This window comes from Triturus cristatus, chromosome 12 (genome assembly GCF_964204655.1).
Source record: "Triturus cristatus chromosome 12, aTriCri1.1, whole genome shotgun sequence".
Classification (NCBI taxonomy): Eukaryota; Metazoa; Chordata; class Amphibia; order Caudata; family Salamandridae; genus Triturus; species Triturus cristatus.
Genome location: NC_140595.1, coordinates 801893003 through 802037181, shown reverse-complemented (window position 1 = coordinate 802037181; position 144179 = coordinate 801893003). Strand labels below are relative to the sequence as shown.

The following is a 144179-nucleotide window of genomic DNA, read 5'->3' as shown; positions in this document are numbered from 1 at the left end:
CTATAGGTTTTCTTACTACATCTATTAACAGTTATGTTTAATATAATCAAACATGAATTTCTACAATGGTACACAATATACATAAGTTTTCCATCTATTTATAAATGGGAAACCTTACATAAATTTCCAAAACTCCAGGTTCTTCCATCATCCAATTTAGCCACCGAACCCTTGACAGATATTATTTTATGAGGCTGGGAAAACTTGCTCTCACCCTTCTTCACAAATCCAAATTTCTTTACCACCACCCAATCATCTTCCATAAACACTTGTTCTTTAACGCCTTTCCTGTTGTCAAAAGCAATCTTATTACGTTTTTGACACTCAGCAGCCCTAAGCCTCATATTATCTCTGTCTACCCAAACCTGGTTCTTTTCTTTTAACCACATAGGAGATTCTTTGGTTCCTGGCTCTCTTCCCTTTAAAGCAACAAAAGGAGAAATACCAGTCACTGAATGTGGTGTAATTCTATGTGCCCACATCATCCTCCGTAATTCATTCCACACTAGGCCGTTTGATAATGAAAGTTGAATGCACTCCATAATAATACGATTTACTCTCTCCACAAGACCATTTGCTTGCGGCCGGAATAAAGCAACCTTCTCATGGGAAATTCCGAAACTTTCCAAAAAACTGCCCATTTCAGAAGAAGTTAGTTGAACACCATTGTCCGTCACTAGTACCTTTGGTACCCCTTCTTCCACAAACACCTCTTTAAGGAATTTTATTACATTAGCAGTTGTTACCTGACCCATAGACTTACATGTAAACCATTTTCTATGATAGTCCACTAGTACTAATAAAAATCGGCTACATGAACCTAACTTTTCAATTGGACCTAGCACATCTAGTGCCAATCTCTCCCACGGTCTCCTAGGCAATTCAACACATTTCAAAGGAGGTTCCCTCGTAACTTTCACCTTATCGCTATTGCTACATGCATAACAGTCCTTCACCAAATCCTCAACATCCCTATCACCAGAAGGATTCTCTCAATCTTCTCTTCGTCAAACTCCTGCCTAAATGTCCTTCATGCACAATCTTCAATAACCTTTTCCTCAACTGCACCAGAGGAATTATCCTGTTCCTTCTCAACACCTTATCTCCCTGTACACTGAGCTCATCTTTTACAGATAAATAGTTCTTATGTGATTCCACTTCACTAGAACATGCCCAGCAATTCACAATGAGCTCTTTCAGTTTCTTATATTCCTCATCTGTTCTTATAACTCTCATCCATTCCTCTTGAGTAATAGCAAATTCATTATCAATATTTACCACTATATCCTCCAAAATTTCCACACAAGAATTGTCCTCAATTGGCATCCTAGAAAGGCAATCTGCAATCACATTCTTCTTCCCACGCACATACTCAACTACAAAATTATAATCCAACACGGACAGTAGCCACCTGGAGATACGAGGGGTCACACTCCCATCTAGTCCACGTTCCCCTTTGAATATATGGACCAAGGGTTTATGATCAGTCTTGACCACAAAAGGAATCCCCCATAGATAGTACCTAAAATGTGTTATTCCCCAACAACACGCTAGGGCTTTTAGTCTCTATCGTAGAATATGATTTCTCCGCCCCCTGCAATCTTCGCGAGGCAAATCCAATTATTGTCTCTTCACCTTCATAGACTTGCAATAAGACTCCTCCTAAACCAACATTGCTAGCATCCGTGATCAGTATGGATTTCCTTTTGCTGTCAAAATGACCCAACGACGGAGCACTAGACAGACACATTTTCACCTTATTGAATGCCTCATCACATTCAGAATTCCACTCAAACACAGCCCCTTTCTTTAATAGAATTCTCATTGGTTCAACTAAATCTGCAAATCTAGGAACAAATTTGGAACAGTACTCTGCCAAACCCAAAAAGGACTTCAATTGTTCCCTATTGGTTGGACAAGGTGCATCCTTCACTGCTTTCTCTATGCTACCTTTCGGTTTAATTCCTTTTCCTGACACTCGATGACCCAAATAATTGACTTCACTCAGCCTTAACTGACATTTCTCTTTCTTTATGGTCAACCCACAATTACCAATTCTTCTCAAAACTTCTTCCATCAATTTATCATGCTCATCCAAAGATCTTCCAACAATCATTATGTCATCTTGAAAACATAATACTCTATCCATCCCTTTAAATAAATGTTGCATGACTCGCTGAAATACAGCAGACGCCGATGCCAAACCAAAAGGCATCCTGCGATACCTAAATCACCTAGTGGAGTTACAAACGAAGTCAAATGGCGTGATTCCGGATGCAGGTCTATCTGATGATAAGCCGAAGACATGTCTAATACACTGAAGACACATCCCCCGCCCATCATACTCAACATTTCTCCAATGTTTGAGAAAGGTTGCCTATCCACCCAAATATTTCTATTCAGGTCCCTCAAATCAATGCATAAACGGATTTTGTTATCATCCTTTGGAGCAACGACCACCGGAGATAACCACTCCGATGATTCTATTGGCTCTATGACTTTTGCCTCTAGCAATTTCTCCAACTCCTTTTGAAGTGGTTCCTTCATCATGTGTGGTATTGCTCTGACCTTATGTACAATAGCTTTTGCATTTTTCTTTAAGATGATGCGATGAGCAAACCCTTTTAACATCCCTAAATCATCAGTGAAAACGTTACAGTACTTTTCCATCAGTGTCTTCCCCCATTCTTTATCACATTCAACATTTTCAGATACATTTACTTCATTTGGTTCAACAACCATAACTGGTTCTACAGCATTCGGATTTAGTATGATATTCAGATCCTTTTGTTGTCGCCACCCTAACAAATCTGATCCTTCTTGCGTTATATACACCCTACCATAAACTCCATTATTCTTGAATATAATGTTTACCCATTGCATTCCTAAAATATAAATTTTTGATCCACCATACCCAACCGCTCTTACATCAGCTTGCAGTAGTTCTTTCATTTTCCCTTCCATTTTCTCTTGAAAAGTCTCTTTTGAAACCAAAGTAAATAAACTTCCAGAATCAGCTAACAATTGTACAGATTTCTTTCCCAACCTTACCTCACAATGAGGTTTCTCCAATGTTTCTGTACTTTCTCTTTTTAGATTTATATAATTACTATCCACATTCCCCACAAAATCAGAATCAACTTTGTTTCTGATTTCATTTCTTGGAGACATCTCTAATTCTACTCCATCAATGGATAGAAACAATTCATCTCCCTCTTCGTCTTTATTCTCTACTTCCTTGACACTAGTCATCTGACTCGTACTTCTTGATCTACATGCTTTTGCCAGATGACCCTTTTTTCCACAAGCCCTGCATGTCGCATTCCTTGCACCACACGCAAAGCTCGAACTGACATGACCAGGACACCCACACCTATAACAAATAATGGGTCTTTTCTCTCCAAATTTAATGGCTGTATTCCCATAATTTTTGTTTGTTACTTTCTTGAATGCTTCCCTTTTAACCTCTTTTATTTCCGTAGGAACTTCCCTCTCATTAACTACCATTGAGTTGTCATTAGTACTTTTCCCTTTGTCAATCTCTTTGATCCACTGATCAGTGTTTTCCATACTCCTGGCAATTTGAATGGCTTGCTCTAATGTTGGATCCTTGGATACAGTTTTTGTTTAATACTCTTATTATTCGTACATCTTACAATTTGATCCCTTATTAGAGAATCACACAACCCCTGAAATTCACAGGTGACAGCTAAACCACGTAAGGACGCAACATATGTCATAATATTTTCATCATTTTTCTGTACTCTACAAAAAAATGTATGCCTCTCAAAAACTATATTTACTTTTGGAGTAAAATGTTTCTCTAACATCTGTAAAGACATCTCGTATATATTCACTGGTTGGCCATCACCCATTCCCAGAGATATTTCAGGCAAGTCATCATATATCCTTCTTCCTTCCACTCCCAGATGGTGCAAAAGTATGGCCTGTTTCCTTACTGGACCATACTTGTCTCCCCCAATTGCCAGTAAATAAGTGAAGAATATATTCTTCCAACGTTTCCACGGGATGTAAGGTTCTCCTGGGCTAGGTAGGAATTTAAGAGGTGCAGACATAGACTCATCAGACATCCCTGCAATACAATTGTAAACACAAAAAACTAAAAGACTTAAAATAATTAATTAATATAATAGGCTAAAATAACTAATCAATTAATTAATTTCCGTTTCTTTACAAATTTCTGCAAATAGTCCTTCTTTTGTTTTCTCAAAAATAAGCCAGGAGATGGTTCAATTGTCTTTCTTCTATTTTTCCCAGAAGGCTTTCTAATGCTTTAATGGTCCTTCCTCTATTTCTTGCTTCCAGTTTGTTAGACCTGGCACCTTGGCGTGAGTTCCCCTTCCACTTTTTGATGGTGTGCCTCGACTGTTTTGCTGGTGTTGTCCGCTCAGGGCACTGCGCCACGGCTAATCCGTGCCGCGGTGCAAGTGCTCCCTAAGTAAAGTGTACCTGTAATTGATGTCCATGATTGGGTTATTGGATTCACTGTCAGTCCCCAGTAAAGTGCACCAGGGGTGCCAGGGCTTGTGAATGCCAATGCTGCTGGTGGGCTTGCAGCGCTGGTTGCGCCACCCACGGAAGCGGCCTTGTAAAGTGTGTCTAGGGCCTGCCACCGCAGACCCTGTGCGCGGTCCGGGACCGTCGCGCTGACTGCGCAAGTGCCCCCACTTGCCAGTCCCTAAACCTTCCCTTACCTACATATTAGCCACCCCTCTGGTAGGCCCAAGGGCAGGGTGCATTGTAGGCATAAGGTAGGACATGCCCTGATGTGTGTGGCATGTCTTAGTAGTGAATTACAGCCATTTTCGTTCTTCACTATTGAAGGCTACCTGCTCTCCATAGGCCAGAATGGGCTGCTGGGATCACGCCAACGCTGTGACCCCAGTGGACTCAGAGAGCATGGTAGAAGTGTCAAGTTTAGTATGCCTGAACTCAGGATGATAAAATACTTCTTGTAGTCAAGTTTATTTTAATATCCTGGGTTTGTAAATACTACTTTTAGAAAGTTAGTATTTACTGACCTGACCATCTCAGTCCGCCTCTGCTGTATGTGTGTGTGTTCTGCCCAGCAACAGTAAGGAGCAGGGTTGGGGAATCCCCAGAGACAGGTTGGCTGCCAGGTGGTGGGTAGAGAGATTACACCTGGATGGGTGGGAGGAGTACACCTTGACTCTTGAATAGACCTGTGCTCTGCCACCACAAAGCCGGCGCCACCCCCTGTGGGGCGGCTGATGTCTCTGCCCTGCTGCTGAAAGGAAAGAGCAGAGTCACCATAACAAAGTGCTCCAGAACTGGACTGAGCCAGGCCTAGGCCCCCTGGCGCTACAGAACAAAAGAATCATGGTATAAAAGTAGGAGCCTGGCTCCTAAGAAATCAGAATCCTGTTTACCACAAAGAACCTCTGCCCGACTAGAAGGAGAAGAAGACGCTGGAGGAGCTGGCCTGCTGCTTGCCTTGCTGAGAAAGGAGAGGAAGAGACTTACCGAAAAGACTTTGCTACTTTGTGCTTGAACATTCTCCAAGGGCTTGATCTGAGCTTGCCCCCTGAACTGAACCCCAGGACCAGTGGGTTCTCTGTGCTTCTTGCTCATCCTCCAATTCGAGCCGTGTGGGCATCCCGCTGGAAAAGAGACTGCGCCCCTCATCGCCCCTCCTAGGGCCGTGACACTCAGAAGCTCGCCTGCCTCCAACCCGTGAGAGCCCCGCTCCGTCCCGAGCCGCTCTCTGTTCCCGGGCCAGGCCGCCTGCATCCCTGTCACCGCCTGCTACTGGAGCGTGCTGACCGCGCTATCACCCCTCCTGCCGGAAGCCGTCCGACGACTGTGATCTACGCCGGGTCAACCAGCTGCACTGACTGTGCCCTGTGACCCCGCTTCGCTATCCCCGGACATCTCAGGCCGCGCCGCCCCCGCTGTGGAGACCCTCCTGCACCGCCGTGCTAAAGGGTCGCTGGCCGCGCCTGCCTACGTGCCCACACCTGCTGATTGAGGACCCAAGAACACTTCCCAAGCTGAGAGTCGCACCGACCTGTGCCGGCTCCCCACATCACGAAAGAAGTTCCAGTATCGGGCTCGGGGCCCGCAACGCCTTATTGCCCCGTTCGCAGGAACCGATCTCTGTGAGTACTGGAACTACGAGTAAAGAGACTACGAACTATCCATTTGAAACTACGAACCAAGAACATTTGCCTGCTGTATAACCTGGTGGCCTAGCGAAAACGTTATTGGTCTTGTGATAAGTCTGCTGAGATATATATACCTTATTTTTACATAAAGAATCGTATTTTGATATATATCCAAGTCTGGTGTCCGTTTCTGGGGGGATTGATGTATTTACTGTGTGTATGATTGTAAGTGCTTAACCAACAACGCCTGAGGAATCGCCTTGGCTGCTCACGCCACGCACCTAGAGGGTGAGCAAGGGTCATTCGCGAGGGGTTATCCTGCGCCCTGACGTGGAGGAGAGGGTCCCTGCTTGACACAAGGGCAACCTTGCGCCAACCAGAGATCCCCGACTCTAACATTGGTGGCAGCGGTTGGGATTTCGGATTTGCACTTGTGATTTGCATACAGTGAATTATTAATCACCAGATAGTGAGAGCAGACCAAATAACGCAGCCACAGGTTTTCATTTTTGGAACTTTGTTGAGACATCTGCCATTACTGCAACCATGCCTGGCTCACACTCCGCTGGAAGAGCGCTCTCTGTGATTTCTGGAATCGATGAGGTGGATTGGGAGAGACTGGAAGGCTACTCGATGGAGCAATTGAAAGGCTACAGTGTAAAATTCCGAGTCCCCCATGCTGGATTCAAGAGGAAGACCCAGTACACCAAGGCGTTGAGAGCCTGGAAGGAGTCAAGAGACCCACGGAATGCGGGGGACATCGTTCCACCCGACAACCTTGAGGAGCCCAGCAGAGTCCGGTCGCCAGAGGAGCTGGCAGACAGGGCAGCCGACAGGGCACATGCAATGGAGATGGCAAAGTTGGCAGGACAAATGGAAATGGAAAAGCAGAAGTTGGCCCTGGAGGCACAACAACGCCAAATGGATCATGATATCAGATTGAAGGAGTTGGAGCTGAAGGCGAAAAGTTTGGACACCACTCCTTCTGGTGGCAGCACTCCACCAGCGCAGGTAGAGTCCAAGGTGTACATCCCCAAAGATGTAGTAAAGGAGTATTTCAGAAAGGATGACATAGGGCAGTGGTTTAGGGCCTACGAGGTGGCCATGTCCTCACACCGGGTCCCTGAGAAAGACTGGGGAGCGGGGTTGTGGGGAAGGTTCCTTGCTGAAGGGCGTGACACACTGTTAGATTTACCCTTAGATCTCCAAACCTCATACCCCCATATGAAGGAAGCGTTAATGACCAGGTATGGGTTAACTCCGGAGCTATATCGACAGAGGTTCAGGGAGACCAAGAAGATCCCTGAGAGTACGTATGTGGAATATGTGACATTTTTCTGCAGAGCGCTGGATGGTTGGGTGAAGGGTAGCAAAGTGAACGATTATCAAGGGCTGCTTGATTTAATTGCATGGGAGCACTTGTCCAGTCAATGTTTTCCTGAGCTACGCCAGCACCTGATTGATAGCAAGCTGTCCAACCCGAGGAAGCTTGCTGAGGAGGCGGACCGCTGGCTCAGCACCAGGGTCCACAAGGGTCAAGTGGGAGATTCCGCCAAAGGTGGGCAGGGTCCCCAGCAGAAGAGTGGGGGGGACAAGGGTAAACAGAAGGGGTTCCAAAAAGGCCCCCAAAGTAATTCCCAAGGGAACCAGCAGAAGGGTTCTCAGCCTCCCCCAACCCCGCAGCAGAACGGGGCCCCGACAGGTAGACCTGTTCCAAAGGGGCCCTTCAATTGTTATAAGTGTGGTGATCCGGGTCACATTGCCTCTGATCCTAAGTGTCGCCTGTTTGGTAAGACCGCACCCACTGGTGCTCCCCCCCGGCAAGTAGCTAGTGTTAACTTTGGGGAGGAAGTAGCAGTCCAGGAGGGTGGGGGTCCCGGGCAGATGACCCTAGTCTCGCTAGGAGACAGTGAGATGGTCCCTGTAACCTACCTACCCTCTAACACTAAGAAATATGGGCAGGTGGTGACCATCAATGGAAAGAAGGTTGAGGCTCTTAGAGATACAGGAGCCAGCGTGACCTCGGTGAGGCAACACCTGGTGTCTCAAGAGCAGATTGTACCCAATGCCTACTGTAGGGTTGTCAATGCTGACAACGTAGAGAGTCGTTGTCCAATGGCTCAAGTTCCCTTTGAGTGGGGGGAGGTCTCTGGTACTCTACAAGTCGCTGTGAGAACTGACATGCCTGTAGACTGTCTGCTAGGGAACGACCTGGAGAGTTCCCCTTGGGAAAAGGTGGAGAAGACCACGCATCTGAGGATGGTGGGTCTACCCGACTGGGCGTGCGTGACCACCCGGTCCATGGCAGCCGGTAGGGGTGTTGAGAGGGTCCTGGAGCCTGAGGGAGAGGTCCAGGAACCGGCCTTAGGGAGAAGGCGCAGGAGGCGCGGGAAACCGGCCCCCGAAGTTCCCACGGCCCAGGAGGAAGTAGACCCTGAGGGGGATACTCTGGAGCCTACCGGGGAACAGATTGCCGAACTGGGAGATCTGCCTGAGCTGACCCATTGGCAGCAAGAAGGAGGTCCCTCCAGGGAGGAATTCTGCAGGGAGCAGAAAGAATGCCCTTCTCTCGTGGGTATGCGGCAGCAGGCTGCAGACCAGGCCAACGGTGTTCAGGCCAAAACACACTACGTGTACTGGGAGAGTGACCTCCTGTATTCCGAGCCTAAGGCTGCTGAACCTGGGTCAGCCCGTGTGCTGGTGGTACCCCAGAAGTTCAGAACCTTCCTACTGGGGCTGGCTCATGATGTGCCGTTAGCAGGACATTTGGGGATGGACAAGACCTATGACAGGCTTGTCACCCACTTTTACTGGCCCCAAATGCACAAGAATTCCGATTCCTACTGCAGAACCTGTCAGACTTGCCAGGCAAGTGGTAAGAGCGGAGGGAAGCACAAGGCTCCTCTGCCACCTTTCCCTGTGGTCGGTACACCATTCCAACGAGTGGGTATTGATATTGTGGGGCCTCTGGATCCCAAGACAGCCCTGGGCAACAGGTTCATCCTGGTCTTGGTGGACCATGCCACCCGGTACCCTGAAGCCATCCCTCTGAGGACAGTGACGGCCCCCGTGGTGGGACGGGCACTGATGGGAATTTTCTCCCGAGTGGGATTCCCTCTAGAAGTGGTGAGCGACAGGGGGACCGATTTCATATCCACGTATATGAAATCCCTGTGGAAGGAGTGTGGGGTAACGTACAAGTTCACCACTCCTTACCACCCCCAAGGAAATGGGTTGGTTGAGAGATTCAACCGAACCCTCAAAGGCATGATCATGGGCCTGGACGGTCCAATGAGGCGTAAGTGGGACGTCCTCTTGCCATGCCTGCTCTTCGCTTACCGAGAGGTGCCACAGAAGTCTCTAGGGTTCAGCCCCTTTGAGCTTCTGTATGGTCACCCGGTAAGAGGACCTCTGAGTTTGGTGAAGGAAGGCTGGGAGCAATCTCCCAGGAAACCTCCCCAGAATGTATATAGTTACATGCTGGCCTTCCGAAACCAGACTCGGCGTTTCAGGCAACTTGCTGAGGCAAATCTGGAAGCTAGCCAGGAGGAGATGAAGCGGTGGTACGACCGGAATGCCACTCTGGTAGAGCTTCAACCTGGACAAAAGGTGTGGGTCTTGGCCCCAGTGGAGCCGTGTGCACTTCAGGATAAGTGGACAGGTCCATTTGAGGTTGTGGAGCGCAAAAGTCCTATCACCTACTTGGTGGACATGCAGACTCCCAGGAACCCTTTGAGGGTCCTACATGTTAACCGCCTTAAGCCCCACTTAGAGAGGACCGAAGTGGGCATGCTGCTGGCCACTGATGATGGAATGGAAGAGGAGACCGAGCCTCTTCCTGACCTCTTAGTGGCCTCTGAGAAAGATGGGTCAGTGGATGGAGTTAACCTCTCACCCACCCTGACGCCCGAACAACAGGAAGATTGCCGCCACTTGCTGGGACAGTTTTCCGACCGCTTCTCCCTGGTTCCTGGTGTCACAGATTGGTGCGTCCATGATGTGGACACAGGAGACAGCTTACCTGTAAAGCACAAGGCTTACAGGGTAACTGACAGGGTCAGAGCTTGCATTAAGGAGGAGGTCTCCAAAATGCTTGCGCTAGGGGTGGTTGAGTCCTCCAGCAGTCCTTGGTCCAGCCCCGTGGTCTTGGTCCCAAAGGCTGCTGCGCCGGGAGCCACACCTGAACTCCGGTTCTGTGTGGACTACAGAGGACTCAATTCAGTCACGAAGACTGACGCGCACCCCATCCCCAGAGCTGATGAGCTCATTGATCGGCTGGGGGCTGCCCGGTTCCTCAGTACGTTTGATCTAACGTCTGGGTACTGGCAGATCGCCTTGACCGATGGGGCCAAAGAGAGGTCAGCATTCTCTACACCAGATGGGCACTTCCAGTTCCGAGTCATGCCATTTGGGATGAAGAATGCCCCTGCCACCTTCCAGAGGTTGGTCAACCAGGTACTGGTTGGGCTGGATGCATTCAGTGCCGCCTACCTGGATGACATCGCGGTGTTCAGTGCCACCTGGCCTGAACACCTGCGCCACCTCTGGGAAGTGTTGATGGCGCTGCGCCGAGCAGGCCTCACGATCAAGGCAAGCAAGTGCCAGATCGGGCAGGGTTCCGTGGTGTACTTGGGACACCAAGTGGGGAGTGGCAAGGTGGCACCCTTGCAACCCAAAATTGAGACCATCCTGGCTTGGGAACCCCCCAAGACGCAGACCGCAGTGAGGGCCTTCCTGGGGCTCACTGGGTACTACAGGAGGTTTGTCAAGGGCTATGGAACGATCGTTGCCCCCTTGACAGAGCTGACTTCGAAGAAGCAGCCCAGGAACGTGATTTGGACTGACACCTGTCAGAAAGCTTTCGACACCCTGAAGACGGCCATGTGCACGGCGCCCGTGCTCTTGGCCCCTGACTTCTCCAAGGAATTCCTAGTCCAGACAGACGCTTCAGAGCATGGTGTAGGGGCTGTTCTTTCACAGATGACTGAGGAGGGCTGGGACCAACCCGTAGCCTTCATCAGTAGGAGGTTACTTCCACGGGAAAGTAGGTGGAGTGCAATTGAGCGAGAAGCATTTGCTGTGGTCTGGGCGCTGAAGAAGCTAAGACCCTACTTGTTTGGGTCTCACTTCCGGGTTCAGACGGACCACAGGCCCCTCAGATGGTTGATGCAAATGAGGGGTGAAAACCCGAAGCTGTTGAGGTGGTCCATCTCCCTACAGGGTATGGACTTTACGGTGGAACACCGTCCGGGTACAGATCACGCCAACGCTGACGGTCTGTCCAGGTATTTCCGCCTTAGTGACGAGGAACCCCCTGGGCAAGGGTAGTTCTCCCCACATTTCAGCTGGAGGGGACACGTGTTAGACCTGGCACCTTGGCGTGAGTTCCCCTTCCACTTTTTGATGGTGTGCCTCGACTGTTTTGCTGGTGTTGTCCGCTCAGGGCACTGCGCCACGGCTAATCCGTGCCGCGGTGCAAGTGCTCCCTAAGTAAAGTGTACCTGTAATTGATGTCCATGATTGGGTTATTGGATTCACTGTCAGTCCCCAGTAAAGTGCACCAGGGGTGCCAGGGCTTGTGAATGCCAATGCTGCTGGTGGGCTTGCAGCGCTGGTTGCGCCACCCACGGAAGCGGCCTTGTAAAGTGTGTCTAGGGCCTGCCACCGCAGACCCTGTGCGCGGTCCGGGACCGTCGCGCTGACTGCGCAAGTGCCCCCACTTGCCAGTCCCTAAACCTTCCCTTACCTACATATTAGCCACCCCTCTGGTAGGCCCAAGGGCAGGGTGCATTGTAGGCATAAGGTAGGACATGCCCTGATGTGTGTGGCATGTCTTAGTAGTGAATTACAGCCATTTTCGTTCTTCACTATTGAAGGCTACCTGCTCTCCATAGGCCAGAATGGGCTGCTGGGATCACGCCAACGCTGTGACCCCAGTGGACTCAGAGAGCATGGTAGAAGTGTCAAGTTTAGTATGCCTGAACTCAGGATGATAAAATACTTCTTGTAGTCAAGTTTATTTTAATATCCTGGGTTTGTAAATACTACTTTTAGAAAGTTAGTATTTACTGACCTGACCATCTCAGTCCGCCTCTGCTGTATGTGTGTGTGTTCTGCCCAGCAACAGTAAGGAGCAGGGTTGGGGAATCCCCAGAGACAGGTTGGCTGCCAGGTGGTGGGTAGAGAGATTACACCTGGATGGGTGGGAGGAGTACACCTTGACTCTTGAATAGACCTGTGCTCTGCCACCACAAAGCCGGCGCCACCCCCTGTGGGGCGGCTGATGTCTCTGCCCTGCTGCTGAAAGGAAAGAGCAGAGTCACCATAACAAAGTGCTCCAGAACTGGACTGAGCCAGGCCTAGGCCCCCTGGCGCTACAGAACAAAAGAATCATGGTATAAAAGTAGGAGCCTGGCTCCTAAGAAATCAGAATCCTGTTTACCACAAAGAACCTCTGCCCGACTAGAAGGAGAAGAAGACGCTGGAGGAGCTGGCCTGCTGCTTGCCTTGCTGAGAAAGGAGAGGAAGAGACTTACCGAAAAGACTTTGCTACTTTGTGCTTGAACATTCTCCAAGGGCTTGATCTGAGCTTGCCCCCTGAACTGAACCCCAGGACCAGTGGGTTCTCTGTGCTTCTTGCTCATCCTCCAATTCGAGCCGTGTGGGCATCCCGCTGGAAAAGAGACTGCGCCCCTCATCGCCCCTCCTAGGGCCGTGACACTCAGAAGCTCGCCTGCCTCCAACCCGTGAGAGCCCCGCTCCGTCCCGAGCCGCTCTCTGTTCCCGGGCCAGGCCGCCTGCATCCCTGTCACCGCCTGCTACTGGAGCGTGCTGACCGCGCTATCACCCCTCCTGCCGGAAGCCGTCCGACGACTGTGATCTACGCCGGGTCAACCAGCTGCACTGACTGTGCCCTGTGACCCCGCTTCGCTATCCCCGGACATCTCAGGCCGCGCCGCCCCCGCTGTGGAGACCCTCCTGCACCGCCGTGCTAAAGGGTCGCTGGCCGCGCCTGCCTAAGTGCCCACACCTGCTGATTGAGGACCCAAGAACACTTCCCAAGCTGAGAGTCGCACCGACCTGTGCCGGCTCCCCACATCACGAAAGAAGTTCCAGTATCGGGCTCGGGGCCCGCAACGCCTTATTTCCCCGTTCGCAGGAACCGATCTCTGTGAGTACTGGAACTACGAGTAAAGAGACTACGAACTATCCATTTGAAACTACGAACCAAGAACATTTGCCTGCTGTATAACCTGGTGGCCTAGCGAAAACGTTATTGGTCTTGTGATAAGTCTGCTGAGATATATATACCTTATTTTTACATAAAGAATCGTATTTTTATATATATCCAAGTCTGGTGTCCGTTTCTGGGGGGATTGATGTATTTACTGTGTGTATGATTGTAAGTGCTTAACCAACAACGCCTGAGGAATCGCCTTGGCTGCTCACGCCACGCACCTAGAGGGTGAGCAAGGGTCATTCGCGAGGGGTTATCCTGCGCCCTGACGTGGAGGAGAGGGTCCCTGCTTGACACAAGGGCAACCTTGCGCCAACCAGAGATCCCCGACTCTAACACAGTTGAATTGAGGATTTATTCCGTGAGTGCCTTACAAGAGAACTAAGAAAAATGGTAAATAATACTTGTACTTCTTGCTCTCAAACTGTGTTTAAACTCGTGTTTTGTTGACCTCTGCTTCGTTGACTTTAAAAAAAACGACTTTCCGAGGTTTATTTGTTCAAGCACTGTGAACACAGCTTGAATTAATCGTCATGCACTAGGCTTCGTACGCGCGTTGTTTATCTTTTAATACAAGGAAAAAAGCTTCAAGTGTCCATTGTGAGGCAGCACTCCACGTGTTAAACTTCACACGCGCTTTGTTGACTTTCAATTAGAAAAGCTTCAAGTATCCATTGTGAGGCAGCACTCCTCACGTTAGAGTTCACGCGCGCCTTGTTGACTTTCAATTAGAAGGCTCTGACTCACCACACGTACTTCTTGTGAGGCAGCTCCTCTCGCGCTAGACTCTACGTGCGCCTTGTTTACTTTTGATTAGAAAGCTTTCAGTATACCACGTGCAACTTTTCACACGTGCACCTTCAAAGCATCCAGTAATTACACGTGCTTTATTTACTTTCAAGATACTGTTTGCCTTCGAGTCTATAATAATTATACGTGCCACTTTTCCTCCGCACTTGAAAGTAAACAATGGCTAGATATAAATCACTTGGTTTGACAGAATAATTATTGGTGTCCATTAATGCATTATACTTGTTCGCGCCTCAGTGCATTTATCTTCCTCACTCTCTTCACTCACTTGACAGGATAATTGCATTTTAAGTGCCCATCAACCATTAAGGTCCTACATGCTTGAATACACGCATTCAGTATTCTCTTTGAGACAGCAGTCTTTTATATTGTGCTTTACACGTGAAAGTTCTTTTGTTTAGGCATTAAAGTTGGCTTTCTTTGTTTAACTCGCTACCCTCGCATTGTTTAAGCATTTAAAAAATACTCCTTTAAAGATAATGCGAGTAGATTTTTAAAAAAACAATCTTCCAATGGTATATGTTGAAAAATTAAAACATATTCTTCAATAATATGTTAAAGCAAGGATGAAATTGTTCTTTTCCGTATTCTAGAAGTAAACACTTACAGTTGAGTAGGTTAAAAGAAATTCTTCCTTCTTCAATAGCGCTAATTTAAGTTTAGCGGCGTTCCAGAGGTGGAGGTTGTGCTTGGTAGTGCCCTCTGCGCAGTTTCTCGTCGCCAAAATTTGTAGTAATCAGGAAACATAAATCCAAGTTGAGTTGATGAACTTTATTGAAGATACTGATATAGCTGCAACAACCTCCAGCATACAGACTAATACTGGTCCCATTTAGAACTCCCAGTCATGATGCAGTTCTTTTACATCATACTTGCATCATGACATTCTAGACATTGCCACAAAAACCTTTATATATTCATAAATAAAACAATTTGTAATACATTTCTATTAATTAAACAGTGTAAATCATATTCAAATAGTATTTCATGTTGTAAATTTTCCAGTTTTTTTTCTATTGGTTAAATTTTTTTAACATTCCTTTACATTTTTAATATACCGATTTTTAACATCATTTTAACATATGGTTTTTCCGTATATACTTTTAATGATATTCAATTTGTTTTTATTTTTTTTAACATTCTTCTACATTTGTTTACTTGTTTTATAACTTGGATATACATGTTTTAATACATTTTTTTTAACTTATATTGTCATTCATTTCTAAGGGGAGTTAGTTTTTTTTTAAGAGTCATTTAACTGCCATTGTTATACCACTGCCTTCTATCTTGTAGTCTATTTGTGTAATTTTTAGTCTACTTTCCAGGATACAGGTCACGATAAAGTGCTGCTTTTTGTCAGAACAAGTGAGTCCTTTTAAAAGTTTTTTTGGGGGGTATCAGGGTGGGGAGGGCATAGGGGGCGGTCTAGAATCTTGTTATAGTGTTGTTTGTTGTTTTTTCTACATTTATCTGTATTAATTGTAGTGTTTTTCCCTAGTGTGTTCGTTTGGGATTTCGTATACTGTTTTAGTAATATATTGAGAGATTATGTTATATTGTGTTATGTTATTTACTTTATAGTGATTAGGTGTAATGTATATTTTCTTTTAAGAATGTAATGTGTATTTGTGGGTGAGTTTTCTATTTTACTTTGCAGGTTTTTCTATACAAACGTGTCCTATGGGCATTTGGATATACCATTTTTTTAAGGAAATCTCTTATGGTTTATAATAAACCAATATTTTTATCTTTGATTTCCTTTTTATTGGATTTCAAGGAGCGTTTCTTTTTCTAAACTCAATTTCATGTTTTTTATTGTTCCTAGATACTTTGGATTACTTTAAAGGATCTCTATTGGAATGATTTTATTTTTGCATTTTTGGGTTTTTGGAACGTATTTTTCCCATTTTTGTTGGATTATACTTTTTGACTACGCAGATACATATGATAATTTGACGCTACAGTAACAGTAAAAAGACTGTCAGTTTCATTTGATATGTTTATTTATTGGTAGTTTATAGAGGTTGAGGTCATTAGGTTTTATTTTAGCCTGTTTTGGGGTGAGTTTGTATTTTATAATAATTAATATATATTTACCTTTTTATAGTTTGTTATTGCTGTTGTTTTTCAGCAGGTTAACACTTTACAAAGTTGTAGTATTTTCTTTTTGTAAGTTCATATAAAGGGATAGAAGCTGGAGAGTGTTTTGTTCATTTTTTGCTATTTTCAATTTGAATTACAAGTAGGTTTCAATTTAAATACAAGTTTTACGTACTTATAAAGACAGTTGTCAAGATGTATATAGTTCTTTTTCAAGGGTCTGTTCAGAGAATTCAGCAGTTTCCTCGCCTTGCAGCTTTTATAGTTTTTGCAGTATACAGCTGATAATATTTGTGTGCCTTTTATATTGGTGATTTAATTGTGTGATTTTATTGGTGTAGTTTGTTTTCAGTTTGATTTTATTGGTTAATTACAATTTATTTTTAATCAATTATGTCCTTCTGTGGTGAATGCTAATTTAGGTTTCATTTGTAATGTTTAATATGTAGTTTGATATTTTGTAATATTATTTTTTATATAGAAATGTTTATTATAGCCTTATAGCCCGCCATAGCAGGCAATACAGGCTCTTAAAGGCCCGCTCCAGCGTTAAAGGCCCGAGCCGAAGGCAAGGGGCTTTAACAAGGGAGCAGGACTTTTATAAGGCTATTAGAACATTCTGCCACTAGAGGGCAGAATGTATTAACAAATTAAACAAAGGTCTCACGGAGCCCGAGGGGATATAAATCCCCTCGTGCTCCAAAAGGCCTTTGTTTAAACAACATTGGAATGTTGCTCTGCGGGCCTTTACCGGCTGCAATGGAGTGCTACACATTATTATAATTATTACAAATCTTTTATACAGCGCATAGCTGCCCCAGCAATGGGGCGTCCCAGCGCTACCCGAAGTATAAGTGATTAAAGACAGGTCCAGGAAAAAGGATAAAGGTTACCCCGGGAAGAGCCATGTCTTTAAGGCTTTGTGGGACTCTAAGTGGTTCTGAAGTCCTCTGATAGCACATTCCAATGTTCTAATAATATTTAGACAGCTGTATGACGGAACCATGCATGCATTCACCACACATGCCTTTACAACGCAGTTGCTACCCCCACTTTAGGGGGCGCTGGACTTTGTAATAGAATAAATTACTATTCCAACTACAGTGAGTGTATAAGTAGGGAAGGTGTTGGACTTAATATCCAACAACAGTCCAACACCATGTTCCCTAAAGCAAGTGGTTTTAACGATTTGCATGGTAAAGGAATGCATGGTAACATCGCAGTCAGGTTAGTGACTGCGTTGTAAAGGCAGGTTGTTGCTTTGACTGCATGGTAAAGGATGTTTCCCTCTTCAGACTGTTACATAAATGTTTGTAGTTTATGTCATTTGATTTGCTTAGATTGTTATGTATTTAGTTATATGTTATATTGAAGTGAATCATAAATATTTTTGTGATTTCATTTTTTAAATTCAAACGTGTTTATATTGTTAAATATTTACTGTAAAGATTTGCTTAATGTAAAAAGTAGTTTTATGAAATGTTTATCAATGATAATGTAAATATTTTGGCAATATTAATGTAGTCAATATTGTGTGTGGCAATATTTTTTAATATCGAATGTTTATTTAAATGAGCAATATTTTTTTCCTCCGATATTTGTGTTTGCGATATGAGTAAAAATTTCTATTTTTAACAATAATATTTGGGGTTTTAATTTGTTAAGGATAGGAAGGCGATATTTTTGTTGGTGATATTTATTTTCCAATATTTTTGTGTCTCGAAATTGTATAATATGTCAGTTATACCTCTAAAGCTATGGAACAGCTTCCCTGTTTCTCCAACGAAACAATCACTGGATATTTCGGAAATTGTTACAAAACGTACCTGTTTACTAGCACATAATTGCATTTCCCCAGTTAATTAGCACCAGGACACACTTTTAGGGTACTTCAGTTTTGCGCTTTGTAAATAATCATCATCATCATATGTGCAGACCCCAGCATTTCTGACAAGGGATTAATTTCCAGCACCAATATGATACAATATCAGCTATACAGGTCAGCTTATGAGGATCTGCTGACTTTCCAGATTCCATGTACACTATGTGTAAATTTCTCAGTACCTGCATTTTTTCCAGATAATATCCATCATGAAACCGTAAGAGCATTTTCATGATAAGAGGCTAAATGTGTGAAATTCACTGACAAATCGGTCTTTTCACCCAGCATAAACCACTTGTCATGAGTGCAAAGACCATGTCTTTAATAGGAAAAACATGACCCCGTGCCCCAGAATGCAAAGAGCTATTGGTAAAAAAAATGTCTGGACTGCCTGGTGTCACATTTGCTGTGTGGTGACTTGGAAGCTATACTTTCACACCACACCATTGTTTTACTTTGCAGTAGTTTTATGGCCTTATTATAACTACAGCAAGGTGGCAGTGCCGGCACCACCGCACCGGCGGTCTGACTGCCCCATTATGACTTGGGCCATCAGACCGCATTGCCACCACCACACCAGGGTCCCCTGGTGCCTCTGCGCCAGGGGCAGAATGCAGGGGGGCACATGCTGTGCTCCCCTTTCTGCATGCACACCCGGTTCCTGCAGGGCATGGACTCAACAGTCCATGCCATGTAGGAACCTGCAATGGTGTTCCCATTTGGGGGGCCTATTATGACTCTCCTATGAGAAATTAAACAGGCACCACCCGCCGCAGGACCGCCCGACCTGGATTCCAGCCGGAATCCAGCAGGCGGTCTAATTATTTGTCATAATAAAGCCCTTAGTACAGATAGATCCAGGTTATAAAGTTGGTTACATGGAGAGCATGGTTGTTCCTTATCTTGCATCTCATTGCCTATATTCCTTCTGCTCAGTATCTGAATCTGTGTTTGTCATTTGAGAGGTGGAGTGATTGTATTCTGTTCCAAATGTATTGTCATTATATCAATTTACTGTAAAGTAGCACAGTAGTGTGAGCCCTTGCTGACAAGACATTACCATAACCTTAAGGTCACAGGTTAAGGTCCTGGCCTACTCCATCATTCATCCGCCTGAGCTGAAGAGAATGAGTGCTGTTCATAATGAGTTGCTATGAAGTGTAATTGTGGTCTGCATGGCCCAGTCCATTGCAATTATTTAACATATTGTATTCTAAGAATTGTAATTCTTGTTCATTTCAATTGCAAGCCAGAACACCAGTATACCTTCCTGGGTCTGTGCTATACAAATACACATAACATACCATGACAATGCATGTTAAACTAGCAGTTTAGAATGGTTTTGTGGCTGCTAAATTGAACTTTGCAGCTTCTACGTTTCACAAAAATAAACTAAATAGAACAATTAGCAATATTGTACATTCCTTCGCTGTGTATGTGTTTTTGTACACAATGAGATGTGATGGAGAAGTGGCAAGCCCATGATATACCTGCAAACTGACCCATTTCTTAGGTAACTGACTTTTTAATCATGATCAGTTGAAAAATCTTGGTTGTTTTAAAGCCACTTAGAAACCATGTTTCTGATAGTTATCTTATTTCATGGACATAATTGCTTTTTTCTATTCCAGATAAAGCGTCACTCACAGTATCAAACATAAGGCTTTAAAATGCCACACATAAGCACACCAAAGACATGGACATCTTACATCTAATCAAACTGAGCACCTAGCAGCTAATCCTCCTTTTCATATCTGGCTCCACCAGACCTACAAGCTTTTGAACCTCCTGGGCTTGGAGTGCATTCTGCGGCACGGTCTTCATCTATTTCATATGCCACTGACTGTGCAGGAGCACTAACCGCGCTCCTTGTGGCAAAGTTTCCTAACATGGTCTCAGCACAGTAATTTAAACTAGAGGTTGACAAGGAATACAAATGTGACCTTGATGTTTAGGTTGCAGGACAGGCCAATACATTCTTATGGCCTTTCTCTTCTTATAGTGGAGAAGTGTGGCTCAATGGTTAGAGCAGCAGACCCTGATGCAGAGGTCTGGCCCGGGACCAGGGTTCAATTCCCACCTTGGCGGGTCTTGGGCTCAATTTCCTCGGACCCGTTATTTCTCACCTCGGTGCCTATTCTAATCATGGGTCCCACTCTGCAACTCTGGGCAATAGCTTGCTTAATCTCCACAACGGCCCCAACAGCGCTGGGATGCCTGGCTTCACCTTGGGGGTGCCCAGGAGTGGACATTTCACAGGGAAAAGCCAGGAAGGGTTCCACAGCGGTATGAGTACAGCGCCAAGACACCCTAGGATAGCAGTGCGCTATACATGTACGACACATTTACATTTATATGTGAAACAGGAGAATAGGCACAGCCAACACATGATAAGAAGGGCTAAGCCACCATCCCCCCACCACTACCACCAAAAAAGCATTGAGTTTGGGTTAAGGTGTCTTAAACCTGGCATTGGGTACCTTTGACAACAGTAATGAATAGATGCTGCAGCCCTGCTGTACTTTCAAATGTTGGGGCAGATTTACAAGCCCCTTGCACCTCATTTGTGTCGTCGTTGCGTCACTTCTGTGACGCAGCGGCGGCGTAAACCTTGCGCCACGTTGCGCCCTATTTACAACGTGACGCATCCAGGGAGATGCGTCACGTTGTAAAGCACTGCACCACATGAAACCTGCATCAGGTTTCATGTGGGCATTACGGCGCAGGGTGGGCGTTCCCTCGCAGGTACGCCTTGTATACGTGACGCAGTGAAATCTACAAGATTTCATTCAGTCACTTTCACGGCCATGCTGCGTCAAAACCCTGCACCTCCTTGAAGCAGGCGCAAGGAGTGACGCAGCATGTTAGGCATAGGGCATTGGTGGAATGTGTAGGAGTACGAGTCTGTCTGAGCAAAGGTGTCTTAAAGGTTTCCGAAATCAGAGGCAGTTTTGAGGTATGCTAAGCCAGTGCTGTGTAAGGCTTTGAATGTATGTGTGAGTTTGAAAAGACCTGTGGGATGGCAGCCAGTGAAGATGTTTGAGGTGCAGGGTGTATGTGTGGTGCGAGGTTGAGAGATGAAGCTGTCTGCGACATTCTGTATGGTTTGGAGTCATCTGCTTAGTTGAGTGAGGGAGTAGTTAAGTAACAGGTGTGTGTGGTGTCCATGTGTGGTTGAATCGGTTGGTGAAGATGAAGTGATGGCATGTGTATCTGGACTACCTTCACTATCTGCCTTCTACCTATGTGAGCACATCTAGCTTAAGCTTTTTCTACCTGGTCATTCTCTGCCCCTTGAAAGTATTGACTAATTCTGTATACTTCCCAAGTGAACCATTACTAACACATTCCATTGCTAGCTACTTGAAGCTCAAGAAAACCTGTCTTTCATACACCGTCAGCAACTCCTTCCAGCATGTGGATGCAAGTTGGAGTGTCCAAGACTGCCTTGCAAGGCACACAGTTCTTGAACTGAGTGAGCATATCTACCTTTGAAACTAAGGCAAGCGTGCTGGGGAAGACTTCTCTAAACAGTAGTTCAAAAACTAGTTGAGACTTTACGTTTGGCCACACTGGGGGTCTCTTCGGTAACTTAACTTATGTGCAGTGTGGCGACTATAATGCACTTGTCATTTAGCGAACAGAACCCCTACCACGTTCTGACAATGGATAAAGGTGTCAAGCAGACCATAAGCAAGTCCATGATTTCCCCAAGTAGAGGAAAACATTTCTATGGCTGCTTGCCTGGTGAAAAAGTGACCCATGGAAGACCGGTATCCATGCACAGCAGATGAAAGGTATGCGTTACAGCAGCTCCACCTTTAGTCAATTTCCCAATAGTTCACTTTTGTATGGTAATGACAAAGCAAGAAGGAAAACACAGGGCTGGCTGAGATGTACCTAGGGACAGTGACAATGACTAATGTTTCTTTCCTTGCTTGAAACAGACTCTGCAACAATGACACAGTCAAGTCTTTTTAGCTGTTGAAGGAATGCGGTCGACAGTGTCAACCCTGCAGCCTTGCCACGTCCTCTAGAACATATAAAATGGAGGCTGCTGCTTCTGTAGCAGTAAGACTTTCAATGAAGGTCAACTGAAAGTCAAGGAAATACATGAGTCTTCCTGTGCTGGGCTGACGATAAACAACATTCACATTGTATGTTGCCAGCTGGATCGGGTGGGTAAACAGCTTCTTATACAAAGTGTGAGTTTTAAACATGAATTGTAGCAAGCATGTACACATCACACCTGTCAGAGAACTTGACTGTGAGTAGTTCGTTGGAATGCTATGCAGTGCTCTGGGATTTTTGGTGATTCCTACAAACAAGCTCCTGAGGGGAATCCCTTGTGGTAACAATTAACTGTACTGCATGAAACAGTGCCAACTTTGCACAGCTCTTTGTGGGAAAGTGGCTGGGCAAGTTCCCATACAATCTTTCCTGTGACTCCTAGTGTGGCAGGGCAACCTATAAAGTTTAGAGTGGAGTCCTTCCCTGTATACACGCTCAAGATGAACACAATGCCAGTAGAGCTCTAATATCGCATGCACAACTTGATGCCACTGCGAGCTCTTTTGCTCGCAATGTGCTCTCTGAACAGCTCCCTTTGTACAGGATCAAGAAATCATCATTAGCTGTATTATTTCCCCTTGCGGAAAACACATTTATTTTTAAAATGGCACATAATCTAATTCCTACATAATCTGCAGATTTATATTAAAAAGTTATGTAGCTCAAATGGATCTAAAATTACCAAAGTGAGTTGACCCATGTCCTGAGAGCTGATCCCCCTCTCACCCCACCACCTACATTTTTGGGGGGACGGATGTGTGGTTTCCCCTGGGGGGTTCAATTGTCCCCCTCACCTGGGAAAATATATTTACAAAAACACATTTAGGGCTAATAGGGGATCAAGCCGTATGCAAGGAAAGCTGAACTCCTGACAATTTCATAATTTATAATTTTTTAAAAACAATATTTTCTTGGAGAAAACCTTTTTTTTTTTACAAAGATTTTCTCCTTGTCTCCCGGGTGAGGGCTCGTCCCTTTACGAGGGTCGACTCCCCAAACACTGGTTCTCGGTGGCTTAGTGAGTTTCCTGGCTATCGATCATGACGCAACCGCAATCCACAGCCAATAAACAATTTCAGGAAGTCATTGTGGGAAACTCCCCTTTCCAACGAGGTCTCCCTGAAGCCTCGCGGGAAAATTTTCTGTATTTATTCCCCACCAGAGCGGGAGAGAGCACCTATCTCCTGCTTTCTGGGAATTTGTGATGTCAGAGTGTCGCACTGATGTCTCAAATCAGCGGAGCTCACGTAGTAGCCATCCCGCATTTCCTTGTCCCAGGAAGATCCTTTCAAGCTCTCCCCAGTGTCACCCAATGGGCGACAGACACACTAGGGAGGGAGAAGGGTGAGTATGTAGTACACCTTTATTGACCTTGCCAATTTTCCCCACTTTATTTAGCTCAAAGAGCGTGAGATGCTATTCTTGTAAACATGTATCTTACTGTGCCTGAGAAAAACATGAATTCTGTAACATTTTATAGGAGAGCCCATTACCCTAACATTCCACATAAGGCAATTTTATTTATAATTCATATTAGTGGCTGTTTAAGAATGCAAATTGCCGCTACTACATATGCCTTGGGGGCAATAGCAAAGTAATAATAAAACTATCTCAGAAAATGGGGGGGGGGGGAATGGGGCGGTGGGATAAGGACAGCCATCAGGGGAAGCAAGGAAGCAAAGGTGGGAGAACATCAATTAGTCTTGTGCCATCCTACTGTTCCGGGTGTGAGACTGGAAGTTATAACGACTAGAGCCTTAACAGTGACATAATTTGCAGGCTCCTGTCAATATGCAATATAGACACAAACAACAACTGTATACCTATTTCAGTTGCACTTTTGTAAGGACAAAGGGAGATGAGGGCAATGTGCTACTTTGTTGAGACTCGCCTTGCCACCCTGGTCCCATAGCATTTACAGGGGTCGGGTAACAGTCTATACACTGATTCGTTCTTGATCATTTCCCGTGTCAGGCATTCAGAGCCAACAGCTGTATCTCAAAAGGAATCTTGGTGTTGAGCACGGATCTGGAATTGATGAACACCAAGATTTCAGTGGAGACAGTTGGCCAGGCTTCCTCCAAAAAGGACAATGATTATTCCTTGTCCGAAATAAAGTACATAAATCTTACTTCGAGCGTGTAGACTTGTTTACGAAGAGGAGAACTTAGCGACGAGCAGCTAACAGAGTGAAGCCTGGGGCCAAGAGGACAATGACAGCAATTTTCAAATTCAGTGAGGCAGTGAATTTCAGAAGCTGGAAGTGTCCAACGTATCGGAGACTATGTCTTGGTGATTTCCCTACCCCTGCACCGGAACTGGTGTTTGCGTGTGGTGTACACGGAGTTACAAGATCGTGTTTTCACGGCACGCGATTCATGCCGTGCACATTGAGTAGTTGCACAGGCTGACAGATAACGGACACTCACGTCAGCACTGCCGTCAGAAAGGATGTCTAACGTGGAGCGTTGACACAGCTGTAACCAGGCATGGCGATACTTGACACGCTGCATGCCATTTTGTACGCATCAGTCACGTCAGCACAGATGGCATGAAGCACGCATAGAGGGGATAGCCAACTCTGCGGTAACCAGGCAACAGGAGATGTGCAGCGATACTGGACGTGCTATAATTTATTGTGTAAACACAAGGAGATGATGGATGGAGTGCAGAAAGTCACAGATCTGGGTTGAATCCATCATCATTCTTCAGCTCACTTCGCCACCTCAGTTCAGACCCAGCAATATGCAAATCAGTCTTGACCCTGTGCCTCATGGTAACAGTCCAGCCCGAACTGCCAAGCCAGGTCTTCCCTGAACCGGAAACAAGCATCCTGGGACTGGTTTCGGGGTAGCACGCCTCATCAGCCAGGCGAGCTTAAATCCAGTGGCAAAGTGAGCAAGGGACCCACATCTGGGCATACCCTGCAACTTAGGACGAACAAAGCAAACACACGGAGATGATGAACAGAGCGCTGAAACCTTTCAGACACTTACTTCCAGTCAAAGATCTGGGTCTGAACTGGGGTGACGAAGTGAGCTAAAGAATGATGATGGGTTTAACCCAGATCTGTGACTGGGGGTGAGTGTCTGAAAAGTTTCAGTGCAAGCAGGGGAGCAGAGCACACAGTAGGTTGCAGGTGGGTGAGGACCTTTGACGAATGTGTGACTAGAAGGCCTCCCTCCCATGCTCCCGTTGGGAGTAGGAGCCATGTTAATGTGGGATAATTCCTCTTGAAAACAGTGGCAAATACTAGTCTTGTTCTAATTATACCGTTCCACATGCAAGTAAGTTTCATGCTCACATTCATACAAGTCTTCAGGGGTAGTGACTTCACCGCAACCCACCCTGACGAAAGCCAGGACCTCAGATAGGCCATTAGGAAGGGTGATCTAGGGTCATAGGACCATCACATCCTCTAGCCCTACATTTGCTTTTAACCTTCCCTCCCACACCACGAATAAAGGATACTTTTGGAGTGGGAGAGGAATTTTATCTTTAAAGTTACACCCCTAAACACCCAGTCTTCACAAGTGCTCCCTGAAACATGGATGATCCCACCCCGACCTTTAGGAGTTGGGGTAAACCCGATGATGAAGCATGTCACTACTACACTGAGCGAGGGTTATATTAAGAGAAGGGTCTCTTTCCCTTCCCACCCACAAGTGTGAGGCAGCCACGAACAGACTTACTATTGAAAAACATCCCCCCCCCCTTTTTTTTCCTGCAGAAACCCTCTGGTTCCAGAAGGGATACTGTTTTTGTTTGTTGAGTATACAATAGGGAGGACTTATCCCTTCCAGGCTGTCTCTTTTGTGAGGGCCTCTCAACCCTCCTAGGGCCCCAATCCGGGATCCCTAATCCTGTGACTTTAGATTCTTGGCTATATACATATACATCTATACACGCTACACCTACATATCCAGGCTAGGTCCATTTTGGCAAATTACTGAGGGCGTGCATTATAGGAGTATGCTGTCTTATTTGCACTGTATATGTTCATCTTCTTAGCACTATGGTATAAATGTATCTACTATTTTAGTACTTGCGATTTCTTTCATATGCTTGTTTCCTAATTTTCGCAGCAAATATGCTTTACACAAGATTGACACTGGACCAATAAATACTTATTGAAATGTCCTAATTGCCATCCTGTGTATTTTCTGAGAATAAGTAAGCATGAGTGACTGAGCGAAAAGTACTGTACTGTTTTCCACGGTCCCTGAGGAATTGGGGTTGTTATTTTCAGTGGTTGCCAGAAACTACCGGCACCACTGTAAGATACAGGGGGGTGGTAGTGGCACTGTAGAGGTAGCTGGTCTAACAGCTGACATATCCTTTGGGGGTGTCCGGAAGCAGTTTGGACACCAGGCCCTCAGTTTAGGTCACCCAAAATACGCAGGTCTTGGGGATTCCTAGGAACTACAAGGCATGGCGCCGCCAACATTGGTTTGGTTCTTATATTAACAGTTAAAAACGGAGTAGTTCGGTCTTGCTTTTTCAGAAAGCCCTACTCGCACTTTTCAGAGACGTCTCAAGTGGGAAGGGAGATCCACCTCAGCTGAACAGATATACTCTGTGTATTGGCTGATGGTTTAAACAAGCTTGTAAGGATGAAAGGTTCTCACATTGATCAAAACCCCCTAATTACTACAAACTTTTATTCTTCGCCTTTTGAGAATGCCTGACAACGCGAGTGGTGGTTCGGGGGAAGACGAATTTGCAAACGCTCTCAACATTAAAGAGAACTGCAGACATGTAGTAACCATAAAGTTGTTAGAACACAGCATACCCGCAATAGGTGGCTGTGATACCTTCGTGATTGAGGCAAACGAGGTGTTCGGATCAGAGGTATTCCATTCTTGGGTCCAGTTCCTGCCCGCAGAGCCACAGACTAAATTATTTCACACATACATTGTAGCTGAACCACCGTAAGAATACATTCCATACGAAGACATTGAAGTCCGGTTAACTTACAAGCAACACAGAAATTGTTTAAAGTTGCCCTCACACACACAACATCTGTCGTAAGACTCGGTCCACTCAGCATAGAGGGAACAACCTGGCCGGTCTTAGCGACATACACTCCACATCCTGAGATAGATACACTACCAGTGGATGAAGTCCGTACAATAGACAAACACATAGTCTGGCAATACAAACACATTGGTCAGTTTGTCATGCGAACATTAACAGTCCAACCGGCGAGAAATACTCCAGTTGGTCCACATCAGACCACACCTATAATTAGCCAACAGACGCTAAAATCAGTAATGGGAACAATCCCCTCCGAACGGGAGCAACTTCCGTTCTGGATAGCACAAAAAATTGCACAGCTGGAAGCAGTATTTTTCCATACCGGTCCGCAGGAAAAACACAGAATGCTAACCATTTGCTTGCCAATGGAGATGGTTCCCTTGTAGGAAGGTAGGATCCCTCTGCATGGTTACCCCCACTTTTTGCCTGGTGCTAAGCTGTTTTTGACTAGTCTCACTGGGATCCGTCTAATAAGGACCCCGGTCTCTCTGCTTTCTCCCTTGAATTGTTGTGCTCAGTACTTGGGTACATCCCAGATTGGATACTGGGGCACCCTTATCAGTCCCTGGTATATGATACTAGGGTATAGTACCCAGGGCATACCTACCCCAGAGGTCCCCCATGGGCTAAAGCATGCATTATGCCAACCATGGGAGACCATTCAAAATGGAACAACAGGCCTGCCATTGCAGCCTGTGTAAGATGGTGCTAGCACCACTTCCTAAAGATACAGGTTTCCTATATCAAGGGTCCCTGCACTTCAAACCTATAAGTAACCCCTATAGCAGGCCTTCGCAATCCTGAAGGCTGGGTGCTTGGTTCCTAAGTGTGAGGGGTTCCCTGCATGAGCAGGACAACCCTACAGCCTACAGAGTCCATTCTTCCGGGTTGTTAGTGAAGCAGCCATATACCATATAGGGGGGCACCACGTAATTACACGATGACCATCTTGAAACTGGTTGCAATGAATCCCATCATGTTTGGTATCAAACATGTTGGAATCATACCCCCACACTGTAAACGGTGTGGGAGGTATGATTCCAAGCACTGGAAGAGCCTTCCATTAGGCTCTGTGTTTCCGGCGCCAGCCTTCTAGACCCGGGCAGCACAAAGAAAGTCATGGTAATGTTACAGACATCACAGCACACTTTAGTCACACATATCAAGGACAACAAACCCCAGCATGGCAGGAATTACCAGTACAATCGTGCTTCTACACCTGTATGACAGATATCATAGTAAGCTATGCTATTCCCCGGGCATCCCCAGTTTGACTGGCATGTAGTTATCAAGGGCTGAATTCAGCTACCTACTCCTGAAATTGTGAGCCATCAGGGACAGACTCGGGGTCTAGTGGACCAGCAATGAATGTGGGTGTCGCAGGGCCATCATTCTGTCTCAAATAAGTCACATGGGGTTCCCATAGATGTACTGGCCGACACCTAGGGGGCATAAGGTCCCAGTAGGCAGATAATAGTGCCTGGCATTGCACTGCATCCTTCAGCCATGCCAGTGCCGTGGGCGCGGGCTTCCGACCCCAATGTATCGCCACACTGCGCACAGCCAGCACCAGCAGCATCGCAATCAGTCAACGGTGTGCGTCCGGTATGTCTTTGTCAAAGCCAAGCAGGCATCGTTCAGGTGTTGGCAAAAAGGGGGCCTCAGTCATATCAAGTCCAGGCCAGGTGGGTGAATGTAGCCGGACGAGCGGAGCAGTGCACACAAGTTGCGTCCCCTTCCAAACCGATTTTGTGGAGATGCGCAGGCATATGGTATAGTCTGTGCAAGTATTTAAAATGGATCAGTCGGAAGCAGTAGTTAGGGGATAGTCGTTCAGTCAGTTCGCAACAGTATAGCCAGTCTTCCTCAGCTATGTCCTGTCCTATGTCCTCCTCTCAAGACCTACGCACTTGCGAAGTGTCCAGCCAGGAAGCGGCTTTGGTCATAGAATAGAGGCGCGTTATGAGTCTTCGTGGAGTTGTGGATGTATATGTATATTCAAGTGCAGTATTGGTCGGGGGAGTCGGGAATGTGCTGTGTAGGTCTTTGTGGGTCGCTCTAAACTGATAGTATAATGTGTCATAGAAAGTGATTGGCCGCTCCCCTGTACCAGCAAATGGAGGGAGGAAGTAGTCTCCAGGATATAGATTAGCGAAAGTGCATATCCCCAGAGTATCTGCACGGTGCACCACCCCTCTGCCTTGTAGCGGGGGAAAGACCGGGTTCTCCGCCACTGGCGCTAATGGTGTATATAAACCCTCTGTTCCGCACCGTCTAAGAATACTGTCCCACGCCCATCGCACACCTTCCACTGTGTTGATTTCCCCCTTGGGTGCTGTGTAGGTGAGGAACACCACGCTTCCCAAGGGCCACGGGGTGGCACGATCACATTCTACCTCCACATGTGGCTGGAACGGTGTTTGATGTATCCAAAATCTTGCCCGGGCGTAGTACGAGTATAACTGAAGGTCCGGTGCTTCCTAGCCCACCCTGCGACCGGGGTAATGTGAGAATGTCAAATGCTATCCTGGGTTGACGACCCGCCGAAATTAGAGTGATCAGGTTAGAGTGCAGACGTTTAAAAAAAATGCACAGTCAGGGGAAGCGGGATATTGGTGAATAAATAGAGCAGTTTTGGCAGGACAACTATTTTTATAATGGCTATGCATCCAGCAAGGGACAGCGGTAATCTGTTCCATATCAGGAATTTGCGTTTCAAGCCAATCTATAGTTTTCCTGTAGTTTACTTTCCACAATTTTTCCGGATCCCTACTCAGCCGCACTCCCAAATACAGTCTGTTTGGAGGCCCATCTATATGGGTATTCCGCCAAGAACGGAGTTGTCCCGTCTGTGCGGAAATAATATGGATTTTCCCCTATTCACCTGCATGCCCGAGTGACCACCAAAGCGAATCAACTCCTGTGTCACTGGTGAGATTCTCCCGTGGAACGCAAATATATAGCGCAATATCGTCCACAAACATAGATACCATCAGTCCCTGCATGGTGAAGCCAATCCCTCTCTGAGCATGATGTTGGCGTCATCTAGCCGCGAGCAGCTCCATGGCCACTGCAAACAACAGGGGGGAGAGTGGGCAGACCTGTCTAGTTCCACGTGTAGTGTAGTGGCGAATGGCTCTGATGTACATCCATTAAGCCGGACTCTCATTGAGGGGGGATTATATAATATCTGGATTTTCTGTATGAAGAAGACGCTGAAGCCCAGGTGCCCCAGCAGGGGGAAGATAAAGGACCATTCAAGGAAGTCAAATGCCTTAGTGGCATCCAACAGGGTTGCCACTGCCGGCAGGGATGGGCTAAGGTGGTGCATGACTGTAAAAATAGTGTGGAGGTTGTGGGATGTTGCTCCCCCGGTATAAACCTAGACTGGTCGGGCCTTACAATTAATGGCATCAGGGGCTGTAGACGGTTGGCCAGAATCTTTGCGTAGATTTTTTTTTTTTTTTTTTTTTTTTTTTTATTGACTGTAAACAAGGCATAATCACATACAGAGCGTTGCGCCTGCTACCCAGGGGCCGGCTACCATGTCGCAATTGTCATTCCAACAGCTTGCGTAGATTTTATTATCTAGGTTGATGAGAGAGAGGGGTCTGTAGGAGTCACAAAGTTCTGGTAGTTTATCTGGTTTTAGTATTGTGATAATGAGGGCTTCACTGAGGGTGGGGGAGTATGCCTGTTGACATCGATTCGTGGTACATCTCTATGAGATGGGGAATGAGTATTGTTGCATATTCTTTATGAAAAGCAGACGTTAGTCAATCCAAACCAGGCACTTTATCTCACGGGAGGCCAGATATTACTTGTGCCACCTCCTCCGGCATAATCAGAGCGTCCAGGTATTCACTATGAGCAGGGTCAAGCCAGAGCAGTTGAATGGAGTCTAGGTAGCTTTGCATCGACTCCTTATCACTCGTCGCTCCCGCAGAGTATAGCCGAGCGAGAAAGGAGGACATAACTGTTGGAAGTTTTTCAGGGGATCTGATCAGACATCCTGCATCATCTTGCAGCTGAGCAACATATTCCGCAGCATGTGGTTTGTGCAGCAGCCCCGCTAGGGTCTTGCCAGGGCTGCCTCCCCTCCCCGTATTGTTGCACCTGTATCTCTCGCCCAAGATATTTGACCTCTCTGTGGGCCTCTGTCCGATATTCCGAACATTTGGCTCGTATGTCAGCCAGTGTCTCCAGTCTTGGATCGCGACTATAATTTCCTTCCAGATCCCGTATTTCAGACTCTAATGTCCCTAGGGATCCCCTTATCACCCACAGAATGCCAGTCTGCTTGGGATGCAGGTTCCCCTAATGGTCACATTAAAGGCCTCCCACAATGTGGAAGGTGAGGAGACAGATCCTTTATTCAATTAAAAAACCTCAGTGATGGCCACTTAAATCCTCAATCTGAACACCCCACCCCGCAGGACCCGCGAGGGCAGCCTTCACAGAAACATCGGGGGGAAGAGTCTGCGGGATCTGTAGTACCGGACCGGCGCATGGTCGGACAGCATACGTTGCATGTGCTCCACCCCTCTAACCCAGGTGAGGATGTCTCTCGACAGCAGTCAGTAGTCAATGCGGGACCATGATGCGTGCTCGAAGGAAAAGCATGTACCGTCGCGTTGTGAGTGGTGTGTGTGGCGCCATATGTCTATTAATGCATCGTCTGTGATGAGTGTGTTAAAAATATTCTGCTGAACGTGAGTGCTGTAGCCTATCGCTGGAGCGATCAAGTGTTCCCTGCAGTGCCACATTGAAGTCTCAGCCCCACACTATCAGATGAGGGCCGAAGTCCGAAATGGGTCGTCCGTATTGGGGCCATAGGTGGCAGCCAGGATCAGCTTTTGCGCACAGAATGTGCCCACCAATATAACATATCTTCCCATCTTGTAATGAATGTAGTGTGCACCACGGGAGTCCTCTTTTTAGTAGAATGGACACCCACGAGCATGACTTGAATAAACTGAGGAGTATTGCGTCGTTCCACACCAACTGGCCCGGAGCTGGGCAGTATCTGTGGTGACCAGGTGTCTCTCCTGCAGGAAACGCACGTCCACCCCATGTCAGGCCAGGTATGCGTGTAGTAGTCTGGATTTCCGATGATCATTTAGACCTTGTATGTTCCAGGTTAAGCACGTCATAGTAGTTATTTTAACAGGTAACGAGCCATCCTATCAGTCTGTAGTGTGCCCAGGCAATACGGTGCTTTGTCCACCCCCCCGGCCAATCGGCACCTCCTCACCTGATTGCCGCTGATCCTGCGTTGCTATGAACAGGCCTCTGATGTCCTTGCGGGCAGCCCGTGGCCTTTGGCAGTGCCTGTGGTCAGCGTCCGCCGCAGCGTGGGGCTCGAGGCTCCCTGACCCGGCAAGCCCAGTCTGGTCCGCAGCCTCTGCCGTCCGCACCGCCGCCGGAACCCCAAGCTCCGAGTTCAGGCCTTGTGCTATCTGGCGCAGCCCAAGCCTCGATCTTGCGTCCCCGCACTTCCCAGCAGCATCTTGGCCCAAGTCTAACACTCTGCACAGCGGAGCCCTCCAGAGCAGCCTGCAGACTGGGAAGGCCAAAGGCGGAGCAGGCGTCTCAGCAGCAAAGCAGTCAGGGGTGGGGGAGGGGGGGGAGGCAGCCAGCGCTCCCAAATCTGCAGGCACCACACAGTCACCTGGCTCACTGCAGCAGTCCTGCACAGTTCAGCCACTCCCGATCACATCCGCGGTCCTCTCCCAGCAGTCCGGGCAGCCAGGTAGGCTGCAATCCAGAAAGCGGGCTCTGTAGCGTACTCTTGTGTTTCGGGCGGGGATGTTGCCCTGTATCACCAGGATGTTTTCAGATATTTGCAATCGGCCAGCAGAGCCCACAAAGGATTGGGGCCATCTTGCAGCCAACGAGACCACACCCTGACTGCACAAAATGGTTGCTGCCAACCAGATACACCATTCTGCCCTCCTGCTGCTGAGCCAACCTCGAGCAGAACACAGAACAATAGGCATCCTATCACAGGGAGGTGTGACCACTTCCCAGACAGGATTTAGTGTATTGGGGCGGGTGGGTGCGCTTTCCAGTGCCACTCAGTCTGCATGAGGGGCACATTTGGTGTCCCCATGCATAGTTCAGTTCAAACCAGCACTGGGAGCCGTTGGCTCCCGTTCTGGCATGCAACTGGACAAAGGACGTGGGAGTAACCCCCCTGTCCAGACCCTCCCCTGGGAGGGTCCCCTGAATCGTCCCAACCCTTTCCTTAGGGTATTTAAGGGTTTACCTGTGGGTGGGACACTAGATTCGTCGCAGGATAAGATTCAGATCAGACACCACTTCTACTACTGCCTGGGCACTTTGGACTTTGTTTGGGCTCAACTTCATCTCCCTTTCAGTCTGCTGCATTGCCTGTGCACCATACAGGAACCTTCCAAGGCCAGTGGGCATCAAAGACACCTGAAGGAATCTCCCTTGGAATGAAGGAGTCACTCCGCTGCATTTGTAGGCACCGCAACTAAGTCAACCGGTCTCCTGAACCTGAACTCCTCGGGAATCCAAAAGGTTTTACAACACAGGTTGTGGTTTTCCACAGATCCGGAGGCCTGCCCTGCCCTCTCACTAAGTTTGAGGCCAGTATCCCTCGTGGGGGCTGCAATAACCAAACCAATGTGTACCGCGTCAACTTGCAGTTTAAAAGGCTTGTTGGCTTCCTTCCAAGAAAATCTTCGGGCTCCAAGTAGCTCCATCCCCAAGCATGTCCAATGACCAGAATCTTGAACCACACCACATCATGTGCATCGTGGCCTGCATGTTTTGGTGAGCGGCTTGAGGTCCTCTCGCAACTCCAGTCTGTTGGTCCATTCGAGGGTCACCTTTGCTTCGCTTGGGCTCCCCTGATTGCTCGCGTCCTGAACTAATTCCCGTGCTTGTGGTGAGCCACCTGGACCTTGCTGGTCCCAAAATTGCTCCTTCTTCAGCTCCTGTGCTTGTTGCATTTGCCAGGGTTTGTTGGTGCTCCCGCCGGACACCGATCTCTCAGCACTCAACATCCTTCGTGGGACAGCTTTTGCACGGCTCCTGGTCTTCCTCAGCGTCACCAGCTCCTTACAGCTGCAGAGTCAAGGTCCTCATCAACTCCTGCAACACCCAACATTGGAGGATATTCGTCTTCCAAGTCTCCTGGTCACTACTGAGTGACATAGACTCTGTTCCCTCTGCTTACAGGTACCGCTCCACTAGAATCCACCTTCGGACACCGGACACTTTTTCCCTCTTCAGCAGTGGCACTTTCCTGAAGTCCTCCATTGTGTTCGATGGAGGTTTCCCACACCACTTCACACGTATGCACCTGGTGTATGTAACGTGGGTACTGGGGTATGTATCGGTGGGCTGGCTTTCTAACCTTTTGTCTTCCACAGGGTTTCTTCAGGGTCCTGGGAAGGGTCCGTAGTTTAAAAAAAAATCCAATCACGACTTACAAGTAGACTTGTACAGAGCACACAGTCTTGTTCCCACATTGCACACGCTCTCCTTGGGTTTCCTAGTCACTCACCGTGGGTAGTTCTTTGGGTACCAAGCACTTTTACATCCACTTGACATTGTCTTGACCCAGGTCATGGTTCTTATACCACTTTCTTAGTATATAGTTTGGTCCTCCCCCGGGGTCCACTGTGTTTTCTGTGCTATTTACTGTGTTTCTTTGCAAAGTATTGCGTGCATTGTGCATATCTCCGGGTAGGATATATTGGTATGTGTTAGAGCGTATTATATAATAAATACATAATTTTATAAATATCTTGTGTGGTTCTTTTTCACTTAATCTATACTATAAGATTGCATTCTGGCAAAACAAGCTGCTTTACACTCCTTCTGGACTACGCCTGAAGGCTGTTCTCCACAGTTACCACTTAGAGAGCTTTTTAAGGTTGTCTAAGACCACTTAAATCACCATATGGGTTGTCTGGACTGGTGCAGGGTGCCCATTTACATAAGTGGACATCATGTACCTGGCCAACTTCTCACATCCCTCGATTGAGGATTGTTCCACTTGGGGTACAATCTTTGCTGCCGTTTACATCAGAGTACACAGTACCCCTTCCATAGCAGTCATTCCAGAAGTATTGAAACAGATACAGAAGGAGTACGGGGCAGGACCTGCTGTGGACATGGGGATGAAACTGGTACCAGGGAAACCACAAATGGCGGGTAGTTCCGACAAGGACAACTCGAAGCAACCACCCTTTTCTTCTAAAAAGAAATGGGATAGCAGACAATCCAAAAATAACAATACAGAAAAGATTTCACGATCAAGGGGTGGGTCTCCCCAACGGGAGACCTCTGAAAAGAGGTATAAGCTTAGGAATCGTGGTAACATTAGGAAACATTCTTTCAGGGTTCATCAAAAAACTCTGAGAGGGACAGGCGATCAGAACAAAAGACGGAAGATCGACCAAGGACAAAAAGGGAAACACATCAAATTCAGATTATATTATCAAGCAGGAAGAACAACCTAAAGAGAAGCCTCAATTCAAAAGAAGAAAATAGCTGGCTTGAAAATTAGCCATGCCCAGGTTACTGAGGACTCAGCTTCTGAACGGGAAATGGGCTCTTGCGATGCTAGTGTCAGGGGAACTTAACGAATCACACAGGAGCAGAATGACGCTAACTCCCAATGCCCTTCTCAGGACCCCCTCTCTAGCCTTCTCTCTAATCACTTGTTCTTTTCCTTGCAGGCCGTTCTATTCTAAGGTTCTCTGTCTTGATAAAGGAAAAAACAAGGTAAGTTATCTTTCTGTTCTGTAAGTATGTAATGTAGTTCGATGTTCCCTTCCTACCTATGTACTTACTGGACAAGTGATTGAGATGTTTATAATTTGTTGCCTGAAGTATGAGAACCTCAATTAAATAGAGACATGAGGACTATTGTACCTGTCTGAGATTTTTTCTAAATGGAAGATTTGCTGATTTATGCTTCCCAGCCAATTAGAGAAGTGCTTATAATCAGTTTGGTATGACTATTTATCACAGCTCTTATGGCGGCTGCCAAGACGTGTGCAATTTAATATTTTCCTTCTCAGGGAAAAAATGTAATGAGGCGCGAACGGAAATCTCTCAGTGTTTGCACTTGTTCGCCTTTTGAATTACACAGCTCAAAAGAGAGGCGCGTTTAAATATTGCAGAGGAATTTCTGTAACCTTGCCGGTAGTGCGCACAAACTGAAACGTGCGCATGAGTTTAATTCCTGCAGCCTTTAGGTACCGCGAGGCACAAAAGGAACAGTGCCCGCGAGTAATCTTCAAATCCAGAATGAGAAATTCGATCTAGAATAACGCAGCTCAGGGAAACAATGCTCGCGTTTTTCCCTAGTGCAATTTTACAGGACATTAAGAGTTAACTGAACTTGTCAACATTCTCTTCCTTGTCATTCTCTCAGGAAATACAATACTGAATATATTTAATTGGTTAAAGTTGAATTAATCTTCTTCACAGATTTATTTCAATCGTTAGCGCACGCAAAGCTTCAGTCAGAATTATGTTTCAACAGCTTATTGCCTGAAAACTTGGATGGGAACAGAAATAATACTTTGAAGTTGACACTAACCTTTAATCTTGAATATTGGTAGTAACAGACGAAGCTAACCCCGCAAATTCCGCCACTTCCCTGACTAACTTTCGCGACGCATGAACAACAGGTGCTGTTCCAGAAGAATCTTCAGTAAAGTGCACAGTAGAATGTTGGAGCACACCTCACCAACTGTCATTTGCAGAAAGACTAGACTGCTAAACAGCGTTATGCTGTTGCAATGTCAGGATGTTGGCAGCCATGTTGGAGTTTCTACGGTGCCAATTAGCGCTCCAACTAAAAGGATTAGCTACTCTTTGAGTTTGTGAAGAGAGAATAGTAGCTACGGAGGAAATAGGAGGAGGAAACCTCCTGTGATTCCTGACAGCTAGACAGCGCGGCAGAAGTAACAAAAACTTGCCAGAACCTGAAGGATTTTCTGGTGACAGCAGTATTGAATGAAGATATCACCGTGGAAACACCTGATACAAGAGTTAGTGTCCCACATAGACTGTACGAAAATACACTCCAAATAGAGGGGGACATCTCAAGAAAAGTTAAAGGTTGCTTTTGAGAGAAGTTAACATTTGTATATGACATCCTGTTAGCAGAAAAAGATTGGCCGCCAGAATTTGTGATGGATTGCCCAAAAGGGGAAAGCGTCATTTTGTCTGCTTTCTCCAACCGACTTCCAGAATCTTTAAAACATTCGTAGGCGCAGGAGTGGGTGCTAGCACTAGCGCTTACTCCAGCATTGTACCGCAACCGTGTAGGGTGGGACGTGGAGTTTACTCACCACGAAATCCCATTAAAATCTACTCCAAATCCACTGAGACAGTACTCTATTATAAATTATACCAAAAGACTGGTCTAAGAAATGTTTAACCAACTTGAATACCAAGGTCTGATTGAGACTTGCACCTCCCCAATGAACAACCCTTTTGTTATAATTCAAAAATAATAGAAGACACCACTGTAGGTAAGGAAGTGATTCTTAATTCTGATCCTCCACTCTCCTCAACTGTCATTGATATATCGTGAACCATCTAATGCAAGCTCTCAGTGGAACGTTCTAAGTGGACACAGAGGGAAGAGGAAGACCAATGGAAGGGGAAGTGAAACTAGGTAAATTACAACACATCTCCCTTCCTAGGGGAGAGGAAGAAACAATGACAAGGACAACAGTGGGTTACAACACATCTTCATAAGAAATTGAAGGGTACTAAAGCAATGTCAAGCAGTCTATCGCCACTCCAAGTCTGTCCATTTTCTAGGCGGACCACATTCTTGCTAGATTTTACTACTCTCTGGGAGGGCAGGTATTTGCTCAGTCCTGGGTGTACATGCGTGGGTTTCCTTATCACTACAGGTGTGTTGACATGGAGATCCTGATCTTTGACTCCGTGTTTCTAGTCATACCAACTCTTGTATTTCTTTTGATGTTGTTGGGTTTTCTCTTTGCTTGTCTCATGGTTGGGGATAACCTTCTTCCCACCTTCCAACCACTGGGGATTCATCTTTGTGCTGGGTTCCCTCCTTCTTAACATTACAAAAGGAGAGACCCCTGTGATGAGGTTGGGTGTAGTATGGTATGCCCAAATGCATTCCTTCAAGGATTCTTCGATCTTGTGGTTATTGGTGATGGTTAATTGGATGTGATCCTTAACCATGCGGTTCGCTCTCTCCACCAGTCCGTTTGGCCTTAGGACAACAGAGTGCTGTTTTTTCATGTTTTGTATTTACCTTGACTAGAAAATCGTTCATCATTTCAGAGGTGAACTGCACCCTGTTGTCCGTAACCAGGGTCGCTGGTATGCCTTCGAAGAAAAAAATATTTTCCAAAAAGTAGATGAGATTGATCGTGTTAGTGGTTGGTGTAAATTTGAAGTTGAGCCAATGAGAGGTGTAGTCAATGAGGATGAACATGAACCTCTTTTGGGGCCCCAAAACTTCCATGGGCCCAATTATGTCTAAGGCTAACTTGGTCCACGGTACCTCTGGAACTTCAACAGGAGATAGGGGAACTTTCCGTAACACTTTGCTCTTGTCACCTTTAGCACAACTAGTGCATTCTTTTACTTTCACTTCTACCAAAGAGTCCATCCTTGGAAACCAAAAACAACTTTTGAGTTTGTTTTTCAAGAGGCTCCTGCCTAAGTACCCCTCATGGGTAAGGTCAATTATTTTATTCCTGAGGTCTTTGGGTGGAACAATCTTTCCATTGCGGTATATTCTATTTCCATGAGGGTTAGTTCATATCTTACTTCCCGAAAATGTCTTTAACCCCCTGAGTGCCCCGCCCTTTCCACGCCCTGTGCCGGGCGTTTCATTAGCAGGCGGGGCTCATGACGAGATAGTCTCGTCATGGGCACAGCGCAACCGCGGCCCATGACGAGACCATCTCGTCATGGGCACTCAAGGGGTTAATGGGGTCAGGAACTTGAGACCGATTCTCAGGCCTGATGATCAAGTCCTTGAGAGTATTCATGTCATTGTCATTCTTCATACTCTCTTCCCATTCTTCTTTAGTTAGGGATGGAAGATGTGTGGCCAATATGGGCACATCTAGTTGTTCCTCACTATGACTGACGTTGAGGGGGGACCTAGACAAATAGTCAGCAACTACATTCTTTGGTACAGGTAAGTATTGTACTCTGAAGCAATAGTTCTCCAACCCCAGCACCCATTTCATGATGCGAGGAGATTTGTTGTTGTTTTTTGACGAGAATATGAAGGTTAATGGCTTGTAGTCTGTGCGTATAATGAATTTGGTACCCCACAGGAAGAATTTGAAGTAATTCACCGCCCAGAAGCATGCTAATGCTTCCCTCTCAATGACTGAATAATTGCGTTCTGAGGGACTAAGGGACCAGGAGGCGAACGCTATTATGGTTTCACCATTCTCGTCTCTTTGTGATAGTGTCGCCCCAGCCCTTTATTGGATGCATCAGTGGTTAGCATGGTTTTCTTTTTGTGAACAAAAGGCCCTAAGGCTGGTGAATCCAGGATTTGTTTTTTTACTGTAACAATGATTTCGTTATGTTTCTCCTCCCATGTAAATTCTATACTTTTTTTCAAAAGGTCACGTAACCGTCACACAATTCAGCGAAATTCTTGACAAACTTTGCCATGTATTCAGCCAGACCTAAGAAGGATTTGAATTCTTTGTTGGTTGGATATGGGGCATCCTTGACTACTTGGATTAAACTGTATTTATTTCTGAAACCTTCTTGGGACATAGTGTGCACCAGGTAGTCCACTGAGCTCACCTTGATCTTACACTTGTCTAATGTTACCGTTAACCCTGCATCCATGAGCTTTTGGCACACTGAGTTAAGAACATTATTATGTTCTTCCATGGTTGACCCGTACATTAGTATGTCGTCCTGGAAGCATAGTGTATTCTTGAGTCCTCCGAGGATTTGTTTCACCATCTTTTGAAAAACTGCTGCCGCGGAGGCTAGACCGAACGGCATCCTGATGAACATGTAGGCTCCAAAGGAAGAAGTGAATGCCGTCAACGGCCTGGACTCCGGGTGCAATTCCACTTGGTGGTAAGCCATTGAGAGATCAATACCTGAAAAGAAATTCGCCCTGCCCATGGTGCTTAACATTTCATTAATATTGGGTAGGGGAAACCTCTCCACCCATATATTTTCGTTTAGGCTGCGCAGGTCCACGCATAGGCGGTTCCTTGCCCATTGGCTCTGGGCACTAAAACTAAAGGCACCAACCACTCTGAGGAATCTTTGGGTTGTATGACTCCCATCTCACTCAATTTGTCCAATTCTGCTTTGAGGGTCTATCGCAACAAGAGAGGTACTGGACGGGTTTTGTGAACAATGGGTTTACCAACTTGTCTGACCTTGATCTTATGTTGAAAGTCCTCCAATTTTCCTAATCTGTCAGCGAATAGATCCAGGGAAACATGGCGCAGGGAACTGTTGCTGTTAGGAGCTTCCACCAAAATGACTTGGTCCTTGTTGTTGGGGTCAAGTATGATCCCAAGCTCTTTCTGATGTTGCCATCCCATGAGATTAGCCCCACTCTCGACCACGTACACTTTACCTACTGTAGATCTCCCTTTGAAGACAATGTGGGCTGTCGCCATACCGACGAGAGGAATGGGGTCTTTGGTGTACCCTTCAGGTGAAATATCAGGTGGACTTAACTCTAACTTCATGCCACACAAGAAATTCTCGAAGTCTGTGATATTGATGAGGGTGAAAGGGGAACAGGAGTCTGCATACATTTCCAAGGGCTTATTGTCAATATATACAGTACATTTGGGATAGTTGGGTTTGGCAGACATCAACTTCTTTTAACTGGAATACAAATTTTGCAGGAGGCTCTTTTTCCCCACTGACCATTTTTTACTGTATTATTATTTTCCCCTTCTCTACATACCCTGGCGAGGTGACCTCTTCTGTTACATTTTTTGCATGTGACACCCGACGCAGAACAAAAAGGGCTATTGGCCAAATGGTTGTTGCTGACGCATCTATTACTTATAAGACCTTGCCCTTCTTTAGAGGATCTTGCAGAAGGTTTGAAACTTCTGCTTGGACAGAAGCCATGACTTCTTTTATTTTCATTTCTTTCATGCATTTGGCAGTATGTTCTATGGATTGCACTGATGATACTGCCTCTCTCAAAGTCGGGTATTTTGCAAGTAGTTTCTCCTGTACTCTTGTGCTGTTCGTGCACCTAACCAGTTGATCCCTTATGAGGGAGTCATTTAGATCTCCAAACTCGCATAATTAAGTAAGTCCTCTGAGTGCTGCTATGTAGTTGTTGGACTCATTTTTTTCTTGCACTCTGCTAAAAAACGTATGGCGTTCGAGGACAACATTGACTGTCACCAAAATGTGCCTCCAATTTCATGAGAGTGATATCATACACATCAGAGTCATCATCATCTTCCAACTCAGGCTCAGTGTTTTGTACACTTTACGACCATGGACTCCTAAATTATATAATAGGATGTGCTGTTTGCGCATTGCAGATACTTTTTCTCCCCCCATGGCGATGAGGTAAGACTCAAATCATTTTATCCAGTCTTTCCAATGGATCTCGGTGTCTCCACAATCATTTAGAAATGATGATGATTGGTTTATACCAGGAGTACCCATGGTGAGAGGGAGGAATTCACAGCAAGAGGAGCAAAGATTACTGTGGGTTCAAATGTATGTGAGGGGCAAGGTAGGTCAAAGGTGTGCGTGTCACCGCTGAGGAGGTTGACACACAGAAGATTAGTGAAGCTTGAAGGCGAGTGTGTCACCGCAGGAGGGTTTGCCACACAGAAATTAGCGATGTAGAGTAAAATCACAACTTCACAGCAGGATGAGGAGAAGGATACAAGGAAGTTATTACTTGACCTTGGTAGAAGAGCAGGAATTGGAAACAAACTCAGCGCAGAACACTGATAAATTAGGAGATCGAAGTTGCAATACTGATCATGACCACAGGGCCTGGAGCGCTGACAGGAGCTGAGCGGACATCGATTCCTTGACATGGATCGAGAACGCTGACAAGAACAGGAAGTGCGGGAATCAGCTGCAGCCAGCGTCGCACGGAGCCTCCACAACGCTAGCGGACCCAGGACACCCGGTCTCCACGGCAGTTAAAAGTTGAGCTGGGTGCTATGCCGTGAGTGTGGAGCACAAAGTTTACACACATCGCCGACAGTAGCAGAATGCCGGTCTGCCGCTGCCTTAGGAATGTCTGGAATCTGCCGTGCGGGTTCACTCACAGAAAGCAGGCGCCACGATGCGGGAAAGAAGAGACAAGGAGGCGAAACGCCACAGCTCACCACAACCCAGCAGGACCAGCAGATTCGGGAGAGCCGAAGGAACGGCGATTCTCGTTGGACCAGACGTGCCCGTGAGGGAAAGACACCCAGTCAGCACCACTCCGCCTGGCACAACCGGCACTCAAATTTGACTCTGCCACCAGTCCACTGAAGAGAACTTCTGTAAAGGATGACAGCGTGGCTCTGGCGTCACTAATACCAGTTCTCATACAAAGTGCCACGCCAGCACCACTACGCTGGAACACAAACCTCACTCCACAGAACTCTCTTGAAGACAACTGCTGCAAGGGTGGACAGCATTGCTCAGGTGTCACCACTACACAGTTCTCACCAAGAGTACCACACCAGCAGACAATGTTGCTACAGGCATCACAGGACACTGCTATCGGAAAGCACTTCACCAGCACCGTTCTGTTTGACAAGGGCAGCACTCTGCCAGTTTCCACCGGGATACCCTCATGAAACAATGGAGAGATGACAGAGTCCCAGCATATAAGGACTCACAATGATGAAGAAATGAGAAGCTGCCTTCAAGGAGAAAGAGATTCACTCCGGAGAGAGCACTGAAAGGGGGAGATGATCGGCTGCCCCCTGCGCAGGATCGTCACCAGTGTTATAATTCAAAAATAATAGAAGACACCACTGCAGGTAAAGAAGTGCTTCTTTATTCTGAACATCCACTCTCCTCAACTGTAATATGCAAGCTCTCAGTGGAACATTCTAAGTGGACGCAGAGGGAAGAGGAAGGTACCAATGGTAGGGGAAGTGAAACTAGGTAAATTACAACACCTTTGTTTTCCATAATGAAACCTTACGACTCATATCGTCTACTTTTGGATTACCGATATTTAAACACATGCACACGAACATTTGCAGTTCAAAACACACATAGTGCCGCATTAATGATTAACTGTGCGGAAGAAATACAAAACGACATTAGATATCTCTTATGGATTCTTCTGCCAAAATATAGCTCCAGAAAGCAGTTATTTGACAGCATTTTCTGCCCTTGGCACTCAGCATCACTTCTGCCGTTTGCCCCACGGGTTTAAGAACAGCCCGGGCCTATTTTCAGCAAGAGTGTCTGAATTATTACAAAAATGTGACAAGGAAATAGTGTCCTATGTAGATGACATCTATCTGACGAAAAATGAATTAGTTGAATAATTGTGGGATTCACCAATTTGGGCTACAAATTTAATTTCAAGAAATCGTGACCAAGAGCGGAGAGAAGATGGCGGCGTAGTGAGTGAGCTCCGCCATCCTTCTTCGCCCCGTCTATCCTGAGTGACCATCCGTCCCACCGATTGCCAGTTCTTGACACCGGAGCACCAGCAGAGCCCAACCTGCCTGCCCCGGCGCCGTGATCACGCCTGACGCCCGAGATCCCGCACGTCAGAAAGCTGCGGCCTTCAGCGGAGCCTAGAGCCGGGACCCACAGTGCATCGACCTGCCGTGGGAGCGCCTTGACTGCCTCGAGGTGGCTAAGCGGTGGCGCCACTGACCTTGGTGTCGCCGCAGTCCTCCTTGCGGCCGGAGCGCCCCGTGAAACTTCTGTGACCTGCGGCGGTGGCTGCTTTGATGTCCTGCTGGCGTTCCTGAGCACCCCCACCCCCTCTGAAATATACATCGGGCCAGTTCAACGCGCCGGCCGCGCTGCATAAAATGGCGGCGCCACGTCTCTACGGCGGCGATCTGTCCTGCTGATTGCCGCACTAAAGATATAGCTATCACCCCTCGGCTGTGAGAAGCTGCCCATCGATCCAGCAATAGCGGCACTCCCGACCCGCAGAGGTGTACCGGACCGGTGTGCATAATTGCACGCACTGAACTGCGGTAAGCACGCCGGCCGTGGAGCAGATGGGAGCGGCGGCGCGTCCTTGGGGGGGGGGGGGGGGGGGGACTCCTCTTCTGCTTGAGTCCTGACATCACTTGCCAGCAGTGGGAGGCTAGATTTAATGCGCAGAGCGGGCACCACAGGGCTCTAGGGATCCCATCAACCTGAGCACTTGTCGCCCCTTCCAGTGGTGTTCTGCTCTTGCTCAAACCCTATTCTACTTACCAGCAGCGGGAGGCTATATTACCTGTGCAAAGCGGATTCCCTGGGGCTCTAGGGAATCCCCCACCCTGAACGCTTGGTGCCCCCTGTGAAGTCTCGCCAGTTGGAGGACCCGAAGCTGGGGAGGCCGGCTTCCGCAATCATGAGGCACAACGCGCCTCGCCACTTGAGGCTAACAACCGCCACTTGGTAATAGCCCTCCAGCCTGTCCTTTCTGTCGCGGCCCTAGGATGGTGAGATATCGGAAGCGGCCGCAAAGACCCCTACATCTGCAGGGCATAGACCTGAGCTCAGGACCAGCGGTGAGTCACACGTCTGGGTTGGGTCGGAGCGGGGAGCGGTGTCGTGCTGTTGTGCCCCCCTCCCACCATCCTTCGCCTACAGCTTGCCCAACACTCGCCTCGAATGCTACAACGGAGCGCGTTAAGGGATCTGGGTTCCGGGGGCCAAAACCAATTCAAACCAACAAGCTGGACTGATACACTGTCTCCAAAGAGACACAGCGGGGCTGATTGTTGAATGAAATTGCACATGGGAGCCCGGGGGAAAAGGAACAGGAATTTTCCCCCAAAGACGTCATGGAGGCCATCTCTGGCGTTAAGACCTCCTTGGAACACAAAATGGACACCATGGCCATTGATATCAACCTTATCAGGGCGGATATGGGGAACCTAAATGAAAAAGTCAAACAGGTGGAAATAACAGCTACCAGCCTAGTGGGAGACGTCGCGAAGCTTCAAAGGGAGGTCCGTGACCTCCAGGACTCTCGTAACTCTACAGACCTTAAGCTGGATGACTATGAAGGCCGAAACAACCTCCGCATCCTAGGAGTTCCAAAGAAATCGGAGGGGCAAACCCCAGACCTCTTTGTTGAGGAACTCATTCTCAACCATTTGAAACCCAAAGGCCTCAGTAAATTGTTTGTGATTGAGCGATCTCACAAGGTCCCGGGCGGCCCACCCAAACCGGGCGCTACCCCGTGGCCCATGTTGGCTCGGGTCTTAAACTTCCGAGACAGAGACGTTATTCTCCAAAACTCCGGAGCTGGTGCCCCCCTCCACTATGAAAATGCGGACATCTCCTTCTTCCCGGATTTTACTCAAAGAGTGCAGAGGCAAAGGAGCTCATTCCTATCGGTGAAGCGCGACTTGCGAGATAAAGGCCTAAAATACTTAATGCTATTCCCGGCGCATTTCCGGGTTGAGGCTGACGGAAAAGTGTGGTTTTTCGACCGACCGGAGGCAGTGGCAGAATGGATTGAGTATAGGGGTGCAAGGAGCCCAGCAGACTGTGGAACCGGGGACACAACAGACACTCGGCCGCTCTGATGAAGGAATCTCCATACAGGCAACTTTCTATAGAATACAATGGAACAGTTGGGCAGATTGGGAGGGGGAGGGAATGGCACCTGCGCTTCGCTCAAAGGGACTGGTAAATTTCCACTGTTTTTAAGTTATTATTGCAATTGATGGTGTAACGTAGTTACTGTCTGGGGCAGGGGAACGGAGCCTGCTACTTTCCCCCTGTTTATTCTTCCTTTGAATTTTGTTAGGGCGACAGGCACTCTGCAAGTTTTCTTAATGGGCAGTTTCGAGCCCAGAGTTCTGGGCAGCAGGGAGGGGGGTTGTTGGGATGGGGTATTGAGTTGGTTTGTTTTGTATTTTTTGTGTATGTTCGGCACAGTATATGAGTGTATCGGCAAAAGTTCTACTGCAAAAGTGATTGCAGAGGATTGTTGGCGGGTCCATAGTCATACCAAAGATGATGGGGGATAAGGATGTAAGGATTCTGAGCTGGAATGTTAATGGGTTAGGGGCTAAAATCAAACGGAGTGTCGTACTCCAATTAATGAGTATTTGATCGGCATCGTATATACTCACATTTGCACCATAATTATTGAGCACGTGAATGCAGAGGGTTGTTGGCGTGTGTATTTCCATACCAACGATGATGGGGGATAAGGATGTTAAAGTTCTAAGTTGGAATGTGAACAGGTTAGGGGATAAAATTAAGCGAAGTATAGATCGCCAGCATATTAAGAGGCATTCCCCGGATGTGGTCCTACTGCAGGAAACACATTTAGTTGGCAACATCTGCAAAGCAATGCACAGGGGGGAGGATTACAAAATGACTGCACATGCAGGATTCACATCAGGGTCCAGGGGTGCGGGCATAATGGCAAAAAACACATTCCCTCTAGCGGTGAGTTCCACATGGACAGATGATCGAGGCAGATATGTTGGTGTCACTGGGATGTGGGAAGGCCGCTTGATCACTTTTATGTCAGTCTATGTTCCCCCGGTCCTTCAGAGTACCAGGTTTGCTGACCTGGGTGCGGTCCTGCTCACGGTGCCTGAGGAGCTTCTGATGCTAGGGGGGTGACTTTAATGCAGTCGTCTCTGGTGAGTTGGGATAGATTTCCTCCCCGGGAAATGGGGCGGGCTACCTGCTGGTTACCTGATTTCCTAGAAGCCATGGCCTGGTGGATGGCTGGAGGCTCTATCATCCAGATCAGATGCAATAAACCTTTCACTCTGGAGCTCATCACAGCCTCTCCAGGCTAGACTACTGTCTAGTACCCGCCACACAAGCCACCTACATACATACCATTAGCCATTTAGCCAGAGGCATTTCTGATCACTCCCCACTTTGAATCCAACTCCTTCTGGGCCCGGGATTGTCAGGGAGACTGGCCCCAATCAACCCCTGGTACCTGCGGAACCCTAAGATCCGTAAAGACCTTCTTAAGACTATAGACGAATACTTCACCAATAATGTGGGATCAGTGACCTCCGTCCAGTCTTTGTGGGAAGCGTTTAAGACGGTAATCCGTGGGCAAGCTTTATCGTTATTATCTGGCTCCAAGAAAGATAAGCAAAAAGAAGTTATTGAACTTGAGGCAGAAGTCTATAGTCTCGAAGGCGAACTGGAAACGGGGTGACGCCGGATAAGCTTCATCTAGTAAGCCTAAAGCAACATGACTACAAAACGCTACTCACAGATAGGGCCAAGGCCCTTAGCAGAGAGCAACAGGTCAGCCTTTACGATCTGGGCGATAAAGCCGGGAAACGAATCGCCTGGCTGGACAAAAAGGAATGGGTGACCGCCTTGTCCCGGAGCTTAGAACAGAGGGAGAAGTCCTAATCACAGAGCCACAGGAGATAGTGGACAGGTTTGCCGAACACTTTCAAACAGTCTATAATACAATATCCCCCCACTCAGAGGCAGATTTGCAGGAACTGCTTCGTGATATTAAACTCTCTTTTCTCTCCCCTGATAACCGAATATATGTGGATAGTCCCGTCACAACGGATAAGATCGCCCAGGCAATTCGCTCCCTAAACTCCGGGAAAGCACTAGGCCCAAACGAGCTCCCCATTGAGCTTTATAAACTCCGGCCAGATAAACTTGCCCCCCACTTAAAGTCAATGTTGAGGAGTCTAGAGAAGCAGGGTTGTTATCACTGGAGCAGAGGCTGGCTACCATTGTCATCATCCACAAAGATGGAAAGGTCGCGATGGATTGTGCCTCATACAGGCCCATTTCGCTTTTGAACGCAGAGCCCAAAACTTTGGCCAAACTCTTAGCTAATCGCTTGATAAAGGTGATCACCACCCTAATACACCCCGATCAATCCCAAAAATCTGGCTGAAAAAGACTTACTTTGTGTTTCCTTGTTGCATTTTTGGTTTGCATTAGGGATCCTGTTCTCGTTAATTTGGATTGGTATAGTAACTGTCTTTTTCCTACTACTGAATGGACATTACCTCCCACACCGCTCTTCAGTACAACCTGTGAACTTGGTCCTGAAACCACATACGTCATCACACCGTGAACAGAAAGACCTGTCCCTAGTGAACATTACAGCAGTTCCAGTATCGGATCGTATAATTTGGGATAGGGTTTCATATGATGTGTTTGGTCGTACTGAACATTTTATAATTCCACAGATATTTAAAATTTCATTGAATGATTTCATTACCACTCCACCCCCCCCCCCCCCCCCCGAGTACACTCTGATGATTGGGACATTGAAACTGTAAATACTATGCTCTCAGACTTACAACAATCTGCTGCATTTTCTTACAAGGAATTGTATGAAGATACACCTGATTTTGCTACCATGTATTGTTATCAACATTGTAGTAATCACTTTTTGCACAAAGCAAATGTCCCATGCACTGTTAACACTTACCATCAATGGGAACATTGCCCAACACCGCTGAAAGGTAGTTCTGCCACATTCGCACAGATATTTGCATACTTTACAGGGTTCAATACATCAGACCTGGCATCATACTACTAAAATCTGGCGCAAACGAATGCACCTACGAAAAAAATTCTGCTGATAAACACCAAGCTTAAATTATTCAGCAACCTTTATCTCCAAACGGTCTATACAAAGTTTCGACTATTGGAGGGACATGATTGACACAAAATCCATCTGGGGGAGGAAAGAATGGCAGGTTCAGCGAACAGAGGCTTTATTTAGAGCTTGTCTCATACTATTACAGATAATTTTCCTCAACAGAACAGTGCAACAGACTACCTGCTACAGGTTTACAAAAACAAAAGACCTGAAAACACCATGCATCCCCTCGCCGAAACCTGTTGAAGGTATATTGAGTGATACACTGATAAGTGAGGAGGTACTGGGTAAAATGATACAGAATGGTACATACAATTCATCAGCTCCCAATAGGAATGGATGGTTGGTCTAGCCTATTGACAAAAATAGGTGTCAATCATGATTCAAGGATACCACCGGAGGGTTTAGTATCCATAGGCCTGACCCATACTATGTACACACAGATGACTCAGGTGTAGTGACTTCTTATAGTGTTGGAAATGTATGCCTAGAATGGCGAAAAACCTCAACACTATTACAGGTGAAACAACACTTGTCCCTTCTGTCTGATAACATGGATCTTGGGGATTTCTTGCTAGGTCTCAAGAAACCGAGTAAAAAACACTTCTTCTATGCCATCTACAATGAACTGTGGAAAGTCTCCCAGGAGGAAGCTACTGAGAGATTACATGAGATTGATAGAATTAACAAAGAAAAGGCTTTGGCTGTGGTAGACAATGTAATGACAACACTTTATTCACTGGGCAACATTGTGACCTCAGCAATTGACATAATGCAACAAGATCTGTCTATTCTTCAACATGGGCAATCTCAATCGATATCCATTTTGCTTTTAAGCTGGATGCTACAATCATTGCATTCTGGCCACATGCCATGGTGATACATTAAAGGCACAAATCTGTTTTCGGTTTATAATCTGACCAACAGACAAATGACCATTGCACGCAGAGATGCGAAGTACACCATGCGGCTCATTGAAAAATTAGAGAAGTTACCTTTTACAGTAGCAGAGTTACCGTCTACGGAATGGTTAATTCATGGCTATAGCAAGTTGCTAATCACAACATTCCAGTTCCAATACTGCCTTAGATATCACCACGCAGGCAGATATGAAGTGTTGGGTGAAGGGTACATACAGGAAACCTGGGAGTTGCCGTACAGATATAGGTGTAGAAATAAGGACACTTAAGTTTTCTTAAGTGGTACGGACTGTGAGAAGCACAGCAAACTTCAGGGTTGTTTGTTGTAAGCAAGTATTGTTTCTCCCAGCTCCCATACTAAGGGAGGCACCACTGTGGCCTTCATTAAATGTTTCCAGTATAAGGTTTGATTCTCTGAGCCGACAGAGCCATGTTGTTTCAACAAAATGTGGCCTTAACTTTAGCCGGAGAGACTTTTGATCTCCAGGTTTCAAGGTCTTCGGCAGAGATACAGGCCCTGGTCCATACAAACTTCCCACTCCATTCTGGAGAAATGGTTCATCGTATCTTTAACATGTCTGATACAAAGGGGATCGTACACCTATTTAAGCATATTGGATCAGGTCTATTAACCACCTTTCAGACCATCTTCAAAGTAATTCCAGCTTTCATACACTCATTACTTGGAAGCGTTTTTGGAGAGCTTCCTCTGGTCCTGCTATCAGTGCCGGGCATCCTGATTTTAAACCTATTGATTCGCAATGGATGTCTCCATACCTTAAAACATGGAGAGAACACTGCTGATAAGACGCTGTCGTGAGTGTATGGTGTTATACTGGAGTATGCCTCAGCTTCGAAAGCTGAATGAGCATTGGTTGATGGTTTTAGACCAGTCTGGCTAGATTGTGTCCCGCCTGTGTTAAGCTGCCTCTTCTGCGGATTTGGATGCGAGTTGAACCTCTGTTTGACACTTCCATCAGTAGTGTCGCCAGACATAGACGTGCTCCTGGAGACCTAGCAGGCTTTGGCTGTGGTAGACAATGTAATGACAACACTTTATTCACTGGGCAACATTGTGACCTCAGCAATTGACATAATGCAACAAGATCTGTCTATTCTTCAACATGGGCAATCTCAATAGATATCCATTTTGCTTTTAAGCTGGATGCTACAATCATTGCATTCTGGCCACATGCCATGGTGATACATTAAAGGCACAAATCTGTTTTCGGTTTATAATCTGACCAACAGACAAATGACCATTGCACGCAGAGATGCGAAGTACACCATGCGGCTCATTGAAAAATTAGAGAAGTTACCTTTTACAGTAGCAGAGTTACCGTCTACGGAATGGTTAATTCATGGCTATAGCAAGTTGCTAATCACAACATTCCAGTTCCAATACTGCCTTAGATATCACCACGCAGGCAGATATGAAGTGTTGGGTGAAGGGTACATACAGGAAACCTGGGAGTTGCCGTACAGATATAGGTGTAGAAATAAGGACACTTAAGTTTTCTTAAGTGGTACGGACTGTGAGAAGCACAGCAAACTTCAGGGTTGTTTGTTGTAAGCAAGTATTGTTTCCCCCAGCTCGCATAGTTAGGGAGGCACCACTGTGGCCTTCATTAAATGTTTCCAGTATAAGGTTTGATTCTCTGAGCCGACAGAGCCATGTTGTTTCAACAAAATGTGGCCTTAACTTTAGCCGGAGAGACTTTTGATCTCCAGGTTTCAAGGTCTTCGGCAGAGATACAGGCCCTGGTCCATACGAACTTCCCACTCCATTCTGGAGAAATGGTTCATCGTATCTTTAACATGTCTGATACAAAGGAGATCGTACACCTATTTAAGCATATTGGATCAGGTCTATTAACCACCTTTCAGACCATCTTCAAAGTAATTCCAGCTTTCATACACTCATTACTTGGAAGCGTTTTTGGAGAGCTTCCTCTGGTCCTGCTATCAGTGCCGGGCATCCTGATTTTAAACCTATTGATTCGCAATGGATGTCTCCATACCTTAAAACATGGAGAGAACACTGCTGATAAGACGCTGTCGTGAGTGTATGGTGTTATACTGGAGTATGCCTCAGCTTCGAAAGCTGAATGAGCATTGGTTGATGGTTTTAGACCAGTCTGGCTAGATTGTGTCCCGCCTGTGTTAAGCTGCCTCTTCTGCGGATGCCTCTTCTGCGGATTTGGATGCGAGTTGAACCTCTGTTTGACACTTCCATCAGTAGTGTCGCCAGACATAGACGTGCTCCTGGAGACCTAGCAGGCCCACGTGTACAGTTGTCCACAGCATATTCCCATGTTGATGACTGCATTTCTAGAGCCTCCAAGGGATGCGTCTGCTCCTGTTGGAAGGAAAATCGGCTCTGCTCTAGAGGTACAGGCATCGGTTCCAGGCATGCAGTCATCTAATTTGTCCCCTGCGGCTGCTGTGGGAACCAGATATGACCATCTTTGCTCACTCAACATGATACTGGAAGTGCTGGAGGGATTGCCACCTGCGGATACAACATTCAGTGATGTTGAGTCTTCAGCAGGGGATTCATAAACAATCTGGCCTTCCCTGTGCTGGTAACTATTCAGCAATTTTTAAAACATTCACCAAATTGAAGGTCGAAACTGGCTTTTTTCTTCTCTGCTCTAACTAGGCATAATGGCCTTCAAAGTGCTCAGTGTATTAATAACTGCATATATAAGTTTAGAGGACCTTTTGAACGCTCTTGGGAAAATGGATTTTCTTTTATGAACATTTTGTAGGCTTGTATAGTAATTATTTTTATTATCTTAGTTATAAATGATTTTTATGCCTTTTATGGCCTTAGCTTTATTAATATTTAGCTGACCCTGTTGACCTTTTGATGAGGAGTGGGTGTCATGTCCTTTAGGTTAGTCTTGTCATGAGCACTCTAATATACAAGACCCTTATTCCTCCCTGAAAATTAGAGGAGAATTCCTTACATGCGGACACGGGGTCCTGCATGCTGAATCTTCGACACGCAGCGGTCTGACATCCCTTGCAGGGTGTCAACCTTTGAGCAGAGATGGGGTCCTTCATTCTCTACCATCATGGAAGGAGGTTGGTTCTTCCCTAGGGGATTCTTGGCTATATACATAGTTATCTATACACATATGCACAAGTTACTACTTGTGTAACGATATATCTGTAAGAGACATTAGTTAATGATAGATTCCTTACCTTAGAATATCCCCAGATGTCAGACTGGATCCGGAAGGTTTTTCGTCAACAGAACCCCTGCGCGTCGGTAGGTGGCGCCGTGCGGCTCCACGTCCATCGCTGGCGTCGTATGCACTGAGATGATGTCACGGAGACTACTTAGGCGCCACCCATGCGCACTGACGTCAGTTCTGTACACGACTTTCCACGCCAGGAACGCAGAGCCATTCAAGAAACTGACCACTGGTGCCATGAAACTAGGGCCCTGAAAGGGATGACCTTAACCCTAGAAATCAGTTCACAGAACGGGGAGGATGGGTGGGGCGGTAAGGAATCTATCACTAACTAATGTCTCTTACAGATATATTGTTACACAAGTGGTAACTTATGCATCTGAAAGAGACATGTTCGTGATAGATTCCTTACCTTAGAATAGATACCCCAGCAATACCAACCCCGGTAGAGGGTCTGCGAATAAGATTACACCAGAAAGTCACGGAGAACAGAACGGCCAAAGAAACAGTCTCTCCGGACTTGGCTGTCAAGGCAGTAATGCTTGGTAAACGTGTGTTGCGAAGCCCACGTAGCTGCCTGACAAACGTTCTGCAAGGGAACGCCGCGTCCCAAGGCAGTAGTGGCCACTATCGCCCTGGTAGAATGGGCACGCAGCCCCACAGGAGGCTCCTTAGCACGCTTTGATGCACAGAACGACCCACCAAGAGATGGTTCGTTTGTGCACGGCCCAACCTTTTTTGGCACCCACGTAGCCAACAAAGGGCTAGTCATCCACCGGGAACTGTTGTGTGCGCTACAGATAGAACGAGAGCGCACGTTTTGGGTCCAGACGGAGGAGCCTCTCTTCCTCCTTTGAAGGATGTGGAGGAGGAAAGAAGGTGGGCTAAGTGATGGTCTGCCCGATGTGGAAGGGCGTGACAACCTTTGGCAAGAAAGGACGGTTACTTAAAACAACCTTGTCCAGATGAACAGAAAGGAAAGGAGGTTTGGAAGAAAGAGCCTGGAGCTCAGTCACTCTTCTGGCAGAGGTGATAGCTAGCAGGAAAGCCGTCTTTAGAGTGAGAAGACGTAAAGGACAGTTATGAAGGGGCTCAAAAGGAGCGCACATCTGATAGGTCAAAACAAGATTTAAGTCCCATTGAAGCATTATGAAAGGCACAGGAGGAAACGTGTGTGTAATGCCGTTCAGGAAACGGTTAATAACCGGGGACTTAAAGAGAGAAGGCTGATCTGAAAGCCTGAGAAAGGCGGAGATGGCCGAAAGATAAGTGATAGTGTCCAGAGCAGAGCCCTGCTGGGCCAAGGACAGTAGGAACAGAAGGACCCCAGAAAGAGGGGCAGAAAGGGGATCCACAGACTTTGCTATGCACCATAGCACAAACTTGTTCCTGCAGACGTACACCGTCTTCGTGGAGGGACGCCTGGTTGCCAGAATGACATCACAGACTTCGGGAGGAAGATCAAAAACTGACAACTGTCGCCGCTCAATCTCCACGCATGGAGGTGGAGGCGAGACAGGTTCGGGTGGAGGACCGTCCCCTGCTGCTGCAACAGAAGATTCTCCCGAAGAGGCAGTCGGATCGGGGCATCGATCTCCATGCTGAGTAGCTCGGGATACCAGTATTTTTGTGCCCAATCCTAAGCCACAAGAATGACTTGGGTCCAGTCGCGCCAAATCTTCTTCAGCACTTTGGGCAGAAGTGGTATATGCGTAAAGACGTACAACAGACCGCAACTCCACTCACGACGAAAAGCATCGCCGAGCGAGTGCCGCCTTGGAAATTCCAACACGCAGAACTGATGACATTGCGCATTCTCTTCAGTGGCGAATAGATCTAACCAATGCTCTCCCCACTGCAGAATGAGACCTTGCACAACATCCGAGTGCAGACGCCATTCGTGATCCATCAAGCACTGGCGGCTGAGTTCGTCCACTCTGGCATTCAGAGAACCTGCCAGGTGTTGAACCACCAAGGTAATGCCTTGATGCCATGTCGAGAGGCGCAGAGCGTCCTGACATAGGGTCCACGACCCCACCCCGCCCTGTTTGTTGCAATGCCACATGGCAGTGGTGTTGTCCGTGAACACCTGCACTACACTTCCCCGGACAGAGGGAAGGAATGCCTTCAGTGCAAGACTGATCGCCCAAAGCTCCAAAAGGTTGATATGGAGCTGGGACTCCGCCGGAGAACAGAGGCCTCTGATCTCCGCCTCTCCCAAGTGGCCTCCCCAGCCCAGGAGGGACGCATCCATCACCACTGTGTGCTCCAGATGGGGAAGGGAGAGGGACCTGCCATTGACCCAATCGCAATTCGTGAGCCACCACTGCAATTGTCGTGCAGTACCCTCCGAGATCTGGACATGATCGGACAGGTGTCCCTGATGCTGCGTCCACCGGAACTTCAGGTTCCACTGCAGAGCCCGCATATGCCATCTGGCATGATTGATCAGCAGGATGCATGAGGCCCAGCAGCCTCAGTGTCTTCCTGACTGAAACCCAAGTCAAGGGCTGAAAGATCGGAATCATAGCCTGAATGTCCCGGACACGCTGTTCGGGAGGACAAACCGAAATTGCGCAGAGTCCAGAACCGCTCCGATGAAGAGGAGCTTCTGAGAGGGAATCAGATGCGACTTCGGCACGTTGATGGAGAATCCCAGCAAATGCAGGTTGTCGGCCGTAGGCTGGAGGTGGGAGACCACTGCCTGGGGCGAGCCCGCCTTCAACAACCAGTCATCGAGATAGAGGAAGACTGAAACCCCTTGAACTGCGCAGACAAGCTGCGACCACCCCCAGCACTTTTAGGGAACACCCGAGGGGCGCTGGTAAGGCCCAAAGGGAAGCCCGGTGAACTGAAAGGGCTCGTGGCCAGCTGTGAACCGCGGATAACGCCGGTGGGACGGCAGTACGTGAAAGCAGGCGTCCTGCAAGTGTAACGCTACCATCCAGTTGTGCGGATCTAGGAAACGACTGACGTTCCAAAGGTCTAAAACACGCTCGATGGCCTCCAACTACCTGTTTGCAAAGTGTCAAGTGATCCCCAGACATGCAGTGGAACTGATGTGGCAGGGCAGGAGTAGTAGTCTCGTAGGGGAGGAGTAGCCCCTTCGGACTGTTTGCAGAACCCACCTGTGGAAAGTGATGGCGCGCCAGTGGGGGAGGTGATGGCGAATCCAGCTGCCCCCTGGCGTGCAGTAGGCCTGAAACAGTGGACTGAAACAGCAGACCAGGAAGGTTTTGAGGCAGCGGTGGTAGGGGTGGCGGTTGACTGATCTGCCCGCTAGCCCTGGGACTCACCCTGCTGTTATACAAATTGCTCTGCCCATGGAGGATGCGGGGTCAAGAGCATAATGGATGGTGAATCCTGCCGCATCTTTGCTCTCGGCAATTGCTGGACAGAGCACCTTCCAAGCCTCCGCTAGACACTGTGGCACCATCTGCGCCACTGTGTCCCACACAGAGTTGGAATAGAGGGCCAAAAGGACCTTGGAGAAGCAGAGCCCTGGACCACTAGACACTCTGGCGGTAAGTGCTGTGCGATGCAACTGGGGTTGCCCTGCATGCAAAGGCACCCCGTGTGACTTTTAAAGTGCGTTATTGAAGGGTAGTAGCAGCTCTGTAGAGGAGGCCGCTGCTGAAGCACTGCAGTGAGATGTGCCCTGATAGGCACTGTAGGGAGTTTGAGGTTAGGAGCCTCCCCCACGCCATAACACAGAATGAACCCACCACCTCCGTAGCCACGGAGGTGGGGGACAGTGTATCAGGGTGTGGAGATAATTCCAGCTTGCTGGGATCCTCCATATTGCCAATCTAGTGTAGATCATCCTCACAGTGAGCTGCGAGAAGGTCCTCAGTCCTCTCCTTATACCCCCCTTTGGTAAGGAATAGGAATTGGAGGCAGGGCAAGGCAGGCTTGATATAATCCAGACCTGGAGGGAACGGCGCCGAGGCTGGCACCGATGCCGGGTCCGAAGGCGGCGTCGAGGCCGGAGCCAATAGCAGTGCTGAGACCGGAGCCAACGGCTGCGCCGAGGCCGGAGCTCACAACGGCGCTGAGGCCGGAGCCAATGGCGGTAGCGACGAGGACAGAGACAACAGCGCCACAGGGTATCTTGCTGGCGTAACCGGGGCCAAAGGCGGCAGCACGGGGGCAGAACCACCCAAGGGGTCCGCGGGGCCCAAAGGCGCTCTGGAGGGACCCGATGGGACAAAGAAACAGCCCATGGCCGACAGAAGTACCTGCACTTCTTCCGGAGGCACGTACGGTCCCCAACAATGCGGGTAAGCCGCAGGCAACAACGGAGGCCCCAAAGGAGCCACGGGGGAGTGACCACCTGCCCCCTCCACCGAGTCCCGCGACCGGTGAGGGGTAGAAGGGCGACGCCACTCCTTCGACCTTTAATGGCGCTTGTGACTTACCTGTCCCCAATTCTGATGAACGATGGTGTTGGCTGCGACAGCGATCGCTCGACCTCCCAAGGGAGTGGGACCTTGCGTGGCACGGTACCGAGTGCCAGGCCTCCAACAACTAGCGGAAACACTCCCGCAAGTCGTCTGCGCCATGGCCTGACAATCGGGGCACATCTCGGGGAGATGGTGTGCCCCAAGCAGAAGAGACACACGTTGAGCAGGTCCGTCACCGGCATGGTCCGACGGCAGTCCCAACTGGACTTAAACCCGGGCATCCCCACTGCACCAAAAGTCAAATTCTTGACAAAAACAAGATACAATTCTCATAAACCAGTCAAGTTTATTGACTAGGAGTACCACTCTCTCTCGGATCTGCGCTTGCTGGCGTGGAAAAAGAAAGAACTGACGTCAGCATGCATGGGTGGCACCTAAGTAGTCTCCGTGATATCATCTCGGCGCATACGACGCCAGTGACAGACGCGGAGCCGCACGGCGCCACCTACCGACGCACAGGGGTACTGCTGACGAAAAACTTTCCAGATCCAGTCTGACGCCTGAGGATATTCTAAGGTAAGGAATCTATTGTGTGTCTCTTTCAGATACATGCTGCACCTACATATCTAGGCTAGATACATTTAAGCACAAATTACATAGGGCGCGCATTATAGGATTATGTAAGTGCTACTGTCTTATCTGAACTATATATGTTCACCTTCTTAGCACTATGGTAGAAATTGCGATTTCTTTCGTATGCTTCGGTCTCCTGATTGTCGCAGCAAATATGTTTTACAAAAGATTGACGCTGGACCAATAAATACTTATAGAAACGTCCTAACCGCCATTCGGTGTATTTTCTGAGAATAAGTAAGCACGAGTGACTGAGCGAAAAGTACAGTAATGTTTGCCATGATCCCTGAGGAATCGGGGTTGTCATTTTCGGTGTTTGCCAGGAACTACCTACATCACTGTAAGATACAGGGGGGTGGTAGTGGCACTGTAGAGCTAGCTGGTCTCACAGCTGACATCCTGTGGGGTTGTCTGAAAGCGGTTTAGACACCAAGCTTCCAGTTTAGGTCATCCAAAACACGCAGGGCCTGGGGATTCCCAGGAACTACACAACAGTATTCTCCACATATCACCAGATAGCTTTGCATGATGAGAGCAAACATTGCACGTCGCTCATAGCATGAGAGGGCACTTACCAATACAAAAGGAAGCCCTTTGGACTTATTTCGGCACTCACCATGTTTCAAAGATTGATGCACAATTATTTAAAGAAAAAAATGTCTTGTATTATCAAGATGATATATATATATATATTTTTTTTTAATAGTTTTATATAGCGCAAACTAGACCCAAGGCATCGGGTATCAGAGTACTTTATATGAGCACCAGTTTCGTTACAGATGAACATTTTTTTTTCTTAGGCACCAGGAGATTAAGTGATTTGCCCAGAATCACAGGATGTACATCGTCGTTGCCGAGACTTGAACCCGGTTCCCCAGGACGGAGGTTGACAGCTCTAGCCTTAAGGCTACATCCTCTCCCCTGATTGGTAAGGGGAAGACAAACAAGCATCAGCAATGCAATAGGTCTCGCATTTGCGATAGCTTGAGCTATTGGCACTGCAAATGACAACGCCTTTTAGTTATATTTTTTGAAAACCTGCAAGCGGTGCATAAACACGCACTTTGTACTTATAGTCGTTGCTTATGAGAACCAAGACTGGCAGTAACTGCTCTTCTTTTACTGCCAAAAACAACAATTGATGGACAAAATGCAGAACAATGTTGTACATTCACCGCAGTACAGAGATCTGGGCCTAAATCCATCTTTTTTTGCTCACCATGCCATTCCAGTTTGGACCCAGCCATATGCAAATCAGTCTTGACCCTGTGCCCAATGGGAACAGTCCAGCCCGAACTACCAGGCCAGGTCCTCCCTGGACTGGAAACAAGCATCCTAGGACCGGTTTCGGGCTTTCTGCCCTCATCAGCCAGGATAGCTTGACTCCAGTGGCATGGAGAGCACGGGAACCACGTCTGGGCATACCGGTCCCACCGGTCCCAGGATGCTTGTTTACGGTCCAGGGAGGACCTGGCTTGGCAGTTCGGGCTGGACTGTTCCCACAAGGAACAGGGTCAAGACTGATTTGCATACGGCTGGGTCCAAACTGGGTTGGTGTGGTGAGCAAAAGAATGATGGATTAAAGCCAGATCCTTGTGACTGGGGGTGTAGGTTTGCATTGTCCAGCATTCCATCCATCAATTGTTTCTTTTGCATGTCGGCCTAAGTGGGAAGGCTATGCCCAGACGTGGGTCCCGTGCTCACTATACCACTGGATTCAAGCTAGCCTGGCTGATAAAGGGTGATGCCCTGAAACCAGTCCCAGGATGCGTGTTTCCGGTCCAGGGAGGACCTGGCTTGGCAATTCGGCTGGACTGTTCCCACAAGGAACCCGGTCAAGACTGTAGTCTAAAACTAGATGGTATGAATTGTCTGGCTTCATTATGGGAAATAATGGATTATTAATGAAGAGGTGCAGTTCTCAATCACACCCTGGTATTCAAGTTGACCTAAGATCTTCCTTACCTGTTTCTTTGTGTCATGTTTTAATGGGTACTGCCTCTGTGGTGTAGGAGTAGTTTTAACTAGTAGGATTTCATATGGAGATGACTTAGCATCCCACCCTACATGATTGCAGTATAGTGCGGGAACTAGTGCTAATGCCCACTCCTGCGCATATGTATGTTTGAGTGACTCTAGAACGAGGCGGAGAAAGCTGGTAAAATTACCTCTTCCCACTTTGGGCAATCGATGACGAACTCAGGTGGCTAATCTCTTTCAGCCAAGAGGATATTGTATCCAAAATCAGGTTTTCCCAAAAGAGACCCTTCACTTTTCTCAGTATGTCCCCTTCCAGTTGGAGTGTTATTTCGTATAACTGATGTTGGACAATTAGCCAAGTATCAGATGTTTCCACTGTGATATGCTCACTCAACGCTACTGTCACCAGAAATGTCATTAGTTCTAGCGAGCTATTGTTACTTCTACTGCGCTATCTAGCATCGTCAGAGCCCATTCCCCGTTCAGTAGTAGAGCCCTCAGTAACCTGGGCAGTTCACATTTTAAGGCCAGCTACTTTCTTTTTAAATTGAGGTTTGCTTTTTGGTTTATCCTCTTGTTTAATAATGTAGTCTGAAGTGTGATGTGTGTCTCTTGGCTTTGCTCGCTCTTCTGATCTGCATTCTGACCATGCCTCTCTCTCCAAGTTTCTTGATGAACCCTGAAAAGGAACAAGAGAAGTGTTTATCAGTATCCTGATACATGTCAGGTTTTTTAATATGATCACGGTTCCTAATATTATATTTTCTATCAGAGGGCTCATGTTGAGGAGACTCAACCCGTGATTGTCATGCACTCTGCTTGCTTATTATTTTTTGATTGTTTGCTGTTCTATTTCTTTTTAGAAGAATTGGGTGCTTGCTTTGAGTTGTCCTTTTCCAGATTTGTCGTCAATTGTGGTTTCACAGGTCTAGCTCCCAAGTTATCTCTACCCAGCGAAGCATATGTATCTTCGATAATCTTAGGTAGTCCTTGCTCCTGTTGTGCAGGAGTACATCCCCTCAGGCGTTGGCATATAGCCACCGCTGCGGCCCCCCTTTTTATATTAGCTAACATAATTGTCGAAACTCATTCTGTATTTGTTTCAATACTTCTGGTATGACTGCTATTGAGGGAGGACCATGAATTCTGGTATAAATGGCAGCGAAAACTATACCCCAAGTGGTGCAATCCTCTATCGCAGCAGCTATTCCCATTGGCATGCAAATAGTATTCTGTGTTTTTCTTGTGGGCCCGTATGTGGATACTGCCTCAAGCTGGGCTATTTTCTGCGCTATCCAGAATGGCATTTGCTCACGTCTAGTTGGCATTCTTCTCATAATCGCATTCAGCTTTTGTGGGGTGATTTTTGTCGCTGTTCCTTCAGGTTGACCAGCCAGAGTAACCCTTGAAGGTTGAATAGTAAGTGTTCGCATTATGAATTTCTGTATAACTTTATTATTTCTTTGTGAAGTGCACGTAAGTCTGCTGCTGGCAATGTATCAATCTCTGGATGCTGTGTGTAAGAAGCTAGGACCAGCCAAGTCGCTCCGCAGTTTGAGTCTCACTTTATCTGTGGTTTGGGGTAGGGCGCCTTTAAACCAATTTATATGCTCTTGGTGAGTTAACAGGACTTCTATGTCCTTGTATGAAAAGTGTTCTTCTGGTAGTTAACGCAAAAGAAAGGGGTTTCTTATGTGTGGCAGGAGATGGCGCCAATCAAGTGTACGTAGAGTTTGTCATATACAAATAAAGTAGTGCAAAAAGGTGAGGTAGAACCCCTAAGCCCAGCAAAACAGACCCTAAGGGCTACATAAGATTATGGCAAGCCTATGCACAAGCTGAAATTTCAAAACTCAATAAGACAATCATATACAGTCCTTACAGAATTCAAAGGTACATGTATCATACGCATGAAATCAACAGTGTGGTCGAAATTGTATTGTCTTGTTTTATTTGAAAAGTTGCCCAGCAAACACGTGTACTTGGAACGTTGATCTCAAGGAGATCTTCAAAAATTACCCTCAGTGAGTTATACGTTAAACCGTGCTCAGGGGAGCTTAATCCCTGCCACATTCGCGCATTATTCACAATAATTTTGCATGTACTATCAGATATGAATGACCATTCAGGGATTATTCTCCCTGCCGCACCAATGCATGTTCACTCAACTGCATGCAGGCAACTACCAGTTGTGAGGGCTACATCCCTCAACTAGTATGACTAACACGTGGGGGCGATGTTTGGACCGCAACTTACCATGTAGTGTTATTTCTCTCCATGGTTTTTTGCACCTGGAAGCGAGCTTCCTTTCTCTTCCAGGTCCTTGCTCTTCTCTTCTTCTCTCTTTACCGTTTGATAGTCTGGATAGTGTTTTACACCCACTATTGGCATTTATAGAAATGTTTGTATGGCAACCATTGGGGCCTTCAATATTGACATTACTTTGAACTGTATGTTGACCCTGTGTCTAGTATGCTCAAACAAAATTATAAGAGTATGTTCCTATAAAATACTTGTGTACTATGTCTTATGTGCACATTCAAAACTTAGGGTTTTCACCTTTCGGTGTATGGTATAAGGTGAACATATCATATTGTACTGTGTCATGATCCCATGATATATTATGTTCCATTGTACATCTTTTCAGCAATGAAATCGTGGGGCACATACCCGGACAAAATACAGGTTGGCTCGGCAACTTTTCGAATTAAAGAAGACAATACAATTTCGGCTACACCGTGTTGATTTCATGTGTATGATACCAGTACCTTTGAATTCTGTGAGGACTGTATACGATTGTCTTATTGAGTTTTGAAATTTCAGCATGTGCATAGGCTTGCCATATTCTTCGAATACTTCATCTGAAGTATAAGGATGAAAAGCTTGTGTGCGTGCATCTGCAGGTAGGAATTTAACCCAAGAATATACTACCTCTGCTCTGACTCCCTCGTGCGCATCAATCACAATGGTTACGGTCCCACCTAATGATGTGACCCCATAGTCTAATAATTTCATAGTAAGTGCATTACTGCAATTTTCGGAAATGTTACGAGCACCTTCCTGTTCTGCTTCCTCTGCACTACTACCACTCGTACCAGCGTCTCCAGTCTGGGACATTCTGAGAGGAAATTTTCAGGTTTATGCACAATGTAGGGAACTATAATACTTCAAGCCTGAACAAACCTACAGCATACATAGGACACACCTACTCAGCTTCAGCTGATTTTTCCTTTTTCACCCCACACGTCTCTGGGTAAATGTGAGATGGGATCTCTGATAAAGGACGACTAAACTACTTAGATTTGACAGTTAAATAAGAATCAAACCAACATTGGCGGCGCCATGGCCTATAGTTCCTAATAATACATAGGATCTGCGCATTTAGATAACAAACTAAGGGATTGGTGTCCAGACAGATTCCAGACACCCCCAAAGGATATGTTAGCCTTTAGACCTGCTATCTTACAGTGCCACTATAAGCCCCCTAACCTTACCAAGGAACGAATAGTTTCTATCAACTATCTAACATGACAACCTTTGATCCTTCAGGGATCATGGAAACAGTGCAGTACCTTACACTCAGTAAATTGTGCTCACTTAGTCTCAGAGATATACACAGAATAAACAATAGGGATGTGTTCAATAAGCATTTATTGAACCAGCGTCATTGTAATATAAAACATGTTTGCTGTGACGATCATGAGACAGAAACAGATATATAAGATTACGAGCACTGACAGAGTAAATAAAAGGTAGAATTGTACCATGGTGCTAAAACAGTAAATATATGTAGGCATATAGATACATGGCAGTAATCATGCATACTCCTAAGATGCAAACCCTATCAAAGTGTACCTAAATGTACCTAGCATGTATGTGGGTGTAAAGCCATAGAATACCCATAGGAAAGAGCCAACCTCATTACCTGATGGGGGAGAACAAAAGACCCCGTCTTGATCTCGAGTTGGACACCCCGCAAAGGATGTCAGACCACTGCGTGCTGGAGACCTCTGCGTCTGTCAGCATGAAAGCTTCTCCTCTGCTTACCCAGCGTAGATGTGGTTCTTTTATACCAAAGAAGTACCCTCTATGGTTTCTACCTAGATAAGTAGTGGCTTGCCATTATGTATAGTGGACCTGTCATCCAAGGATGACTGTAGCAGTGACTTTTGTACAGAGTTATTATACAGAAGATGGTAATCCTGCTGTGTACGTCCTGGGCAGGGGATTAAGATATGATACTAGCAATCCTCATGCATAATAAATGAGGCCACTTTCGGAGAAAACTGATAGACATTTATTCAGCCTATAACTAGGTAAAATGTCAGTGCCATAACCGTGATGCATAGCAAGGTAGGATGAAATGGAAGGTAAAAGCTACCTAGGCCTATATCGGGAAACACTGGGGTTCATAACACCACCACAGCAGAACTGTTATTATAAGGCTTTGTCCGCAGGCAGTGTCCTGTCTGTACAAAGCACTGCAGGCAGATCAGCAGCTCCGGTTAGAGAAATTACGACTCCAATGGGAAACGGATCTAGCTATTCCGATCCCAATGAAGGACTGGGACAATATTCTTGCTGGGGTATCTAGAAATGCACGCTTTAAACTTAAAAATGATAATATCCTTCACAGATCCTACTTGACCCTAGAACGCATACTCAGAAATTTCCACGTACAAGAGGCGGGTTGCCTTTGCTGCGGAGAAGGAAGGGTACATATTCTTCATATGTTCCGGAACTGCCCAGGACTGCTCGAGTTTTGGGAGGGGCTCTGCATTTAATAGAAGTGACAATTGACTAAGAGCTACCACACACCCCGGCCCACTGCTAATTAGGATGGTTCCCTCACACATCCAAGACCAAAGTTACCGGCAAATTTCAGGATCAAGCATTCGTCCTTGCCAAATGTCAAATAACCAGGAACTGGAAATCAACAGGGGGCCCTAGACTGGCTACCTGGAAAAATGAACTGCTAAAGTGGGCGGAATGTGAGGAACGAATACTGCTAAGAGAAGCTAAGAGGAGGTTGGGCAATATGGGGGTGGCCAGATCCTGGGAGGTCCTACTGAACGAGTTAACCCACCCTGACCCAGAGAAACCTGAAGGAACACCTACGAGACCTGAATGAGCGCTCTCTCGAACATGAACCCCTTTACAAATCAATCCTGCCACGCTGACTTCTCGAACTACACCGAGCAAATTCTTGAACTGGTCTAGTAAAACCCAGACCGCTACATGCACTGGACACCAGAGTTTAACATACTCAATATGCACACTTAAAAGTTTGTGTTGTAAACTGATACTGTGATTGCAATATTGTAGAACCAGCGCTCTATACAAACAAATTTGAAATGTATACCATTGACTTAACTGATGCAATAACTTGATTGTAATGAGGACGAATATCAATAGAATCTGTTTACAAAAAAACTAAGAAGAGCTAAAGCCCTAATGTGTTCAGGTAACTAGCAGGGAAAATAATAAAAAGTGAAGTTGTTTTAATGTTATTTGGTATATTAGAAATACAGGGAAGACTTTGTGAGTCTCTAGTAACAATTCCTTATAAGTGTCTCTGAGAGAAAACATTATAAGAGAAACTTATCCAGAGGCAGAGTAGAAGAACCTGGCATAGAAGAGTCTTTTTTTATCCACTTCCCCTACTGGTGCTTGAAAAGATTTTATTGTCTGTAACCAGTATTAGTGGCGGGACTGAGGACTATTCATCTGCGCCCGAGAAAATCGATATCGGGTACTATGGCAGCCCATATCCATGCACTAAAATATTCAGAACCCATTTGTCAGTGGTTATCCTTTTCCACTATTACAGGAAAGGAAAGATGTTCTACTTCCCCCTACCGGAGTAGATAACAGATGAGGGGAAGATACGACTTATTGTTTTGGTGATAAGTTTGATGGTTTCGACAGATGGTTGCTGACCTCCTCTGCCTCTTGACTGATGTCTGTTGTTGGGAAGTGTGCAGTTGTTTGACGCTGTTGCCTCTGAAGCCATTGAGGGTTTTAAGGGTTTTGATGGTAGTACCGGTGGTCATAAGGTCTATAGGATCTTCTATAATCCTTTCTTTTCTCAAGCCCAACAGCCCGACTTGTGTCCAGTTCCATCTTCACGCAAAACGTCTCATCATCCATACGAGATCCAAAAAACGTATTCCCCGAAAAAGAATTAGGAAACAGTGCTGTGCTTCTGGCTTTAACTATGTAAGTCAGAGCCACAATGAGAAACGGAGAGCTAGGCCATGACAATATCCATGTGTGGTGAGAGTAGAAGCATCAGCTGCGTCACTAATTATATGATTAGACACTATCATGACTTAGTTGATAATTTCTTGAAAATCTTGACGTCTGGATCTTGAAATATCATCTATGAATTATTGGACGGATCCCAAAGAGATCTGTCATAACACCCCAGCAGTGCAGAGCACTGGCCGCTTCCATTGTGACAGCTGAAGTTCCACATACCTTTCATCCCACAGAGTCCAACTTTTTATTTTCCTCGTCAGAAGGAACAGTTGATGAAGGTGCTGTAGCATGCAACTTACAGGCAGCAGATTCTATAACTGAATCTGGAACAGGGTCACATGTTGGAAAGAAGGATCTTGATCCGGAGGCTTGTATATTTTCTGAAATTGGGACGGGCAGCCTTAACTGACGTCGGTGTCAGAAACAATTCCATAACCGGTTCCAACAATCTGGGTACAAGTGGTGGTAGACGCCTAAAAGCAGACCTTTGGTGGAGCGTCTCAAAGATGACTTACGTGGTAGTAGTTAGCAAATCAATATTTAGTTTACTGGCTCCTCTGATGAGAACCTCCTGGTAGGTAATAATATCCTCTACAGGAGATATTCTCGGTCGCAGAGAATCTGTCAGGCAAATGTAGACCCAAAGACACAGCTGTATGATAGGACCATGAAGATAATCATCTGGAGAAGAAAGCTTTATTCACTGTGTGATCATCTGGACTGACAATGTCAGAAGTGTGATCTAGAGCTTGAGTATGACACAGACCTATAGGTGTAAGGTCTGGTGTGATGTGAGCACGATCTAGAACGCCTCAGAGAAGGTATAGGGAAAGTCTTAGAAGGAGTAATGGGCTCTGGCAGAGGTATTGCTGGCACGGCTGGTTGTGGAGGAGGAGGCAAAGGAGCTTGAAGGATAAGGTATTTACCTGTAATCCTAAACAATGAATATTCCCACCCATGTGCGGGAACCCCAGATTTGCTAAAAAAACGTATTTTCCATAACTAAGAAATGCACCCTTAAACCAAACAAGGATAAACAATGCTTCCATAAATTGCATTTCTATCAATTACAAATATCTGCTTTTAATTCTCTTACGTTGCCCTTCTCCCTGGAAACTCAATCTGGTCCTATCTAAGCTCATGGGTTCCCCTTCTCAACGTATTCACAGAGCGACCCTACTACTTCTCACATGGAAAGCTGTTTTCTTATTAACAATCACCTTGGCTCTTTGGGTGAGTGAGATCCACGTCCTCTGCTCTAATGAGCCGTACACAGTTTTTCACAGCAACAGAGTAGTGATGAGAACTTAACTTGCTTTTTTTGTGCAAGGTGTCCGACTTTCACATTAATCAGATCACTTCACTACCCACTTTCTTTCCTAATCCCACCCCTGAAAAGTCTCTACATTTAGACCTTAAAAGAGAATTGATATTCTACTTAGATAAGACTAAAGCCACTAGGAAATCTGATCATTTGTTAATAACGGTTCCATTAAAACAGGGTTTCAAGCCTCCAAACGACCCATCTCCAAATGGATACTTTCGTGTATCAAACTGGTTTACCAGTTATCCAACAAACTCCTTGTAGCTGCACCAAATCCACACTCCACAAATGTAAAAGCGGCTACTGTGGCCCTGCTTCATAATGTTCCCATCACTGAGATCTGCAAAGCAGCCACTTGGAGGTCGGTACATAGATTCAAGAGACAGTGCTGTTTCAATTTGGATACAAGAGCAGACACTCAAGAAAGTCAGACTTCTTTGAGAAATGTATTTTAATGCTGAGAACAGCAGCTCTTGATTCCTTGTCATTTGTGCACAGAGGTAGGGGATGGGCTTGCTATTCAATTCAGTGCTTATAACTATTGAGGATATCCCTTGAAGAGTAGGATAAGTTATTTACCTGTAATCCTGGCTCTCTTCAAGGTGTATCCTCATCAAAATCATAAGCAACCCGCCCACCTCCCTGGTCAAATGATAAACCAATAAATCATCTCTTTTGTGCCCTGATCTTCGGATCTCCGCAAAGAACTGACCTGTCACCCCTTAGGCATGATGGGAGGCAGGGGCTCATGGCTGCCTTAAAGGCATGGTGCCAGTGCTTCCATTTTCTATTCTGTTATTTGTTTCTAATGCAGCCTATGTGAAAATGCCTATCCTATTACATTGCAGTTTGTGCAGTTCAATAACGAGAGCATGAATGTCTCTTTGCTTCCCTGTTCGTTCTTCCTATAAGCAAAATTAAGAGAATTAAAAACATGCGTTTATTGATACAAATGCAATTTATGGAAGGATTGTCTAGCCTTGTTTTAACTTTTTCCAAAAACAAGAGCAACCCTTATGTCCATGGAACTTATTTAAAAAACAGTTTCATATTACCACAGGTTTATTCGGTGGTGATTTAATCAGGGGAGAATGATAATGAGACAGAACACGTCTGCCAAGAGTTAATTCATACACAGATTAAGTAGCCCAAACAAAATCTTTCGCTCGACTCACTTGGGCCGATCTAAGGTTTTTATTTGATTATGATGCACACAAAAATTGCACAATCTTTTAACTCTAAACATATATTCGTTACAATGCATTAGATTTTGTGAGTGATCTTGAAAAAAAGAATGGAGTGATAAAAGAACCCTAAGTGAAGTAACCATATCCAAACTTCTAGAGGTAAGTGAAAACGCAGTGACTTGCAGTTAAAACAGGGTTATTGGCGTATACAAGGATGTTTCAATGTTCTCTTCTCAATGTAAAAAAGATCAATCAGAATTTTCTCTGGTGCCTTCACTGTTTAGACTATCCTTTGGTGATGTCGATGACGTTTCGAACCTACTTGTAGTGTGAGGCTCTCATCAGGACAGAGTTGATCTGGGGACAAAGAGTGAGCTGTGCTTTTCTTAGTGTGCACAGATCAGAATTCCTTTATATTATGTAATCCTCCTTTAGGGAGATTGTGTGTTGTCGTGGGAATGAGTCCAAGGTGCTTTTGTAAAACCAATTACTTGTAATTCGGAATAAGGATAATCCTGATGTGGTCTCGGAAGAGCCAGGTATAATGGTCTTCCTTCCGTGTGGAAAGCAGATGCCTTGGATAATTAGAAATTATTAAATTCTATCGGCTTGCCCCCGGTTGTGGGACGCTGTTTCTCACTGCTGACGAACAAATTACTTACCTTCGGTAACGATATATCTGTAAGAGACATGTATTAGTTATAGATACCTTACCTTAGAATTACCTCCAGGCATCAGACTGGATGAGGAGAAAGTTTTTCGTAGCAGTACCCCTGCGCGGCGGTAGGTGGCGTCAGTCGACTCCGCATTCGTGATCGCTGGGATGACGACACAGTATCTACTTAAGACTCCGCCCTGCGCTAACGTCAGTTCTTTACACAACATTAACCGCCAGAAGCGCAGAGCCATGCAAGACACTGACCACCGGTGCACAAAACTAGGGCCCTGAAAGGGGGTCCTTACCTTAGAAGTCAGTTCGCAGAACAGGAAGGATGGGTGGGGCGGTAAGGAATCTATAACTAATATATGTCTTTTACAGATATATTGTTACCTAAGGTAAGTGACTGGTTCATATGAAAGAGAATTTTAGTTATAGATTCCTTACCTTAGTATATATACCCGAGCAATACCAACCCCGGAGGTGGGTTTGCGAACTAAGTTCACACCAGGAAGACCTGCAGAGCTGAACAGCCGAAGAAGCTGTCTCTCCAGACTTAGCTGTCTAGGCAGTAGTGTTTTGTGAACATTGTGCAGGGATGCCCACATGGCTGCCTGGCAAATATCACTGAAGCGGGACTCCTCGTCCCAAAGCAGTAGTGGCTGCCGTCGCCCTGGTGGAATGGGCACGCAGTCCTACCGGAGGTTCCTTCTTTGCCAAGGAATAACAAATTTTGATGCAAAGAACAACCTACCAAGAGATGGTCCGTTTTTGCATGGCCCGACATTTCTTGGCGTCCACATAGCCAACAAAGAGCTGGTCATCCACCCTGAATTGTTTTGTACGGTTCACACAGAAAGATAAGGCACGTTTTGGATCCAGACAGTGGAGCCTCTCCTCCTCCTTTGAAGGGGGCGGGAAGAAGGTGGGCAAGGTGATGGTCTGTCCAAAGTGGAAAGAGGTAACCACTTCGGGGAGAAAAGAAGGTCGAGATCTAAGAACGACCTTGTCCAGATGAACAGCAAGGAACGGAGGCTAAGACGCCTGAAGCTCACTCACCCTGCAAGCAGAGATGATGGCAATCAGAAAATCAGTTTTTAAAGTTAAGAGTCTGAGAGGACAATTACGTAGTGGCTCGAAGGGAGCGCACATAAGGCAAGTTAAAACCAGATTAATTACGAAAGTAGTATGAGGACAGAGATGAGTAATGCCCTTAAGGAATCAATTTACAATAGGGGACTTGAAAAGAGAAGGATGATCAGGAAGCCGAAGAAAGGCTGAAATAGCCGATAGATAGCCCTTAAGGGTGCCCAGAGCAGAGCCCTGCTGGGCCAAAGAAAGGAGAAACAAAAGAACCTCAGAAAGAGGAGCAGATAGGGGTTTCACAGCCTTTGCTATGCACCATGCCACAAATGTGTTCCATCTACAGGCATATACTGTTTCAGTGGAGGGACGCCTGGCTGCCAGAATAACATTAAAGACTTCGGGAGAAAGGTCAAAAGCTGTCAACTGTCGCCGCTCAATCTCCACGCAAGGAGGTGGAGGCTGGACAGGTTCGGGTGGAGGACTGTCCCCTGCTGCTGCGATAGAAGATCCCAAAGAGGTAGTCTGATCGGAACATCGAAAATACATGTGTAAGAGCTCCGGATACCAGACTCTTCGTGCCCGTCCAGAGCCACAAGGATGACTGGGCTGGGTCGCGCCTGATCATCTTCAGCACTCTGGGCAGAAGTGGTATAGGTGGAAAGGCGTATAGAAGACCGCAACTCCACTCACGATGAAAAGCGTTGCCTAGCAAGTGCCGCCTTGGAAATACCAACAAGCAGAACTGTTCTACGGTGGCGAATAGATCTAACCAAGGCTCTCCCCACTGTTGAAAGAGATCTTGCACCAACTCCGGGTGAAGACGTCATTCGTGATCCATCATGCACCTGCGGCTGAGTTCGTCCGACCTGGCGTTCAGAGAACTAGCCAGGTGTTGAACCACCAGAGATGTGCCCTGATGTCCTAACCATGTCCAAATGCGGAGAGCCTCTTGACAAAGGGTCCACGACCCCACCCCGCCTGCTGCAGTACCACATGGCAATGGTGTTGTCTGTGAACACCTGCACTACTCTTCCCCAGACAGAGGGAAGGAATGTCTTTAGTGCAAGTCGGATCGCCCAGAGCTACAGAAGGTTGATGTGGAGCCCGGTCTCGGCCAGAGACCAGAGGACTCTGATCTCCGCCTCTCCCATGCGGCCGCCCCATCCCAGAAGTGATACATCTGTCACTACTGTGAACTCTGGTTGGGGAAAGGAGAGGGATCTGCCGTTGACCCAATCCTGGTCCGTTAGCCACCACTGCTATTGGTGAGCAGTACCCTCGGAGATCTGGATGCAATCAGAAAGATTCCCCTGATGCTGTGCCCACTGGAACTTCAGGTCCCACTGCAGACCCCGCATATACCACCTGGCAGGATTTACCAGCAGGATGCAGGAGGCCAAGAGTCCCAGCAGTCTCAGGGTCAGTCTGATCGAAACCTGGGATAGAGGCTGAAACATCGGTATCATAGCCCGAATATCCCGGACTCGCTGCTCGGGAGGATAAGCCTGAAACTGTGCTGTTGCCAGAACCGCTTCAATGAAAATGAGCTTCTGAGAGGGAATCAGGTGTGACTTCGGAACATTGATACTAAACCCCAGCGGAGTTGAGCTGGTCAAACATAGTAGTCTTTATGAAGCCCTCCACTCTAAGTTGGGCAGGGGTTGGAGGCTCTGAGTCGACCTAACAGGCTCCACGGGAGGAGCCAGAAGACTGCCTTCCGCAACCCGCCTTGCGTCAGCCTTTTTGTGCTTCGACTTACCCGAAGACGAAGACTTCGATGACGAGTGGTGGTGTTGGCTCTCGATCGGGACCTCGAGCGGCACGGATCGTACTGACCGGGCCTCAAGAAGCTTTCGGGACTACTCCTGCAAAGACTTCGGGTTCGTGGCCCCGCAGTCGGAGCACGAGGTGCAGGTCCGTAACTGACATCAATTTGCGACAGGAGTCACGAGCCTTGAGGCCGGTTTGAGGACGGGACATCCCTACGTGCACCAAGAGTCGAAGGACTCAAAAAGAAGTCGAAAAATAGTAGTCAAAAAGTGACTAGAGGTACCGCTCTCTCCGGATCTGCACTGGCTGGCGTGGAAAAAGAAAGAACTGACGTCAGCGTGCAAGGGCGGCGTCTCAGAAGATACTGCAACGTCATCCTGGCGATCACGATGACGAACGTGGAGTTGACTGACGCCACCTACCGATGCGCAGGGGTACTGCTACTAAAAAATGTCTCCAGATCCAGTCTGACACCTGGGGGTAATTCTAAGGTAAGGAATCTAACAGTAATAGTCTCTTTCAGATGCTACAGATTCAATCTGCTTTTAGTGCAGATTCTCGGTCGGGGTGGTTCAACATGGGCAAGTATATTCAGTGCTTAGGATCCCCTAGAAGAGAAGATATGATCCTGCCGGAGCCTGAGGAGTTGTTGGCTACTCCGGTATGGTGACTGGAGATGTTAGTCTTCCTGGTGAATATGCTCTAGATTACGCCGAGTGAAACTCTGATGGAAGCCTGTGAGCTTCCATGCTTGTAAGTCACCTTGCTGTCTTAAAGAAAATGAATGATGTCGATGTTGAACTATGTCCTGACGTTGAAGTCCTCAAAGTTGTATGGTGTCTTGATGTTGTAGTTCCTCTCAAAGTCGACGGTGCTCCACTTTTCGACGTTGTAAGTGTTCTTAAAGATTTTTTTACTTTTAAACATTATACATCTTTGTCATATACATGTTTAATGCTCAGTTATTTTAGTATTTTGGTCCTGTTATGTTTGATAAACATGTCAACCAAATACGGTTTACTTCTTTCATGAACCTTCCTCAACTAACTCCCCCCTCCCTTTCCTTTACTGCAGGTTCCATTTAATGTTTTGCTAAGTGATTTTCCACAATTTTGAGCAGGTCACATTTCTTACCCTCCCCCATTCTACCTGGACTTTATTATCGCTCCCTCCACCTGACCATCCCATTAATTTCGGTGAGTCCCCGGCACACCCCGCCAAGGTTTCTAGTTCTCTTTTCCCTCCAGCTATTTGGGTTCCTCCTGGCGACTTCCAGCATCTCGTGATTTCACGCTTGGCCAGTATGAGCGAAAGATCCTGGAATCTATCAGGAACCCTCGATTTAGATGTATGGTGAAATAAGCGAAGGAGACAGTGTGCTGTTCCACAGGGAACCACTCGTTCAATTATACTCGTCACTATGGCCGTTACCGCCTGCCAATATACGTGTATAATTGGGCACTTCCAGAACATTTGCATCTTGTCCGCTACACATCTTGGGCAGTTTGCATCCTCCCTGTTGAAGTATCAGTAATACGTTCTAGGGTGAGGTAGGCCCAATAAAGTATATAAAAATGAATCAGTTTGAATCAAGCATTTTTTCGAAACCTTATATGTTCTATCTAGCATGTTCACCCAATCAGCATCTTCCAGTGGAGTGCCCGAATCCGTCTCCCATCTGTCCTTAGTACAGTCAGAGGTTGGAGAGAGTTCCTACCGATCTCTCTCTATAGGCACGCTTCCCCCTTAATCTTGCCCCCGACCGTATATATATATATATATATATATATATATATATATATATATATATATCACACATTTGTAATCTCCCAAAAATCCGTAGAAACGAAAAATGGAAACCACGCAAATCCAGGTAAGGCACAAATGTTGTTAATTTATTATCAGCCGAGTTTCACCAATCTGAGGCGTTTCGGGCATCCGCCCTTGCTCACAGACAGTCAGTTGGATAAAATGTGCCCCTTAAATACTATAAGGTATTTCATTGGTTACATTTTTTTCACTATTTTTTTACATCATGTGACTTTTAAAAAGTGAAGACACACTATTCAGAATTACATTAGTCTGTTTTCCAAACATATACATTTAAAACTTAAATGTATGTAAATAATTAAATAACAGGTTTAAATCCAAAATACCATAAAACATTCATCAAGTGCTCAATTGGTATCAAAACAAAGTTTTTATGCATATAATGCAAATGTTCCAAAAATGTATAACATGATGGTATCAATGTTCAATTGACTGTGCAAATAACGCAATAAAGTGCAAATATATCAGATTAAAATTCATTATATCAAAATGTGCAAATTACGCAAATATGTAAACACATATGTATATATCTCTCCACTTGTAGCATGGCTTTTGGGTTCTACAGTACCCATCCCCCAGTGTCTCCCGATAGCTGTCGTTACTGCACCATGCAGCAAAAATTGGCCCGAGGATGTCCCAGTCTGCCCTAAAGACATCAAACGGCCATCGCTTACCTTCATACAGATTCCCCAGTTTAGTGACTGCTGCCTGCAACCTGTCCTCCAGCCCCCTCCACTGGCCCCCATGTGGTAGTGTCTGTAGCACAGCCATTGGGAGGCCTGGTGAGTAGGGCACTCGAGTTTGTGTCCTTTGCAGGCACCTCCCCCAACAGCGCCTTATCACTTGCAGTTCAATGGTACCCTCCCGTAGAGTCCATAGGAGCACATCTCGTTCAGGAAGGAAAGGCCCCATCGCTCACTCCGGTGTCAGCCTGCTCACCATCCATTGCACGAACCATTGCAATTGTCCCGCTAAGTAGTATGATTCAGAGTCGGGGACCACCAGTCCCCCTTCCTCTGTTGGTCGTTTTATTTTCGCCAGGGCCACTCTTCGACGGCTCGCCACCCACATGAACGACACCAGATATGAGTTTACTTCCGAGAATTGGGCTCTCTGTATCCATAGGGGTAATGTGTAAACAAGTATAATAGGTGAGGAAGGGCTATAATTTTTAGTAGTGCCACTCTGCCGGCAACAGAGGAAGCGTTCCCCAGAATGCCATATTGTATTTTAAGGAACGTATCATCCCGCCTATGTTCCCCTTTTGATGGTCTGATTGGTAGTGATATATCTTAATAGCCAGATATCCTAGGCAATAGGGCTCCCACACCAGTTCTCCCAGTCCCTCTGGTGGTTTTGGGCCACGCACTAGTGGGAAAAGTCGGGACTTCTGCCAATTTACTTTAAGCCCTAACAGTACAGCGAAATCTATCAATTTCCCCAACTCCTCACAATCCCCCTCCCAAATCTCTCGAGAACTGTAGTAAGTCATCTGCATATAGGGCAATATGATGGGTATGCCCTCCTATCTGCAGACCATGGTATTTTCCTTGTGACCGAGCAAGGCAAACAAATGGCTCCATGGCCAGTGCGAACAGTAGGTGGGAGATGGGCACCCCTGGTGTGTCCCCCTCTCCACGCAAAATTGCTCAGACATCATACAGCCCGTTCGCACTCTTGCCAAGGGCTCCGTATTTAGCAGCTGTATCCATCGTATGAAGTCTTGCCTCAGTCGCATTTGCTTCAAAACTCCATATAAATATCCCCACTCAAGGCTATCAAAACCCCTCTCTATATCGATGACAAAAACTGCTCCGACGTTGTAAGTGTTAACGTCAACCTAGCCCTTGACGGCGGGCAAGTAGGTGCAGTCCCTTTTTTCGACATAGAGGTCATCGGCATCGAATGGAAGTGATGTCTTCCGCAAGATGTTCTCTTTTTGGATCTCCCTTTGTGGGAGTCCTCAGAGTGCGACTTATGGGCACTGGTGGAGTGTACCATCTTTCCTTACCATTCAGAAGTCTCACCAGTCAGGAAATCTTACCATCTGCGGTACTCCACTTGGCCATGGAGGCAAATTTTCTCTCTCCCTCAAGCTGTGCCTGTAGAGGGTCTTGCAGTAGTGACGCATCTTGGGGGCATGAAAGTTTGGCAAACATAACATTCAGAGCCTGTTTGGGTCTGTTTTAGCCATTTTCCTGCCACACTCTGGGCAGTTTGCAAAAAGAGATGGCATTTTGTGAAAAATGCATTTTCTCTCAGAAAATTATTTTAAAATGCCCAGAAGGACAGTTTTAAAGAAACTTGAAATGAAAATTGTGAGGAAAACACCTTAAAAAAAAGCAACAGCTCTGCTCCAGTATCCTGTCAACAGGAGCTGGAGAAAAGAACTGACATCTACAGGGCATGATGGGACATTAAAGGTCAGAAGGCTTTTAAAAGCGCAGTGTCCTATTTACATTGTTTAAATGCTGCAGCCTATTCCTGCTATATTGCTATGTATTACTTATTTTCTTAATTTAAAAAGAAGCATAAAGCGTTTGTGAAAAAGGTTTTCAAAAAGTCACTTTTCACTTTGCTTAAGTGATTTTTAAGGGTATGACCCTTTTTTCCTCAAGATTTAAAGTAAATCAAGAAAGATGTGCAATATAAACAGTTTTTAAGGCTGTAAAATGTAATGTCTGTCACATACGTTGACTGGTCCTTCCGAAGTGGTCAAAGTAGAAGTGACTTTGAAAGAAATGCTCCAGGGTCCCTACACATAGGTCGGACTATTTGGTGCTTATGAACATCAATGGAGATCCCCTGAGAGATAACTGCAAAGTTGTGCTGTCTGTATAGAGAAGGTAATTCCACTGACACATTTTTACATAGTGAAAGAGCCAGCTGTGGTCACTGTAGGTGGCTGGCTTAGTATATGGTGCACACTTTAAGTGAGGCACCTTGCACTAATCCAGACAACCCGTATGGTGATTTTAGGGGTCTTAGACAACCATAGAAAGCTCTCTTAGTGGTAGCTATGGAAGCGGCCTTCAGGCATAGGCCAGAAGGACTGTTAAGCAGCTTGTTTACCAGAACTAATCATATAGTGTAGGTTAAACGAAAAAGAACCACACAAAGTAGTTATAAAAATAGTTATATTATACACACTCACTAAAACATTGGTATATCTACTACCCGGAGATTTCAATACAATACACCCAATATTTCAAAATCAGAACAGGTAAGTAGCACAAATACAGTGGTCTTCACGAAGAAACTAAACCATATATTAAGTAAGTGGAATACGAACTGCGACCAAAGTCGAGAGGAGGTCCAGAAGACTCAGAAGAGCTGGGAAACCAAGGAACCACCCGAGGTAAGTACCAAGGAACCCTACGGAGGCTGTGTGCAGAGTGGAAACAAAGCCGCATACTCAATGCAAGGCAATGAGAAAGGTGTGGTTGCTGTTTTCAAGAAGAACCCTTCCAAGTGGACCCTGAAGAAATCCTGTGGAAGACAGAAGGTTGGAGAATCACCCTAGCCGTGGATACCCAATGAACCAGGATACCTACACCAGGGAAGCCGGGTGCATAGGTGCGAAGTGACGTCAGACACCGCCGTAGACCACAATGGAGGACTTCAGTGAATATGCCAATGTCGAAGGAGGAGTCCGGTGGAATCCAAGTATGGATTCTTGAAGAGGATTGCCTGCAAGAAGAGGGGACAGAGTCTATGCCACAGAGGAGAGGATACTCCCATGTCTTTTGTCCAATTGCGTGCCAGAGCGGGAGCCAACGGCTCTTGGAACTGGTCTTAACTGGAGTATGCAAGATGGGCACCAGATGAGCCCTTCAAAGCAGTCTGGTGCAGCTGGCAAGCGCTCCCACCTCAGCCCTAACATACTAAGTCCTGCCTGGGAGGTGGTCACACCTCTCTGTGACAGGAGACCTATTGTCCTACCTCCCCCTGCTCGAGCCTGGCTCAGCAGCAGGAAGGCAGAATCATATCTGCGGTTGGCAACAGCACTAGCTTGCTGTTAGACCCTGAATGGCTGGTACCGAGAATACAGGGGAGAGGGCGGTCGACCTCTAATCTGGGGAACTGGGTTCGAGTCTCGGCAATGACGCTCAACATCCTGTGATTCTGGGCAAATCACTTAATCTCCCCGTGCCAAACAAAAATGAATGTGTCCTCACGTAATGCAACTGGTGCTACGTAAAGCGCTCTGATACCCGATTCGGGTCAAGTCGCGCTATATAAAACTGTTTAAAACAAAAAAACAGGGAGGGTTCCTAGGGGAGCCCCCTAGCACATGGGATCCTACATCCAACACTGGAATCAGTATGGGGGTAGGTTTCCAACATGTTTGATACCAAATATGACCGGTTTCGGATCAGCCACTATATAGTTACACATCTCGTAATTGATTTGATATCCACTATATGTATTACATCGCTGACCACACTTACGAAGCCCAGAGAATCGACTCCGGGGTTTGTAGGGGTGTGACTGCTCATGCAGGGCACCCTCACACTTATAACCTAGCACCCTGACTTCAGGATTTAAAAGCCTGCCTTAGGAGTGACTTCTAGGTTTTAAGTGCAGTGACCTTAGATATAATGAAACTTACATTTGTGGAGAGTGGTGCTAGCACCAGCTCACACAGGCTGAAATGGCAAGCCTGTAGTCACAATTTGAGTGGTCTCTTATGGGTGGCATAATACATGCTGCAGCCCATGGGAGACCCATGGTTACCTATGCCCTGGGTACCTTAGCACCATATACTAGGGACTTAGAAGGGTACACCAGTAGCCAATTGGGAAGGAACCAAAATACTTACCATAGTCCCAGTTAGGGAGAGAGCCCAGTGACTGGGGTCCCGATTAGCAGAATCCCAGTCAGACAAGTCAGAAAACAGCATAACACCAGCAACAAGTGGGGGTAACCATGAAAGCAGATCCTACTGTCACAATCTATAAATGAGGATTCTCTTCTGCAATTGTTGTTTGCAGTATTACCTAAATGGACACTGGGCCCTTGCCAAAGGTGGTCCTGTGGATTATACAGATAGTCTTGAAGGTCTTGTGTTGTCATGATAAACAGTTATTCATAAAGCTAGTTACCTACTGACTTACCTAGTAACAACAAATCCTCATACGTTTGATATTAATATGCTACTGCATTCAAACACAGGGATGAACATATGCAGACTATTTGTACCATGTCTCTCAGCAATCCTCTCTTCCTCTCCCAGTGCCCTGTTTTGTTTATTCCCAAGCTTGCAGAAAAATCATTAGCACAATCAAGTGTGAGCATAATTTGTTTTATTTGAACATCCTCAAGATAACACATCTTCAAGTCAAAATACAGCCCATATTACAGTTTCCCTAGCTGAAACCCATCCTTCAGCTCTTCTACAGCTAGAGCCCTGAATGCTTCCAAAGTTATAAGACTCAACCTGAACCAACTCACCCCCACCCTCGATAACTAATACTGGCCATAAAGCGCAGAGTTACAAACATGCTAGCGCCCAGCACATGGAAGCTATGAAAAGTCTGGTTCAAACCTTGCCCCAGGAGGCTAAGCCTGGGGTTCTAACCCCCTCCACCTCCTGAAGAAAATCTTGGTTTCCTTTCCTTCCACGCACGAGAGAACCAACTGCTTGAAGGGAGTGCAGTGACATTGCAGCTCTGGGATTCCAGCAGTAAAAAAAGTTCCCATACAGGTCAGTTGGTATTCTGCAGATAAATGGTAAATGGTCTGCCTCACTAGGTAAACAAAACACGAAATGACATTATCTGCACACAGAAACCTAAAAGGAACAAGCTTGCATTTATTTAATCTATGAAAACTGTTAGAATACTCTCAGCAGGCACGGATTCAGGTGGGAGTTCTGTTGAATTAGAAGTCATCTTCTGAAAGTAGAGGGATGGGAATACAAAGATGCAAATTATAGCTAAGAATGCACTTATTAGAAGTAATGATACAGTCGCCACTACCAGCGCAAGGACGACGACTGTCAGGAAGAAGCTCTCTCTTAGGCACCACCAGCTGTGCTGAACACTCTGCCAGATCTGCGCTAGTTTATCTAGAGACACACCATGGATGACCAGTGCCCTTTTGTAACTGCATAGGTTGTCCCCTGTTCCTACGGTGTCGAAACGTTCATCATGGCGGAGGGATAGGTTGCCGGCCAACGCCAAAAAACCAAAGTACACATCATCCAATGGAAAAACGGGGAGCCAGGTGGATACCTGGTAAAGGACAGGGATCAAAGCGCCAGGAAAGACGAACCCACCTCCCGAGGGGAAGATCGGGTATAAGCAGTAAGGGAAGAGGGACTCGCTGACTCCATACTTTCCGGTGTGCATCACCACTGACTCAGTCTGCATGCTGCCGTGAATAGTATAGGCGGCCTCAGGAGTCTCCTTTACATACTTCACAACTGCATGAGGGTTCACAAACTCGTCATCATCGCCTGCAAAAGTAAAATGAATAATAAGCAGAAGCTGTAGGTCAATCAATAGGAGGTACACGTCTACTAGATAGCAACAAGAGTTTACCTACATTATCAAAAAATCCCAAGTACTGTTTTTAAGTCAGCTATTTAAAAAAAAAAAACACTGTCCTCAGACTAGTAATTGGGACAGCACTGAAAGGGAAGGCTAGTAAATTGTAATTAGAGTTCTGAATTATGGAGCTTATCTCTGATTTCATTAACGGTAGAATGTTTCCATGCACGTGCACAATTCCTGGACACACTTACACAACTCAATTAAGTAACTCAATAATTAAGAAAAGATTGCTAAAAAAACACTGTGCTACCACGATATACTTCGACCCAACATGAGAAAAAGGAACACTCATTTTTCATCGTCTGAATCTTCGTTGAAGACAAACACTTGAAAATTTCCACTTGCATGTGAGATTTTCCAGCGCAAGTCTTATTGATAAATTAAGTCTTTTTAAATAAGATTAAATTGCAGACTATCTAAAGATTGATTTGACAAATTGTACTTGATTTTGTTTTCTCGCTTAGAGCCAATTGAAACTAAACATTCTGAATGCAAAAAGGATAGTCCAAAGTTAACTTTAATGCCTCGAGCTAAGAAAATAAGTTACTTACCCGTAACTGTAGTTGTACAGTGTTGGAATCTTTCATAGATTCACATGCTAAAACCATTCCCCGTTGTCGAGATGGAGTCCCCGGTATATCAAAATAGCACTGCAAAGTTGACAAACTAAAAAAAAAAAGGCCTAGGCCCATTTCAGTTTTGCAAAATATTTTAGTTGCTTTGTGAAATAGACCAAACATAGTTTTTAGCCAATCAGAACTCCCTACCCTCTAGGACACTCCTGAGAGAAACCTCAGACCTTCAGATTTTCATAGCACTAGTGCAAGACATACACCTGCAAAGGTCCAAAAGGTGAGCTACTAAGGGGAGGGCAGTGGGAGGCATGTGAATCTATGAAAGATTCCAATACTGGAGAACTACAGTTACAGGTAAGTAACTTATTTTCTTACACCAGTATTGGAACTTTCATAGACTCATTGCTTGAATCTACGAGTCAACAGTTACTAGTACATTTTTGGTCAAAATACTAGCGTAAAGAATCAATTTTCTGAACATTAAAAATAAGACCTGCTTTGAATTATGGTCTTTTAATTTGGCAATAAAAGGCAGAGAAATGTTATAAATTAAAAGTATATCAAATAAGGAACAGGAGGAAAGGAGAACATTAGTGAGGAAATAATGTGCATAGTTTTATAGAAGAAAGGAAGGAGGGGTGAAGGAGAAAGCTCACAGTCAATAAAAAAAGTTTCTCATCACCGCCTGGCCTACTTCTGTGTCACTGCAAACCGTGGAGTCCAAGCAGACGTGCTTGGTAAAGTTGTGGGTACTCTATCAGGTAACAGCTCGGCAGATGTCCTTAGTGGGTACTATGGCAAATAAAGCAGTTGAATCTGAAACCGCTCTCATAGAATGGGCCGACACCGCACCCGGAGAGGTTTTCCAGCAGATTGATGGCAGTTCTGAATAGCACTTGAGATCCAACATGTGTGGATAGGGGATATGCTTTCTGAGGGGCACTGAAGGTCACAAAGAGCTGAGGTTATTTCTGTAAGGCTTTAGTTCTTTGAAGATCGAATTTTAGACAGTATTGTATATCCGGTGAATGAAGAACCCTTTCTGCTGGCGTTGTAGGTTGTGGAAAGAATGTTCTGTGGATAAGAGGCTCATTCAAGTAAAAGTCTGAAGGAGTTTTAGGAATTAATCTAGGATTGGTACTCAGGACTACTCGGTCATCCCTAAATTGAAAAAATGGTAATGGACAGTACAAGCCTGAATTTCACTGACTCTTCCAGCCGATGTCAATGCTAGAAGCAGGGCAACCTTCTATTAAACGAACGTGAGATCATCTTCAAGGATAGGCTCGAAAGGGTGCCTCATGAGTTGCGAAAGGACTATGTTAAGATGCCAGAGCGGGGGAGGAGGTCTGACTGGTGGAAAGACTTCAAATAGTCCTTTCATGAATTGCCTAATGATCCTAGGTGACAATAAAGAGGACCCTGAAGAGGTCCTTCTAAAAAGCGATATTGCCGCTAGAGCCAATCCAGATTTTGCAAAAATAAGGATGCCTTCATCTTCATCAGCAGCCTCGGAAGGAGGGTAATCAGCAGAAGAGCGTAGGCAAAGGTGCCTGACTATGCTGTCAAAAACGCATTACCCCAAGATCCGGATGGTGATGCGAACTTGTGAAGTACCGGCATTTCTGGTTTCTGGAGTCGTAAACAAAATACAATGTTGGTTTGCTCCACTGAAGAAAGATCTTGTTGAGTATCCCCTGATGCAATTCCCATTTATGGCATGATGATTTGAGCTTGCTTAGCGTATTGCTGTTGTATTCTGATCGCCCAGAAGGTGTTCCGCTCTTAAAGAGACTCTTTTTAGATAGCCCATTCCCAGATATACTGTGCCTCCTGAGCGAGGAGATGAGATCTGGTGCCCCTTGCTTGCTGACATAATGCATCCTGGTTATGTTGTCTGTTCAGACTAAAACAGAGTTCTTTATTTATCACAAGAATGCTTGAGAGGAGAGGCAGAATAAAGAAGTGTAGGATAAAAGAAGTAGGGCTCTTATCCAAACCTCCCCCCTCTCTCGGGTCCTATTTTAAAATCATGGAGCATGTGGCAGGCTCAGTAGGAACGGAGAAGGCCCCTGAAGAAGCCGGATGTAAGGACCATAGTGAACTGCTGAGACTGGAAAATCGTTTTGCTCCCCTCATAGACAGTGGGGCAGAGAGCCTGGAGGAACATGTAACCAGCCCCACAAGTGTTTTGACTACCCCCCTGCAAATTCCATCTATGTTAACGGTACAACCTGTTCAGAGGTGGTCTGGGGACAGTGAAGAAGGGGCGAGGAGCTGCAATAGTCCCTTGGAGGGGGTTCTCTTAGCGACTCAAGTGACGGACCTCTTACTTGGTATGAGACCGGATATCTTGCTTACGGTTGAATCCTCTGAACAGAACCAGAAATAGATTAAAGTAAAATGTGGGATCCTGGAACAAAAGATTGATGGAATTGCCCAGCGCACGTTAGAGGAGGAGGTGAAGGTGTTGGGGGAGGCCACTGGAGTAAATACTAAGGAAATAGCTGTCCTCCGAGAGGAGAATAAGTCCCTACGAGAGGATTTGGAAAGGCTTGAGATACATGCCGGGCGCAACAATGTTCGCATTTTAGGGGTTTCCAAAAATGCAGAAGGTTCGGACACTAAAGGCTACATATGTAAGCTATTGGGAGACTTGTTACCCGACATCAGATATAGACTGGGATAAAGAACTTCAAAGAGTCCATAGAGACCCCCATAGGCTCCATCCAGGGAGAAAGGCTCCTAGAAGAATTTTGGTGAACTTCCTAACTTTTTCAGTTAAGGAGTTGGTGTTGGGGCGAGCGCTGAAAGAACGGCAGTTAAAATTTGGCGACGTAACTTATCAGATTCGCTCTGATCTGGGGAAAAGGACTGCTCAGATGCAGTGGGAACTTGGCTCTAAAATGAACAGATTACGCTCCACGGGGGCTCAAGAACAAATGAAATTTCCTACCATGCTCAAAATTATGTGGCAAAACAAAATGCACACTATTAGAGACCCCGCGGAGGTTGACTGCCTGTTAAAAGTCGATGGGAAGCCCAGATTAGGGATCGGATGTATACAGTTGTATATAGATAGTCCAAGAAGTAAGATGGGAAGTCACTGTCATGTAAAGGCACAATATAAATTGTGAATGCTTGTGTTCTTGTTTAATTTTTTAGTTTTTATAATATGCACCAGTACACCTTTGTTTTTTAATTTTTTTTACTTTCTTTCTCACACGGCGAGACCTCATAGGCTTTGCCGGTAGGATAGGATGGGTGGGTTCCCCATGGGGGGTGGGGGGGAGGAGCACGGGTGGTTGGGAGCATGTGGGAGAAAAAATAAAAATATTGTCCTCATTCCGTTATATAGCTGGCGGTCTACTTTTAGGGAACGCTTATTTGTGGAGGCTGTTATATGTGTAAAGAGTAGCGCAACATATGATGGATGTTGAAGGAATCAGCAGTAATTTTGTTCTAATGATGGACAAATGAAAAAGAATTCAGTGCACTTTATGTCCTGGAACGTCAATGGCCTGAGGTCTAAGAGGAAGGTAGTTCGTGTAATGGAATTTCTGAAGAGAACCGACGCCAGTGTTATTTTTTTACATGAGACTCATTTGTTAATGCATGAATCTATTGATGTCTTCAAGAAGTGGGCCTGGGTTCAGGATATTTTCTGTTCAGATCAAAGCTGTAATACGAGGGGGGTAGCCACTCTTATTAGAAGCCATATGGGTATTATATTGGAAAGTCATCAGACGGACTTGTCCAGGAGATGGGCGGTGATTAAAATTAGGATACAAGGGACACCAGTAGTTGTGGCTAGCTACTATGGGCCCAATGAGATGCACTGATTATACTGCAATCATGCTTACTGTCCTTTAGTGCTCCTGTGATACTCGGAGGGGATTTTAATTTAGTTCTGGATAAAAGTCTAGATAGAACCTCCAAGGCTAAATACGTCACCCCGGCAAAAATGATGGCAGTGCTCAAAACTATGATCAGCGAGTTAAATTTAACCGATATCTGGAGACTTAAGATGGGGGATAAGTGAGGTTTTACGTTTTTTAGTAAAAAATACAGGCACCATTCACGGATTGATTGCTTTTTACTAGATTATGAGTTGGTGTCAGGGGTTGAAATGGTTAATCCTGTACCGGCCATAATATCGGATCATTCGGCCGTTCTCTTATCATTGAATACTCTAAATAAGAGGGGTGAAATCAGGTGGACGTTTGACTGGACAATTTTATTAGATGAGGGGGTCACATTTAAATTGAAAGATGAGGCTGTTGTCTTTTTGGAGGCTAATAGAGGGTCTGCAAAACCTCAAATTGTATGGGTTGCCTTTAAGGCCTATCTAAGATCCAATGGTACGGGTATTATGGAGGGTAAAAAACGCAGTTTGAGGCAACAAGAAGAAATTTTTGGGAAACCATTAAGAATAAAGAGCTAGAGGTACAAAAAGCTTCACTTGAGTGCCCTAGTGCGGTGATCTCCCTCATGAAGCAATTAGAATTAGTGCAAGCGGAAAATCACGGAGCTCTTGATAAAATATTATTGGATAGATGGAGGACTAGTAAATTGCAGCCCTTTCCATATGGTGAGAAGAGCAGCCCATTGTGGGCTTGGAAATCAAAGACAGATAGAGCTCGCAATCAAATCAAAAGTCTTAGAGAGGATGCGACGGGAGATCTAGTTGATACCAATGCTAGTATAGGGCGGGAAATTTCCAGACATATGAGTCGTCTGTATACTGAAGACACTTTTCCTGGGAGGGTCAGTTTTGAAGGTTTCTTCAAGAATATTGAACTCCCGAATTTAAGCGATGATCAGAAGAGGGTGTTATCAGTTGAGATAACAGAAGAAGAGATTAGACAGCAGTTCAGGAAAATGGCGAGAGGTAAGGCCGCAGGGCCTGATGGCCTTCCAATTGAGATTTATCACTGCCTCTTGGATGAAGTAATACCTGCATTAAAGGAGTTGTTTAATCTAATTTTAAAAAGACGGAGAAGATCCACCGTTAAGTTGAGCAGAGGCAACAGTAACACTAATTTTGAAACCGAATACAGACCCCATGTTGGCTGGCTCATATAGGCCCATATCCTTATTGAATACTGATTACAAAGTTTTTGCTGGGGTATTGGCCACTAAGATTGCCAAGGTTATTAAGTGTATTATACACAATGACCAGAAAAACTTTTATTCCAGGGAGGCAGCTTAATGAATTAACCATCCTAATGCTTGGAGTAGTAGATCTGACGGAAACAAACTACCCGTGACGGTTGTGGCAGTAGATGCTGCCAAGGCCTTTGACCAGGTGCATTGGCCATATCCCTGGGAGGCCTTAAAGAGATTTGGATTTCCAAGTAATTTAATTAAAGCTGTCCAACTTTTGTATTGCTTTCCCAGAGAAAGAGTGCTTGTGAATGGTGAGTTGAACGATTGGTTCAGCATTTTGCGTGGAACTAGACAGGGATGTCCCCTATCGTTCGATATGTATATTGAACCATTAGCAACATGGATTAGAAAGGATACTGTCATCGTCCCGTTTAGATACAGAAATTTCGAGATTAAGTTAGCCCTTTATGCTGATGACCTCCTACTCTATACCCGGTATCCACAGGTGTCTATTCCCTTATTAATGGCCAAGGCGGAAATATTCAGGAAAATTTCAGGATACAAGGTAAATACAAATAAGACCATAATTATGGAATGGAACCAACCTAAGCAACAGCCGTTGTCAAAATCGAGCATGCGCTATCTTGGCATTACTGTAACTCAGAAATTGGCCGACGTTACCACGGCGAATTGGAAAAAGATCAGCCAGGAAGTAGGGAGACTGTTGGTGAGATGGGCAAATTTACCTTTGTATCTATACGGAAGGGTAAATCTTATTAAGATGGGGATCTTACCTAAAATTAAATTTTTTTTAAAAATTGTATTCCTTTATTATTTGACAAAAGATAGGCAAGCTTCAGAGAAGGCTAGGCAGCTTTATTTGGGCCTCCAAGGGTTCTCGCATATCATGAAAGAAATTAAGGAGGAGATTGGAGAAGGGCGGGCTGGCTCATGCAGATTCGTTGATATATGGGCATGCTTTTTTCTTTAAGAATTGTCGGACGCTGTTAAGTAAAGTGGACAGTTCTGCTGTAGGAATTATTTTTGGAGCAATGCTTGGCGAACTGAGGGAGGGCCAAGATCAATTTTTTGTTTAAGTTTGGAGACCCCAAGTTTTTCAAAAAAGTAAGGCTGAAGATTTTATTGGGAGCATTGAAAGTATGGGTCCTAATCCGTAGGGAATTAGGAAGTCCCTATTATTCATCTAGGGCCCCGATTTGGGAATCCCCTGGGATCCCTGAGTGTTTGGATGATTCTCTTAGACTTCCCTTAAGGAATGCGGGCATTTCTTGTTGGGGAGATTTGAAGGTGGGTATTGAGTTGGTTGATTGGGGAACCTTGAATGCAATTACAGGGGGTAAACTCACCAGTTTTAAATATTATCAGCTTTCTGCATGGTGGGGGCGCCAAGAATGGAATGAAGAGGAGGAGGATTCCTGGTTAGACCAAGCAGTAAAAACTGGTACAGTTAAGAAGGAGATAGCCTTGTGGTATAATACTTTGATTAAGGCAGAAGACGATTTAGATAGTGGTATACATAGATTCTGAGGAGGGGTTATGCCAAATATAAATTTGAGGGAAACTTGGAAAGTCTCTTTCACCCTACTCAGGGAAACTGTCAAACCTGCCCACTTGAAACGTAACCATCTTTTTTACTGCGTATAGGGTATACTGGTCTCCAGAGAAATTAGAGAAACTCTCAGGGACACACTATGAATGCCCAAAATGTAGAAACACTGCTGCTGACGATTTTCATATGTTTTTAACATGCCCACATATTGTGAAGTTTTGGTCTGAGGTGTGCGAATTTATTACTGAAGATATAGGCACTGCAGTGAGGGTAAGCCCTGCCCTGGTTTTCTTTGGAGTCTGGCAAAATAATGATATTGCGATTAGTAGGTTGGATGGAAGATTTATTTTTTATGTAATTCTTTTAGAGAGACGTGAAATTTGCAAATTGTGGAAGTCGGATGTTCCACCTCTTTAGCTGGAATGTAACAAAAGCGTTATATATATATAAGCAAACAGGACCGGTTATGTGATGCTAGTGGTCGAGAGAAAGTATGGGTTAAGCTGGTGGACTGGTCGCAAAAGCTCAAGGTCCTATGATTAAGCCAATGTTAAGCCGTCGGTCCCATTTCCCTCCGTGCTATGGGCACTCCAGCGAAGGGTGGCAGTGGAAACGGCTGCTCTCTCTTGTGTGGAACGACTCTAATCTGGCCTGGATCACCAGTGAAGGATGGGAGTATTGCCAACAAGTGAACTGGCAGAATGAGGACACAAAAAAAAAAAAATGCTTGAGAGGCAAAACGCGACGCTCTGAGCTCCAGTAAGTTGATGTGGAGATGCACATGTTGCTGCTGCCAACGGTCACTGACCTAGAGAGTCTGCAGAAAAACTCCCTATCCATCTAGGGAGGCATCTGTGGTGATTATGAGCAGAGAGGGAGTGGCGAGCAAAGCGAGACTGACTGAAGTATTTGTTCGCTGGGTCCACCAAGAGATGGCCTGGACCATTGCTGGTGTAATTGTAATCACATCCTCCAAAGACCCTTCTGCTTGATGCCATTGCAAGTTTAGCTCTTCCTGAAGGACGCATTCTTAGATGACAAAAAGGAACAAGAGGCATGTACAATGACATTGTTCCCAGGAGAGACTTATAACGGTGAACTTAAAGTTACTCTGTTCTTAGGATTAGCTGAGCCAGCAATATTAATTTTGTCTGCCTTTCGAGTGATGGAAAGGCCTTGTTGAGGGTTGTATCCAGAATCGCCCCCAAAAAGATGTTTGTGGAAGGGTGTTAAGACGACTGCTTTTTCTTTATTCAAGGTAGGGCCTAAACTGGCAAACAGCCTTGTGCAAGCTGCTGTGGACAACTCAGCTGTTGGTAATGATGGTGCTTTGATCAGCCAGTTGCCCAAGTAGGGAAACACCCAATGGTGTTGCCTCCTCAGGAAGGATGTCACTGGAGCCAAATATTTGGGGAATATTCTTGATGCCGACTTCAGCCCGAATGGCAGGACCTTGAATTGATAGTGGCTCCTGGCTATAACAAATCATAGATACTTCATATGGGAGGGATTGATGGGGATGTGGAAGTAAACGTTCTGCAGGGTATGAGTGGCCATGGAATCGCCTAGGATTAGAAGTAATAAAATGGCCTGCAACGTGACCATGCAAAAGGACTGTTTTTTGAGGTAGGTGATGAGTCCTCAAATCTAGAATAGGTCGCCATTGCCTGACATTTTCCGTATCAAAAAGAAAGGGGAAAAGAGCCCTTTCCCTCTTTGGGACACAGGAACCGGTTCTTTTGCTTCTTTTTGGAGCATCAAAAGGATTTCCAAGCGCAGGAGATGTAGATGTTTCACCGCCTGTAGGCGGTGTGGGTACATGGTGGAAGCTGAAGAAATTCCAGAGTATGGCCAAACTGAATTAAGGGGAGGATCCACTGGTCCGTTATTTTTTGCCAATTTTAAAGTTGCGGAGAAATCACCCCCCCACCCAAAAAAAAAGGTGGCATGCAAAGAAAGAGGGGAAGAGCGAGCTTAAAAACATTCACCCCCAGTCAATAAGTCTGGGTTGAATCCATCATTCTTTTGCTCACCATGCCACCCCAGTTTAGCCCTGGCCATATGCAAATCAGTCTTGACCCTGTGCCTCATGGGAACAGTCCAGGGCGAACTGCCAAGCCAGGTCCTCCCTGGACCAGAAACAAGCACCCTAGGACCGGTTTCAGGTTTTCACCCCTCATCAGCCAGGATAGCTTGAATCCAGAGGCACAGTGAGCCCGGGACCCACGTCTGGGCATACCTGGCGCACCTAGGGCGAGAAAGCATAAGACACAATTGATGGACAGAACGCAGAACAAATCAAAACATTCACCACCAGTCAAAAAATCTCTGTAAAATCCATCATTCATTTGCTCACCATGCCACCCCAGTTTAGACCTGGCCATATGCAAATCAGTCTTGACCCTGTGCCTCATGGGAACAGTCCCGCCCGAACTGCCAAGGCAGGTCCTCCCTGGACCTGGCTTGGCATGTTCATTGGCGACGTGAGGAATCCTTTCTCTGCCACCCTGCTCTATCTCTAGAGGCAGATCTGGAGTATACTGCAGATTGAGTTGGATGCTGGGTGAATTGTGGTCGATATGGCTGAGGAGAGGTAAGGGGGATCCCAATCTTGTTGGCATCCACCTCTGTATGATGGAAGACCTCTTGCTCGTGCTCCCCTAAAGAGTACCTAACGATACTGAAGCGCCCTCAATAACTTGGCAGTGTCAGTATCTTTCTTGATGTACTGAAGCGCCTCATCAATATGAACGAAAACAGAATGCATTCAACAAGTGAAAAAGGAATGTGTTAAAATTATGCTGCTTCCAGTCCTTGTAGGTATTTCCATGTTTTAATAATCAGGTAAAATGCAGCAGCACCAACACGTTACTCGTCCGCCTCCCAGCTCCACAGATCCCGAACTCCCGCCCGTACATTCTAATTCCTGACAGCATCGCGTCCGCATTCTAGCAGAACACAGGTAGGCATGAGATCACAACACATCCCCCCCTTATAACAGAAAACTTTAAAACAACAGAATGCTATCAAAAAGTGTACACGAGATAACAGAGCAGTGGATTATAGTGATATCGACCTGGGAGCTAAGAGGGCAGTCTAGACATAATATCAGTTAGCTTAGGGGATGGAGGCAGCGAGTTCAAGGCCTAAGGAGTCACAAAGGAATGCTTCAGTTTAAAACAGAACATCTGACTTATGTGAATCAATAAAATCAAAGCTATCTAACTAATATTTGGGAAGGGATCTAAGATTAGTAAGGTAGCAACCAGCCAGAGTTGTCTTTTGAGAGGAGCTGGGAGGTATCTGTAAATGAGATGTGTAGTGTGAGAAAATGGAAAAGGAGAAGTCGCACATCTTGAAAAGATATGGTTTCCCGAAAGAGCTGCAAAATTCGAATTAAAGCAGCAGTGAGAACAAGCCTTGCCTTAACCGGTAGCTTATAAAGAGCAGCTTTGCAGCTGAGTATGTGATCAGCTTCGTATTGTGGAGCATTAGAGAGCCAGGCTTCCTGGCATTCAGTATGGTTCAGATGCAGACAGGCACAGGGGGTATAGATGGGCTTGCCTTTGAGAGATACTGACCCACCCGTAGTACAGACACGCTGCAACTTCAAAAATATAGCCCATATCAGAATAATTGGCTAAAGCAAACACTAAGATAAAACTAAGGGGAAAAAGGAAATTGACAAACGTGAGTCCAGCTGCTCCCACACCATCTAGAGAGCGCCACCACACCTGAAATGATATTTCAGACCCAACACAATATGGCTATAGAGGAGGCCATCGCACAGAATCAGCGCTTATTAAGTGCACTGAAGAAGTCAGTGAGGCGTTGGATAGGGGAGGAAATGCTGCCTTGATAATGTTGGATCTCTCCGCAGCCTTTGACACAGTCCACCTACCTCTTAATGGACCGTTTTTCGGCATGCGACATTCAGGGACTGGCCTGTAAGCTACTGCGTTCCTTCCTTGTAGACAGAGAGCAAACTGTGGCCTTAGACAAGTTTATTTCCAAACCTATTTTCGCTCCCATGTGGAGTCCCACAGAGATCCTCTCTGAGTCCCACTCTTTTTAATGTAGGTTTCATCTCTGGCCATTTTGATTAGAACATTTGGCTTTCAGTTAACTTACTATGCAGATGGCAAGCAAATAGTGGTGTCTCTGCTACCAAATCAGGAATCAGAAAGTGGTGAGAAATTCCATGACTGCATGGGGGTCAGTAAAGACCTGGATGACGAAAAATTGTTGAAAACTAAACTCGAGCAAAACAGAGGTGATCATTTTGGAAACAACGCCAATTCCTGGTCTCCGATACGGTGGCCGGTGGAATTAGGTACCCTCCCAATACCTGTTAGGAAAGCTATGAAACCAGGAGGAGTAGCTGACAATAAGCTCACTTTTGGAGATCAGATGAACGTGGTCACTTCTGCAACCTTCCAGACGCTTAGGATGATAAGGAAACTATTACACCGATTGCCTCAGGATAGCCAACAAATAGTGATCACCTCCCTAATTTTATCTAAACTAGATTATTGTAACTGCTTATCCCTGAACATTCAGCAGAAACATTTGAACAAACTTAAATTACTACAAAATGCGGCAGCTAGGCTGCTGACAGGAATCCCGAAATACACTTCAGTCAAAAGAGAAATTAGTAAGCTCCACTGGCTGCCAATAAGGCAACGGGTTAGATTCAAATCACTCTGTTTGGCCTTCAAAGCTCTGCATGACGTAGGACCAGAAAATATTAGGCAATGTTTTAGTTGGTATACCCCCACCAGAGCCCTGCGCTCCTTAAGAGCAAAGATGGTGATAGTGCCATAAATTCAAAAAGCCACCTTGGGGTAGTAGTTTTGTCACCTGCACTGCCAGGGCATGGAATGAAGGTCCTTTCCATATCTGGGCCTCCCCAGACCTGCTGTCCTTTAGGAAGGTGTTAAAGACTTGTTTTTTTTTAGCAATTAGTTTAACTCTGGGTCTTCCATTTAAATCGGTCTACCTGCCTGTAGAGCTAAGCGCCAGGACACTGTCGGGTAACCGTTGCGCCTTATAAATTTTATTAAAATAACACCTTACTTACTGGGAAATAAAACTAATTAAATTAAAAGTGAGAGCCATACAATTATAAACCTATTAAAACCATGTGATACCGGGCTTTAATGTTGATGATTGTATGAACCTTGGTTACTAAAGACTTGAAATAGGCTGCCAAAATTATATGTCGGTTATAAAATTGGCATTTTTATTGAAAAGCATGATGTGTTATACAGATTTTTAAGGGCTCCCTGTTAGAACGGTCACCCGTTAGGGTGGTGTTCCCTCAGACTTTCTTGCCTTCTTCCCATTATTTTTGCTGACCTAATTTTTGCTGGCCTTAGGACCCTGCACACTTTACCACTGCTAACCAGTGTTAAAGTGCACATACTCACCCCTTAAACATAACATGACGACACTGGCTTGGCCCCATATGGCATATTTAATTTACTTGCAAGTCCCAAGCAAAGAGGTCCTACATGCAGGAGCAGCCTGTGCAGTTAAGAGCAGTGGAGAGGGGCGGGGGGGGGGGGGGGGGGGGGGGGGGGTTCCGACTCGAAAGATGACGAAGTAGGGAAGTTAATTATTTACTTAAGAAACGCGTTACTTACCTGTAACAGCAGTTATCCAGTATTGGTGTCTTTCATAGATTCACATGCCTGAATCATTCCCCGTCGTCGAGACGGGAGCCTCCGGTACGTAGAAAAGTAATGTCCTATAGACATACATAGAGAAAAATAGGCCTAAGGGCCTCCCCTTAGTGGCCTATCCTTGTCCTTATGTAAAAAGGACCAAACTCTTAGAGCCAGCCAATCAGCTATCACCTCCCTCTAGAACCTTCCTGACAGGAGCCTCAGTCTCTCAGATTTTCGTACGCACTAAGCTAGGTAGGCGTAATATAGTTAGAGAGAGAGAGATGAGTCCTTACAGGGGAGGCGGGAGGGTTGCATGTGAATCTATGAAAGACACCAATACTGGATAACTGCGGTTACAGGTAAGTAACGCGTTTCTTATTCAGTATTAGGGGTGTCTTTCATAGATTCACATGCCTGAATCAGAGTAGTCAGCAATACATTATGCACATTTCTGATGTAATCATGCCATACAGCCATTTTAGATAATACACATATTACTATGCGAGTTTGAAACATTGGCATACATCAATAGATCATAACAGCAAGAGATGTGCATACCAGGATGGCGGGATATTGGAAGGCTCACCTCACTGGAATAGATGGCGAAGCACCGCCTGGCCCACTGCTGCATCCTTCATAAGTTCAAAAATAACAATTGATAGACAGAATGCAGAACAATGTCATACATTCACCCCAGTACAGAGATCTGGGCCTAAATCCATCGTTTTTTTGCTCACCATGCCATTCCAGTTTGAACCCAGCCATATGCAAATCAGTCTTGACCCTGTGCCCCATGGGAACAGTCCAGCCCGAACTGCCAAGCCAGGTCCTCCCTGGACTGGAAACAAGCATCCTAGGACCGGTTTCGGGCTTTCAGCCCTCGTCAGCCAGGATAGCTTGATTCCAGTGGCATGGAGAGCAAGGGACTCACGTCTGAGCATACCCTTCCCACTCGGGGTGACAAATGCAAAAATAACAATTGATGGACAGAATGCAGAACAATGTCATACATTCACCCCAGTACAGAGATCTGGGCCTAAATCCATCATTTTTTTGCTCACCATGCCATTCCAGTTTGAACCCAGCCATATGCAAATCAGTCTTGACCCTGTGCCCCATGGGAACAGTCCAGCCCGAACTGCCAAGCCAGGTCCTCCCTGGACTGGAAACAAGCATCCTAGGACCGGTTTCGGGCTTTCAGCCCTCGTCAGCCAGGATAGCTTGATTCCAGTGGCATGGAGAGCAAGGGACTCACGTCTGAGCATACCCTTCCCACTCGGGGTGACAAATGCAAAAACAACAATTGATGGACAGAATGCAGAACAATGTCATACATTCACCCCAGTACAGAGATCTGGGCCTAAATCCATCGTTTTTTTGCTCACCATGCCATTCCAGTTTGAACCCAGCCATATGCAAATCAGTCTTGACCCTGTGCCCCATGGGAACAGTCCAGCCCGAACTGCCAAGCCAGGTCCTCCCTGGACTGGAAACAAGCATCCTAGGACCGGTTTCGGGCTTTCAGCCCTCGTCAGCCAGGATAGCTTGATTCCAGTGGCATGGAGAGCAAGGGACTCACGTCTGAGCATACCCTTCCCACTCGGGGTGACAAATGCAAAAATAACAATTGATGGACAGAATGCAGAACAATGTCATACATTCACCCCAGTACAGAGATCTGGGCCTAAATCCATCGTTTTTTTGCTCACCATGCCATTCCAGTTTGAACCCAGCCATATGCAAATCAGTCTTGACCCTGTGCCCCATGGGAACAGTCCAGCCCGAACTGCCAAGCCAGGTCCTCCCTGGACTGGAAACAAGCATCCTAGGACCGGTTTCGGGCTTTCAGCCCTCGTCAGCCAGGATAGCTTGATTCCAGTGGCATGGAGAGCAAGGGACTCACGTCTGAGCATACCCTTCCCACTCGGGGTGACAAATGCAAAAATAACAATTGATGGACAGAATGCAGAACAATGTCATACATTCACCCCAGTACAGAGATCTGGGCCTAAATCCATCGTTTTTTTGCTCACCATGCCATTCCAGTTTGAACCCAGCCATATGCAAATCAGTCTTGACCCTGTGCCCCATGGGAACAGTCCAGCCCGAACTGCCAAGCCAGGTCCTCCCTGGACTGGAAACAAGCATCCTAGGACCGGTTTCGGGCTTTCAGCCCTCGTCAGCCAGGATAGCTTGATTCCAGTGGCATGGAGAGCAAGGGACTCACGTCTGAGCATACCCTTCCCACTCGGGGTGACAAATGCAAAAATAACAATTGATGGACAGAATGCAGAACAATGTCATACATTCACCCCAGTACAGAGATCTGGGCCTAAATCCATCGTTTTTTTGCTCACCATGCCATTCCAGTTTGAACCCAGCCATATGCAAATCAGTCTTGACCCTGTGCCCCATGGGAACAGTCCAGCCCGAACTGCCAAGCCAGGTCCTCCCTGGACTGGAAACAAGCATCCTAGGACCGGTTTCGGGCTTTCAGCCCTCGTCAGCCAGGATAGCTTGATTCCAGTGGCATGGAGAGCAAGGGACTCACGTCTGAGCATACCCTTCCCACTCGGGGTGACAAATGCAAAAATAACAATTGATGCTTGATTCCGGTCCAGGGAAGACATGGCTTGGCAGTTCGGGCTGGACTGTTCCCATGAGGCACAGGGTCAAGACTGATTTGCATATGGCCATGTCTAAACTGGGGTGGTGTAGTGGGCAAAAGAACGATGGATTTAACCCAGATCTCTTGACTGGGGGAGAATGTTTGCATTGTCAGCATTCCGTCCATCATTTGTTTGTTGTAACGCTTTTCGCCCTAAGTGGGATGGGTATTCCCAGACGTGGGACCCGTGCTCACTACGCCACTGGAGTCAAGCTATCCTGGCTGATGACGGCTGATAGCCAGAAACCGGTCCTAGGATGCTTGATTCCGGTCCAGGGAAGACATGGCTTGGCAGTTCGGGCTGGACTGTTCCCATGAGGCACAGGGTCAAGACGGATTTGCATATGGCCATGTCTAAACTGGGGTGGTGTAGTGGGCAAAAGAACGATGGATTTAACCCAGATCTCTTGACTGGGGGAGAATGTTTGCATTGTCAGCATTCCGTCCATCATTTGTTTGTTGTAACGCTTTTCGCCCTAAGTGGGATGGGTATTCCCAGACGTGGAACCCGTGCTCACTACGCCACTGGAGTCAAGCTATCCTGGCTGATGACGGCTGATAGCCAGAAACCGGTCCTAGGATGCTTGATTCCGGTCCAGGGAAGACATGGCTTGGCAGTTCGGGCTGGACTGTTCCCATGAGGCACAGGGTCAAGACTGATTTGCATATGGCCATGTCTAAACTGGGGTGGTGTAGTGGGCAAAAGAGCGATGGATTTAACCCAGATCTCTTGACTGGGGGAGAATGTTTGCATTGTCAGCATTCCGTCCATCATTTGTTTGTTGTAACGCTTTTCGCCCTAAGTGGGATGGGTATTCCCAGACGTGGGACCCGTGCTCACTACGCCACTGGAGTCAAGCTATCCTGGCTGATGACGGCTGATAGCCAGAAACCGGTCCTAGGATGCTTGATTCCGGTCCAGGGAAGACATGGCTTGGCAGTTCGGGCTGGACTGTTCCCATGAGGCACAGGGTCAAGACTGATTTGCATATGGCCATGTCTAAACTGGGGTGGTGTAGTGGGCAAAAGAACGATGGATTTAACCCAGATCTCTTGACTGGGGGAGAATGTTTGCATTGTCAGCATTCCGTCCATCATTTGTTTGTTGTAACGCTTTTCGCCCTAAGTGGGATGGGTATTCCCAGACGTGGGACCCGTGCTCACTACGCCACTGGAGTCAAGCTATCCTGGCTGATGACGGCTGATAGCCAGAAACCGGTCCTAGGATGCTTGATTCCGGTCCAGGGAAGACATGGCTTGGCAGTTCGGGCTGGACTGTTCCCATGAGGCACAGGGTCAAGACTGATTTGCATATGGCCATGTCTAAACTGGGGTGGTGTAGTGGGCAAAAGAACGATGGATTTAACCCAGATCTCTTGACTGGGGGAGAATGTTTGCATTGTCAGCATTCCGTCCATCATTTGTTTGTTGTAACGCTTTTCGCCCTAAGTGGGATGGGTATTCCCAGACGTGGGACCCGTGCTCACTACGCCACTGGAGTCAAGCTATCCTGGCTGATGACGGCTGATAGCCAGAAACCGGTCCTAGGATGCTTGATTCCGGTCCAGGGAAGACATGGCTTGGCAGTTCGGGCTGGACTGTTCCCATGAGGCACAGGGTCAAGACTGATTTGCATATGGCCATGTCTAAACTGGGGTGGTGTAGTGGGCAAAAGAACGATGGATTTAACCCAGATCTCTTGACTGGGGGAGAATGTTTGCATTGTCAGCATTCCGTCCATCATTTGTTTGTTGTAACGCTTTTCGCCCTAAGTGGGATGGGTATTCCCAGACGTGGGACCCGTGCTCACTACGCCACTGGAGTCAAGCTATCCTGGCTGATGACGGCTGATAGCCAGAAACCGGTCCTAGGATGCTTGATTCCGGTCCAGGGAAGACATGGCTTGGCAGTTCGGGCTGGACTGTTCCCATGAGGCACAGGGTCAAGACTGATTTGCATATGGCCATGTCTAAACTGGGGTGGTGTAGTGGGCAAAAGAACGATGGATTTAACCCAGATCTCTTGACTGGGGGAGAATGTTTGCATTGTCAGCATTCCGTCCATCATTTGTTTGTTGTAACGCTTTTCGCCCTAAGTGGGATGGGTATTCCCAGACGTGGGACCCGTGCTCACTACGCCACTGGAGTCAAGCTATCCTGGCTGATGACGGCTGATAGCCAGAAACCGGTCCTAGGATGCTTGATTCCGGTCCAGGGAAGACATGGCTTGGCAGTTCGGGCTGGACTGTTCCCATGAGGCACAGGGTCAAGACTGATTTGCATATGGCCATGTCTAAACTGGGGTGGTGTAGTGGGCAAAAGAGCGATGGATTTAACCCAGATCTCTTGACTGGGGGAGAATGTTTGCATTGTCAGCATTCCGTCCATCATTTGTTTGTTGTAACGCTTTTCGCCCTAAGTGGGATGGGTATTCCCAGACGTGGGACCCGTGCTCACTACGCCACTGGAGTCAAGCTATCCTGGCTGATGACGGCTGATAGCCAGAAACCGGTCCTAGGATGCTTGATTCCGGTCCAGGGAAGACATGGCTTGGCAGTTCGGGCTGGACTGTTCCCATGAGGCACAGGGTCAAGACTGATTTGCATATGGCCATGTCTAAACTGGGGTGGTGTAGTGGGCAAAAGAACGATGGATTTAACCCAGATCTCTTGACTGGGGGAGAATGTTTGCATTGTCAGCATTCCGTCCATCATTTGTTTGTTGTAACGCTTTTCGCCCTAAGTGGGATGGGTATTCCCAGACGTGGGACCCGTGCTCACTACGCCACTGGAGTCAAGCTATCCTGGCTGATGACGGCTGATAGCCAGAAACCGGTCCTAGGATGCTTGATTCCGGTCCAGGGAAGACATGGCTTGGCAGTTCGGGCTGGACTGTTCCCATGAGGCACAGGGTCAAGACTGATTTGCATATGGCCATGTCTAAACTGGGGTGGTGTAGTGGGCAAAAGAACGATGGATTTAACCCAGATCTCTTGACTGGGGGAGAATGTTTGCATTGTCAGCATTCCGTCCATCATTTGTTTGTTGTAACGTCCTTCATAAGTTCAGCATCCAGGCAGTAGTGTCTGGAGAAGGTGTGCGGTGACTTCCACGTCGCCGCTCTACATATGTCCAAAATCGGCACTCCAGCGAACAGCGCTGCTGATGTGGACATCGCTCTGGTGGAAAGCGCTTCCACCCTAGCTCTCAAAGGCCGTCCGGCCCCGTCATGGTAGATGCAAGCGCCAAGATGCCCGTAGGGTGATAGTTGCGCTCTATAAGTACCCCAATCAATCAATCAATCATCCTTGGTCTACTGTAGGCCACAAATAGCTGTGATGACTTCCTGAAGCTCTTTGTTTTGTCTATATAAAACTTTAGACACCTTTTGAGGTCCAAGGAGTGTAGCGTCCTTTCTGCTGCGGTGGTAGGGTTTGCAAAGAAGGAACGTAGAACCATCGGTTCATTAAGGTGAAAGTCTGAAGGCACTTTCGGTATGAACTTGGGATTTGTCCTCAGCACCACCCTGTCCTGTTTGAACTGCATGAAGGGCTCCTGAATGGATAGAGCCTGTAGCTCGCTGACTCTCCTGGCAGATGTTAGAGCGAGCAGCAGAGCCGTTTTCCATGAGATGTACTTGATGGCTGCTCGATGAATGGGCTCAAAAGGGTGCTTCATGAGTTGGTTAAGGACTAAATTGAGGTGCCATGTCGGTGGGACCCGTCTAGGTCTTGGGAAGGATCTATATAGTCCCTTTAGGAACTGCTTGATAAGCCTACTGGACCAGAGAGACGGTCCTTTGTAAGTCCTGGTGAATCGTGAAATGGCCGCCAGATGCACCTTTATGGATGCGTGCGCCAATCCTGACTGTGCCAAGTGTAGTAGATATGGCAATATCTGTTCAGGTGTGATATGGAGTGGTCTCAGGCCCTTTTCTAAACACCATGTGCAGAATCTTTTCCATTTTAGAGAGTAGGTTTTGTTGGTACTGACCGCTCTCGCTTTTGCCAGCACGTCCCTGCATTCCTGCGGGATGTTTAAATGACAGAACTCTCTGTGCTCAGGAGCCAAGCCGATAACCTGAGCGATTGCAGGTTCGGGTATTGCACCAGCCCGTTGGACATTGTCAGCAGGTTCGGGTGCTGCTTCAGACGAATCGGTGTCCTGATGGAGGCGATGAAGATCCGAGAACCAGTGCTGCCTCGGCCAGAACGGGGCAATTAGGATCAGGGTACAGGGCTCCGCCTTCATCTTCCTGAGGACCCTGGAAATCATCGGAAACGGCGGAAAAGCGTACGCAAATACGCTGAACCAACCTATGGAAAAGGCATTTCCGAGTGACCTTGGTTGGGGACGCCAACTTGCGTAGTTTGGGCATTTGGCGTTCTCCTTGGTGGCAAACAGGTCGATTCCTGGGACTCCCCATTCTGAGAATATGTGATCCAGCGTACTCTTGTCGAGCACCCATTCGTGGGAGAGGGATTTTTGTCTGCTTAGGGCGTCCGCAATGGTGTTGTCCTTGCCCGGGACATAGTCCGCCCTGAGCGAGATCCCATGGAGCACAAAACAGTTCCAGACCTTTTGCTATTCGCGTGATAGAGTGAGCGAACGCGTTCCTCCCTGTTTGTTGAGATAGTGCATCGTCGTGGTGTTGTCCGTTCTGACGAGCACCTGGGAGTTCTGGATGCGTGGTAAAAAGGCTTGTAGCGCCAGATACACAGCCCTTAGTTCCAGAAGATTGATATGGAGTTGCTTCTCCTGATCTGTCCATTTGCCGCTTACTTGAAGGTCCTGTAGGACGGCTCCCCAGCCTTCCAGGGATGCATCGGTGGTGATCACCAGCGGTGTTGCTGGGAGTAGGAATGGCAGTCCTATAGACAAATTCTTGTGATTTGTCCACCATTCCAGGCTCTTGGATATTTGCGGTGTTATCCTCACAATGTCTTCGAACGAACCTGTACTCTGTGTCCATTGGTTCGTGAGGGCTTCTTGCAATGGACGCATACTGAGTCTGCAGTGAGGGATGAGGAGTATACAAGAAGACATCATTCCTAGGAATGATTTGTACGTTCGAACTCTCAGGGACTTCCTTGATGCCACAGCCGTGGCCAGAGATATTATTTTGTTTTTCCTTTCCTGTGAAGGAAATGCCCTTGCGCATTCCGTGTTCAAGGTCGCCCCGAGGAAGGTGATGTTTCTTGTTGGGGACATGCAGGATTTCTCGTGATTGAAAGTCAATCCCAGTTGTTGAAAAAGATTGGTGCAGGCGTTGGAGGATTCGGTCGCGCCTGCAGCTGAAGGTGCCTTTACCAGCCAGTCGTCGAGGTAGGGGAAGACTTGGTGACCAAATTGACGCAGGAAAGCTGCCACAGGTGAAAGGCACTTGGTGAAAATCCGCGGTGCGGATTTGAGGCCAAACGGTAGGACCTTGAATTGGCAGTGCTGTCCTGCCACCTCGAATCTCAGAAATTTCCTGTGCCCCTTGAGTATCGGGATGTGGTAGTAGGCATCCTGGAGGTCCAAAGATGTCATGAAATCTCCTTTTTCCAGAGTGCCTAGTATTTCTTGGATCGTCACCATCCTGAACGACTGACTCTTCAGGAAAGAGTTGAGTGCCCTGAGGTCTAGTATGGGCCTCCACTTTTTCTCCTTCTTGCGTATAAGAAAGAAGCGGGAATAGAACCCTTTCCCTTTTTGAGATGATGGAACTCGCTCGATCGCTCCTTTCTTTAACATCGCCGATATTTCTTGGAGCAGCAGTCGTAGATGTTTGTGCGGAAGCCTGCGGGGAGGGGTTGCAGGTGGGATGGTGGTGAATTCCAGAGAATGGCCGAATCTTATTAATTGGAGCACCCAGCGATCTGTGGTGATAAGATGCCAATTTTCTAGGAAATGGGTCAATTTTCCTCCAATTTTTAATGAGGGATATAGTTGTTGGACTGGCTGGAGTAATTGGTCACTGGCGTCCGCCAGTGCCCCTCTTCTGGTTTTTGCCCTTGAAGTTTGATCTCCCATAAGAAGTCTGACAACCGTGTTGCTGCTTCTGTTGGTACTGGGATTTATTCTGGTAGGAATACGAGGACCTATTTTGATAGGATCCCCTGTAGGAGGACTGGCCTCTGGATTTGTTTCCTCGAAAGGACTGATTCCTTGCCTGCAAAGTACCAAGTGCTCTAGCCGTATCAGTGTCTTTCTTGATCGCTTGGAGCGCCTCGTCAATCTTGTCCCCGAAAAGGTGTTGGCCGTCGAAGGGCATGTCTAGCACCTTCGTCTGCGCCTCTTGCCTGAACGATGTTGCCTTAAGCCATCCCTGACGGCGCAGGACTGCTGCCCCAGCTAGTTGTCGAAAGCCCGTCATGGCCACATCAATGGCACAATCAATGATCTCCGCTGCCGAGGTTTGGCCTTCCGTAAGCAGCGCCTTGACCTCCTCCTGAACTGTGTCTGGCAGTTCCGCTATATAGGGGGCTATATCTTCCCAAAGCTGGCGGTTATAACGCCCTAACAGGGCTATGGAGTTGGCCACCTTGATGGTCATGGCCGATGTCGTAGTAAACCTTTTACCGATTGTGTCCAACTTCCTGCCTTCCTTGTCCGGTGGGGCTGACAGAGGAGAGGAAGGGTTGCGCGAATTCTTTTGGGCCGCCTGGGTTACGACCGAATCCGGTTTCGGGTGCCCATTAAGGCAAGCTGGCGCCGTGGTTGGAGCCTTGTACTTTTTATCTAGGCGTGGAACAACCGCAGGTACAGATGCCAGCGTCAGCATCAGTTTCTTTCCCTGGTCCCAGAGAAAGTCTATTATTGGGATCGACTTCGTTGTCTTCTTTGCTTGCTCCTTGAAGTCATGTAAGAAGCACTCGGTCTCAGTCGATTCCATCACCATATGAAACCTCTTCGCTGCTCTTTCAACTATTCTATGGAACCCGCCAATGTCCACTGGCGGTGAATCTGCTTGGCGCGGTTGCGGTGAAGCTGGAGAAGATGCCACATACTCCTCCTCCTCATCGTGATCCGTGTGGTCTTCTTAGACCTCACCCTCTTCCATTTCTTCAGCCTCCTCCTCTGATGATTCAATCACCTGAGGTGGCACTTGCTCATGGCGGACCTGAGTAGTTGGCCGTGTTCGTTTTGGGGCTGCCGCTGGTGTATCTGCAGTAGGCGTCGAGCCCCCTGTCTCAGTAGCCGGTGATTCCGGGAAACGCTGTTTGTAATCCTGGATAAGGTATTTGAGGTCATTCACAATTGAAGCGGGAAGGCATACCATCGGGGTGACCTGCGTGCGAACCTGATCTCGGAAAGGGTGTTCCTGGTAGCTCATCTCCTCCTGTTCTTCGTCCGTGCTCTGGCATTTCACGTGAAGTTCTGAAGGGGAAGTAGCCTGATCCAGGAGTTCTTCTTCAGATTCCTCACTCTGGAGAATCTCCGTAGGCAAATGAGTTTGCACCTTACTTGGTGACGTCTCTAGCGTAATCTGTTTCTTCGTCAGTTTGCCCGACACAGAATCTTTCGCAGGATCCCCTGCCGTCGTCCGTGGTGGTAGGGTCATAGACGACGTTTCTATCTGCTTGGGTTTCTTCCATGGCTCAGTAATGACCAAGGTCGACGACGATTCCCCCGTCGACGATACTCTCGTCGACGGTATGACCTTCTTCGACGGTGCCCCCGTAGACGATATTTTCTACGTCGATGATGCTTTCGTCGACGATGCGCTCGTCGTCGACGCCCTCGTCGTCGACCCTCCCGTCGACGGGGGGCTCTTCATCGACTATGTCGTCGACGGGGCAATCTTCGTCGTCGACGAGCTTTTGACGGCTTTAGCAATATTATAGAAGGAATAGGAGTACCTGCTGACGACGATGAAGGAGTGGTCGTCGTCGACGAGAAGACTGACGACGCTGTCGTCGTTGACACAGTTGTCGTCGCTGTGGAGACATGAACTGGCGCCCCAACTCTTTTTTGCGCTGAGGAGGATGTCGTCAGTTTGCTGGCCGACTGGGTAGGCTTCTTAAAAGCCTGAGAATCCTTATCAGACACTGAAGATTTTGACGATCTTGCCTCTGAAGACTTCTTCTGTGCCTTCATAGGAGGAGTGTCTGAGGGGCCAGGAGAAGCCACTCTTGGCCTCTTCAGGGAGACTTCAGAGGTCCTAGAAAAGCTTCCCTCTGAGGATACCACACTCTCCCTGTCCTTAAGCCTGTCCAGCCAGATGAGCAGGCGACCTTCTCTGTCCCTCAAGGTCTTGTGAGGGAAAGACCTACATATCTTACAGTCTTTAGGTATGTGGTCAGGATAAAGGCAATAGAGGCAGAGGTCATGTTTGTCATCCACATGTAGCCTTTTCTTGCCACATGAAGAGGAGGCCCTGAAAAGGGCTTTCTTCTGGGATTCCGACATGCCAGAATTTTGAAGAAATAAATCACTCACTGCAGTGATAAGTAGCTTGAAGTAATCCTGTTCAAGTTTTCTGAGAAAGAAATCACTTTTAAAAGTGAACAAGTTGGTTTTGAAGAGATCCTGAGGAGAACTCAGGCTGGAGACTCCCTAGCACAACGTGCGGTAGAAAATCTGAGAGACTGAGGCTCCTGTCAGGAAGGTTCTAGAGGGAGGTGATAGCTGATTGGCTGGCTCTAAGAGTTTGGTCCTTTTTACATAAGGACAAGGATAGGCCACTAAGGGGAGGCCCTTAGGCCTATTTTTCTCTATGTATGTCTATAGGACATTACTTTTCTATGTACCGGAGGCTCCCGTCTCGACGACAGGGAATGATTCAGGCATGTGAATCTATGAAAGACACCCCTAATACTGGCTAATTTTCAATCATCATCGTAATAATTTTCCCTCATCGCCGGCTGTCGAGTACCCTCCTCCCCACCGCTCTTACCTTCACGGACCGCTCCTGATTACATGTGCCCAGGGCCTGTAAGTTAAATGCTACTAGTGGGCTTGCAGCACTAATTGTGCTACCCACTTGAGTAGTCTTTAAAACATAATGTATGCCTGTGTTGTAGCTTTAAACTGCCACAGTGACATGGCAAAATAAACCTTTTGCCAGGTTCAAACCATCCGTTTTTAAGACAAGCCTGGACAGCGCTTGCGCTGTCTGCAAGACCTAGTGTATCCACTTCTATGGGCTCTGGCACACCCACCGTTTGCCATTGGTTGTTATCTATGGCATTCAGAAATGCTGGCTTGTTATTGGTGGTCCCTCCTTTGCGTGCTTAGCTCTCTTTCTTGCGATTTCACTCAGAGAACATTTTGGTTGGCCATCATAATACTCCTTGCTCTGTAACTTGTTTTAGTTTGCCAGCCTCTGCTTGTGTTTTCGCAGGCTTGATGAAAGGCTTGCCTCCAACCTCCCAGCGCCGCCTACAAACACGCACCGATGAATGCTGACTGGATTGAAAGTCGTAAATTGAAATAACGGCGAAGTAGAGTCCCAAGCTATCTCTTCACTGCACAGATGATCTGCAGTCCCAGTGCTCCGCTCAAGACTCGACTCTGCCATCATTTCAATTAACTACTTTCAACAGAGCAAGAAATGGATCCACTTCCCGTCTGGGCAGGACTATCGCACTCATCGCACAGCTGAATGGTGGCCAGTTTCAGGACAGTGCACATGGGTGTCGTGTTTTGGAGGCGAGCAAAGGGAAAACGGGGAGAAAATGGAGAACAGACTTTACATCTAGTTTACTAACAGGAATTGGGAACATCCCAGCTGTGGGGGGGTTGAATGTCTGAGCAAGTTTAAAGGGACAACCACTTTGTGCATTAGTGCAGCAAATGGCATATCAGTTTGGCTCCTTGGATACTGGTTACAATTAGTGAAGGACCAGGTGGCCCACGAAGCCGTAATGCATGCCCTAGGGGCATCAGGGTAAATGTGCTGTTAATCTGTCTGGATAGTCAAAAGTACAAAACTCTGTTTTCTGTGTGCACGTTAATAAAACGGAAAAACAGTCATGTGGACAAGGCACTTTCAATAACACAAGGGAATGATTTATAGTGAACTCTAAAGATGCGTGGCTATGGCAATAGGGCTCCATCTGGGAAGCTGTTCTCTGTCGCATCTGTGGATGAGTAGTAAATATGTCTAGGTTGCATTTCATATCAGTTTAAGTGAAAGGCACAAGGGTCAAGTCGAACTCTGAAGTGGTCGGTTTGTGTTAATAAGAGATAGCTGGAGAGATTGGTATTCAATTTAATATACTGTTATTCGTACAGCATGATATCTCTGATGTAGCATAAATGACACTGATGAGGTGTGTAGGGTTGCCACCTTGAGAATAAAACAATCATGTGATGTATTGTGTTGGTAGTCTGCAAAGACCAGGGCGCTATTCAAACATGAGCATATATGAAAGGGTTTGTATTGAGTTATAACTTGGTATGTCTGCCTTTGTTTACTGTATCTGTTAGTCAGGGATAGTTAATGCAGCTATTGAATATATTTAAGTGTATTCTGCTATTTGAAGTAACATATTAAAAAACAAGCATTTGCAATGCAATCGGTCCCACCTTGGACCTTATAAGTATTTGGCAATGCAGCTCAATATTGCACATTACTGCAATGAGGATGGTTTTGTTCGTGATTACCAACTGCTAATAAACTAGTATTTTACTGCGGTTGAGTTGTGTGCGTGAGAGTACTTAACCCTGAATTATAAACACCTCAACACTATTTTGCTTCGTGTGGGTAGACTCCAACTCCACCCTTGCCGGCACCTGCGCACTCTCGGATGGAAAGTTCCTAATTTCACCGACTAGTGGGGTACCTTTCGTACTCCCCTTCAGTCGAGAAGCGGTGCACCCTAAAGAAAAGCGAGAGGGGCCGCCTCACTGAGGGGAATGTCCCTCTTGAAGGTGAGAGGAAGGGCTCTCCCTCCTCTAACAACAAATCCTCTCTGGAGTAAGATGCTCTACTACGCTCACCTGGCGGGGAGGTAAATCTATCTCCCCTGGTGAGACCCACTCTCCCTTAGGTGAGATTTTCTTTTTTTTTCTTTTTATACACCTGGTAGGGTAGATCGCCCTCCATATAGGCACCTAAACTGTCTGCAGGCTGACACTTTTCTGCCCGTCTTGAAAGGGATGGTCCATCGGTTCGTTGCCTTCTAGCAACTCCATTGTGAAAAGTGGAGGTAGGTACGCATTTGTCGATCGATCTCGACCCCCCCCCCCCCCCCAGTTCGGAAGCTCCTGCTGAAAACGTTCGATAAAGTAAACATTTAGGGGGCAGAATTTCCGATTAGACAAGTCGCAGAAAGCTTCCTCTAAACTTTTTTCAGTTGACTTCACGTTTACTTTTTAGTTAGGAACGTGCATGTATTTTAGCAATTGATTCAACTGTAATTCAGCGATGATTCATCTGAATCGGAAAGTAATACCAGATATCCCATTTCTGTTGGACGAGTGTGATGCCCAGCCCGGCCCTCATTGTCAAATCTTGAGCTCTACTTAAATAGGTGGCCTATTGCTGCAAAACAGTCCTAGTTTTTGGGATCTCACCATCACCCTACTTATAGGATACGCTAAGATTCTTGAACGTAAACACAAACGCATGCTTTTATTGATGTTAACTTTGGTTATTCTAAAGGTATTGTAATAGAGTCTTTAAATTAATCCAGTTACATCTAATCGAAATAAGGGGTAAATGAACTCACAAACTGGCTCAGCACTGATTGACCCTTTCAACCCCACAGTTGAAAGACTCAATTCACAGCCGGAACGGTATTTTGCACTTAGGCAGGTGGCAAAAAATGTCGGCACAGTGAGCAGTCTGCAAGTCACAGGTTGGAATCCTTGTAGGGCAGATTCTCCCTTTCGACAGCACAGTCAAGAGTCGGACTACAATAGTATAACAACTTGCAACACCGAAAGGTGACAACAATATATCTGACAGCAGCATGTAAGTCACAGGTTATAATAAGCCCAGCAGATTCTCTCTTTCAACGTCCACAGTGGGGTAAATTCGAGCAACAACTAAGGTGAGTGGGAACATAGCTACACCTTATATTTACGGAGCTAAAAATGCTTACGCATGGCAAAAACTACTGTAACAAGTTACAACCGCTGTACTGTTGTGTGGTGGTGGGAGGGGTCACTTGTGCATTCCGAAAAACCAACTCCTTTCCTCCTGAGACTTACATCCTTGATACACATCTTTTTTTTAACTTTCATTCACCCTTCTGAATCTGCAGAACTGTTAATGGCTGGTGGATTGTAGAAGAAGGAATATGCTACTTACCAGTATGCATCTGTTCTTGGCATGTAGAGCTGCAGAGCCACACACTTATGATAGTAGATCGCCATCTGGTGTTGGGCTCGGATGCTTGCAGGTTGTTGTTGTCTTCGGAAGAAGTCTTTGGTCACGAGATAGGTGACTCCTCCCTTGGACTACAGTGCGCATGGGCATCCACTCCATCCTCAGATTGTTTTTCGCCATGATGGGAAATGATGGAGTTTGTAAAAAGAGAGATATCCATGTGTAATGTCTAAGTAAGACGATGCTGGAACAGATACAGGTCCCGGGGAGGTGGGTGGGCGTGTGTGGCTCTGCAGCTCTACATGCCAAGAACAGATGCATACTGGTAAGTAGCATATTCCGTTCGAGGCATATGAGCTGCAGATCACACACTTAGGATAGACTATATAGCAGTGTCTCCCCTAGCGGTGGTCACCTGTATCGGTTGCAGCAGTTTGGAATAAGGTTTTAAGGACAGCCTGACCTACAGAAGCTTGTTGTTTTGCTTGCACGTCATCACAGTAGTGTTTAGTGAAGGTGTGTTGTAGACCATGTGACTGCCTTACAAATATCTTCTAAGGGAATGTTTCCTAAGAATGCCATGGAAGCCCCTATTTTGCGTGTGGAATGCGCTCTAGGGGGAACTGATAGTGTGCGTTTAGCCTTGTGGTAGCATATTTGGATACATTTAACTATCCACCTGGCTATCCTGGATTTGGAAATGGGGTTGCCTTTATTTGGTGTGGAGAAAGCAACAAACAATTGTTTGGTTTTGCTGAATGATTTGGTTCTGTCAATGTAGTAAAGCAGGGCTCTTTTAACGTCTAAGGTATGAAGAGCTCTTTCAGCTACCGAGTCCGGATTTGGGAAGAACACTGGTAGCTCAACTGATTGGTTAAGATGGAACGGAGCTATGACTTTTGGCAGGAATTTTGGATTTGTTCTAAGAACCACTTTGTTGCGATGTAATTGTAGGAATGGTTCTTGTATGGTTAAAGCCTGGATCTCACTTACCCTTCTAAGGGATGTGATAGCAATAAGGAAAGCCACTTTCCATGTGAGGAACTACAGTTCGCATTTATGCATAGGTTCAAACGGGGGTCCCATGAGCCTTGTAAGAACAATGTTTAGATTTCACACTGGAGAGGGTGGTAATCTGGGCGGAATAATTCTCTTAAGGCCTTCCATGAAGGCTTTAATCGCAGGTACTCTAAATAGTTACAAGTGTTGTCGAATTTGTAAGTAGGCTGCTAATGCTGCTAGGTGGAGACGTATGTATGAGTTCGCTAAATTACATCTTTGCAAGTGTAGTAAGTAGCAAATGATGTTTTGGATGGATGCATCCAGTGGGCGTATATCATTGTTCGTGCAGTAAATGGCAAATCTTTTCCATTTTGCAGCGTAGCAGGCTCTAGTGGTAGGTCGTCTGGCCTCTTTTATAATATTTATGCAGTCTGGTGGTAGGTTGAGGTAACCGAACTCTAGGACTTCAGGAGCCAGATCGCTAGATTCAGTTGTCCTGGATCTGGGTGTCTGATTTCTCCATGGTTCTGGGTTAATAAGGACAGGGAGAGGCGCAGTTTTTGGTGTGGAACTAGAGAGAGTTCCAGCAGTGTTGTGAACCAGGGGTGGCGTGCCCATGTGGGAGCTACTAGGATCAGTTTGAGAGATTGTTGCCGGAGCTTGCGTACCACGAATGGAAGAGGCAGAAAAGCGTACGCAAATCTGCCTGACCAGTTCATCCATATTGCATTGCCCTTTGACTGTGGGTGGGGAAACCTGGCGGCGAAGGTTGGGTATTTTGCGTTTTCGTGTGTGGCGAACAGATCTATGTCTGGTTGGCCCCATTGTTGGAAAAACAGGAGTAGGATTTGTGGATGTAATTCCCATTCGTGGATCTGTTGAGTCTGAAGACTTAACAGGTCGGCAATCTGATTGTGAACCCCTGGAAGGTGTTCTGCAAGTAGGTATATGTTCTGGGGAACGGCCCATCTCCAAATGTTCTGTGCGAGCTGGGACAGCTGGAGTGAATGTGTGCCTCCTTGCTTTTGTATACAATACATGGCTGTCATGTTGTCCGTACGGATGATGACAGTTTTGTTCTGGAGATGTATTTGGAATGATTTTAGTGCTAGGAAAATTGCCAGTAGTTCCAGGTAATTGATATGGAGCACTTTTTGTTGAGTGGTCTATTTGCCCTGAGTTGTGTGCCCTAGGAGATGGGCTCCCCATCCCGTGAGTGATGCGTCCATTGTTAGCACTATTTGTGGAAGAGGCTCGAGGAACGGACGCCCTTTGGACAGGTTTATTTTGTTCCACCATTTTAGAGAGCGATGTGAGCAGCTATCCACCAACACCAGATCTGTTAGTTGTCCGTGAGCCTGATTCCACTGACATGCTAGACACTCTTGCAAGGGACGCATTTGTAGTCTTGCATAAGGCACAATGAAGATGCAGGACGCCATCATGCCTATGAGTTGCATGAACACTCTTGCTGGAAGAGAGTGTTGGGTTTGAAATTTTGCGATCAGAGCTTGTATATTGGATATTCTGGCTGGGCTGGGATATGCTAGCGCTTTGGAGGTATTTATGGTGGCTCCCAGATATTGATGTATGTGGGAGGGTTGGAGATGAGATTTGGGATAGTTTATTGTGAATCCCAAGCTGTGTAAGAGTTGAATCGTTTGGCGAGTGTGTAGAACGCATTTGTTGAATGAGTTGGCTTTTATTAGCCAGTCGTCTAGATACGGGAAGACATGAATTTGTTGTCTTCTGAGATGCGCTGCTACAACTGCTAGACACTTGGTGAATACTCTGGGCGCAGTTGTCACCCCGAATGGAAGGACTGTAAACTGATAGTGTTGTCCGTCCACCACAAACCTTAGGTACTTCCTGTGAGCAGGATGTATGGGAATGTGAAAATAAGCGTCCTTGAGATCTAGTGTGGTAAGGAAATACCCTTGTTGTAGTAGTTGGAGGACTTGTTGAAGAGTGATCATATGGAAATGATCTGAGTTTATATACAGATTTAGGGGTCTGAGGTAGAGTATTGGTCTTAGAGTACCGTCCTTTTTTGGGGATTAGGAGGTACAGTGAGTATACCCCTGTACCCTGATGTTGTAAGGGAACTGGTTCTATTGCGTGTTTTTGAAGCAATGAGAGAACCTCTTGTTTGAGGAGCGTAAGATGGTGTGGTGACGTGGGACGCTGTTTGGGTGGTATGTGTGGGGGGGGTAGTGGTGAGTTCCAGGCAGTAACCATACTGGATAATTTGTCTTACCCACTTGTCTGTTGTGATGGAGTTCCAGACAGGTAGGAACTGTTTGAGTCTTCCCCCGACAGGAGTGGAATGGTCTGGGGGGAGTGGAGTAAAGTCACTGTTTTGTGGCGGGGGAGGTACGAGTGTTGGTATTGCCTCGACCTCGTACCGGGGTGTTGTTTCCTCTATATCCTCCTCTAAAATATCCTCTGTTGGGGGATGTTTGTTGAGAGGTTTTGATGGTAGAGGAGGTGTCTGCTCCCATATTTTTGGAGGCTACTCTGTAGAAGGAGCGCCGAAAGGAGCCTCGTGGTTGTGGAGACTGCAATGCTCCCATGGACTTAGCAGTCTCGGTGCCTTTTTTCATTTTTTCAAGTGCAGTGTCTACTGCTGGCCCAAATAACTGTTCTTGGTTAAATGGTTGGCTGAGGATGGTACTTTGTACTTCTGGCTTAAAGCCTGAAATGCGTAGCCAGGCATGGCGTCTGAGGAGTACACTTGTGTTTATTGCTCTAGAGGCGGTGTCTGCGGCATCAAGTGCGCATTTAATTGACGCATTTGAGATGAGTTGTCCCTCCTGTATAAGGTCATTTGCCTGGGTCTTTTATTGGTCTGGGAGGTGTTGTAGCAGATCCTCCAACTGATCGCAGTGAGCCCTATCATAGCGTGCTAGTAGGGCTTGGGTGTTGGCAATACGCCAATGATTAGCAGCTTATGCTGCTACTAGTTTGCCGGAAGCTTCTAATAGTTTAGATTCTTTGTCAGGGGGTGGTGTATCTCCCGTGGTTTGGGAGTTGGCGCGTTTCCTTGCGTTGGAAACGATCAAAGAATCTAGAGGGAGCTGTCCTTTGATGTAACAAGGATCTTCTGGGGCAGGTCTATATTTTTTCTCAATTCTTGGATTAAGCACCCTGGCACGGACGGGGTCTTTAAATACCTCTGTGGCGTGTTTTGTGACACCTTTAATCATAGGTAGAATTTGTACTGTTTTCTGAGACTGTTTAAACGTGTCTAAGAGGAAATCTTCCTCGGGTGCATCGGAGTGCATGGTGACGCCATGGTAAAGTGCTGCCCTATTTACTAGTTGTCCAAACCCCAGGTGGTCATCTGGAGGTGATGGTTTGGAGGGATATGGTGTAGGGTCAGGTATATCTGGTAGAGGTTATGCCCAATCATCCAATGGTGTGGTATCTGGATCCGTGAACGGATCATTAGGATCACCCCCTAGGTCATCATCATCCTGTGGAGGTGGTGTATGTGATGGAGATGGTAGAGGTAAGGGTGGTGTAGGCAGAGGGGGTGGGGTAGGAGGTTGTATGGGAGAGGAAGGAGGAATAGGTGATGTTGCAGAGTTCTTCTTTTTTGTAGGAACTGGGGCAGGTGTTGTGTCCAATTTCCGTTTCTTATATGGCACTGCAGTGACATGTCCAGTCTTTGGATTAATATAGATCCTTTTTTGTGTTGGATGGAAAAGTTCTTGTTCTTCTGGAACAGATTTTGGCGCCGATTTTTTCGGTTCCCATCGAGGTTTTGGTTGATCGTTGAGTCTTTGGCTTTAGGAGGTGTATTATAATCCTTAGCCGGTGGTTTTGGTGCCAATGAAGGTTTCGGTGCCGAAGTTAAGTCTTTCGGCTTGGAAAGTTTCGGTGCAGGTTTATCTATGGGCCTCGATGTTTTCGGTGCCGGGGGTGTCTGATTCGATTTCGGTGCGGAGGGGTCTTTTGTCTGCGGTGCCGAAGGTGCCGTGGGTACCATTACATGCGGCTTGCTCGGGCCCGAGCCATCGGAAGGCTTATGTTTCTTCGGAGCCGAGCCCGGAGGCGGGGCTTCTGAAGGGTGTTTTCGGTCTCGGCTGAGGCCAGCTGGCGAAGTCTTGACCAATGCCTTTGGTTTTGGAGGGGTTGGGGCAGGGGCAGGGGCAGTGGTACTCGCGCGTTGCCCAGGACTAATGGGGTCGTCTGAGTCGTCTGCTTCTGAGATGATTTGAAGTTCCTCGGAATCTTCTCCCGGGACATCGGGACCCTCATCAAAGATGTCTTCTGGTTCCGGGGCTGGTTTGTGTGCCATGATATGGCGTTGAGCTCTTCAATCCCGAATGGTCTTTTTGGATCGAAATGCTGCGCAGGCTGGATAGCTGGCTTCGTCGTGTTCCGGTGATAGGCACAGGTTGCAGACTTTGTGATGGTCACTGTGCGGAAATTTTGCTCCACACTGGGGGCTTTTTTTAAACGGCGTCCTTTCCATGAGCCGTAGGCCTCACGGCGTGGATAGGCCCATCAGCACGCGTCGACGTCCGGAATCGAGCCGATTAATTCAATGTCGAGTGAAGGTGCTTCGATGTAGTTGTTAGAAGTTTTTTCGCTTCGAATAGCTTGTAATTGATATTTTCAACCGGAGTGGAAAAGTTACATCCGAACCCAATGGCGGAAAAAAACAATCTGAGGATGGAGTGGATGCCCATGCGCACTGTAGTTCAAGGGAGGAGTCACCTATCTCGTGACCAAAGACTTCTTCCTAAGACAACAACAACCTGCAAGCATCCGAGCCCAACACCAGATGGCGATCTACTATCATAAGTGTGTGGCTCTGCAGCTCTACATGCCAAGAACAGATGCATACTGTTAGACGATTGGGGTCCGGCTCCCCCCCTGAGGGGCTAACACCGTGGGCATTCAATGTTGTTGTGTGTTTGTAATTATTTAAAAATGGAACCTTTTCACTGCTCCTTCAATGCACTGTGGACGCTTCTTAGTCCTCTCCTACCGAAGCTGCCGAACCTCCGGGTTGTCGGCTGAATAGCTGTGTCCAGATTCTTGAAGAAATAAAGGTTTTTAAAAAAAAAAAAAAATAAAAAAAAAAAGAATTTCTAGAAGCTTCTCCCACCTTCCAGATTGAAGAGCACCAGGTATAAATACTGGACTTCAGATACCACCTCTTCAGTACACTTCTGGACCTGTGAATGCTCTGCCAGGAAGGACTGCCAGGAAGAAGTACTACTGTGCTGCTGAAAGGACTACTACTCTGGACTGCTGCTCTGAAGGACAGCTGCCCTGCTGTGCTGACCTGGAGTTCTTTTGCCTGGGTGAGGACTGGACCTATTGATGCAGGTCCAATCCCCCCAGTACCCCAAAGTGACTCCAAGGGCTAGTTATCTGGTCTCTTGACTAGAGCCTGAGGGACAGAAGGCTCCAACAACCTTGAACCCAACACCTGCATGCCTCTGCTACATGGGTTCTCCCGACTCAAGGACTCCGCTTCAACCTCACAGCCCGCATTGGAACTGCTGCCTGTGGGAAGCTTTCACGACAAAGGCCCTCACATCAGAAATCCCTCACCGACGGCAGCCTGGACGATGACGTTGTTTCTTGCAATGCAACCTCACAGTTTTTTGGAACCAATGCATCGCCTTGGCTGCACAATGCATTCTTGATGCCAGACTTTGCATCACAAGCCCTCTACGGCGGGTTCTTCAATGCTGACACAGGACCTCACACCGCTGTTTTGCAGATCCTCAGAACCAACGCATCGCCTAGGCTATGTGACGCATATTCGGCAGAGGGCCTCGCAATGCTCTGTATCAGGACATAAGGTACCCTATTCAGTGGACTTATCTGGGTCCCTGTAAACGGCCCATAGCAGTCATTCTGAACTTGTGACTTTGTCCCAGTTCCGCGCAACCAGATATCCACAGTTGGCACTTTGTACTTTTGGCACTTTATGCACTGAAATCTTTAAAACTGCAGATCTACGGGTTTACTGATTGGACCTGTCATTTATGCAACTGCCCGTCATCGAAAACAACTCAACACACCTTAAACATGCCAGAGTTGCCAATACACTCATGGGAAAGAATCGCTGCTGACTTTTTCGGGTCCCTTGACAACGAACATCACCTGATGATCGTTGATGAATATTCCCGTTTTCCATTGATGGAAGATCTCATTTATCCGAAAGAAAGTCATCGAGGGATTAGACGGCATCTTTGCGATATAGAGTGGGTCTGCCATCTTGATGTCTGACAACAGTCCACCTTTCAACAGTCAAAACTTTCTCAGTCACCTTAATGTGAAACTTCAGAAGAGCACACCTCTTTGGCCACAGGCAAATGGCCTTGTCAAACGTTTAATGAGCACTCTTAAGAAATATGTTCAGCATGCTCTACTAGAAAAGCTCGATCTTAAAACTGTCTAAAATCTGACTCTTTGAGAAACCCCTCACTCGCAACAGGTGAAAGCCCCGCAACCTTGATTTTCTGTAGACATTACGACAAAGTTACCTAAGTAGATGAACCGAAGTTCAAATTATGAGGAATAAACCTGCATGAAAGACTTGGATAGTAAAATGAAAATGAAGGCCTATGTAGACAATCGTCAACATGCAAAAGACAATACATTCACTAGAGTTGATGGCGTGCTTGTTCGTCAGCTTAGAAAACAAAAGTCTGATGCTGATTGGGATGCTGAATCATTTCCTGCTGTGACTAGCAAAGGAACACTTGGTGATTGCCCAATGTCCTGGGAAGTCCATTACATGAGTTTCCTCACATTTCTAACATGTGGCTCATCGCTCGTCAGGCACTGATGTCAATACAGAGATTGGGCCTGAAAGGACAAGTGAAGACCCCCTGACTGCTGTTGTTGCTACATCACCAATGCAGGTCATGTACACTTTTACTGCCTGTCCCCAGTTTCCGAAGACACTGTGGAAACCAAGTGCCACAAAAAGATGAAGAGATATGCTTGTGTATATATTTGTATTTAACAGAGCAGGAGATATAGTGTTGTGTGAGTTTTCGATGAGGGAATCCCTGTGACTCCTAAAGGACTCCATAGAACTGTGACTTGAGTGTTAGAGGGGAGAGGAGTGAAGTGGATGCAGGTTTAGAATGCTGTGTTTCGCAGTTACATGCAATAGATGCGTTATACCAGGCTCCAAGGTGGTGTCATTGCCCAGTACCCAGGCTGGTAAGAACGTTATAGCACTCACTTGAGTAGTTGTTTAAACATGTCTCAGGCCTGCCAGTGCATGTGCAGTTTCAAACTGTAATTTCAACCTGGCAAAATAAATCTTTTGCAAGGTTCAAAACCATCCTTTTTACAACATGCAAGTCACCCCGACGATAGGCCCTGGAGAGCCCAGAGGGCAGGGTGCAGTGTATTTAAATATTTGGGCATGTACTTTTTTGTTTCACGTGTCCTGGTAGTAAAAAACACTTGAATTTGTATTTCACTACTGCAAGGCCTACCTCTCCCATTAGATAACATTGGAGTTACCCTATTACATGTAATAAGTGATAATTTCCATGTGGAAGCAGGTTACCAGTTTGTGTTTGGGGTCTTAGAAATGTTACTGAAAAATCATCTCTCATGGTAAAGTTGGATTTTACATTAAAATTTTGCAAAGGACACTTTAAGAAAGTTGGCATTTCCTGCCTTAGCCATTTAGTGCCTGTAGCTGGTCTCTGGGTCACACGACTGGGTCTTGCTGACAGTTAGGCTTTGTGTATTCCTCCTAGACAGCCATACAGACTAGAAAGCTTAGATGTGCCTGGATAGGCCATCGCTGACAGGATGGGAGGGTGCAGCTGGGCACAACCCTACTTACACTTGAATAGGTTGTGTCCTGTCTCCACAGAAAGGGTTGCATACCCCCCATAGCTAGAGTCTGGAGCCAAGGGGGAGGAGGTAGGAAGCCTGTGCACTTCAAAGAGAATGTCAAGAAACCTCCCCCAACTTACAGAACAAGGGCACCAGGTATAAATACTGGACCTCAGACACCACCTCTTCAGCACACCTCTGGATCTGTGGATACTCTGCCAGGAAGAAGGACTGCTGTGTTGTTGAAAGGACTGCCCCTCTGCTGGACTGCTGCCCTCCTGATCTGCTAACCCCTTGCCTTGGTGAGAAGGACTGGACCTGCATCTGTGGAACCCAGGACCCTAAAGTGACTCCAAAGGCTAGTAGACTGGCCTCCTCACTAGAGCATGACGGACAGAATCCTGCAAGAACCTTAAACCCAGCACCTGAACACTGCCTTCTGCGAGTCCTACCCTGTCAATTGTTGCCACCCCAGTCCTGGAATCATGAAAGTGGGTTGAAGGTGCTCTGCCTACCCATCTGTGGATCCGGCAGAACTGACGCATCTCTTTGCTCTGCTGCGCAACCCCGAGAAGAGCTGACAGCACCCCTGCTGCAAGGGTTCTTGTGACGCAATGACTCTAAAATTACCTCACAGACCGCATCAAAACCACTGCCTGTGCAAAGCTTTCCTGACGCAGCCCCTTGCATTGCAAATTCCTTGTTCATTGGAGCCTCGACGATGATGCAGGTTCTCGCATCATTTCTGAAAAGCGGCGCATCGCCTCGACTGAGTGAATCGTGATCGATGCCGGACTTCGCATCGCAAGCCATCGTCAACTGGATCCTCGATAGCAATTCATGCACCTCGCATCGCAGCTCTGCAGCACCTCAGAAGCAAAGCATTGCCGTGGCTGTACAATACATCCTCGATGCATGACCTCGGAATGCTCTGCAACCAGGACCTGAGGTGTTAAGCCAGCCTAACTTGGTAGCGGCAGTTGGTCCGCACTCCACTGCAGTTAGCCTGACCTTGTGACTTTGTCCTGGTGCGGCGCAACCAGATAGCCACTATTGGTGCTTCATACTTTTTGGCGCTATATTCACTGAAATCTTTCAAATTGGATATCTTCAGTTGTACTGTTTGGATTTTTGTTGTTTTGTCTTATTTATTAAAAATCTATCTCTCAACTGGTTCAGAATCCTTTTCGTGGTGTGTTTTCGCTGTGTTACTCTGAAGTGCTGCACAAATACTTTACACATTGCCTCGAGTTAAGCTTGACTGGTCTGTGTCAAGCTACCAAGAGGTGGAGCACAAGTTAATTTAGGGTGTGCTTGTGACTTCATTGTATTGTATTGATTCTTATATAGCGCTACTGTGACCCTACGGGTATCCTGGCGCTCTGATATAGCACAACTATTACCGGTTCGAGATGATAAACAGACGGGGGATTAGGCTTTCGGAAACAGCCAGGTTTTAAGGCTCTTTCTGAAGTCGGTTAATGAGTCAAGTTGTCTAATCTTCTGTGGTAGCTCATTCCACAGCAAGGCTCCTGCCACGCTGAAAGCCCGTCCGCCCATCCTAGACCGTTTGAATCTAGGAACTACCAACAGGTTAGCGCTGGAAGAGCGAAACTGTCTCTGTGGGAGGTACCAGGTGAACTTTTCCTGGAGGGGTATTGGGCCCATCCCATGTGTTGCTCTATATACCAAACAGAGGGATTTAAATTGGACCCGTTCTTTGATTGGCAGCCAGTGAAGCTCTCTCAGAGCCTGAGTAGAGGATGAAGCACGTCTACGGTTTAACATTAATTTGGCTGCAGCTGATTGGACTCTTTGCAGCCCCTGGATGATATATTGAGGGGCCCCCAGATACAGGGAGTTACAGTAGTCCATCCTACTTAACACTGTGCTGCTCACGACCAGGGAGCGCATCTCATTCGGTAGAATCGGTAAGATCTGGCGCAGCAAGCGCAGTAGCCCAAAACACACACTGGCTGTCTTGCCTGCCTGAGATTCCATTTGGAGGTTGTTATCTATAAGGACCCCCAGGTTGCGTATTGTCTTAGTCGGGGTCAACGAATCTTCCTCTGGGGCAAGCCTGAATTCCACCGGAGATAGTAGAGGTACTCTTGCTGGTGAGTAGTACAGTATCTCAGTCTTTCCTCCATTGAACTGTAGAGAGTTACGCTGCAGCCAGTCTGTGGTCAGCCGCATGCACTCATGGAATCGTTCCGTGGGGACAGCATGTTTACCCTCCATGGAGAATACCAATTGCGTGTCATCAGCATAGTTGACCAATTCAACCCCGAATGCTTTAATAATAGAGAAGAGTGGTTGTAAGTAAATGTTAAAAAGAATGGGGCTGATACTGGAGCCCTGCGGTACTCCATGGGCTATAGAAGAAGTCCTAGATGTAAATGGTCCCAAGGTTACCATCTGCTGTCTCCCTGTCAGATAGGAACGGAACCACTGCAGTGCCCGTCCCTTTATCCCGATGCCCTCCAGTCTCTCGAGCAAAATTGGATGACTCACCGTGTCGAATGCGGCCGACATATCCAGGAGCACCAAGACCGCTGTGCTCCCGTTGTCCGCCCGCATCCGTAGATTATCCATCATAGTTGTCAGGGCTGACTCTGTCCCATGTCCGGGTCGGAAACCAAACTGGTCCCTATCCAACAAGTTATGCTCTTCCAAGTAATCTGAAAGCGATCTGCTCACAACCCTTTCCAAAATTTTAATTGGAAAAGGAAGGAGGGAGATTGGCCGAAAGTTGGCCGGGTTATTCGGGTCCAAAGAGGGCTTCTTGATCAGAGGTGACACCACCGCCTTCTTCCAGCCCTTTGGGACTGTACCTTCTTCCAGAGAGTGGTTACATATCTGTCGCAACCAAGGGAAGGTCAAGCGGCCATATGATCTCCACACCTTCTGGGGCAAGGGGTCGAGTGGTGAGCCCGAAGATATGCTTTGCACCGTAGAATTGAAGACAAGGTCTGAAAGGGTAGGAAACCTATCCAAGGTGCATTGCTGACCCGGGACCCCTTCAGTTACCTCTAACCCATCCTGGGTAGCAGTTTCGTTGTCCTTGAAGGAGCCCACGATCTTTGCCACTTTTTCCTCAAAGAGGGTGGCGATCTCATCGCATAACTTCTGTGAAGCCTCCACTTTGTTTTGTAGGCAAGTTGGAGCTGAGAGGTCTCTAACAATCTTAAAGAGTTCTCTGGTTCCATTTGTTGCTTGTACAATAGTTTTGGCGTAGAAAGTGGCTTTACTTTCTAGAATAAGCGTCTTGTACTTAGTCTGTGCCGTCTTTAGCACCAACTTATCCTCCTCCAAGTACCCCTTCCTCCATTTCCTTTCTGCCTGCTTGCACCGGAGGCGTAGCTGTTTCAGTTCCTCATTGTACCAGGGCGCAGAAGTTTTATTTCTGGTTTTTATATTCCTCAGAGGGATTAATTGGTCCAGGGCATCCGTAATGAACTCCTGATAAATAGTATAGTTTTCCTCCACTGTGCTAGATGCACGGAAGGGGTTCCCTATAGGAGGTATCAGGAGGGCACCGGTCTTGGCCAACTGAGCCCAATTTCTACCTCTTCGAGAAGTCGCAGAAGTTTTAACTTGGTCCCGTCGGCCAGCTAGCAGCATTTTAAAATGAATTAGGTAATGATCTGTCCAGTTTTGAGGAACAATGTTTAGTATTTCAACTTTCAGCTCATTTGCAGACAGGAGATCGAGAATGTGCCCTCCCTGATGGGTCGGGGAGGTGACTAATTGTTGGAGATTAAAGTTGGTACAAGTGCATTTCAAATCTCTCAAATAGCTACCCATATTTGCATTCTCCCACAAGTTGAAATCGCCCAGAATGATTAGATTAGAGTGTGTTAGGGATAGGTTAGTAATGGTATCCAAGAAGGACTGATACATAGTGGTACTCCCTGGAGGACGATAGCAGATCAAACCTGAAAAGAGATTACCCTTGGCTTCCTGCAACGAGAATCCCATCAGTTCAATGCCGTCTACCTCGTCCACATGTAGAAGGGTGAATTTAAGTTCTTCCCTGAATATCACTCCCACCCCTCCCCCTCTGCCTCCTTTCCTTGGGTTATGTAAGATTTTGAAGCCTTTGGGGCAGGCGAGGCCTATCTCTACTATCGATTCTGCCCTGATCCATGTTTCCGTGAGGAACAGGGCATCAAGCTTCATATTGTCAATCAGCAGAGCAATTTCCGTGTGGTGTTTTACCAATGACCTACAATTAATCAGCCCGCAGATTAAGCTACTGGGCGTTGTAGTGCCCCTTTTACCCACAGTGGGACCAATGTGTGCAGGCTCAAGTTCAACAGTGGTACCTAAACTGTTGCCTATATCCAAAAGCTGTTCTCTGGTAAAAATGCGACGTACCTCGCTGGGTAGTTGGGCAGCGTGTACCTCACCGAGCGCATCCGGAGCGCGGACGGGCGCAGACGGGCTTGCCTACGGCGCGCCCGCTGCGCGCTTGCATTTCCTGCCTAAAATAGGCGTCCGTCGTATTCCTGAGCACTAGAGTGCTCACCAATATGGCGCCTGAAATGTGTCTCTGCTGCCCCCCAAGATGGCGCTCAAAGAGGCAAGAAAAGGAGAGAGCCCTGCTCAAACGGCAAGGTGATCAACTCGATTTAGGTGCGGGTATGCGGAAATGTGAGGGTAAAACTAGAACAGTTTTAAAAAGCGTTTTTAAAATATATTACAAGCTTTAAAATATAGCACCCACAGGCGATAAAAGACCCTTGGTCAGTAACTAGCAGCAACAAAATCCCACTGAAGCCCTCCCGTATCCTCTCAACTCGGCATAAAAGCGTTATACCAGATTAGTGCCGGCGCGCTTGCATTTCCTGCCTAAAATAGGCGTCCGTCGTATTCCTGAGCACTAGAGTGCTCACCAATATGGCGCCTGAAATGTGTCTCTGCTGCCCCCCAAGATGGCGCTCAAAGAGGCAAGAAAAGGAGAGAGCCCTGCTCAAACGGCAAGGTGATCAACTCGATTTAGGTGCGGGTATGCGGAAATGTGAGGGTAAAACTAGAACAGTTTTAAAAAGCGTTTTTAAAATATATTACAAGCTTTAAAATATAGCACCCACAGGCGATAAAAGACCCTTGGTCAGTAACTAGCAGCAACAAAATCCCACTGAAGCCCTCCCGTATCCTCTCAACTCGGCATAAAAGCGTTATACCAGATTAGTGCTGGCGCGCTTGCATTTCCTGCCTAAAATAGGCGTCCGTCGTATTCCTGAGCACTAGAGTGCTCACCAATATGGCGCCTGAAATGTGTCTCTGCTGCCCCCCAAGATGGCGCTCAAAGAGGCAAGAAAAGGAGAGAGCCCTGCTCAAACGGCAAGGTGATCAACTCGATTTAGGTGCGGGTATGCGGAAATGTGAGGGTAAAACTAGAACAGTTTTAAAAAGCGTTTTTAAAATATATTACAAGCTTTAAAATATAGCACCCACAGGCGATAAAAGACCCTTGGTCAGTAAGGGATTGTGGTTTCTGTTAGAGTAGAGTTTACACCCCTCAACCAGTTTCTTACACTCTGGCATTCGCGGTGTGGGCAGGACAATTCAGTACTATGACTTATTAGGAGCATCAGTAATCAATAAAGTATACTGTTCTAAAGTTGTTTATCGATTAATATATTCAGAATCCAAACCCAAATAGGTCAATGCTAGTGTCAGCTAATCGGAATGGGAACATGGAAGACGGGTAGGCGCAGTGGTAAGTACTACACTACAGGGCAAAGACCTCTGAATAGTACGGCCTCCACGAATCTCAAGGGGCTTTTTTAATCAAAGGATTCAGGCCATAAACGTTTACTAACGACTGTATTCCTAAACAGGTATGTAAGTCCTCAGGACAACATTCCTTGTTGTTTTGCTGGCACTGAGTGACTTTCACATGTGTGTGGGTTCACGTATGATTTCTGAATAGGATAGGATATTTGCATAGAATAAGATTAGATAGTTTTCAAGGTACCAATGAATAGCCATAGATACGTAGGCACAGGGAGTCAGAAACGTTGACCAATGACCATTTAGTGAGAATTTAGGGAACATTATTATCCTGCACATTCTCTTTTCCGTTTTTAAACCTTAACATAGGTCCCAATAATACACATGAGTAAATAGGGGTTATATAGTTCATTTTATACATCACACATCCTCGCCAATTTTCCTTAACACATGTTCACTGCAACTCTTGTACGTTTTTTCCTCGGAGGCAATAGGGTGGCACACTTGCAACACTTAAGGCCATCATCTACAAAAAGATTTCCAGCAAAGAGCCCCCTGGAGGGGCCGTTGAGCATAGCAGCGCCAGCAAAACGAGGAGCAGAGCCCTATGGTGAAGCATGCTACTTGTTCATGGGTGATGGCTTGTGCTCGATTAGCTAACTATATCATTGACCGATTTAGGTTTGGATACCAGATATAATAATCAATACCCAACATCAGAAAAGTACACTTTATTGATAACTGATATTACTAGGGAGAGTGTATACTGGACCAAAATTACTCTGTCCTCTATTTTTTCATGGTATAATGAGCATCCCCTGCAGCAGCAGTCTGTGTAGGTAGGAGCGCTGAGTCGGAGGGGTAGGGTTGGGGGGGTATAGACAGACAACCATCTTTGAAAAGTAAATAAATAATTCATTTTCCTTTGTCACCATCTATCAAAGTCCCCCCCCCCCCACCCGGCCCCACTGCCTCACCGCTCCTAACTGCATAAGCTGCTGTTGATCCCCTGAACAGTTTCCCATTCTACTGCTAATTAAAACATGCATTGGAAATGCATTAGGTCTTGCATTTTTTGCAGTCGGAGCTATTGGCATTGCTAACCTCACCCGAAGGTAACATATGCCAGAGATAAAAAGAAAGAACATGTAAATGTGCTCCGTGGAGCAACAGCAAACACACTCATATTTAATCTGTCAAATACATTCCAGTAACAATTATTTACTAAGTGAACAAATGGCAGCCTTGCTCTTATGCAGATTCTTTAAATATGCAAAAAAAAGGTAAAACGTGGCAATGTCCGGCCGTAAAGGCCTTGTAATGAAATGTGTGTTTAGTGAGCTGACGACTGGCGTGGTGCAATGACATGAGTGCACACGCGCTGTTTCTAAATGTATGATTTATAAACACAAGGAGGGAGGGTAAGCGGAGAGCTCAGGGCTGGGCAGGCAGAGATCTCTGAGGCCCACAACAGACTTCACACAGCTCAGTGAATGCTTCAACGAGGTACTGTAATGCAGGAGCATGCAACTACAGTGCACTATAATTAAATACAAACCGTTCAATTCTGTACGCAATAAAATAAAGTATAAAAAACGGCCTTACCTGAACGAAAGAAAAAGCAGTGGCATTATTCTGAGTTAACAAATGGTTCACACACACACAGTGGACAAGAGGAACGCTGTTGGAAAGGAACGCTGCTGATAGTCACATCAATTGCATGCAGTCTAGTAAGTTCACTAACTGTAAGGGTACACCAGGGTTAAAACACAGCTGTGTGCATTACAGCCTTATGCCGTCTATTGTTCCTGTTGTGTCCACATTTGAAGCAACTCTATAGTCAACAATGAAATCACTAAATAATAATTGTAAACGCGTTAATAGCAATTTACAACTATAGGGTCTGCTTCATAAGAGCGGTGACTCTGCCCTCGTTTTAACTGTTATACATTAATAACAAGGAGGAAAGAAAGGGTTAATCAACTGCACATGCCGCCGCTGCTCGAGTAAACAGAGGCAGGCAGGGGGAGTGCAGGTGCTGGAGGGGGGCTCGCAGTGCGAGGTCTCTGATGTGAGAAACCCTCAGTGTGTGTGCTTGGAGGGTGGGGGAGGGCTCCAAGCGCAAGGAGGGAGGGGGAAGCCACAAACAGGCACACCAGGGATTATCAATGCCTTTGTGAACCCGAGCGAAGGGAAATGATGAGAGAGTGCGCAGGCACAAACATTTATAACAAGTAAGTATACCCAAGAGCATGGCATGGCTTTTGTTACGGACATAAGTAAAAAAAAAAAAAAAATACCCTGGCTACTCTGACATGCCCACTTTTGTGAGATCAGAGCAGAGGAGCCCTGGTCAGAGAGGGGTTGTGGGTCAGGGGAGGGGGCGCCATTGATCCCATTCTCGTCTGGTTTTTGTTGCAGTCCGGTGTTTGGATTGGAAAATGTGACGCGCAGTAGGGACTGGCGCTAGATAACAATATTGGGCAATTAGCATCCTAAACAGCACCTTTAATATAATGTATGTGCTCTGAAAACCGATTACCCAGAGCGTTTTATTTCAATGAGAATGTAACAAATTATGCTTGGAAGGAGAAAGGCTTCTCTGAGCCAACACTAGACATTGTTGGCCCCTTTGTGCACGCTACCTCGCAGTAACTGAGCAGGGGTAGCAAAGGGAGTGCACACGAAAGGGGGCTTTTGTGCTGGGCTCCCGGAGACAGGGCATGACAGGCTGCAGCAGATTTAGAAGCGGACAGTGAGGCACTCCATAAAAAGACAAGACCGCGCATTCCACAGCTCTGTTCCACCGCCGCGCTGCGCTGTGGAACCTGCAGGTGGAGCGTCAGCCGCTAAGAAGACCTTTGTTTTCGTTGCGGCGATCGGCAGAGTGTTGACACAGCTGATGGGAGGCTGCGTTTGCCTGGAACCGCAATTGTATCAAACAAATATCCATAAAAAAAGGCATGGGGCAGCGCTCCGCGTCGTAAACATGAAAACATTATTATTCTTACCCAGGCGTGCGTGATGCCTACATAAAACAAGTAGTCCCTAAAAGAAACTATAACAGCCAGCAGCGGAACTACATTGCAGTTGGTCGGTGCTGCTTCATGCGAAATGGAAGCAAACCGGAAATGAGGAATCGGACCACCAGTCAATCAATGAGCTAAATAAAACCAGCAATGACACATTTAACCAATGGCAAGTGACAATACAAAGAGAAACAAAATGGGCCGAGTTTCACTAGTAATACAGTTTGCTTGATGCCTCGTAGAGGCAGCATGCGCTGCCTATGCAAGACCTAAAAAAAAGCTAGGGGCCTGCTTTAGAAATTTTAGAGAATGATAAAAATTCAGCCTATTTAGCCACCCAAAATCTGCAAAAAACACAAACTTTCTTTCCAAATGCAGCTTTTTGCTTGAAAGGATAGTGTATACTTTAATACATATTTACTTGTTTGAAGTGATCAGGATCCTGCACATAGGCAGGACAATTCTATGTTTAGGACAATTTATGAAGATCCCCTGGAGGAGAATCATCTGTCTAGATTAACTCGTTATCACTGTGTTACCAAGCGGAACACTTCTGATAGTGATATGCTATCTTTTTAACAATCGCATCAGTGAACAAGAAAATAACGTCTATACCTTTAAAGATGAACTCCACTTCCTTGCAGTTATAGTGGACCCATTCCAGGAAGCAGCGCTCCTTCAGCGACAGGTTATGGTGGCTTTCCACAAAGTCCCACTGAAGGATGTCATGATACTCCTTGACCTCTCTGGCCACTTGCTGCATGTGTGATGTGTTCTCCGTCTTGGCCATCAGAAACAAGGTCTTGACATAGTAGTCCGACACCTGCCTCTCAGCAGCCCATGTCTGGCGAGCAGCCATTCGCCGGTAAGAAGACAATGGATGGCTCTTTATGGCCAGGATAAGCAGGGGTTTGCATTCAGGACAGTGGCAGAACCTCACCTCCTCTTCCAAGATAGTACAGTTGTAACTCTGCAGGCAGGGAAATTCACGCTCGTAGTCAGAGATGTTGAGCAGGTAGGTGAATCTGTGATCCCTGAGAGTAGTAGAGAGCCGGTAGGTAGGGCGAAGGTTTTCTGACTTGTAGGAAGAGTGAATGGACTTTCTTGAAAAAATGGCTGTGTGAAACCGGGGCGTCAAGAAAATGGAAGCCATGGTCAGAAACAGGGAGAGGAGTCCAACGACGAAGAAGCAACCAAGCAGGACACGTTTTTTCCTAAATCTCATGCTGCATTCTCCTTACCTGATGGAACAGAAAGGAGAGCCACCATAAATACTTTGACATTAGATATGCCACATCTTTCTAGGACAAGGCAAGAATAATGTATTTATGTATTTGTAACATGGATTGTATCTACCAAGTAGGGACCACAAACTTAAACAGTCATGGGGACCCTATTTGATCACACAAAAACAGTAATACAGGCAATATATTCCAGGAGCAGGACAAGAGGGAACACTTACTTTATTTTATATCACTCAGACCCAACCGACTGGATGACAAAGCACTTTAGCAGACCAAGATACACATCAGATACAAGGGAAGGATAATGTACATTGAAAAAAGAGCGTTAGCTTAGGCCATAACTTTACAAAATATTTTCAGAGGATGCATTTCTAACGTTTACAGGAAGAGAAAATGATTAGTTCCATTTTTTGGAGCCGCCTATGAAATCCATCGTTTTAGTTTTCATGTTATATGGAAGGAGGTGGTTTCACGAACTCAGGCCTAAGATAGCTTTGAGTTTCATTGAGAATGACTGACTACACAATCTAGGTGGAACAGCTGTCATTATGCTTGATTATTTACTTCCAGAAAACATTGCTGTGGCATGAAGTTGCACCTCAAGAGGAGCCGGGTGAATCTGCGGAATGGATGCATAAAACCGGATGTTCTGTAGCCTAATCTAAAATAAACTAGAGGTTTCACCACCGTTTCGAAAGCTTGTTCTGGCACTTAAAATGTTGATCGTCTCATACACCAGAGAAGAAATTGGCACTTTAGCTATGGAATTAAATTGATCTTGTAGATTAAGATTCTTGCCCTATATAAAACAGAAGGGCTTTCTGTAGTCAATGTTTAAAGAGACAACAGCCATGCAGGATAAGTGAGTTTGGCTAAAATTGTACTGGAATGGAGTAGTAATCTTAATTTTCCATCATGAGTATCTCCCAGGATCTATAAAAAGTGCAATATTTTCTTGCATTTGCGTAATGCAAATTGTTATTTTTATCTTAAAGATGTATTAAAGAAAATACTGCCATAGGAGGCACCATTTCTTTTGGTTTTGTTTTAAAACATGCAACTAATGAGCAAGTTACTTTCCGTTTGCTAACGATCTGTATGGTGAATATTTATCTATCCGCAGATTCCTTCCCTTGTAGATATTCTGCAGGTGTCAGACTGGATCCGGGAAACTCAAAAAAGCAGTACTCCTGCGAGCCGATAGGGGCAGCTTCGTGCTTACGCTCCACTCTGGAAGTGACAAGCAGAGATAAATAGAAGCCCACACATGTGCGGATGTAAGTTGCTTTCTTAAGTTGTACGAAGATGCAGAGCCTATCTCCAGGTTGGCATGACCAGTGTGCAGATCTCTCAATTGGAACCCTTTTAGATGGAACAAGAGCCCACTTCACAGAACGAGGAGGTGGGAGGGTCAGTGGGGAATCTGCATTTATATAGATTATCTACCAAAAAAGTCATTAGCAAAGGTAAGTAACTTGTTCTTCTGATAGATACATCTAACTGCATTCCTAACTTTGTGAATAAATACCATAATAGTCCCTCCCCATGTGGTGGGTCTGTGTACTGGCTCACACCAAAACATCCTGCAGGAATAAGTGAGCAAAATACTCCTCTCGACAGACCTGAATCTCGAGGCAGTAGTGCTTCAAGAACATTTGTAGAGATGCCCATGTAGCCATCTGACAAATATCCAGGACAGACACCATGCATGCCAGCACAGTCGTAGCACCCTTGGTTCTGGTAGAATGAGTCCTTAAGCGTTTTGGAGGGTGCGTCTTAGTCAGTGCATGACAGATCTAAATGCAGAGAACAATCCATCAGGAGATGGTCTGTTTTTGCACTATTGCCTGTTGACTGATGATCCGGAAAATGGTTTCATCCAAGTACCCAAGAGAGCAACCGTAAGGGCTTCATAAAATGGTAATACAGATGCGTGACCAGGCTGGAGGACCTCTTTCAGAACATAAGTCTTCACCTCCCTAGAATGAAGTTGTAGGTCAAGTACTTCTGCTGTCCTCCTGATAATGACAGCAAAGGAGGCGCTCCCTCCAGGAGGAGACAAGGCCAGTGTCTCAATAAATATTCAGGCCACTGATACCTTGCAGTACGTCATACCAATTTTCCTCATCATATTGAGGGACAAAATCATTTCTTTCATCACAATTGTCATGGTCCGCATCAGTATTGAAAAGATTGGTCCTACCTCATGGGTAGGGAAAAGTATCAGTATCAGAAGCGTTGCCAACTGGTGGGATCACAGTGCCCCTTGAGGTCCTAGTGGATTCTGCTCGGAGAGCACAATAGGTTGTGAACCCTCCTCCGGTATCAGCAACGGAATTGATGCAAAGAGAACCTGCACAGTGGGAACTGAAGTCGGCACCAGAGCTGGTGCTGAACCCGAAATGGGTTAGATGGGCTCAGATGGTGACGTGGGCAACGGAAGTCCAGTCGGAGGACCGTGTGGATCCTTAGGGCCCAGATGCACACGGAGGGAACTAGCAAAACATAAATTAGCACCATGGGCTCCTTTAAAGCCTCCCACTTGTTGCAACATCACTGATGGGAAATTCAGGGTGCATCAGGACTAGACTTGGGATAGGCTCCAATGGTTGGTAAGTTGACTTATTCACACCCTCTTTGGACTCTAAGCTTCTTCTTGGGCTTAACCGAAGACTTCAGCAGAGACGATCATCTGCAGAAGGACTGGAAACAGGACCTTCCTTTTGACTTCGATAAGTCACAGCGTATAGTCTTACAATGGTTGATGGCATACAGCTTCACCCTGCAGCCTAGAATGGTCTTTGGATTTATCTGAAAGCAGTCATCAGTCGGCCCTGGAATCATACTCCGACCCGAGGCACCAAAGGCCTACTTTATGAGGGTCTGTCAAAAACAACGTTTTGCAGCAGCCCCTACATGGCTTGAAGCCTGTTGTCCTAGGTGGTCACATTTTCCCTTGCACACAGCAAAGCTTCAGCAAAGAGAGTCAATAAAAGACCAAAGAGTAGATCTGGATAAGCATCTGAAGGGACTGAAAGAAAGTACGCATGGGCAGTGCTTATATGCGTCTCCGCTTATCACTTAAAGAGCAGAACACTGTCAGCACGAGCCAGTGGGACGCTACTTACCAGTATGCAGGAGTTCTGCTGTAAAGTTTTCAGATACAGTCTGAAGCCTGCGGAATACTCACAAGTTGTGGAATCTGCGGCTAGACATATCTATCAAAAAGACCAAATAGTTAAAGTACATTTGACTCAAAACACCACTTTGTAAACTGAAAAATAAACAAAAAGAAAATTGGAACCTTTAACATAGGTCAGAGTGTTCAAATGACTGAAGGAATAGTTTACCTGTAACTCCAGTTCTGTAGTAGGGGTATCTCTGTTATAGTCATAATCTGTGAATAGTCCCGCCCACGTGCGTGGACCCCGGAGCAATTGAAATGGTCTCTTAAGGTGTCCCCTTCTGCAGTCCTGCATAGACACTTAAGAGAAAATCAAGACAAATAATGCAGCCTGACATTAACAAGGCTAAACTGGCCAGCACTTCATCCTGACGTGACAAAAAGGATAGCCAAATAATAATTAAATTTACACATTTAGCTAAGTTTCACACCTAGAGAAACTACCCTTCACAAAACTCCTTTGTCATGATAGAGAGGAAGGGTTGGACGGACAAGCCCGATAGGCTGCCACTGTGTGTCTGGATAAGGGATACCGTGCCTTTAAGGAACCCTCCAGAGACCCTCGGTATCCCATGATGCATAGCCAAAGGAAAGTTACTTTCAGTTCTTTTTGAAGGTGTATAAAGCCAGGCCTGTAGCATCCAGGATGTCCACGTTTCATCCACCGGGGAGGAGGGCGGGTCGCTTAGGACTATAACAGAGATACCACTACTACAGAACTGGAGTTACAGGTAAGAAACTACTCCTTCTGTAGTAGGGGAGCTCTATGTATAGTCATAACTGTGAATAGAATGGCAAGCCCATCCCAAACAATCCAAACCCAGCAGTGGAAGAAACGTATAGAATCACTACTGTGCAAATACATTTCTCAGTGAAGTCTGCCCAACCTGCGCATCTGCCCTGGCATCAGAGTCCAAGCAGTAATGCTTAGCAAAGGTATGAACGGACTTCCAAGTGGCAGCCCTACAGATGACTGCAATGGGAACATTACGTAGCAAAGCCGTCATAGCCACTTTGCCCCTGGTAGAGTGAGTTTTAGGTTTACCTCCTAAAGTCTTATTAGCTTTCTGATAACATAATTGGATACAGGACACAATCCACCTAGAAATGTACTGTTTGGAGGTGGCAAGACCAGTCCTGACCAACCCATAATTAACAAATAACTGATTCGATCTACGAATCTCCTTGGGTTTATCCAAGTAGAATTTCAATACCCGCCTCACATACAGTGAATGAAGGGACCTCTCCGCCGGAGAGGAAGGCTGTGGAAAAAACGTTGGCAAGGTAATCGTTTGATTGACATGGAAATCAGATATCACCTTGGGGAGAAACTTCAGGTGAGTCCTCATGACAACCTTAGATTCATGAAATACAGTATAGGGCTCTTGGCAACACAGAGCCTGGATCTCACTCACCCTGCGATCCCATGTTATAGCTACAAGGAAAGCCGCCTTCCAGGATAGATGCTGTAATGAAGCCTTATGAATAGGTTCAAAAGGCTCCTTCATCAATCTAGACAGCACCACATTAAGCTCCCACGGAGGCGAAGGACGCCTAATGGGAGGAAACACCTTCCTCAAACCTTCCAGAAAATCTTTGATGACAGGGATTTGGAAAAAGGAAGTTTGTGAAGGGCATTTCCTATACGCAGTCAACGCTGGGAGGTGAACCTTAATAGAATGAAAATTAAGGCCAGATTGAGCCAAATGCAGTAACTACGGAAGAATGCCATCCTCCTTGCAGGAAGTAGGATCAGCATCTTTAGAGGCGCACCAAATGCAGAATCTCTTCCATTTGTATGCGTAGGAAGTCCTTGTAGACGGTCTCTTTGCCTCTTTCAGTATCGTCATGCAGCTTTCTGGAAGATTTAAATGTCCATACTGCACTAGCTCAGGAGCCATGCTGCCAAACTCAACGACGAGAGGTTGGGGTGCATCATCTGCTCTCTGTACTTCGTGAGAAGGTCCGGCCGACACAGAAGCCGAAGATGCGGCAGGAGAGAACGATGTAGTAGGTAGGTGAACCACCACTGCAGAGGCCATTCCGGAGCAATGAGGATCATCTTGGCCCGGGACAGTTTGAACAACACTGTCGGGATCAGGGGAATGGGTGGAAAAGCGTAAAGAAAGCTGTCCGACCAGTTCATCCACAGTGTATTCCCCAGCGTCCCCGATTGGTAAAACCTGGAGGCGAAGTCTCTGCATTTGCTGTTTTCCGCGGTGGCGAACAAATCGATGTCTGGAGTGCCCCACCTTGCGAATAAGTCTCCTAATACCTCGTCGTTTCAGACCCACTCGTGGTTCTCTTGGACGAGCCTGCTGAGAGCGTCTGCCTGAGCATTCTGCACACCTGGCAGATGGGTCGCCGTTATCGTCAGTCCCCTGGCCAACAGCCAGTTCCCGATCACTTGCGCTTCCAGCGATAGTGTGCGCGATCTTGAGCCTCCCTGCTTGTTGAAGTAACACATTGTTTTTGTGTTGTCTGTCTAAGCAGGGAATTGGTCCGAAAGGACGGTTGGAAGGCTTTCTGCACCAGATGAACAGCTCTGAGTTTCAGAAAATTGATGTGATACGTGGATTCTGTCTGAGACCACGTGCCTTGGATCTGAAGGTGGTCCAAATGCGCTCCCTAGCCCTGGAGAGACGCATCTGTTACTATGGTCTGAGTCGGGATCTCCTTGTGGAATGGAATCCCTTTGAGGAGATTCTCCGGTGAACACCACCACTTCAGGGATTGTAGCTCGTGTTGAGACAGATGGATCCTGTCCTCCCAGCTCGCTCGTCTCTGGTTCCACCGATCTTCCAGACATTCCTGCAACGGCCTCATGTGGAGGCGTGCATGTGGAGTGAGAAAGATACAAGAGGCCATCGACCCCAGCAGAGAGGACACCATCCTCAATGTCTGCGATGGAATGGACATGAGTGTCTGAGCTTTCCGAAGGATCGATAAGCGTCGCTTCTCCAAAGGACAAACGCTTGCCTTGAGAGTATCTATGGAGGCTCCCAAGTACTGCAGACACTGAACAGGAGTCGGGACCAATTTGGAAATGTTGATGTGTAGGCCCAATAGGTTCAACAGAGCAGCCGTCCTGTTGAAATGTAGCGGTGCCTCCTGGAACGTGGATGCTTTGATCAGCCAATCGTCCAGGTACGGATAAACAAACACCTTGTTCTTTCTTAGGTGTGCTGCCACCACGGCCATGCACTTCGAAAAAGTCCTGGGAGCTGACTTCAGGCCGAACGGAAGTACTGTATACTGATAGTGGTTGGTGCCGACCAGGAAACGCAGGAACTTTCGATGTTTGTGGGCAATGGGGACATGGAAGTAGGCGTCCTGCAGATCTATGGCGCAGAGCCAGTCTCCTCGATGCAGCTAAGGATAAATCTGGTGAAGGGACAGCATACGGAACTTCTCTGCGAATCCATTGGTTTGCGTGCCGCAAATCCAGAATGGGCCTGAACTCGATTTTGTCCTTTTTCTGCACAAGAAACAACCTTGAGTATAGACCCTTTCCTCTTTGAGACGTAGAAACAGGTTCTATCGCCCTTTTTCTTAACAGGATATCTGCCTCCGATTGGAGTTCGCATAGCATGTATTGTGAGAGAACTGGTGGAATAGCTGTTGGAGGGCTGATGAAGCGTAGACTGTATCCATTGCAAACAATATTTAGCACCCACTTATCCGGAGTAATTTGTCTCCACTCTGCCAAAAAGTTCTGAATGCATCCCCCCACCGGAGTGGGTAACAGAAGAGGGGGAAGTAATCCCTTAAGGCTTAGACCCAGCCGGGCCCTTGTTCCCTGATGTGGACTGTTGGTTGCCTCTGCCCCTCTGACGTCTCTGGAAAGGCTGCCTCTGAAATTGCTGCGGATGTTGCTGCTGCTGTCCAGCGGGACGACCCTGCCCACGTTGGCGCTGGGAAGAATAGCGTCGTTGGTAGGAATGGAAAGTCTTGCGCTGTTCCTTGGGCTTCTCCAGCCAACAGCCTTAAGAATCTCAACTTCCGCCTTCATGCGAGCCATTTCCTCGTCTGCATGTGCACCAAAGTGCGTAGCACCCCAAAAGGTCAGATTAGCATTCGCTGCTGTGCCTCAGGTTTCAGGGAGGTAAGCCGCAACCTGGCGTGTCGCCTCAAAGTCACACCGTGGCAGTATTCATGGGCTGCCAGGAGAGAGGCGTCTGCAGCCGCGCTGATGATTTGGTTTGACACCATCATGCCTTCATTAAGAACCTCCTGGAAGTCCTCACGCTTGTCCCTAAGGAGAAGCTCAATGAATTGTTGGAGAGACTCCCAGAAGGAGCGGTCATAGCGGCCCAAGAGGGCAGTTGAGCTTGCTGCCTTCATGGAGGTTGCTGCTGTACTGCAGACCTTCCTCCCCGCCAAGTCCAGTCTGCGGCTTTCTTTTTCCGGTGATACAGTGGACGATGGAGCCGTAGAGTGTTGCTTCTTAGCCGCCACCATAATAACCGAATCCGGAGGTGGATCAGTTCGCAGGAATGCGGGGTCCAAGTCCGGGGCCCTGTACTTCTTTTGAAGCCGCGATGGAGCAGACTTCACAGAGGCAGGCGTAAGGAAGAGCTCCATAGCCGGTTCCTCCAAACCGGGCACTACAGGAAGCAGAGGACGAGAGAGTTGCTTTTGCTGCAGCGTCTCGAATATGACCGATGTGGACGGGGTAGGCACAGTCAGTGCGATCCCTAGCTTAGCCGCTTTTCTCAACAGCACATCTTGAAACGTGGCAATGTCATAGACCGGCCCTACCCTCGTAGGAGGGGAGTCTGACAAGGTCGGCGAGTATCTTCCACCACTAGAAGAATTAGTGTCCCTGGAACGTGACCGCTCCCAGCGGTGACGATGCCGGGACCTGGTAGAAGATCTGTGCCGGCTACGCGAATGATGTCGAGCTGGATCGACATCTCGGCCTTCTGGGCACAGCCGGAATCACCGGCACAGGCTGCTGAGGCGGTGGTGGCAGTGGTGGCTGAGGCAGAGCCAGAGGTGGAGGAGTAGGTGGTGGAGAAGGAGGAGGTGCTGAAGGCGTTGCTGTCCAAGGTCTTGGAAGTGACTGACGAGGGACCACAGGCTGGGCTGTTTCCGGAGACCTAGATGGTGAATAGGTCCTGGAGTAGTCCGAGTCCGAGGTACGAATCACTCTCCTTCTTACGAGCAGGTCTTGAAGAGGGTGTCCTGGAAGCTGTATCCCCTGATGGAGAACGCCGGTGCCATCGTGACCTAGGGCTCTCAGATGTGGAGATGCTAACCACCGAATGTGACTGGCTCCTCGAAGTCTACTTCCTCCTCGACGTCGACTTTCCTCGTGACGTCGACTTCCTTCTCGACTACTTCCGTCTCGACGACGACTTCCTTTGCTACGTCGATCTATCCCTCGACATCGACTTGCTTGATTTTTTCTAAATGCCTTTTTGATGATCTTTGCTTTCATTTTTCTATCATACACATGAGCACTTACTTTCACTTCTTTCTCTTGCCCAGAAAATGCCCATAAAAATAATAGTATATGTTGCATATTATGCCTTTATGTTGGAAACCACGACTGAATAAATTGATGGCTAAATAAGTTCTGGTTGGCCTCTTAAACTGTGAACTCTCCCTTGTTGAATGCGCCTCTGTATTAAATGTTTTCGGCTGTATGGATTAACTTCATAAACATACTCTTTTCTGAAAGTAACAGAGTATGGCTAGTATTGTCTAGGACCAGTGTTTCTCTTACCAATCGACACCCAGGTCCTTTGACACTGTACTGGGTTACCCCATTTATCATAATGGCAGGCCCCTTAGTAGAAATTGATTTACAGGCCTTGGGCACACAGTGCACAGTCAATTAAATAGGCAAATTATGGATAAACCAATCACCAATACAATTTAGACAGAGTACATATGCACTTTAGCACTAATCAGCAGTGGTAACGTGCCCAGAGTCCTAAAGCCAACAAAAACAGGTCAGAAAAGATAGGCAAAAGGCGGCAAAATATTTGGGGATAACCCTGCAAAAAGGGCCAGGTCCACTACTGATATATTTTTTTTATGTATCTACTATTCATTTACACGCTGTTTAAATGTTGTGTGTTTGAGAAAAAAAAACTGACATTTTACAGCTTTTTGTTTCCCAATGATTGTCAGGTAGATCATTTCACAAAAACCTCTAACTGTAATAAGAGAAAGAACAGTTCTTGTGTCCAGATAATAAGATTTAAAGGCATCTTTGTTGCTCATTCATTTTCTGAATGAACAGCACACATGCTCCCTTCTAGTTTAAGTTCACTCACCAGAATGGACGAGTAGGTCCTATAAATTGCTCTACCTGATAAAAGATGACTCGCCATAGCAAATGAGCAAATACATTTTTCAAGACCTGGAGATTAAATTCCCTTTTTGTGTTTTCCTAACCATCTTTTGTGTTCACAAATGGCTTAAGCATAAACTGCAATCTTGAAATGTCCTGTGCTAGTATAATTATACAACTCTACGTAACACGCTGGTTTTTCTTCGATCTTGGGCCTCGCGAAATCTCACTTACTTGCTATAGCAAATCAGATTTCATCAGGGTGAGCTACTTTTAAGGCCTAATGGTACTGTCTTGTGAGAGAGCTACAGCTGGCAAATAATAGGTGCTTTGTCCATTCGGAGAGTGAATCAGCAATAAACATGACTTTAAATCTTGGTTTTATTTTGTCACATTTGCCGTGCAGTTAAAGACAGAGGTCAAATGTCATCTTATGTCTTCTTACAAACTGCTGCTTCTTTATCCTGGAAATTCCTTTTCTTTCAGACTGCAAAGTTACATGATTTCTTTTTTAAGTGAACTGTCTGACAATAATGCCAGGGTACAGGAGTGTAAAATATAAGGGTGAAGGTTGTCTGGATTTTTCTCTAAAACATATACAATAGCTTGTAACTGTACATATATTTCAAAATATATTTCAGTAATTAGAAAAGCATGTTTTGCAATTTTTAAGTATGATGGAAATAAAAGCTTTTAACAGGATCAAAACAAATCACAGTACTTTACTTGGAGATGTGAAAAAGATAATCATGTGCAGAAACCAGATTTCCACACACTATACTTTGTATACTATAGTTTCACCACTAAACCTGCATGTGAGTGGGAAGGTTTGTGGCCATTACAATGGAAAATATACTGTCTGCAAATGACCGTGTACTACCACGTCATACTTTAGTTATATATTTATTAAAAGTGAGGGTTTTTGAACATGAACTGAGAAACATTACTGCCCCCACCCTGATGACAATGTGATTAGTAAACTGAGAGGCAACGGGTCATGTATACCCTTTATGAGGGCTGGATTTCTATTATACAAAAAGCAAATGTTTAATCTATTACATCAAACAAAAGAGTGTTTTGTGCAGCAGACAAGCTGAACTTACATATTTGAAGGTACTCTCATATGTAATAATGAAGAGAAAGGTGACAGTAAAATAAAATATTTGCCTTAGATCACAGAATTTGAGACCAGTTTGTGTGTCAAGAGCATTACAGTTAGGTCAAGTAGGTTTAAGTCACTAGATCTGCAGATCTAATAACATTGCTATGCTTTTGAGGCCTTGACCTAATGATAACGAACAACTTAAAAAAGCAAATAAATACATTTTAGATAAAGTATTACAAATGCTAAACAGGAACGATCACATTTTGATTTTCTTTTCATCTACATTCCAACCCACAATTATCTGTTTGCAAATGAATCTATTCCTACACCTCGCCTCTTCTTTCTGTTACAATCTGTGTTATTTTTTGGGAGAATCCCCTAACCCCCCCCTTTTTTTTTTCTCACTTCTTACCCCCTTTTACCTCTATCCACCCCTAAACCGTAAAAGTACCCTAACCCTCTCTATCCACCCTACAATTATTCTAATATTACCCTCTATCCACCCCTAAACCGTAAAAGTACCCTAACCCTCTCTATCCACCGTACAATTATTCTATTACCCTTAGCCCCCTTCCCTATACCCACCCCAAACTCTAAACTCACCTGTACCACCCTCCATACCTACCCATCCCTGAACCCGAAATACACCTTTACCCCCTTTAAATCTACCCATCCCTGAACCCTAAATGCACCCTGCGCTCCCTTTATATCTACTCATCCCTAACGCCTAAAATTACCCTTACGTACCTTTCACTCTGCCCAATCCTATAATTGCTCTTAACTCCCTTTACCTCTACAACCACTGAATTCTAAAATTGCCCTTACCTCCACCCACTTGTAAACCCGCTTACCTCTACCCACCGCAAAACTCAACAATCACCTTTACATCCCTTGGCAACTACTTATAGCCAAACCCTAAAATCACCTTAACTTCCCTTTACCTCTACCCGCACTTAAACCACTTTTTTTTTTTTTAAACAAAATGTAGGTTTAAAAAAAAAATACCTGCATGTGTACTGCGGGATGAAGGTACAAATATTTACCTGTGAGGCAAAGCATACATAGCCAATTTAGGCTTGAGGATCCAAATTTTTTAAGGTAAAAATAGTATTTATTTGCGCTGTTCCCAACTAAAATTGCCTGTTTCAGTGCTGAAGTATACAAAAAGTGTAGTACTCACTCGGGTCCGCATTCCCAGACCACTGCTATTTTGCACACCATGTCACCTTAGTTTGGACCCAGCAACATGCAAATAAGGGGTATAATATATTCCACAATTTTTTTCCACTATCTCCCTCTTTGCTGTTTCGAAACAATGACATGTATGGCATATACGCCAACATTTTGAAGAGGAAAGTAGGAGATTTTAAAAAAATAATCGGGAGAATGCATTTCCTCCACTGAAGTCTATTGAAGTAAAGTAAATTTGAGCTTGGAGAGAGACAAAATAAAGCCAATTTTACCTGTAAAAACGGGAGTCTCCCGAATGAATCGGCTCAATTGGCATATTTGGTATGATCAAGGCATTGGGTAAAGACGTGGTGTGCACCACAGAACTGCCATAACAGAAAATACAGACGGCTTTCTTAAAATTAAAAAAATAGTTCTATTTAAGTATTTTAGCCCTGCCGTCTGCAGAACCTTAATGCGTGAACAAATGGCTTGCATTTTCCTTTGGGAAATGTGCAGCCCTTATCTCAAGTCATTACAAAGTCTGCCTAAATGTATTGTTAAAAACTAAACATTTACTCGCAGTCAGCCTCCCAAGTATACATCAGGTCGCAAACGAAAATGTTTTCAAGAAAACGTGCGTCGAACGCACCTCCAAAGGGGAAAAAGGCCCAACACTCACCTCATGCACTATGCGAAGCCTGCATCCCAAGAGAAGGAAAAAAAATTCGAGTTGCAACAGGCAACAACAATGCCGTGTTTGGTACGCGTTATGTAGCACTAAAAAGAACATAAAACCACCCCGCCTGGAACGACCCTTCTGCACGATGCCCAAACCGGGATCTGCGAGAGAAGCGCGAAACGAGAGAGGCGTCAATCTGCAGCGTCAACGGCGGCTCACGCGCCCCTGGGGACGCACTGCGCGCGACGCTTGCACAGCCAAGAGGGCCGAGGGGCGTAAGCAAGATGGCGGACCACCCTGCACAGGGAACACGCATTTGCAAAGCCATAGGGCTCGCATTTGCGAGAATTTAAGCTATTGGCATTGTAAATGACCATGCTTTTTATTTATGTGTTTAACACCAACTCATAATCCCAATAGCTCAACCTGTCGCAAATGCGAGACCTATAGCAATGCCACAGTTAAAGCGCACAACCCCTTTTCCGCCAACGGTGCAAGAAATTCTAGGTGCTTTCTTCAGAGAGCAAACATTCAAACTTGCGCTACTCGTATGTGGATTCCCTCTTGGTGACCCATACATTTCACATTAGCTAATGCACATAATAATACTGGTAACTATGGCACGAGCCATTTCCTAGAGGCGTAACGCCTCCAGCTAGAAATCATTTTAACGCAAGCCGCCCTCTGTCAGGCAGTTGTAACCAGCGCCAGCCTGTATAAATTATTTATAGGATGGCCTAAGTATCTCAGGTACCTGAAAGAATCAATCTGCAGGACATGCTTGAGTCCTTTTCCAAAGAAATCCAGTTAAATGCCGATCCCCTGTGCTGCGGCAGAAAAGGGAGCCTCTAAAACTGAAATCCATAGCTGCCAAGGTTTCAGATTGCTATGTGTGACATTTTCATAATTTGTGTAATTATAAGTGACATTTCAACATATATGAGTGACACTTTTTTTGCAAGCAAAATCAAGTAATGAAGATGATGGAAACACAAATCTAAAAAATTATGGAAATGTCACACATAGCAATCTGAAACCTTGGCAGCTATCTTCAACTCCCTCAGTGCGTGCAGCTATGTGTGACAAGAGATAACCCACGACACAAAAGGTTAGGCCGCCGTAACAACACACAGTCTCAGTGACAGCAGGCTGCCCCACAGTGAAGAAAGAATTACGACGTAGTAGTACTTACTGTTGTGAACAGACTTCAACTTTTGCTACTAGTCTCAGACAGAGTTGAGTCCAGTGACTGCTGCAGCTGGCACTCCACTGGCTGTGGCAGGCCCTCAGTCCTGGCTGTCTCAGAGCTGAGCGGGGGTCAGTGACGGATCGTGCTGGTCCGCAGCTGCGGTGGTGAGCCCAGACTAGAGCCGCTGAGCCGCACGGGGTCTGTCCGTCGGCGGCCGCACAGCAGCAGTGTGCTCTCCCCGCACATGCAGCGCCGGATGCAGCCCAGGCCTCTCATGCTGCGCTGTGCCATGATTTTCTCTCAGTGAGACTCTAAGTCTCACCGTCCATGCTGACAGTCAGTCAGTGCCGTCCCGGCTGTGCCGGTGTCCAACGCCGGCCGGGAAAAACAATTTACCACGCACTCAGCTCAGGCTAGCTGCGGCACCAAGCGCAACCAGTTTCATTCTCTGGGACGGTCGACAGGGACATCGTATCGACACTGAGCAGCACAACTCTCCAGTCGGTCGAACCCCCCGCCGCTTCTCAGAGACCCTCACTTCCTGACTGTCTGTCATGTGGTCACACCAGGTGGGAATTAATGCAGGCAGAGGAAGCAGTCTTCCCTGGCAGATGACAGTTTTTGCAACATTTTAGAAAGCATTGGGCAAGCACTCCCAGAGCAGCACGATCATGTAAATTACTGTCTTCTGGAGTCCTGCTGGCAAGTCTGCGGGGAGCGAGCACTCAGCAGAGCAGCCGGCGCACACAGGTGTCAAAGGCCCCAGCGCGCGCGCTAGCACCCTGGCTTTATGGTAGCCAGTTTCAGCGCTGTCTGCAGAGTGCAGCCAGTCTCAGTGGGCAAAATCCGTGACAATGCATTTTAGCGCAGTGATGTGGAACACCACACTGAAATACGTTAGCGTCACGCCTGATGCGTGATACTTGGCAGGACTGGAAATCTGAGCAGCGTGGAAGAGATGGAGGAAACCATATAAATACAGCCCGAGACCTCTCAAGTGCCAAAGATTTGAGGAGAATAGAAGTTCAACTGAAGACGTGTGAAGATTATTATTTTTTTATTCAGTCTTAATCGATTAGTTGAGTCTGAAGGTGTTTTTTTAGCATGATGATTCAGTGCCTTAGTAAAACTCTGATGGATGGACAATCCAAATGAATAGGACAATCAGTTTGTTTTGATATTACAGAGATGTTAGCGAGTTGAACAGCTGGAGGTGCTGGAGCGGGTTTTATTTTAAAAATGTTGTATACCCTCTCCATTTTGCATGTTTTTATTAATAAGAATAATTAACTAATCGTAATTGTATTAATTGGATTGCTGTGGAAATTAATCAACCTTACTAATAAGAATACACGTGGGAATTGCATTTGCATGGCCTAACTAATACGTAAACTAAATTGTATATGTATATTGATCATAGATAATTAGAATTTTGCATGAATATATGTTGCTCTCGTGATGTATTCGTGATTTGTGCTTTATTAATGTGAATATAACCCACATTAAGTGTTGCTTCTGCTAGATAAATACACACACATATGGGTATTAGTAAGGAGAACATTTTATTAGTAATTTCCATGTATTAATTACGTTTTTGTGTTTCTTTGCTTAAGTTGACCATTTGGTGGCCACAAAATGGCCGACATCCCTATTTGATTAACACAACTCTATTGTGAAGGTCTCTGGGTGAAGTGCGCATGCGTCACCATCAGCAGCAGTGGCCTCTACGTGACCCTAATTCAACTGTGCCACTCAAGGACACTCCGGGATACCAGCCAGCTGCCCTGAAAGAAACAATAGAAGATACTTTTCTGAAGAAATTATAAACTATATCTAAAGACACATTTTCCGCATGGGAAACTGGTGGAACAGATCTCACCAACCAATCAGAGACATTCAAAAATATTACTCGTTACTTTTGCAATGTAATTTTACTATAAAATATCATAGAATAGAGAGGTTAGGCGCGAGACCCTTCAGAAGATTTTCGATTTCCTGACGTTATGCTGACGGAGAGGACGGCGACACTGCAGGACAGCTGTTTCCCAAGACTCTGACAGTATGAACTGATGACCAAGATTTTGACTTAGAGGACGACTTTTAGCCAGAATAGGTAAATATGATGATCTTCTGCTTGATTAAACAAAAGATTCGATTTTCAATTATTTAGATAAAGATTTAAGATTTATTACAAGAAATGTGTTGGGTTGTTATTATGAAAAACGTATTTGTGTAAATAAATTATAGATTTAGTTATCACTTCAACCAGCAGCTAGCTGATTCATGGCCTATTCATGGGAGGAGTACTAAAAGGTGAAGTTTAGGCCTTAATAAATAGAGAAAGGTAGGGAAATCTATTGTTCATTAGGGATAGATGAGTACTTTCTTCCATTACAGCGAATGGAACAATCACCTCCTTGGAAACAGGTTAATAGAGGATGAATGTTGGTGTTATGGGCCCCACCAGCGAATGTAGTGATTGAGTGTGATCTATGATCTGTGCCGAAGGGAGGGATTTTGCATTCCGCGCTGCAACAGTTTTCTTGGTAGCAGAGATATGGTTAGCTACTGTTTTGGTTTAGTGATCATTGCTTGTAAATAGCTTATTGATTATTGATTGGTATCGATTTATGTACTAACACTATATGTTGGATTACGTTGAGTTATAGGTTGTTAGCACGGCTTCTGGGATGTAGGAAGTCAGAAGTTTGTAACAGTTCCGTAGCAGAGCAGAGGTAAGCGCTGCTCTCGGAAAAGACGGAATTGTTGTTGCCCTGTAGGTACCCAGGGGAAACGTGTGACAATTGAAGTTGCACGGCGCATTGTCTGGGTTCGATTCGGCAGCATCGTCGTGTATTGCCATTCGAAATATTTTCTGTGTGAGAGAAGTGTGTATGATAGCGAAGGTTACCTGTGAAATTTTGGTCTTTAAGTACCAGGAAACCAAATGGCATACCGATAA

General features: G+C 46.3%; 1 protein-coding gene across 1 annotated transcript; it reads right to left on the bottom strand.

Moving 5' to 3' along the window:
* Positions 1–79626: 79626 nt before the first annotated feature.
* LOC146782894 (beta-1,3-galactosyltransferase 5-like) lies at positions 79627–140257 on the bottom strand. The gene is made up of 3 exons (XM_085639903.1): positions 140029–140257; positions 126955–127580; positions 79627–80785 (listed from the first exon to the last, which is right to left on the bottom strand). Exons 2-3 carry the CDS (start codon positions 127562–127564, stop codon positions 80145–80147), a joined length of 1251 nt encoding a protein of 416 aa, XP_085496029.1. The 5' UTR covers positions 127565–127580; positions 140029–140257; the 3' UTR covers positions 79627–80144.
* Positions 140258–144179: the final 3922 nt, after the last annotated feature.

Coding starts and splice junctions, on each gene's coding strand:
- LOC146782894 (XM_085639903.1), bottom strand. CDS start 127,564: ATGAGATTTAGGAAAAAACGTGTCCTGCTTGGTTGCTTCTTCGTCGTT. Junction 80,786..126,954: donor AGTGGAGTTCATCTTTAAAG/GTATAGACGTTA, acceptor TTACTTTTGCAG/GCGATGATGACGAGTTTGTG.